This window comes from Amblyomma americanum, chromosome 3 (assembly GCF_052857255.1).
Source record: "Amblyomma americanum isolate KBUSLIRL-KWMA chromosome 3, ASM5285725v1, whole genome shotgun sequence".
In the NCBI taxonomy this organism is placed as follows: domain Eukaryota; kingdom Metazoa; phylum Arthropoda; class Arachnida; order Ixodida; family Ixodidae; genus Amblyomma; species Amblyomma americanum.
The window spans coordinates 65,407,630-65,549,437 of NC_135499.1; the positions used below are offsets into that span (position 1 = coordinate 65,407,630).

Below are 141,808 nucleotides of genomic sequence, written 5' to 3' on the forward strand. Positions count from 1 at the left end.
CTTCACTTGAGCAAAGAGAGTGGAAAAGGGCAGAGCAAAAGGTTCCTAGTGGCACATCAACAGGACCAGATGGTATTCCGATTATGTTAATAAAGAAGCTAGGACCAAAATTCAATCAAACATTAATACAAGTAGTGAATAAATGAATAAAATGATAGTGGATGGGAAAGTCCCCGATGAATGGCGATTAAGTAGAATGAACATGATATATAAGGAAAAAGGGGACAAAGCTGACGTAACTACCGTCCCATAACAGTGACATCTGTGGTTTACAGGGTGGTGATGCAGATTATAAAGGACAGATTGCAGGCTTGCCGGGAGAACGAGGGGGTGCTAGGGGAGCTACAAAATGGGTTCCTGAAACAAAGGAGGTTGGAGGACAATCTGTTTTCATTGACGTAGTGTATAGAGATTGCTGAAAAGGAACACAGGCCCCCATGGCTAGCATTTTTGGATATTAAGGGAGCCTACGACGTCATTCAAGAGTATCTGTGGGGCATACTGGGCACACTGGATGTGCAAGATGGAGTAATAAATCTTTTAAAAGATATATATAAAGGTACCAGGGTGCTTATAAAATGGGGAAAAAATGTATCGGACAGTGTAGAGATACAGCGGGGGCTTAGGCAAGGATGTCCTCTGTCTCCTTTGTTGTTCATGTTGTATCTGCAAGGGTTGGAGGCCAAGCTAGAAAGGAGCGGACTAGGCTTCAACCTTTCTTTTTTCAAGCAAGGAGAATGGATTAAACAGTCATTACCGGGACTAATATACGCCGATGATGACTCTCGGCAATGCATTCCTGTGCATGAGACCAGATGTTCAAGCAAGGTTAGAAATTAAACAGCGTGGCGTAGGGAGGCTAGCTTTGGGAGCACATGGCAATACACCAAATCGGGGTACTGGGTGATATGGGATGGGCGCCGTACGAGAGCAGAGAAGGTAGTAGTAAGATAGCAATTGAGAAAACTGGGGAAAAAGCAGTGGGCTAGAAAAGTATTTAGATACCTGTATATAAGGAATGTTGACACGAAATGCAGAAAGCGAACTAGAAGATTGACAAGCAAATATCTGGACAGCAGTAGGGGGGCAAATCAGCAGTTATCAGTTAAGAATAAGTTAAAGAAACAGAGAGAGCTTTGTGTAAAACAGGGATGTGGACCAAATCAGCACTGGGAACATACAGGATTGTTAAGCAGGAAATTGCCAAAGAGAATATCTATGATAATTGTAGGGGAAGTTCTTTGTTGGTTGAGGCCAGGACCGGAGTTTTGCGGACTAAGGTCCTGGGCGCAGCAGGGCGCCGCGGCGCCGCCAGTTTTGTGCAGTTGTTCGGCGAGCGTGTTGTGGAATTTGCACAATGGCAGAAGCGGCCCTACCTAAGCGGAAGCGGGGCCCGAAGTATTGCTGTGTTGTCGGCTGCCACAACAGTGCGGAAAACACCAAGGGACTTGATCTACCTGTAAAACTGTACCGATTTCTGGGGAAATGGTATGAAAAAGAAAGACTTCATGCGTGGATCAACGCAGTGAGGAGGGTTAGGTAAGTCCCTACAGCCATGCCGTGCATTCGGCTGTGGCGGTTTGTATTTTGTGTTCGTTCGTTTTGGTTACAAGCCGGTACTCAACGCTGAGCATGCACGCGACGACTGCACTGATGATTACGGGTACTTGTTGTGTTCTCGCAAGCACAAATGTAAAAGTTGGATTGCGATTGCGTAGTGGCTTTTGATTTCCAGTATTGTTTTTTTTAGGTGTGGCCGTCGTTGTTACAAGTTCGCACATGAATATGCTAGCGCGTTTAAATAAACATTGCGCTGTTAGGTGATTACAGTTAGGCGCTGTCAGAGCAGCTTTATCACATCGGAACGAACTGCTGCAATAAAGGATTGGTTTGTGAATTCTACGCCCAAAATCACCTCAGGCAATATGATAGATGCCGTAGTTTGCTTTGTTTTGTTGTGAATTTATATGCTGTTTTAACCTGTGAATCACACTTGCACTTATTATTATGCTATATTCGAGGAGCTCGTGAATTATTTGAGCTGCTCCCTTCGGAACTTGTGCGATTTCGTTTCTGTCTGTGCGTGTGTTTATGTTTGCCTTGGCAACTGATAATAGACAATACTATTCTTTCTTATGTAGCCCTGATGGAACTGTTTGGTTGCCTAAGGAGCACACAAGAATGTGCAGCAGACATTTTGTAGGCAACTGCAAGAGTGACATTAGCCAACATCCAGCCTACATCCCTACCTCCGATCTACAGAAAAAAAGCACCTGACAGGGAAAGAGCGCAAAGGTATGAAAGCAAAAATGTGAAACTGCCAGTGTAAAATGCAGCCTTGTGTTTTTTTATTGAGTTCTGCTTTTTTTATTTCATCCTGTCACTGATAGTAACAGGGAGGGCATTCAAAAGGGCAATGAGATAAAAATATAGCAGTTAATTGCACGATGAGCTTGGCTGCACCCTTTTTAAGGTTGGCAGTAATATGTTACTTTTACTGGTTCAATGCAGGTGGCAAAGGCATCTCAACCAGGCAATATCTTCTAGACAGCTCAGTGCAGGAAGTGAAAATCCATCACGAAGTACAGACGATGAAGCGACAATTAGATGAGATAAAGAAGCAAATCAGGGGTCAAGTGGGTGCAAGCTAGCACAGGACCAGGTTAATTGGAGGAATATGGGAGAGGCCTTTGCCCTGCTTTGGGTATAGCCAGGCTAATGATGATGACTTCATATCACAGAACTCTGATTTATTGCACATGAGCTACACCCGACTACACGTAAATGAGATCACTTAGACATCTGACTAGCATAAACAGTGCTACACATCTGGGTTGTCAGCCCAGATGTATTTACAATAAAAATGCAGTACAATGCACCGAAATTTAATGTAGTAAAAGCTTGAGACTGTTGTCCTTTGGACATAAAACTTGCAAACCAACGCTTGACGCTTCCCCTAATTAGTCATGTGGTCTTTGCATGCTACTTTTAGCACTATATTATTGATAACTTACATTTTTTAGTTTTACTTGTGCTTTACTAAAAAAATTTAATGCATTTCACTGTTTTTTACTGAAATGCAATTTTATTATGGATGAAATATGTTAATGCTTTATCTGGCAAATTTTCCTGTCATGACTAGGGGACACTTGGACTAAAAAAATGAAAAAGCTACCATTAGAACAAAAATTCATGCTCAAACACTTAAAATCTCCAGGTGTATTAAATTAACATGGCACGTCCTTTCAAAAGGCACCTGTTATAGCCAGAGTTGCTTCATGACAATAAATATCACATAACACATTTTCATTACATAACTTCTGAATACAAAATTCTTAAGGATGTTTAATAATTGGATATTCCTGGAATTAAAAAAAATGGATAGGGGTTCAAAATTAATAAGGAATTCAGTGCGTACATGTCAAAAAGGTGGTCATGCAATGTAAAGTAACTTGAGCGAAGCATCTTGAATCAGCTGAGGAAATAAGTATTGAGATCTAGAACAACAACTGAATTAAAAACTTAAAATAAAAATACTCCATCTTTGGAATCAGATTCCACAGAAAGGCCTCATCCCGGTTTACTTTTACTATCACTGAGTGTTTAGGACTGTAAATATAGAGAATGGCCCTGTAAAGGTTCATTATATACATTTGCACTTGGATTTGAGTGTAGTAGCTATGTGTTGTTTTCAATACAATTTCATCCCCACTGAAAACTAAGTAAGGCAACAGGCTGCGCCTTTCTTCATACAAGATGAAAGGTTCATCTCTGAACTTATATGTGCACTTAATCTCAATGAGCACAGTTTCATTGTCAATTTTGGCGATACCGTCTGGGCTGCAGCAAAGCCATGGTTGCTCTGGAAGCACGACGAGTCCTGTCTGAAAATAACGAATGGGATTAATTAGTACTTTATTTGAAAGATCTAAGGGATAAAAGACGACGTGCAAGGAGGGACTCATGCAAGGTAATACAACAAGCAAACTTACTTGTACAATGCAAATACCAAGCTTTTGTCGCAGCTCACCTCGTGCAGTTGCTTCTGTTTTGATACCTGAAAAAACAATTTGACGTCCTAGACTTTATTATTATGAACAATGGACAGAATTCAATCCTGCTGTGGCACAGGGAGCACAGTGATGTGATTTGATGACAAAGCACAGCATGTTTTCCTTTTAAATGAAGTTATGTGCTGCTGGAAAGCATACCGTATTGCATTGCAGCACTTGTGTAGGATGACCTCTTGCATAATTGTTCAGCTGCTCTCTGCAATCCGTCATCATTCTTTTTTGTCCTGATGGCATGTGCTTTTGTACTGCTTATTCGCACGTGACGCGCTTCGTGCCATCTGCAAATTATAAGCATTATAAACATGATTTCATTCATTATGTGTGTTGTGCTTGCTATCATTTGCCGAATTTCCATTACATACCGTGAGCAGTTTGCCTGGCCCCTTGTGTGAAGGCACAGGTCACATGGGTTCTCTTTAAGCACTACTTTTTTATCGTAGCTCGCAGCGCTTTTCTCATCCAATTCGCTGGCAAAATTTGATTTGGGTTTTTTCATTTTCAAGAACCTCCAGGTATCTGTAGACTGGTCGGTGCTTCATTGGCTGTAGTAATTCCTTTAGAGTTTCTTTCTCCAATTTTGCCGTCACTTGTTCAACAATTTCATTGACTACTTCCTCACAAATCATATCCTCAGCAATTGTCTTTTCTATTTCCAATATTTGTCGTAGGGAACATGCTATGCCCGGATAGCTAAATATGAAGTTTTTGGTCATGAGGCTTTCCTTCTGGAGTGCTAGTGTCCTGGCCTGTTAAGAAGGACGAAAAAAAAAACTAAACAAGTTAATGGCATACTTAACAAATGGAAGCAGCAGCTATGAAGGGCGGCATGCTGAATGCACAGAAATAAAAAAGATCAGCTAAACTAGTTGGCCAGAAAGCATATTTTCAGGCTGCAGTGTTGAAGCATCTAATAAAGCAGCGAATTCTACTCACAGGAGAAGAGGTCCGAAACATCTTGTTCTAAGCGCCTCTTTGGTTTGTCACTCGGCTTTCCCCATTTCTGGGGCTGGCTGGTGTATGATTCCTCCTCGTAGCTGTTTACATAGAGGCACATAGCAGCTGCATGCTTGCAATGAGCTGTGATGCCAGCTTTGCATGTGCATCTCCCTCCTTGAACGAAGGATGTTCCGCCTCTCCTGGCTTGACCACGCCAACTATGAGAGAAAGAAATTGTCTAGGTATTTCTCAAACCAGCCAGACATGCTAGACCATCAAACTAATTGTAAATGTAAGGCAACGTCAGATTTTGGGTGGCCTGGCTTATAGTTGGATGTGCCAAGACATTGCTTTTTGCTAGAGCCACGTCTCCATCTTGTCATGCATGTTTCGCTGCATTACTGTTCGCAATTGCTCTGTTACCACATTTACTGTCTCATTATCTTACATCACTTTCTATCACCATCTGATCGGCCGTCCTATCACACGCATTGGCTTTCCGTGAAAAATCTTTCGGTTATAATCAAGCCCGATTCTTCACACGCGCGCGCGCACTCACGCACACAGATTGAGTTTTCTTTTTGCTTAACGGCTTCCTCGTGGATAAAACTAATGGCACTGTACATTTCCGCGCTTGCGTCGCACGCACGACACCCGTGGCTGGGTATCACTCGCAGCTAACTACACGTTCACGCCACAGGTTTAACGCCTGTAATGCAGATTAGCCCACAAAACTCGTAGGCAGACGCGAGAACCGAATAAAAAAAATTAGGTGGCAGTAAGCCGAGTTTCGCAGTGCTTTAATTCAGCCAACCTCGCAAGCGTCAGTGAATTTTCCAACCAGCAACTAAAGCATCTGCCTCGTATTCGCCAGCAGAGATGGATCGAGTGCCCCTAATCATTGCGAGTCATTTATCGGTAGTTCGAGCATATAACAAAATGACAGACTTACCTCGACATACACGTCGTACACGATGTGGTCGCTCACTTGCGATGTGCATTTGCCACTTAGCCGGGCTCCATCGTGGTCAATACTCTGCTCAACAGAGTATACATGTGAAATTAGCTTTTGACCTTTATTCAAGTTTGTTTTTCGGAAGTAGCTGTCAAGCTGAGCGACCTTTTTGTAGCCGGACTTCAGACGATGCATATTGGCGCGGCGTGAGCTCGGCGCGTGCACGGAAGCGAGCGGGAGCGACGCGGCTCAAAGGGCGCGCGCCACCGCGGATGCCCCCAGTTTCTCTTTTTCTGTCGGAGATGGCGCTTTCTGTCAGGAGCAGTAGCGCCACTCTGCGATGCTGCGGTTCTCTATAGAGTCAGGTACCACGAGGTAGACACGTTGTGCGTTGCGTGCGGAGAGGAGGAGGAAACGGCTGAACACTTGATACTTTTCTGTAAAGGGCTTCACCCTACAGTGGAAAGCAGCGGGGCTGACTTAACCAAGGCATTGGGGTTTAAGGGCGGTGAAGGGAATGTAGATTTTAAGCGGTTAGAAGTAACGAAGCGAAGGTTATCTGATTGTTGGCTAAAATCAAGACAAGAGTAAAATTTCATAAGTCATGGCCAGGTGGCTTGAGCCACCGCCCAATTTAAAGGGTTCAGTCGTATCCATCCATCCATACACCCATCCATCCATCCGTCCAGGTTCGGTTACACTTCAAATAAATACCCCCGAATTTGGATCCAAGATATTACTTATTTTTGGAAACGTGGCGGAGTGCTTGAAGCTTGCTTCATCTCCGCCTCAGGTTGGCCCAGTATTGCCCTGCCTCCGGTATCGGCCTCGGACATTATAGCGAGCGTCTTTTCTTTCGCTCTTTGCTCTCCTATCTTTCATCTCTCCCACATTCAGCACGTGGCAGTGATTGTGGCTTGGCTTGAGCCAGTGGGCAGGCCTGTGCACTTTCCTTTTCTTTCTTCCTGACAACAGCAAGGAAGCAAGCCCCCGCAAGCAGAAGATTGGACAGCCGTCATATCGCCGTAGCTCGAATGGTGAGCACCGAACGCAAAATTCTGAGGTCGTGGGTTTGGATCCTGCCGGCAGCATGTATTGTTTTTTCTTCTGCTTTTACTAATATCCCGTTGATGAAAACCACAAATTAAAAAAAAGACATCCCCTATGCTCCTTGGTTTCAGTGACTGTTGGCTTCGATCCGTCATGTACGTCATAACGAGCACCATTTTCCATACCCTTGTCTGCTGAATGGGAACAAAGAGCATCAAGCACTTCTTTGGCAACGCCATTCCAGAACTCTAATGCAGTGGAATGACATGCATTCCCATTCGTTACACAAGAAACAAAAAGCGGAACGATGACCTCCATCAACCGTGGCTGTTGCACTGTGCATCATAAGCCTAGTCACATCAAAGTGCTTCATTCCAAAACCCCAAAACCGCAGTTCCCAATCTTTTTACCCTCGGGGGGGAAGCTCAGCAGATTTGGAAATGTACCGAGGAACTCCTGCATCCTAGCTGGTTCTCGTTTCTTCGTGAAAGACGCGAGCAAAAATAGTAGCAAAAATAGTAGTAGCCCCTCAAGAAATTCCCAAATTCAATTAATGAAGAATGGCTGCGTGCTGAAACAGTCTGCTGCAATAAATTACAGTGCAATTGGATTCAAAGGAAACGAGGAAGTTGAGGCATGCGAGCATTAATTTGGGCCTCGAACTGAAAATGTATATGCGGAACCCAGTTTGCGAACCCCATCCCTGCAAGTCTGAGAAAGCCTCAAATTAAACTTTTCTTTTTCTGAACGGCCACTGCGACATTCTGCAGACAAAGGTTTTGCTTTCTAGCAGGTTGTTTGTGCCATGCCATTATCAGTTCAAAACTAATTGCAGAAACTGGTGCAGAGAAACGAGAGTTATTCAGTTATACCGTAAAATACAGAGCATCTGCCCATGCTCGAATAAGGGCCCACGCCCTTTTTCTTGAGAATTTGAATGTTCCATGAGATTATGTCCCGTATCCGGGAGACGTTCGAAAACATGTTAATGATCGACACATCCAAGTGCCCACTGTTCAGATTCCTTGTTATGCTTATCGCGTAGGTAGTGGAGGCATGTGAATGCGGCAGTGACATCAGATGATGTGCCGAAGCTGAAGTTTCCAAAGGAAACCAATAAAGGGATCCCACGGAAGCTGCCGTAGCAAGATGTCTTGAAAACTTTGTGTCCAGAGCATGGGCGGCAGTATCGGAAGGTGTGATACAGGAATTTTTCAAGGGTTGCAGCATTACCACTTGCCTGGACAGCAGCGAGTACAGAGCACCACTTCATCATCGCATAGCAGGAATGGGATCGCCATCCGTGCCCGAGGACGAGTGATTGGAACTGATGTTTTTGTCCGGAGTCGGAAGAGTTGTCCAACAGATTCAGTAATGAAGATTAGCCGTGTTTTAATCACCCGGTTTTTCATATCTTCTAATAAACTGTTCAAATTTTTCCTCTCGTATTTGCCGCGTTCACGCAATGCCAAGCCCCCCCCTCGATGGCTGCCATCTTGATTTTAATGATGAGTCGTCGGACCAAGTAAGGGTCCATTCCACTATGTCTCCATTCTTGATTTTCACGCCTGAACCTAACAAGTGCCCATCCCCCAATATTTCGCAATTTTCTTCAAATTTTAGGTGGGTGCTTGCTCGGTATAAAGTAGAGTCCGAAATACAAGCAATGACATCCCATTCCGGAGAAGCTTAGTTGCTAAATTAACGTGCCCATAGGCAAAGTTGGGCACTTCCAATCAGAACACCTGACATTAACCTACCATAGCAACCTGTCCACGGCAGCCTGCAGCTGCGTCTTTTGATGGCATCACTTCCATGGTTACAACAACCATGTGGATTGCAAGTCAACAGCACGTACACGCTACTGTGCTATCATTTTTTAATGAAAATGAGCTTCCCTAACCGGAAATATTTTGACCACAAGCTCATGCGTCACCGTAATAATCAAAGGTAAGCGCATGTTTGGACAACCTGGTGGAGGCAGTGTATACGGCGCATTGCTCGGCACTGACTGTCAAGTTCGCCAATTCATAGAAGCATGTCATTGTCCTGCTGTGCTGCACTCAATAAGCATACAGAACATATAACCAACCCCTTCAGGTGCTAACTTTTATGCAATGGGCGAGGGGGGATTTCTTCAAATTTTCAGATTTTTGTAAGGAGCACACCAAGAATCCATAAAAAAAGTCCAACCTTCTATTATATGTGCACTTTCTGCTGGGTCCTCGTATGTCCACATTGCAATCAAAACTGCTTTCAATGTGTTAGTTATAGTTTTTCTGGCTTATATATGTCATAACAAGTCATTATGTAAACAAAAAGCACATTTTAGACACTTCAAAGCAATTGTACTTGCATGACATGGAGCCATGATATGGCTCACTGGAGCCATTCAGAGCTACCATAAAACATGAACATGTCCAATCTTCCACATTCATTTTGCATGCCTGGCTTTGTTTTTACATGATTTCTCAGGTCTTGGCACATTTCATCGTGCCCACATTAGAGGACATTGTGCCTTGAATATGCGGAATTTGATATTTAAGTCGCATCCACAATGCGTGCAGGATGCATTGTAATGTGTCAGCATCACCATAGTTCAGGTCTAGCAGATGCCAGCGAACTGAGAACTGAAAAGTACTCCCGTGTTCACACAGGTGGCAAAACTGAAAAATATATCTAACACCTTCCAACCTAGCTGCACATGCATTGGGATATGAAGTTCACCCCCACACATTAAAATCAATTCCATGTGCTATGCCATGTCCCCTGCCACAGATCACTATTGTAGGCCACTCGTGTCCAAGCTAATGCCCACCCCTGGAGCCACTTCCCCTGGAGCCACTTGAGCGCTCATTATGCACCCATGCATAATTGAACACTGCGCGCTTCAAAAAACAGCATCAGTCAAGCTGAAAGGCAGAGCAATTGTTTTGGAATGAGAAGGACGAAAGAGTTGCAAAACGACAACCGTGTACTGCGCGATGTCAGTGCAGGTTAAATAACACCAGGTGGTTGAAATTTCCGGAGCCCTTCACTATGGCATCCCTCATAGCCCGAGTTGTTTTGGGACGTTAAACCCCCATAAACCATTTTTAGCGGACATGGCTAATTTTAGTCAGTGCGTATAGGTGCTCAGACCTCAAGGTTGTGAATGTGACTAATGTAAAATTACTGAAAACCTTCTGTAGCAAAGACGGTGCAAAACAAACTTGTTTAACAACAAACACAGTGAGCTCCATTAGGGCAATTTCGCTCAAGACGAATTTCGGATATGATTAACATGTGAACTTGGTTGCTTTCCGATTGACTCAATGTAAAAAAAAAAGAGATGAATTGTTTCGCATGTCCTTCGGTTAGGACAAGCTTTCACACCAACTGCGAACCAGGGCAGCTGCGGAACACATATCGCAGGAGTCCACACAGCATTCTCAAAGCAAGCAAGACAAAAATATATAAAAGAACGCTTCCCAGCAAGAAAGTGATCGTGCGGGGAATCTTGCTTGCAGGAAGCTTGCTTGCAAGTGCAGAGATAGTTGAGCCAGATCTCAGTGGTGATCGCTGTTTCCAGGGAATAAAAAGGCGCATAGGTGTGCAGAGCCCTGGCTCATCTACTTCGGGCTTAGAGAAAGTAAAAAAAAAAAAACGATACGGCATCATAAAATACGTTTTCACTGTGGATTGAAACATGTATGGTACACAGGCACATATAGATGATAACACCCACATTGCAGAAGGAGCAAGATAATGGGAGGAGGCAAATATCATGCGATATGAGAGCCTGTACAGCATGGTTAGACCAGTGCACACCAGTGTAGTGCTCAGAGCCAAAAGAAAAGCACGAAATGAAAAAAACTGATAGCACAGAAACAGAGAGAAGAAAAATTAATCTGTAATGCCGCTTTCAAGTAGGATGACACGAGTTTGTGTCATGCCCTCACTGTAGCTCACCTAATGCAAGTGCACAAAATTCCTGCTTTACAATTCCAAATAAAATCATCATCATCATTCTCTCGCTACAAGGCCATTTTATTCATTGTTTTCATGTAACATACAGGTATTTGGACAGAGCTAGCATGCTCGCACTTCATTTTTGGGGGCACTTGTGATAGGACAAAAGAATTTTTCATGGTTCCCTCAAGATTGTCTTAAAAGGAATCACCGCACTTCAGTAGAGTGAAACACATAACAAAAGTGCACAGTCAGCATTTTTTGCATTTTGCAAACAAGCAAAGAGACAAACTGCTTGCTGTGCGCTCTTAAAGCTATCTCACAGTAAAACAAGCATTGGCAAGTTTGTAACGGAGGTCTTTGGCCACAGCTTCCACCAGGCACAAGTCGGCACAGTGGCTGCTGCCTTTGGACAAGGACAGAAGAGGAAGCAACGCAACAAAGTTTAAAGGGGGACGCAGCTTTAAAATCCTCAAAAATGGCCAAAAAATTAATAATAACAATAATAAATTTGTTTATTTCAGTTCATGAAATTTATGCTTTGTTCTTTATGATGTCCCAAATTTCAACTGCTGATAATAATAATAATAATAACAAATTTGCTTATTTCAGTTCATGAAATGTATGCTTCATTCTTTACGCTGTCCCGAAGTTCAATTGCTGAAATCGACTGGAAGTACTCTAAAAATTGTTATGTAAACAGCAGCAACTGTGCATTGCAGGGAAGCACTCAAACAATCGACATTTTTCGTCATTATGGTTTTCTGCTGAGATACTCGCCTTGCGGCACACGTTCCTTTGCTACTATTTTATCTATTTTGATCCCATTTGCTTTGTTGCACTCCTAGGGTCATAGTGCAGGTCAAGACATTCTTTGTTTTTCAAATTTGTGAATTTCAAACTTCTTGTGTGAAATTTTCATCTCACTCTGGTTATGTCAACCGACATTGCATCTCAAAAAATTTAAAACTAAAATATTTGATTTGCATGAAAACAAATTCTAAGAATGTCTTGACCTGTAGCATTCCAGTAGAAACACAATGAACGTTTAACCAGCCTTCCGCTGCACTTTCTTAACCCTGCAGCTTTGTCACAAAATTAAGAGGAAAAATATATACGCTTTACAAAACAACTTTCTTCAGATATAACAATGAAATTTTGTGAGCGCAGTCACAGAATTATTTCTGATATCCTTAAAATATTTCATGTAAATGCATCAAGAAATAGGAAAATTTTAGCTGAAAGCTGCGTCCCCCTTAAACAGGATGGGAAAGTGCAGAGCAGTCCACGAGGTTGGCAAGCAGATACAAACTAAGCTCAGCAGAGCAGTAGCTGCCTTGTGTCCAACAGTAGCAGTTGTAATAGCAAGGCCTGGCACAACGAAATCGAACACGGAGAGTTTTACAGTTGTCCCAACAGAAGCAACCCACTGGCCTGAGCCAGTCAGGACTGCCGAGGAAGCACTGTGCACTCCAGTCATCATGGCACTTGGAAACCAGGCCACCGTAAGCATTGCTTGTTTTCTCCCGTTTCTATGCTTGGCGCCTCCCTTGCCCCTTGCAGCCACCAGCTGCCTTGGCCGGAAGTCACCTCTGCGCAGCAGCCACCACTTGAGCTCGACATGTCTGCCGCAGCTGTTCAATGTGCACCCTCTTGAGTGACTTGGGCCCCCGGAAGATGGCCTGCATTGGCCAACGGTGAACCTAAACACAAATGCACCTATATGAAAAGGGAGTGAGCTGTACTCTAGTGCACTCACTTTTAAAAAGGAAATGCACTAGAGATGGGCTCACTCCCTTTGTATACTCCTTTGTGCTTAGAGTGTAGCACAACAGTTGCACATTCAGTCCATCAACGCTGCTGGTGGCCAGCGCAGAATCATGGCATAAAATTAGGCCCATGCACTGACAGCAATCTGCCAGGCAGTGCAAACTGGGCCGTTTTGTCTGACCATTCTGTACTGTGCTACACACACTGATCGAGTCAGCGAAAGAGGACACAAACAAATGTTTTTCTCCGGTACACCTGTGTCTGTCGCCACGAGTCGGACCATGTTGGGTTCCTCATTTTCATGAAATTATTGCAAAGCTGAATGCCCCTTTCTTTTTTTCCCAGCTGCACACCTGCTCAGCATTCATCAATAATTTTCCTCTGAAATACAGCTGTCAAAGATGTGCCTAGAAATCTTGATGCAAGGCTAGAAAATCGCCATTTCAGGGCTATCAACTGGCGCACGAATGAGATTTACAGGAATAGCAGCACACTGACAGGTTTTGCTGACAGGTTCTGTTGACATGCTCTAAAGGAGGTTCTCAGCCTTCCAAGTGAGCTCACTGAATGTTATAAAGGTCAGAGACAGGACACAAAAGAATGTGAGATTGCTTGCAATGGTACCAGCTTTCAATTAAAAAATACAGTTGAGCCCACTTATATCGAACCTAATGGTCACGAGGGTTGTGTTCATTACACCCAAAGTTACTAGTAAGTGGACTTCTAAAATTACAGCCAAAAATTCAAATTCGTATTAAAGTGGCATTTATTTCTTAAAAAGTATGTTATGTGTGTCTACCTCTTCAAAGCAAGCAGACTCTATCGCGGAGCTTTTCAAGCCCTCCACCGCTGTCATACTCTCCTCACCTAGTTCCTTGCTACCAACAATTTACTTTCGTGATGCGATATAATTAAGCATGGCTGAAGCATCATTTACAGTAGTTGGTGACAGGTTGGCTAGCCTAATCAGATTTCTGGCCATCAGGCAGTGCTTGCACTTTACGTAAGATGGCTTAATCACAGCACGGCTCTACAATGTTGGCATCCGTACGAAGGAAGTCATCCCAGGCAACATCAGGCTGGCTGTGCATCAATGGCACGCAGCACAAATCCGCATGTGCCTGATCATGCGGCTTTTCAACAGCGTCATCTGTTATACCAGGGCCCATGGAAAGACGAAGGCTGCTCTGTGCAAGTGCACAAAGAATTTATCAGCTGCACTGCCTGCACGTGGTGGCAGCACAAAGGTGGAGAGCTGACTGGGCAGGCAACAAACACCACGTGACTAACAAGGCACTCATACTTCTCAAATTGCTGCTATTAGTTGGCTCACAACTGTGCGCAGTAGCTTCGCTTTCGACACTGCCCGTCTTGTGCATCTGCTTCCACCTTGGATGCTTTTGTCCACCCCGCACACATGCACTAAATTATTGACCATTTAGGCCATCAGCACGCACTTGGCTGCCTGTTATCTAGTGTCAATACTGCCTTTTAATTGCTTTTTTTGGTCACCATGTTCTTTCCAGGAGGTATTGCAGGGAAAGAGAGATACTCTTAGGTCTGTTTTTCTACTGCGGTCGAGTTTACGGTGTCTTCTCATTCACTATAACCGAGTGCCGCAGCCACAGTAGCTCATTGTAGCTGAGAAAAATTGCCTGCCCTAATGTGTATTTTGATAGTTATACCTACGGCTGTTATAAGCGGGCTCAACTGTGAAGTAGCTGAATACAATTCATAAGTAAATAAATTAGTGATTCAAATCATTACACCTACTGTTCGTGAGGGGCATACGCCACAATCCCTGCATAGTAAGTCAACTGAAGGACCAGTTTCCTTCTGCCTGGTTGGACAACCCATGACGTCCAGCTTAGCAAAACTAAGGACAAACACAGCAGCAACTATTCACGCCCTGCACCAAAAGCTGCACTGGCTGTCAGGAGGACCAGTGGAACACAATACCAGAATGGGGCGCCTCGCTGCTTTTACTGTTTTTTCTAGTAAGAGAGGGCTGGCAGCAAAACAAGACACAAATTCCACTTCTGAACAGCATAGGAGGCAGAAAAGGGAGTCATCAAGGCACGTATGCCTCGTGCAGCCAGCACTTACCCGCAGGAAGGAGTGGCAGTCGGTGGCATGGTTCCCTGAGGCAGCCTTTCGGAAGGCAGCCATGACCTCGCCCAGATTTCCGGCAGCTAGGATCTCTGCCTGGCTGTGGGACACCAGGGTCAGGGCAACCCGGAACAGCACCTTGGAACCCTCCAGGAAGAGGCAGTCCCACACACGGAGCACCGTCTGCACAGCAACACATTCACCTAGGGGTAACGTGTCGCAACCCAAGGGTCATGGGTTCAATTCCCAACTAATTACCCCAATTTTCTTGTCACTGAAATTAACTTACTTTACATCCTTATTCGTCATAATGACATTTCAGTCATGCTATGACCTCGTAGTCGTGATTTAACCCTTTGTGGAACAGCATATATATTTAGCAAAATTGATGAAAAATTTTTGATTGCACAAGCAGATAAGGTGCGCAGAAATGGTTCTCAACAAATTTCACAAGTTCAGTACAAATAGTTAAGTGGAAAAATGTGGAACATATTTGCACTGTTGGTACTAAATGGGGGTAAAGAAAATGGGACGTATTTGTCCCACTGAGCAATACATCGGTTTCCTCACTGAGTTAGTTTCTTCAAACCACTTCATCAACTTGTTCGCTTGTTGAACTTGTTCGCACTATTTTTCGCATCCTGGAACAACCGCATCTACTCCTTTGTTTGACTTTCACGAGGTTGTGTTCTTTGGCAATGAGCCAAACTTCACTTGAGACGCCAACTATGTTTGGCCATTTTTTTTACCCTCCATGTTCATTCGGAAGGGCTTCTTGCAGGTGGTGGTTCTGAATGTTTGGCTGTTCATTATTTGGTGCCCAAGAACAAGCACTACATACGATGTTTGAGAATTACTAATCAATATTCAGTCGTTAAATGTCCATGTATTTTCAGCACGGTAAAAAAATGCTTTCCTCTTATTTGTCACCTCAAATGTTCGGAACAAGTGCACATTGTGATCTAGGGGTTGTTCCTCTCTATGCAGAAAAAAGGAATTACTCACCGGGAATTTTGATTTGGTTTTTTTGCCAGATCGAATACAGCCAAAAGCTTGCAATGCGCCCGAAAAAAGAACAAAGTTTCGAGGTCTCGACTCGCTACCTCATCTAGTGGACGCGGCTGAAGCATTTTTAAACAAATCATTGAAACCTTACTATAGGTGGGAGCACAGCGTAAGTGGAACTGCTGCGTCTCACTGCCTTACAAGCTCTTTACTATCGGGAATAAAGTGGGATGTATAATTCCCATTGTCTCACAAAGGGCTAACTTCAGTTTTTAACATTTTCATTCCACAGCTCAATGTGTGGCGTCACAATCCTCCTGACCAATCCTGAATTAGTGTGCCAATGTGCATGGCTTTGAGCACCCTCTAATGCTGTCGTGTTAAAACATTAACCTAAGCACAGGGATACAGCTACAAAGAATGCCTGCACACCCTTCTGAAATTACTCTGCCTCAAGAAAATTTTGTCCCAGTCTAAGAACGAACTAGTCGCTTTTACTGCAGTTATGGCAGCACTGGGAAGGATAATACTTTAGCAATAATGTTCTCAGGCTAGCTGGTTTCTGTTTTGTAAAATGACTGCACTAAACAATGCGGGGTTCATGCTGCTTCTTAGCTCAAAAATTCAAGTTTTCAAGGACATTCAAGGACTCGCCATTGTTATTTTCGTGGACTAACAAACACAGTGAGTTAATTACCAAAGCAACATTTTCTTCACATCAAAAATGTAACTTTATTAGCAGAAGAAGCTTCTAACAACGGAAACACGCAACCTAAGTTATTTTTGGTCTCATCTTTCATTCAAGCTGAACACTGGCACTAACAATGTCATCTGCCTTTTCGTTAAATCTTCTTCAGACTGCTTTTGTTACCCAGCTCACAGCATTGGTAACTTCTGCTTTGTTAGCATAAGCGCCTCATGAAGCATTCAACTCAGCAAAAGCTGTTCCCAACTTTTTTTTTGTTCTTCTATAACCTTCTATTTCTTCTCCAAGTTAACTTTTTCTGCATCTGCTGCTTTGCACTTTTGGCCTCCTGGTTCTTTTTAACTTCCAAAAAGCATGTTAATGCTGCCTTGCAGAAGCCACAGAGGCCCGGAAATCTTTTGTGAACTGCAGATTAAGAATACCACTTGCTTTCCCCAAAGCATCTCACACACAAACCACTACAATATGCAAGAAATTTCAAGTTCCGCGTTGTAACTTACTGGTTCAACCAACTTCCCACTCCATGGTTCCTTAACTGTGGCTGAAAGCGAGTATAATAGTTTAATAACTCTTGAGAGTACTTGCCAGGGTGAACTTCAGGAATTCATAACCATCTGCCGAGCAGAGATGGAGGTAAGCCAGAATTACAATGAAGCAGCCACGGCTACCTGAATAGCCATGGCACGTTTGCAACTTTTAGCATGGTTTGAGACATCAATGGAAAATCATGGGCATTTGTTCACAATACTACTGATCAGACTTTGTCACATGGAGTAAGTTTGAAAGTTTGAAAGTTTATTGAAAAAGATGCATAGGTAAGATGTACATAAATTGATTATTACAGAAGGAGGTCCCAAAGTGGAAACTGTCAGGGGGACCTCCTGTAATTAATTGCATATTTGAAGTAGGATAAATATATGGCAGATAGCAATTACATAGCGGAACACAGGTGCAATGAAAAGTAAGATCTGAAATAACAGTTTAGTCATGCTAAATTTTAAAAACACATTTTGCAAACACAAAAAGAGAACATAGAACAAGCACTCAGGCAATAGAAGTCGTACACAATACTAACAGGTTTCACTGGCGTGGCAATTGAAGGCAAGTATGCAGTACATAGTTTTTCAAGTTTTTATGGAATTGTGCTTCGGTGCGGAATGATTTGATGGTTGCGGGTAGCGAGTTCCAGACAGTGATTGCTGAAAATAAAGCGGACTGTTTGCCATAATTAGTTTTGACATTACGAAGCAAAAGATTATGTTGTTCAGCGAATCTAGTATTATTAACGTTACACAAACAGGAACCTGTAAATATAGGGAGAGTAGTGCTATTGTGACGGGCGCGATAAATTAATAAACCTAGTTTCAGTTGGAGTGAACAAAGGAGAGGTAAGATATTGAGCCGGTGGTAAAGGGGAGCACTGGATGCGGTGTATGAGCTGAATGTCATTATTCTAACAGATTGGTTTTGAAGATGACACAAAGAAGAAAGATGGGTATTGTAGGTGTTACCCCACGATGATAAACAGTAATTGAGGTGGCTATAAATGAATGCATAATAAAGTGAGCGAAGAATATGCTGTTGGAAATAACGCATTCTAATTAGTATACGTATACCGAGTGCAACTTTTTTGCTAATAGATTTAGTGTGAAGGTTAAATTTTAAATGTGAATCAAGCGTCACACCGAGAAATGTTACAGAACTTGATGGGAGAATAATGTGATTATTTAGGTATACATCTGGAATGCTGACAAGTCGTTTGTGTTCTGAGTGAAATATCATTAGCTTTGTTTTAATTGGGTTTATTTGTAAAAGATTGCTGTGGCACCATTCCATTACATTTATAAGGTCGGCATTAATTTTTGATGTTAGGTCACTTAAGTTATCGCTAGAAGAAAATATGGTAGTGTCATCTGCATACAGAATGCAGTCAGTGTTATTGAGGCATTTTTGCAGATCATTAATGTAAATTAAGAATAGAAGGGGGCCTAAAACAGATCCTTGCGGAACTCCTTGATTAATTGTAATTGGTTGGGATAAAGTATTCGATATTTGTACAAACTGAGTTCTGTTAGCGAGGTAATTACGTAGTAAACTAAGAGTGGGCCCACAAATTCCCAGCGCTTCTAGTTTTAAAAGGAGTATGGGATGATTGATTGTATCAAATGCCTTCGTAAAATCAATGAATACAGCTGCCGCCCAAAGTCCGTTATCAATGAAGTGTTCAATTTTGTCAGTAAATTGTATCAGTGCGAGCTCAGTGGAATAGTTAGGGCGAAAACCAAATTGATGAGGTATCAGAAGGCTGAATTTTAGAAGGTAGTTCATTAGACGGTTAACAACGAGCTTTTCGATTACTTTACTGAAAAATGGAAGAATAGATATCGGACGATAATTAGCCAAACTGTATTTATCGCCTCTCTTATGTATAGGAATAACTTTGCCGTTTTTAAGTTGATCTGGAAAGTCACCAGACTTAAACATCTTATTGATAACATTAGTGAGAACGGGCGACAGTTCGTGTGCAACAAGTTTAATTTTAGATGGAAGGATAGACTCTAAGCCACACCCGGTATTTTTTAAGCTGGTTATTACGTTTATAACTTCATCTGGGGATGTTGGATGCAAATAGAAAGAGAAAGGACAACGAGTGAGTCGCGTGATTTCAGCGGTAGGCGTTTTGACAAGCTGTGAAAAAAATGAGTTAAACGCATTTGCTATGTCCGTAGGGTTAGTTAAAGTAGCTGTGCTTCTTGACCAGATCAATTCGGATAGCGGTTGAAGCAGATGAGAGGGCAGCAGCAGCAATGATGAGAAAATGTACATTCCCTACAAAATGTTGAAAGAAATGTTTCCTCAACAGTCTCATAAACAGCTGAATATAGATGTCACAGCACACAATTATTCTCAGGAAGAGGTATCTCAATCCATCTATTCATTCCTAGAGTTGAATCAGTGGTGGATTCAATCGCTGTGCTGCAGATTCGATGCATGCGCCATAAATGGCAAAAGTACTTTTGAAAGGGAATTAAATCACCTTCCTGAAAAATGCACAAATGTAATTAAATCACATTCTACAGGCCCATGTATTGTGCGATGCCAGTGCATGTTAAAGAACCCCAGGTGGTCGAAATTTCTGGAGCTCTTCACTACGGCCTCCCTCATAGCCTGAGTCACTTTGGAATGTTAAACCCCCATAAACCAAACTAAACCAAATTACATTACCAATTATTGTGTGCAATAAGTAATGGCATTACATTACAATTACTTCCAAAAAGCAATTCAAATTACTTTAAAATTACTCTTTGGTTTTCAAGCATTTAAAAAATACGTAAAAGAGAAAAGGAAACACTGACCCCTCTCGACACACACATTCTGTGGTCTTCCCGTCATATTCCGTTCCAGCCAACTACACAGGCGATTACAAAGATAAGGTAATGCCAACAAACCAAGTGAAGCAAAAGCGTGGCCAAACACTTTCGTTGCGCTTAAAAACCAAGCGGCCAATTCAACACCTTGCTACCCGGAGCTGTCTCCACCATTTAAAGTCTCAAACGCATTGCCTTGGTCCCAAGAATCGACCTTGGCAGCATGCGTTCTTGCTGTGTATGAGCATTTCCACTGGTTCTTCTTCACCGGACCCCATGGCGACAAGTGTAACCGGGCACCACTGGGCCCTTGGCCGACGCAAGCTTAGGAGTGCCTCAGTGCACTTCTGACTAGTTTTGAAATGCGATGTGCGCCGCCTGCCCTTTGGCGCCGCAAGCACAGCCTTGCATCTTGCTGCTTTGAGGAATGCTCGTGAAATGTGCACTCTGTTGTGCTTTTCACCAATAAAGTCTTGTGCTGGGCTCTGGCAAAACTGCATGCCACAGCCACTTGGGAGGGAGGATTCTGCTTTCCCCCTCCTTTTCCCTCAATGGCAACATTGCAATAGGCCCTGTCACAACTACTGCTCGTCGACCGGCTGCCTCGAGGCACAGGGGCCGCTTTATGTTTCCGTGTGGCCTAAAAGCGAGCATTGAACAAAAATTTATTTGTTAGGGTCGGTCAGCCCGTGCGTGGTGCACATGTGTCAGTGTGTCGGTCATCAAAAAAGAATTCAGGGGGTTGAGGGTTTAAAACAAAGTATTTACTTAAAGGCAGAAGCAAACACAAAAAGATAAAAACGAACAGGGGGAGTATCAGCGACAAGCAGGAGATGGAAAATACAAAAGTAAACCCATCCCACTGGGGAAGAACAATAGAGGCATACAATGTATTAGAGGTAGGAATAGGCAATGTTTCACTAGACAAGAAAAGTCTCGCGGACAGTCCACATACAAGGCCGAGGCGACGACTCTGATTCGGGTGGCTGTTGATGCAGTGATGGCTCGAAGGCAGCAGGTCTTGAGCGATAAAACGCATGCCTCGGCAGCAGTAATTTGGCCATCAATGCCCACAGACACCCCACCCTTTCGCTGCCTGTTTCCTCCCGACTGTCCACAACCCTTACCGCAACCCTGACGGGCTGGCAGCACACTTTTCCACTTACATCATTGGGACACTTTCGTCTTGTTTTTCAACGCGGTGACAACGGTGCAGAGGGAACGCAGTAACCCGTGAAGCTCCCTTGGAGTGCGCCGGAGAGCTGCGCCGTACGGGAAGGCACAAGGGAACGCAAAAGACATGTTTTCCGTGACAGCTGTCACCAAGTCAGCCAGGCCCGCATGCTCGAGTTTCGAAAAACAGCGCATCCGTACCACCCTTGAAATCTCCACGCTTCCTTGGAACTCCAATGTTGGTGCCATGATGTTTCGTTCACCGATGGTCGAATTCCGAGAGGGACTTCGACAGATCCCCTGTAAGTGACCGTGCTGCTACTCTGTTGCTGCTCTATGTGAATGCTCTCCTCCTTGCCCTCCCAGTGGGCCACGTCCCATTGTTTTGTGACACAGCCCCCCGCTATAGAATATTGATCTAAATTAATCCCGAACCCCACACTACAAGGTCTGGTGTACTAAGCCCCATGCCGCACCACCACACACATTTGGACAGCTGATGAATTGAGGGATTCTTGTACCTTTATGTTTTTCTTAATGTTCTGGTCAGCATCTAGGAAAGCAGCAGACAGGCACCAATATGCTTAGTTGGTACAGAGGCTTGACACAGGATTGGGCGATAACAAACGCAGAATGACAGATGCATCAGTCTGATTCTCTCACTATCGATTCCATTCTGGAAACAAAAGTTGATGACGTATGCCCTGCAGCCCCTTTCTCTGTTCTTGCAAGCAAGTCAACAAAATGCGGCTCAAGTGAACAAATAAAAGTGAACAAATTTCCGAAATAGCACCACCCCTGCACACACCTCTGTGGGTAGCACCTCTGCAAAGAGGCAGACGAACCACTTGGTGGTCACAATGGCCCAGGACACGTCATGCTTGGCGAGGTGTGCGTGCACCTCGGGCATCCGCTCCCTGCGTCGTGAACAAACATGGCACTGGAGCCTTCATCATCCAAGAGCGAGGAGCACTAATCAACTTGGTGGGAAAAGTCCCCTTTAAATCCATCCAATGCAAAGGCACACATCTTCCAACCTTCCTTCGCAGCAACCCTCTAACAAGCTCAGTGCTTAGCACCAGTCAAAATCCACAGAGAAATATCGTTAATTCAAACTTTCGGTTTGTTCCAACTTCACACTTGGAATCAGTGCATAGAACACACCATCAGCAAGGTGAGTAAAACACTACGACTAATTAGAAAAACACTCTACATGGCCTCACCAGACACAAAGCTTCTGGTGTACAAAACTATGCCTCCATTATTTGGAATCTGTATCAGGGTTATATAACACACTCACTCGAATCATTGAAGAACTGTGCGATTTGTTTTATAACAAGTAACTATACATGCGACAGCATTACCCAGCTCCAAAACTCTTTGAATCTTCAAACACTTCAGCAACGAAGACTCATTTCTTTACTTCAATATTTTTTAAAACCCTACCACAACACTACCACTTTCCAACTCAGACAGACTTGCCCTCCTTCGTATATATCTCAATGCAGTGACCACCCATTCAAAATATATCTACCGCATTCCAAGACTAATTTGTTCAAATCCTCACTTCAGCTTTCAGCCATTAAACTTTGGAACGAGTTGTCAAGAGACATTGCGTCTATTAGGAGTTATGATGCATTCTGTGCTGCTGTATGTTCTGTAAAGTCCTGCTGTTTTGCATTCTGTGTTCACTTTGAGTGTACAATGAGGTTTCCCCCCTTATGTAATACCCCTAGTGAGTCTTTAAGGGTATTAAGGTTATAAGTAAAAAAATAAATAAATTAGCACTTCTAAGGGAGAAAACACTTGGCAACTGTGCTGATAATTCTTAACACCATTACTCCCTCCTGCTCTCCTCAGACAATAATCAACACAAGGTGTGCTTTTAACAGTGCAGGAGCATTCAGTTGCCCCATGACAAGTATGGCCGCAAAAAGGCAATGCCTTGCTTTTTGACAGCTACACAAAATCAAGCCCTAAGCGCACAACAGCTGGGCACTCTACACAACTGTATTTACTCAAATGTAATGCAACACGAATGTAATGCGAGGGGCGACTTTACATGCTGCCCATTGGGAAAAAAAAGAAAAAAACACAAATGTAACGCGAGACAAATGCAAAAACAGTATCCGCTTTTAATGAACATCGTAGCCAACACTCGCTCTTTTTTTTTTAACACATTTACTGTTCTTCGTTTTCAAAAGCCAAGTACTTGGAAACTGAGTTGTCCTTCTCACTGTCGACCCGGACAACATTATTTTTCTTTCTTTTTTCTCTGCCCACACTAATATATGTCGACCTCCCAGATGATGTCATCCTCGGTGCCGTTGAGATCATTCGATATGGAGCATTTCTTGACTGACCTAATGACCATTCCATGAAACAGGCTGTACCAAGCAGAAGACATCAACTCGGAAACCTGTGATGCTCACGGTCACTTGATTCTTCCCGAGGGCATCAGGGCCCGATCCTCCCGCATCCAATCAGTGTAGAGTTTCTGCAACCTGTCCTTAAACGGTTTTTTTAGGAAGACGTCCAGTTTAATCTGACCGCCACAGTGAGGCCTGCGGAAGCCTTTGCGGTTAGGCTCACATCTAAAAAGTACCTTCCTCGTACTCTTGGAAATAAAGGAATGCAAACAATACTCAGGCTGACTACCACCATTGGACGCCTCTTGCTCCACTCGAAAAACCATCATCCTAACGAAAAGGCCCAAGGCATTGTGTACGAAATACCCTCCCCTGAGTGCCCGGCTTTGTACGCTGAAGAAACAAAGTATTTCATGGAAAGGATGAAGCAGCACAATACTGACATCAAAGTGGGCGAAGTGCAGTGGCCAAGCACTGCAAGGAACGTGACCACAGGATAGAGATTTTCGGAACTATTGTGCTGGAGACCCAAGCCAAATCCACACACAAGGCTGCCGCTTCAGTCATGGCACGTTCAGCAGACACCTGGAAATATTAAGCGCTGCTTCGGAGCATTTCTGTTTTCCTAGATCCACAGTTTAAGTTCAGTGACCTGGCAGTCAACTATAGGTGTACTTAAAAGCCAAGCTGCAACTCATGCACAGTCACGCCTTCACAAAGAAACCAGGGAAGGTTTCGAAACTTCGTGTTTTCTTGCAAGAACTTGGTTGGCACTCATTTCTCACTTAAATTTGCATCTCAAACTAGACAGACCTCTGTTGAACGTCTTCCTTTCAATTGTGTAGTTATGATTAGAGATAAGACAGCAACGGGTGGTAAAACAAGATGCCGCATACGAACAGTTTCGATGCTTGCTTTTTTGGACGCGCCAAACCAAACCTTGCTCAGCACGGCCCAGGAAGCCTGGCCGTGCCTGTCCTGAGGAGCACGAACGACACAAGCCTGAGCCTCTAAAAAGCTTCTGCAGGCAGGTGCGTGCATGTGGGAAAGCATCTTGCAAAGCCACCACGGCCTCCAACACAATAGTCTACTTTTCTCAATAGCCTGTCCACACACGAATAATCATGCCGCTGATGGATTACACGATGCAGATGCAGCCATGCACTGAACCTGTCTGTCCGTCCCATCGTGGGGACGAACAGACTGATCACTGTCAACACTTAACATATAGCACCACACACAAGGCTGAACTGTTGCAGGGCAATGAAATTAGAATCGGAAGTAGAAGCCTTTACCTTATATTTCTTCTTTAGCAGAAGTGCTTCTTGGAAATGGTGACACGTAGCTCATACGCGAAAAAATTGAAGGAACCGTGTCGTGGTTCAGCTGTGCCTTTTTGACAGAAAGCCCGAGCGATCGCATTAGAGACAAGCTATGCATGCAGCCACTCTGACGAAAGTGCTTCGAGCACAGTGTGCTTGCTTTGGTCAGCTTGAAAGGGTACCTCTTCACAGCAGTGACTCTCTGCGCTGCGGCCTTGCTGTTCGTGCACCTGAACACAGAGCAGCACCTCGTGTTGAACCTGGTACTCAAACTCAGCTGAAACATTTTGTACGTCCACAACGCACGCAACACGAGAAACGAAGCTCGCTCAATGCTCGCTCAGGTGGCTCGAAGAATCGCCGGCTCCTCAGCAAGGTTTCCCTCTCTGCTGTTCTCTTCTGTGCTCACGCAGAACGTGGGTGATTTGAACACCGCACTTTCAATTGGTAATTGCTTCCGTGTTTAGCCAAAATAAAAAATGACTTCACAGATGTGATCAACAACAAGTCTCCTTCAGAACCCGAGAAGGTTAGCAGATTCGTTAACTGCCTCAGTATCCCTTTAAGAGACAAAAATCTTGAAAAAGAAAAACTCGCATTACGTTCGCGTAAATATGGCACATTGTCAAAATGCTCCATGAAGCTGCACCTTTGGCTCAGTACAAATTTTTTAATTTGTCTTAAACCAATGCGAGGAACTGACCACTGTGTTCCTGATAAAGGACGGGGGTGAAGGGAGACCACATCAATAGCAGCACTGAGAGGGGGTGCAGCTCAAACTGCAGGAGAGAGGGGGTGGATGACAATGGTTGTGATGTTGCGCTTGAGCCTTCGTGTCTGAAATGCTGCAGGCAGCGACGAAAACGTGCTTTGCCTTCACTTTTTCACAACATGCAATGCGAACAATACTATGCATATCAATACATGATTGCTTTGTTATATGCATGAGGATAAGGCACGAGGGGGGTGATGCACCAGGGCACCGCACCAGGTCTTGTTCAACTTAGTGGTAAGCTTCCGATAAAAGCAGCTTCAAAGTTAGCTGACGCCACAGCTGATGCAAGGCACAGCTGATGCCAGACATGGCACTTCTGATGGCCAACCCTTGGGTCACAGGCAGAGATGCCCAGACATGGAAGCACAGCATTGCCAGGGCACCACAAAGACCACCTGCCTGACAAGCTGGGCGAGCACCTCGATGTCAGTGAGCAAGCCCGTCATGTGGCGGCCATAGTAGTCAGGAAGCAGCCGTTCGAGGAGAGCACGCAGCAGCCAAAAGCTGGCCTCCTCGTCCTCCGTCGCAAGCAGCAGCAGGCCCACAATGAAGTTAAGACCCTGCAGCAACACACACACTGTGCATAAGAGGGCTGCAGCTAGGGTCACCAAAACACTGACGTCAAAGAACCATTATTAAACATTCGAGAGATGCTGAGCACCCGGCCCACCACAGAATACAACAGCATATAATGCACATCAATGGTAATTTAATTTGCTGGTTAAAATCTCTCGCCGTTTCATTTTATTTGCTGCATGCTCGACCCGCTGGAAGATGTTTGTTGCTGCCTGAAACTGCCTTGCACTGAGCTTTGTTGGGCCTAACGCTTTGCCTCCATTTCGCATTGCCGCAGTTTCGAGTCCACATTGCACTTCCGTCACATACGCTCGGCGTTCTTATCGATCACTGATGGATGATGCTGTCGTCTCTACCGCCAGAGTCCTTCAATGCTATGCTACCGCTAAGCCAATGCTTCGCGCTCACGAACACCTGCGTTCTGACGAGACTTCCACTGGCACTCAGCACCTATGGTGCACTTCTCTGCTGCTGCCAGTTGCCCCAAAGGACCTAGGTCCGGCTCCATTGGAACGTCGAGATGATTCGGAGGCCAGCTGCATACTGATGCGAGAGCGCGCGATGTGGTCTCTCATGCAGGCAACATGATGTCACTCTCTGTCTGCCAGCCAGAGAGCTGTAGCATCACCAGTCCAGCTCCTCCTCTGACAATGCAGGCTCTTCTCCGCTTGAGGGCGAGAGTGCGCGCTGCTGCACAGCCAGGAACCCGTCCTCCTTTCCTCCCATAAGGTCGTTGGCCTAACCGGACACATGTGGCACTTTTTGAGCCAAAGAGCTCGTTATGTTTTGCATAAAAGAGAGGGGGGACTGCGCCAGTAGCACTGACATCCCTGCAACGGGTACACCAGCACGGATGGCACCTTTGCATCAAGGCAGATAACTGAGCAAGTTGGTAAACATTCATTCTGAATAACACAAGCGCTACAAACACAGACAACACCACTGCACAATGTGCTTAGGTGCCCTACCATGCAGCCCTGTCCTATCTCGGCAACCTTTTCTCCTAGCTGACTCTCTGCCATTGTGTGCATTTTCTTTTTCTTTGGAATCCATTCTGTTGCCTAAAGGACCATTGGGTGTTTGCACTCTCTGCAGTGCCCTGTCTCCTGCTGTAAATGTCTTTATGCGATACAGCACGAACAGAGACAAGGACGAAGAAAAGCAAGACACCACAGCGCTGGAACAATACTGCAGTAATTTGATCACATGACCAGCCGCCATATTGAAATCTTGGACGGACAAGAAACGTTCGAATGCGAGTGGTGAGAGCTAACGCTCTTAGAAAGCTTGTTTTAACAGCGCTGTGGTGTCTTGTCTTTCTTCGTCCTTGTCTCTGTTCGCGCTGTATCGCATAATGAATTACCAACTAGCCCGATCTGCCACTCTTGCAAGTAAATGTCTTACGGGTTCGATCCCAGTCGCGGCGATCGAATTTCGATGGAGGCGAAATTCTAGAGGCCCGTGTACTGTGTGATGTTAGAGCACGTTAAAGAACTCCAGGTGGTCAAAATTTCCGGAGCCCTCCACTAAGGCATCTCTCATAGCCTGAGTCGTTTGGGACATTAAACCCCCATAAACCAAAAACCAGCCTTTTGTCACTGGAACTTCTTTTTCGCAGTGACAGAAAACCTATTGCTAATAAAACTGCGCTCTCAGGCAAAAATGCCACAAAGCATGAAAGCAACAGCTGAATCAATTGCCTTGCTGTAGCAGTGTGTATACCACACCAATGAATGCAACTCCCACTTTTGACATTAATATGGTCTGCTTCAAAATTGTAATGCCCTCGACACGTAAATGTATCTCAGATAATGAAACAGGCAAAAGAAAGCGAACGCTTGGGGCAAGAAATTCTGACCAAAATCTGCGGGTACTCCACCGGCGAAATAAAATGCCGCCTCTGAGCATTAGGCATAAAAGTGAGTCAGTAGTTGAGAAAAAAAGTCTACCTCATCATAGAGAGTACGTGTAGCCATAAAATGCATTCAAGGAAAGGTTTGGCACATTCTGGGATAGCTCACAGATGGTGGCTATTAAACAGCATGCGCTAACAGGATGTACACAGGAAACTTGGAGACAGAGGAAAGTTTCCTGTGTATGTCCTGTTAGCGCACGCTGTTTAATAGAGATGTACCAACTAGCCCGTCAGAAAGTTCTACTACAGATGGTGGTAGCAACATTGGGTATCAGCCAGGTTCCCCTTGGCTACTTTTCCCCTTTTCCAGCTGGAAAGTGCACCTGGCACACCTGGCACTGCTCGCCGCTTCTGATGCTTGATGTGCCGCTGCGCTCAGCCAGAATTTTTTTTTTTTTTTCCATGAAGGGCATCCTGCTAAGTGCCCCATACGGACTACTCCTTCGCCTCTTTTTGCTCCCTTTTCCACTTAGAGCATAGTGGCCAAATACAGCGCACACACCATACGTGGCAGCGTAGGTAGGAGGATGCATTAACTATACACGCTAGTCTGTGGGCTCGGAAGAAATGGTCACAAAGGAGAACACTCCCAGCCAACTTGTCCTGAGCTTGGGCTCTTTGTTTCACCAATGTCAGGATCCTTAAACACCAAATGAAGCAAAGCTTGAAATTTGACGAGGTTGAAGTTGTTGTAAGCTACTGATGGGGTTAGCCTTATGATTCTGCCAGCAATTGATCCATCACGGCACTTAAAGGACTATAGACACCAAATTTTTGTTTTTGTTTTCTTCTTTCGAATGATGCATTAGGAATCGCTACACATGAAGCATCCCGTGGTATTCACCTAGGATCACTAAATAATTTGTAATTAAATATCTTCTTGACACTGTTTCGGTTTCATCAACTGAACGATGGATGTGACGTGTAATTGAACTTAAGTCACACGTGAGGCACAAAAAAAAGGGCAATATAACTAACTGCTGACACGTCGTTTGTTGTGATTCTAGCTCTTGAAGCAGGCTGGTTTAAGTGCTGTAGTGAGTTAAAAATACATATCAGTGTTTATACTGTAGTTTTTCCGTGCCTCACGTGACCTAAAGTTCAACTGCAAGTCACATTTGTTGTTCGATTGCTAAAACCAAAACCGGAACAGCATGAGAGAAGAAATTCAATTATAAATTACTTAAGGACCGTAGCTGAATACCACGTGGTGCTCCATGTATTCTAATGTCTAACGCATCATTTTAAAGAAGACAACATGCAATAAAATTAGGTGTCCTTGAAGGGGGCATGGCTTTCAGCAAATTTTTTTTTTCTTGATGTTCTTAAATGAAATTTTTAGGCCACATCAGAAATAATTTTATGACTATTCTCACCAAATTTCACCGTTATATCACCAGAGAAAGTCTTTCCTAATATTTATTTTTCCTCTGAATCTTGTAAAAAGGCTCCAGAGTTAAGAAAATATGGCAGAAGGTTGGTTCAGCATTGATTGTGTTCCTACTGGTATGCTACAGGTCAGAACATTCTTAATTTTTTTTTTGCAAAGCACAAATTTTGGTTCTGAATTTTTGCGATGCAGTGTCCGTTGACATACCTAGAGTGAGAATAAACTTTCATACAAGAAATTGAAAAATTCACAAATTTGAAAAACAAAGAATTTCTTGTCCTGAACTATGGTCCTAGAACTGCAACAAAACAAACAGGGCCAAAATAGACAAAACAGTTGAGAAGAAATCTGCTCTGCAAGTACGGTATCTAGGCAGAAAAACGTAATGGAGAAGAACACCCACTGTACGAGCGTTTCCGCGCAATGCACAGCCACTAGTTCATGAAACAATTTTTTTAGAGTACTTCACAGTTGATTTCAGCAAAGAAACTTCGGGAAAGGTTTTATACGAGGCATACAAGCGGTTAGAACATTTACCAAAAAAAATCAATTTTGGGGGATTTCATTTTTGGGGATTTCAAAGTCATGTACCGCCGATTAAATTAATTATGAGAGTTTGAGGCAGATACCTTTGACCCAGCAGCTCTATACCATCATGCATACAAGAACCCACACTAGTCATCGACTGCTGCTGTCACCATTTAAGCGTCCAGGAATTCCAGAACTCCTTCCAGGAGGACAGAATTTTAGAAGAAGGCAGGAAGCCTCCCTCTAAATTACCGCTTCTCATGCAGCTAAACGATGTCCCGCAGGGAACGACTGCATCACCCTATTTTCCTATAGGTAATTTTGAGAAACTGTAGGAAAGAGGGCAGCAGTCGACACAGGACAACAGGGTGGAGGCCAGAAGGGTCTCCACAATGTGAAGCACTAATGGGCTCTGTCACTCAGAATGACTGATGTCCACTATATGCATGCTGCCTCAGGAAGCAAACGCTCCGAAACAGACACCTCACCCCCTGCGACAAACCAAAGCAATGTCGTCTTTATTGACTCCTTTGGTGGTTATGGGCCCCAGACTCTTTCTTGGTGAAACAAACAGTCTGCTGCCAAAGTTTGGTACCCAGTATCACAACTGTTCCAATAAGTACCACTGCTGCAAAATATTCTTGAAATTAATTTCTGTGCAGGAATGGAGCTTGGACAACAAATGACGCCAAGCAAACAGGCACTTGGTTTGGAGGACCTGTCACTGTTGTTGGCTTCCATAGTTAAAGAAAGGCTGGCTGTCTAGAGATTAGCCACGCAGCACTGCTAATGATGGGATGAGATTTACTTGCAAGCACCGTTTAAAAAGATATCTAGAAAACTACAGTGGTGTCACACATGGTGGTGTGATAACCTTTGGTACTCGTGCAGCATAAAGTTCACTGCCAAAGCACCCAAACTCACCGTCGCAACCTCTTCCTCTCTATCACCGTCTAGTCTGCACTTATACAGTGCTCTGCAACTTTTATCGCAGCAGCTTCGGAAAATTCTGCCTCAACCAGAAGCTCATTTGGGGTGAAACCGCACACAGAGCTTGCATATTGAGGTAAGTTTTGTTTTGAGCCAAGTTTGATAAAAATACTTACTACGTGGTTCAGCCATGCATGATGCGAAACTGGAATCGTCTACGCCAAAGTGGAGGAACCGAAAGTAGCCAACAACAGAATTTCATTGAAGGGCAGTGGTAGTGCCATCTGTTGTCTGCAGAGGAAAGCACTATGACACGAAAGGCACCGAGGCAAGCGTTGCAAGGTGTGCAGGTCCTTTAATGGCGCCACCAGCACCCTTCGGAGGCAACCCAGCACTGCCGGCTTTCAGTTCGTCAATCTTGGTGCAAGCGATTACAAGTGTGTATGATGCCCGGCTGAACCATGTAGATATTGTCATCAAATTTGGTACAAGACAAATGTTACCACCATACGCAAGCTTTGTACACAGTGAAATCAGCGTATGGTTGAGATGGTACATGGCACATTCACCTTTTTCACTAGAAGAGCGACAGACAGTAGTTTCTGTTCACCCTTGAGATGGAAGGTTGCAAAGATTTGGCAGCACCAACGACGCCTGAAGGCACCACTCTGAGAGCTGCCTTGTCGACTACGCAGGTTCTTGGCACGGTGCTTTTGTATTACCACGACCATCCACGTGTGGCCCACATCTCGACCGATGCTGCGCCGTCATCACCGATAATGCTGATATCTGCCTCGTCTGCTGAGTACCACGAAGGACTGTGACGTCACCGCTCGCCTATATAAACACTGCGCCGTCCGTGAACGTGTCATCTGGCAGCACCGACGACGCCTGAAGGCACCACTCTGACAGTTGCCTTGTCGACTATGCACGTTAGTTGTAGTTTGTCTGTTGTTAGCTTTTTTTTCAGTAAGGGCGTCATTGCTCTTGCCGAAGTGTTGTGGCATTGTGGTTACATTAACTTCTTTGAAATTGTTTGCAGATACTTGTACGCGGTAGCTCTTTCTATCAGGATAACCTGTCTAGAATGAGAAAGGGCCCTGAAGGGCGTCCGGAGCGACAGCCAGGAGGCAAGGACAGAGATGAGAGAAATTGTCAAAAGTATGCAGCATATTAATAAGGATTTTGAGCAATTCAGAAAAGACTCGGGGGACGTCCTTGCCAAAAATAAAAAGCTTAAAGGGTCACTGAGGAGAAATTGAAGTTGGCTTGTATCGATAGAATACTAGCTCCTGATCACAAAACCGCCGCCCTTACTGAAAACAAAGCTCTTGTAAGGTAGAAAGAAGCAAGAACAAAATACAGGTATCGCCGCCACAGGCCAATCTCGCAAGTACAAGCGTGGTGACGCCATAGGACAAGAAACAGCACCTTGGACGAATTTTCCTTCCTACATGGGTCGCGCGAATCTATGAGGCTGACAAAGGAAGGTTGCGCGGTTCAATAATGAAGTAAGTTTTGTTTTAAAACCCATAGTGCACTTTTATCACACAAGGAAGGCAGACAAAAGACAACCTGAATGTTGGAAGCAAAGAAAACCGATGCTTGGCGGCACCACAGGCGGCCAGGAGAGTTTCGATTTTTTATGGCGCTTCGCATCTATGAGCTTTGAGTGCCCCGTGGTTTTGTTACACCTGCATTTATGACAGCGACCTGAGAACACTGAATTACTGTGATACCAAGAGTTACGACGCCACAAGAAACATCGAGCAACACGGCATCAGCACGTGTGGAACCGATCCACCACTGCTCACGGCCCCCAGCGTAACATCCGCAGCTTCTGCAACATTGACGTCACACTGCTTTAAACGCGCCTCGATTTGCAAGCACTGAACAGCAGAGGAACTCGAAGTGCCGCTTCAAGTGCTAGTTAACCTTTGAAGGAGCCTGTTAAGACTTGTCAGATGATCGCCACGGTTGATGAAAAACTATGATGGCACGATGGTCGGTGATAGTACAAGGCAGCACTTGTGTACTCGCACGCTCGCCTGGCAAAACATTCCCGGCTGTGCCAGTCAACTTCAAACTACTTACCGGAAATCATTTATTAGGGACGGGAGACAAGGTACAAGGCAGTTCAGAAAAAATTGCTGATGGCCTAGCTCTGTTAGGCCAGGATATACCTAGCGAAAGCGCGGAGATTTCTGCATCAGAAGAGTACATTCACTAGATGCACCTTTATCGATGGTTGCAACTTGAGCCGTCGCGGCGGAGTGGTAGCGTCTCCGCCTCAAACGCCCTGGTTCAGTTCCGAACCTCGGCACAGGATTTCTTTTTTTATTCAATGAGTGGGCGGGGGTTTCAGTGGCTCTGTTAAGGCGCGTTTATGCTCCGGCGTAACGAGTGCGCACTGCACGGCGACATCACGTCGGCCAAAGCGAGACCCTCTATACTCAAACTGCGCTTGACCGCCGACGCGTTCGGCGGCTTCGGTGCACTCTGACCGCACTGGCGGGGAGACTTGGAGCGTGTCACTATTTCGCGCCGAGTGCACCAGCCACCGCCGGCCCGGCCAGCCCGATTCGGCTCTGCGGCGAGGTGCGCGTTATATTCAATATAGCTGCGGCAGTTGGGCGGAGCTGTTCTTTTCCAGCTCGGCTATTTTAGTCCATTCACAGTACATATCTGAAGGTACATGCAAGTGGGCGAGTGAGCCCAATCCAGTGGACCCGTTGGATCTAGCGGAAGCCATTGAAGCGTCGTGCGCCGGCTTTAGTTTCAAGCCGCCAACTTTAAACACGACCGCCCTTGAGCACCCATTCGTTTTTTGTGGCAAAAAAATAAATAAATAACTTGGCCCTTACAACCGTGGGAGACCTCGACGCCGCCTGCTGCGCTGTGCAACCGAGCCGTTCAAGGAATCACAATCCGTTGGCCCCAAAGCCCCGGCCAGCCTCCGATGGGCGCAAGGCGCCGACCTTGTCCTGGCCCCTTGCGACTCCCCGCACTGGGGTTATGATATTTAGTTTGCAACGGCTGCTCACAGGAAGGGGGAAACGACCCGCCGGCGCCTAACCTAACCGTGCTTTCTCAAAAGCATTGCACGCTCTCTGGGGCTGAGGTCACTGAAATGCAGGCCGGAGTTTTTGCGAGAACTACATCGTCGTGTTCGGGAACAGGATCCATCGTAACGCTGGCAAGACGCCGGTGCAAACGTAAACGAAGCGACGGTAGCGACCCCCGACAGATGCCTTCAACGTGCGGCAGCGGTAGCTTTCATTTCGGCAGCTGCTAGATTGCACCGCTAGCCGCCAGAAATCACGGAGTCTCCATTTACGTCACTTTTCACGTCACTACGTCCTGTGATGTCATAAGAGTTCTCCGTGACGTCATAAGAGCTCTCGAGTTTGAATCGGAGCGGCGGGAAAAACTTTTTCAACTTCAAATCCAGATATCATTGAAATAAATGCATCTTTCGCCCCGGACAAGTGGCAACAAAGCCATGAAATGCCGAACTATCAGATTTTGCTAAAAAAAAAATTTGATAGGGTTCTCCTCAGTGTCCCTTTAAGAAGGAAAATGAGAAATGCATAAAAGATCTTGAGAAAATGTTTGTTCACAACGACCAATACTCTCGGAAATGCAACCTTGAGATTAAAGGTGTAATTCAAACAGAGCCGGAGGACATTGTTGAGCTTGTTGGCAAAATTGGTGCTGCTGTCGGCGAACCTGTGTCGCCTTCAGATATTGAGACCTGCCATCGTGTGTCAGCGCGAAATGCTAGACAGAGCGACATTGCCGAGCAGAACGAACACCATGAAATGAAAAAGTATGCAGCAAGCAATATCATTGTGCAGTTCAGAAGTCGTCAGAAACGTGACCAAGTTCTAGAAAAAGCAAGAAAGAAGCACATCACTAATGAAACTCTGGGTCTGTTTGACAGCAATGCTGACGATACAGATAGCTCTGCAAGCAGCCCTCCCGTGTTCGTCAATAAACACTTGTGTCCAAGCCTAAAAAAACTGCTGTCATCGGCCATTGCACGTAAGAAAACATGCTGCTGGCGGTTCGTGTGGACACGCAATGGCAAAATCCTGGCACGGAAAACTGAGAGTAGCGGTGTTGTTTACATAGAATCTGTGGGCGACCTTACTAAGATTTCCTAAATGGTTCTGCTAATGTACCAATGCGAATTTCAGCTAGCATAAAAATGTTCAGTTTTCCTGAAATCTTATATCAGCCGTTTGTTGAGCCTGGGAGTGCTACTGTGCGCATCTGCAAAGAACACAGTATCCGTTATTCACCTTAACATCCGTTCTCTGGCAAAAAAAACACAATGAACTTGTTCTTTTCATTGATCAGTTTCCTTCCCGATTTCATGTTATCATGCTTACTGAAACTTGGTGCAATGCAATCAACTGTGCGCCTTCGTTGCCTGGTTCTAATAATTTTTCTGTCAATCAAACCAATACACGTGATGGTGGCGTTGGCATGTACATTTCTGACAGCTTATCATGCGACGAAGTGTCCCAGTTTATCACTATCACCAAAGATTACGAAGCACTTTGTTTGCAACAAGAAAAAACTCTTTTCGCTTGCGTATACCGACCTCTTTCCAGCGATGCTAAAAGATTCCCGGACTTCGTGGATGGCCCACTCAAATATGCATCCTTTGAATGATTGCGAATAGTTCTTGGTGGAGATTTTAATATTAATGTTATTGCAGGTGATGTCCCTCTTCTACTGAACTAAACAACAAACTTACAGCCTGCACGTTTCAAAACGTCATTAAAACACCAACACGTGTCACATCAACAACTTCATCAGTTTTGGACCTATTAATTACTAATAGCGACACACCAGTAACCGCAACCGGCACCGTCAATTGTAACGTCAGTGATCACTGTCCTGTTTTTATGGCTTATCCAGACCTAGCTATGCGCCGCAAACGTTCTCGTTCAAAGTTCATTTTTCAATGTATAAGTGACGCTAGTCTCAACAATTTTAAGAAAAGAATTATTAGCACTGACCGGTCTCCAGTTATTGCAGAGAGAACTGCAGATGAAGCATATGATACTTTTATGACCGTCTTTTCTCAGCATTAAAAGGCATGCTTCAAACTGAAATCTGTTAACCAGCTATGATCGATAAGAAAACCTTTGATCAGCATCGAGCAGGTAAAAATGATCAAAGAGAAAAATAAGCTTTTCACTCAGTTCCTAAAAACGCGGAATCCTTCCATATTTGCTCAGTTCAAGAAACTACGCAATCGAATCACATCGGAACTGAGGAAAGCCAAAGTGCAATACTGTCAGCAGCTGATTCAGGATGCCTCGATATCTCGTCCTGATCGGATCTGGAAAATTGCAAAGGATGCACAGCTGCGCCTAATCAGTTTCAGATGACTGTCCAAGGTCAACTGCTTACTGAGGGTGCTCTAGCAGAGCATTTCAACACCCACTACATCACTGCTATGACTAACAATGCTTCTCCTTGTGAAACGTCACCCTTCCTTGACGACAACATCTTGGGCACTGTTTTTATGGTGCCAACGAATACAGCTGAAGTTTACAACAATAAAAGCCTTGACATAGATGATACCCAGATTTGACCCGTCAAATACGTCCGCGACGTAATCTGCCCAACCCTCATACACATTTATAACCTTGCTTTGGAGAGAGAGGTTGTTTTCCACTCAACATGAAACGCACAAAACTTTCAGTCATATTTAAAGGCGGTGACAAAAATGATCCTGCCAACTACCGACCAGTGTCAGTTCTCCCAAATTTTTCAAAGGGTCTTGAAAAGGTTAATTTGTCCCAGCTCGACCCCTTTTTTACCAACAATAAACTTCTTTCTGAATGCCAGCATGGGTTCAGAAGAGGGTGCTCTACCGAGCCTGCCCTTTTGGTTCAAAAGGAATACTCAAAAACATGGAGGCGAACAAACTGACGCTGGGGGTATTTGTAGACTATAGTAAAGCTTTTGACTGCCTCAACCATACTCACTCTTAAAATCATATTTTGCAAAGCGCATGCAGTCTGTAGTGATCAATGGCAGTTTGTCATCCTTTAAATAAATACCATGCAGTGTTCCACAAGGCAGCATTTTGGGACCATTTTATTTAATGTCTATATGAACGATCTGGTTCGTATTGATAGGCGTGCCAAATTCGTTTGGTATGCTGATTATACCAGCTTGTTTTTCACACCAGATAATAGTTCACACCTGTTGCACACCGCCATTGACGCCCTCTGCAAATTGCTCGATTGGTCAAGCAAAAACTGTTTACGAATAAAGCCTAGAAAATCAAACGCTATACTGTTTGCTTCAAAACACAAACCCATAAGTTTGATTGGCGGGCTGCGCTTGGGCAGCTCTAGAGTCGATATAGTAGAAGAGCACGAAGTTTTAGGAGTGGTACTGTCGCACCGTATGACTTGGGGTGCGCGTATATATAGCAACTGGCGAAAAACCTTTCTTCCGCTGTTGGCTTAATGCATCGATCTCGAGACATTTTTCCAACTAACATCAAACTTCGTTTTTCACTCCGTCTTTCGGTCCCACATTAACTACTGCACGTTACATTGGGCCACAACTACTACTAAAAAAAGCATAACTATACTACACAGGCTCGAAAAGAAAGCTGTTCGCTGCATTGCTAATGTTTCATACTGTCACCACATTCATGACCTGTTTGCTCAGTTCAAATTAGTTAGTATGGAACAAATTTACAATTACCGTCTACTATAACTGCTGCACTTTTCAAGAATAACTTACCAGCACTTTTACATTGCAAGCTCGCACATATCGAACCAGGTCATCCAAGGAATGGTTTGTGCCGTGGCCGCGCACAAATTATCTTCTGCAAACATTAGCGTACAATGTACCATTTCTACTAAACAAGCTGAAAACACATTTTTCTGGTTCCATTGACCTAACTCGTACAGCATTGCGCATATCTGTTTCCAGGCAATTTTCTTATGGTGCCTTCAGCTGATGGCACGTGTGGAGTTTTACAAGCACTCGTGCGGTGCCCCACCTTCGGCTGGATGCCACTTGTGCAGTGCCGTATGTTCGGCTGGGACGAGCACGACACGAGTGCGTGCCACCGTGGAGACCGACGGTGCAGCCGGTGGAGCGCGGTGCGATCCCGTCGTGCAGCGCGCGCTAGCAGACGTCACGGGTAGACGACGCTGTTGGCGCAGACAATTTCACTACACAGTGGCCGATAGAAAGCATCGACGAAGAGAAAAAAACAGACGAAGCATCACAAGTGGGCATATTTTAAAGAAATGTTGAATATTGTAGCGGCTGAAATGCACTTATTCGCGCTGCAATCACGCAGCCACCGGCCGGCGAGCTCTGTGCCTTGACTGTATAAAAAAATTAAAGCTTTGTCAATATTTATAGTGCGGCGAACAGCAAATGCAGTTCATATGGCATGCCTGCACTTTATGAAATCGTACTTTTTGTCACCATGAGCATAGGTTAAAACATATATCAGTACAGTGACAATGTGGGGAGCTGAGATTGGATTGAGAATCGTCGGCAGACATTTTCGGAAGTTACTCTATCTGCTATGTGAAGTCGCTGATATGTGAAGTATGCGAAGTCGCTGCTGCCAAAATGGCTCCCTGACCTTGTCAAGCTGTGTTCACAGCTTTTTGTCAGGGAAGCCATCAACATTGTACCAATGCTGAAAATAAATTTGATTTGATTTGATAAGACGGCCACATCTGGCACAGGACAGGGGTAATTGGAGGGATATGGGAGAGGTGTTTGCTCCACAGTGGATGTGGTTAGGATGATGACAATGATGGAAAAATGATCAATCAGCATGAAAGCGATTGTATGCCAGCGAAAGTGTTAAACAGAAAACAAATGCAGTCTCAGCCTCGAAAAAGTGATCTCTCATTCAAAAATGCAATTGTAATCTCGGACATGCCTTCAGAACTCTTGCATTACTTATACACTAATACCATAGTGCACTTGCAAGTATCATTACAAACGGATGCTCGTAAAAGCGCTAGTATTGCTTATGCTTGCTACCAGTTATGAGGGCTATCACTGTTCTGTCTCTATAGTCAACCTTGTGAAGAATAACTTGAGCTCTTTTTACACCAGAAAACACACTAAAGACAGTGTAACTGTTATTAAAATATAACGAGCAATATGAAAAATAAAGCACCATGCACTTAATAACAGCTAGGATATGTACACCAAAAGGTGCCCAGGTGGGATACACTGATATTAACAGTTTTGGCAAAGAGTGTCACTTGGGCTCATCAGGATTTATGAACTAAGTAATTTCCTCATTCCATTGGCAATATCACGTCTGAGTGTATCAATATGCCCAGGATTCATGAGATACTTCAGTAACGCCTCTTCCCCCCCTGCACAAACTTCTCCGGAGAGGATTTCAGCTGTGCGCAATCTTTACAGCCCCAACGGACATGCATGGTCCTGCAACCCCACCTTCCCTACAGTGGTGCTGGCACGTACCTGGCAGTACCCGACACCACGGTTGAAATGTGCGTATGCAACCAGCACGTTGAACAGCGACTGCTGTTGCTGCCCACCCCCGTGGAAGTACACATTGTCCGGAAATGTCCGTGGCACATCTGCGGCAGACATCAGGCCACACACCATTACTGGAAGGTACGCATTTTATGTCACAAGAATTCACACACAGCACCGTCACAGAGGCGCTATGCAACAAAGGCTACAGCACAGAATTATGCTCAGGCACAAGGGCCCTCATGCAAATTTTGAGATGGACACTGCCACAGTTCAAGACAAGATTCGTAACACTGTCCACTACTTTGCACTAGCTCCCTTGCTCAGAGCTGCTATGCATGAAACCTGCACAGACTTTCTCCACTGGAATGTGTTTTACACCACAAAAATGATGGCTGATAAACACAGAACACAAATGCGGTGCACCATGGGTATGAATTTCCGAACTGCAGAAACTTCACTGCATGTTTTTGATGACTGCAACGACTGTTTCTAGCTACAATGGAAAGAAAGTCGCAGCTCCGTTTGCCAAAGCATATTAACATGACAACGGTAAGGACCCCATGTCACAGAAAAGCCGCTGCCATCGTCGGCGTCAGGTGGCAGGTGTTAAACTTAAGTCACATGACCTTGTACGTCATCACAACCTACCCACTGGAGTGTAAGTAAATTGGCCACCGTGACACGTGGCAGTTATATTTATGACTGGCCGTGAGAGGTGCAGGGATTGGGCTTCTTGAGCGATCGGAGTGGGCACCCGCTGCTGCCATTTCCTCGTTATAGACCCCTCCCTGTGGGGTGTTGGCGAGCAGAAAGCAGACGGCCGCGCTGCTTGTCCTCCTCCTTTCCAGGAAAAGCTCTTTTGAAGAACCACTGTAGATCACCCTCCCTTCCGTTCTTCCCACTTTGACCTCACATCCCCATTGGGTCACTCTGAGTGACAGTTGTGGGGCGTTTCGGCAACAGGCTCCGAGCGGGAAATGAACGGGGAGATCGCCACCGACTCGGGCAACAGAAAGGTGCGTAGATTTCGCCTACCGGGTGCCCAAGTCTTTGCCGGGGGACCAAGAACGCGGGTGGTTTAACATGCACACCTAGTATGTATGCTTGAGTCCAGGACTGAACCTCCGGAGGCCTGTCACCCTCCCAAGCGGCACTGACGTGCTCCGGCGGGATTCGGGAGGGCCTGATTTGGCTGGTTTTCTGTTATCGCCGGTCCTTACCGGTGACGACACGCGATGAGGCATCGACGTGCGACCTGCATCGTCAAGATGTGCTCTGCGCATTCCCCATCGTCCCTCATGTTGTGTCGCACGCGATTTAACCCTTTGGTTGACCGTGCGGAATGCAATCGCCCTTGGCTGTGCCGTCATGCATGTACGTAGTCTTTGCATTGCGCGCGCGGCTCCGCGGGCCCGCTTTCGGGTGCTGCGGCTGGGCTATGGGTTGTACTGAGGTCTGGGGATCAGTGCAGTGTTATGTAATGCAGTTTACTGTATAATAAACACTTGTGCTCCCTAATAACTGCGCCTTCCTTCCTCCGGAGCGAGAGCGCAGGCGCGCCGCGAATACTGACTGTGCCCTCAGCTTGCTCTGGCCCGAACCTGCATTATGTGGGCAATGTGCCACCTAATTAGCACCTGGCACAGGTTGGCAAACCTCCGCATAATTGGAGCACCAATAAGGGGCAGTTTCTGCCTTTGTAGTTACTGCACTCAGTTGCAAGCTTCAGGGTTACAGTTAAGCCAGGTGGTAACGCGCATGGGATGCCTTTCTATCCTCCGTTGCGGGTAGTTAGGAGCTGTTAGCAAACTTGCGAATTGTTAACTTCGGGTTGATGGGTGCGTGAGAAAGGAACCTTTATTCGGAGTTGAAGCTAGATGCATGCACCCAGCCGCCTTTTGCGTGAATGCTATTGCACTGGCGCCGAAGGGGACTACGCGTAGGGGCAGCCCCCGCGCCGCGCCGAGGAGTAGCAAAGCAGGGGCTTGGCTTGGTATGAAGCTGTGTAAGGACGGCAAAACTGGCCGGACTCCTTGGGAGCAGCTAGGATTATTTCCAGCCCTAAGAGCTTTTCACGGCCCAGTGCGGCGACCTCTTTCGCGTTTAGAATTCACGGTAGTCTCAGGGAGACATTGCGACAGAACATCGCTGGTATTGCGTCGCGCGCATGAAGCCGTGGAATTCTGTCTCTTGAGAGAGACCTGGCCTGTAATGCAGCGTGCGCCAAGAGGCTCGCAGCCAGTCGGAACTGGCGCCCCCGATGCTTGCCTTGGTGGGTCATGACGGCTCGTGCTGCAATATCAAGTCCACCCAACACCATCGCAGCATCTCTTTCTAAATTAACTAAATTCCTTCACAACCCACCGCTGTTGACAATGTTCAGTAAAGCAGATTGACTGCGAGAAGGCACTCACGCTTGCTTTCAAGATGTTGAGAGCCAATCCGCTGAGTTCTCCCCTAGCAATACCCGTTAACCTTTGTTCCGCAGTGAGAGACAGGGTCGAGATGGCACGAAAGGATCTTTCCTTTCTACGTGCAGTCTTTTTCTTTTGGCTTCTTCATGCCCTCTATAGCGCACGGAGAAGTCGGGTTACGCTGCCGTCTTGATCACTTACTGTTGTGAGCGAGATAGGTGATGTTGAGGTCCATTGATTTCACGTTTTGGCAAGTGGAGACAACCGAAAGCGGTCGTTTGCTTCGGTCGGACACGACCGAAGCAAACGACCGCTTTCGGTTGTCTCTTTGGTGCCTCCTCAGATGGCATTCACCTTTGTGTTCTGTCCCACACTTGATATCGGACATCTTCAGCTGAGAGCTGAGCTCAGACATTACCAGCCTTCGCCGTGGCGAGACCGTTCTGCAGCGTTCCCGGAGCGAGCTAGTACTTCGCTGAGCCTTTACCCTGATATGTGAGTGGAAGAATGAACATTACGTTTCTGTACAGTACTGTGAATGTTTCAAAGTGTATTTTCACATTAAATGTTTCCTGTCTGTATAACATGAGTATTGAAGTGCTTTGTTTTCTCACGTATGTACAGCAGTATTTTAGATAACTAAATGTATTTTGGCTCACTTCTGAAGAGGGCCTTTTCTGTCCCACTGTGGCACGAAGAGTCGTGTGCGGGGTTCTCTTCTTTTTCCCAGAAGACCAGGGAGGGGCTGTTGCTGTGGCAGTGAAAAGCTTTCCTTTTCTTTGTGCGTAACCCGGTGCACTCCTCCTTTCCACTGTGCCTGGTCGCTGCACAGCTGCTATCGTTTATGCCTCTTGTGTGCCAAGTGTTTCAGAGATGTCATGGAGGCTGTATGCGTGGGCACAAATCCGTCGAACAGGGGTCATGTGGGAAAGAAAAGTACAAAGAGCATGTACAGCAGTTGCCGCGAAGCATGCTCTTTAGCAACTTTTCAGAATGTGTGTAAACGCGCTTGGATACGCGAGAAATCCATGTGCCCACGATGCTCACGATCCTCATTGCCACAGACTATTGTAGCGTCATCGCGTGTGTGCCTGCTGGAGTGGGGAGAAGTGGGCTTGTTTGTAAATACTTTTTCTTGTTCAGTGGCTTTACTGCCCTTCAGGAACCTTGCAGTGGACAAGGGCCACGGCCTTGAAATGTGTTTTTTTCATCATGCCTGTCGCTGAGCCATGGTGCCTTGAGTGTTTCGGAGTGTGCGAGAGCTCCGTGATAGCCAGTGCGTGCTAAGAGACAATGCAGCCGTGACGGCAGTCATCGACGAACAGCATTGGGATGCCCATAGCCCTGCCTTGCTATGACACCATCTTCACATGCCTTGCTGTGACACCACTTTCACAGCCTTGGCTACGGAGGTGAGCTTCGCGGCCACAGCTTGACAATGACGGGTGAGCTGATTCCGGAACTAGGTGGCCACTGCTCATCACGACCGACTCCCGATTCCGTCAAAGATATCACGGCCCCGGCGGTTAGTTGTGCTGAACTTTTGCCGGCGCCCCGTCGTGCGCGTTCCGAGCCGCTGTGGCAGCACGGAAGCATGAACTCAGTTTTTGAACAGATGTAAGATTGTAATGTTGTATATTTGTGCTATGTGTAGCTTCGAGTGACTCTATTTTGCAACTGCTATGTCGAGAATGCTTTTGTGATCTTCTTGCGCAGTGCCACATGCTTAGTGTTTTATAGTTGTAGTGTGTGTGGTAATTCTGTGTAAATGTGTTTAAGGATGAAGGCATGGCAAAGGGCTGGTAGTTCATTGATGCTAGCGCAAGCAGTTTTGTGCAGTGTGTAGAGACCGTAGCTCTGCTTTCAGAGCAACGGGGGCATTTAAGAAGAGGGGGATGTGGGGCTGCGGTTTGCTCATTAGAGGCCCCCGTGGGCTTTCCGCGAGCGGAATGCAGATGGCCGCGCTGCTTGTCCTCCTCCTTTCCAAGGGAAGCTCTGTTTAATAACCGCTCTAAATCACCCTCCCTTTCGTTTTTCCCGCTTCGACCTCGCGTCCCCATTGGGTCAATCCGAGTGACAGTGGGGGGGCGCAGTTTCGGCGAGAGGCTCCGAGCGGGAAATGAACGGGGAGATTACCACCGACTCGGGCAGCTGAAAGGTGCGTAGATTTCGCCTCCCGGGTGCCCCGGTCTTTGCTGGGGGACCAAGAGCGCGGGTGGTTTAACATGCACACCTAGTATGTATGCTTGAGTCCAGGCCTGAACCTCCGAAGGCCTGCTGCCTGCCTGTGCGGTGCCGACATGCTCCGGCGGATTTGGGAGGGCCTGATTTGGCTGATTCTCTGTCATCGCCGACCCTTACCGGTGACGACACGCGATGAGCCATCGACATGCGACCTGCGTCGTCAAGATGTGCTCCGTGTGTTCCCCATCCTCCCTCGTGTTGTGTCACGCGCGATTTAACCCTTCAGTTGGCCGTGCGGCATGCAATCGCCCTTACCTGTGCAGTCACGCATGTATGTAGTTTTTGGTTTGCGCGCGCGGCTCCGTGGGCCCGCTTTCGGGTGCTGCGGCTGGGCTATGGGTTGTACTGAGGTCTGGGGATCAGTGCAGTGTTATGTAATGCAGTTTACTGTACAATAAACACTTGTGCTCCCTAATAACTGTGCCTTCCTTCCTTCCTTTGTAGCGAGAGCGCAGGCGCACCGTGAATGCTGGCTGTGCCCTCAGCTTGCTCTGGCTCGAACCAGCGTTTTGTGGGAGAAGTGCCACCTAATTAGCACCTGGCACAGGTTGGCAAACCTCCATAGAGGTTGCTCAGGAAGAGAAACCTGGGTTGCACAAAACCCAACAGTGGCAGCACCTGCCATCGCAGAGTAGTGACACATTGCTCAACCACTGCACCTCTGCACCAGGAGTGGTACGAGCACTCCCCGCGATCTATGAATGTAATATAGAGGATGACCAATTCCGCATTTATGTGCATTAATCCATTAAAGCTATTGTGCCATACCCTTGAGACGGAGTTCAAGTGTTCCCTTCAGTTTTTTGTCATTACCAGACAACTTGACAACCACAAAACAGAAAAGGACAGAGAGATGAAGGTCAGCACACAGACTAGACTTCCAGCTGACATTGTAATCAGGACCACCGATATACTGTTAGCACAGTAGCAAAGTAATCCACATAAGTTATGGTTTTGCTGCTGATGAGAGCAACATATCGGCTTTGCTTGAACATTCTCAAATTTTTTTTTGAAACAAAATTAAAAGAATGATACAGTTACTAAATTTTCAAGAAACATAGCTTTCAAGATGAGAGGCAAACCCGGTAATTATTATTTTAAGTGTTGCTCAGTTCCACAGCTTCGCTCAGTAAAACTGCTTCAAATGGTGCCTACAGCAGATTAGGAGTTCCATTACGTTGAAAGCTCATCACTTCAACCTCAGTGAATTCGAAGATCTGGATAATTCAAATAGTCTTGGCCAACATGCAAGTAATAGTGTCAGACACTTTCAGCACGTGGCAGCGATTGTGGCTCAGCATGAGCCAGTGGGCAGGCCCGTGCACTTTCCTTTTCATTCTTCCTGACAACAACAGCAGCAGCAGCAGCAGCAGCTGAGCTCTCACGTCACTCAATTCTGCCAGGCTCCCGAGACAGGGCCATGTCAAGGTATGACTGCCGCAGCATGCGATCGTTCAAATATTCCCCCTCATTGTTGCCTCCACATTCCCGACTCGCATACAATGGTACACCTGACAACAATCAGAGGGCCACGGTTGCTGGACTGAAAAATAGACCAGATGCATAGTTTCGGTTTCTGAACAGTTGCCAGCCTGCGGCAACAGTGACTATCGGATGCATGTTGGCCAGTCAGCGGACTACCCGAGCCGCCTGCCATTTCGGACACTGATTGGTGCTCGCTCTTTTCTTGTTGGAAGGCGTCTTGACGTTCCAGTGCCAACACAAGTCTCCCTCGCATTCATCCATAAGTTCCACGTTCTAGTGCACCAAAGTTACATGCCTGTTGCACATCCACATCCACAAAGTTACATGCCTGTTCCACATCTGCATCAAGTGGCTGGCCACATCTTGTCAAGTACAGCCCTGCTTGAGAGCGAAAACCTTAAGGCTACTCCAAAGCGACAAATACTGCCCAACGAAGGACTTGGCCATGACTGTGGTAATCGTAAAGGAGTATAGACACCTAACTTTTGGGCACGTGTTTCCTTCCTTGTGATGATGTGTTTACCATGTAGTATTCTCGTATGGCCACTAAATAATTTATAATTGAATTTCTTTCCGTGCTGTTTCAGTTTCGGTTTCAACAGGTGAACGATGACTGTGACATCAAAGTGCGCTTATAGGTCGCGCAAGATATGAAAAAACTGCAATATGATCGCTGCGTCATCGTTTTAATTCACTGCAATGCTAAAGCTAGCCAGCCTCAAGAGCTGGAATGACAACGAATGTAGAAGCAGCGATTATATTGCAGGTTTTTCATGCCTCATGCGACCTACAGGCACACTTTGACATCACAGTCATTGTTCAGCTGTTCAAACCGAAGCCAAAACATCTGACAGCAAAATTCGATTATAAATTATTCAGCAGTCTTAGGAGAATAACACGTGGTGATTCATGCATAGTAGTGCCTTCCACATCATTGTAGAGAAAAAAACATGCGACCAAAATTAGGTGTCTATGCTTCTTTAAACGCCTTGAAAGACAGGCTTTTTCAGCAAGACGTCATTTATAACCATGGCATAAGAGGAGAATTTAGCCAACATATGAAAACGGAAGCGCAGATTACGCAGGCAAACGACACAGAGAGCACCCAGCCAGTACAGCCCTTTTTCATACCCTCATTATGCGCCGCGCTCTTCTGTTTCACCAACTGTTGTGGACCAACTAGTTCCACTGTATGCTTCGCTGACAGATAGAATTTTCAAAGCATTGTAGTGGGATGGATTGACGACCTTCATAGCACACCGTAATGTGTCTGGACTGGAGGCCATCAGGGTAGGTTTTTCGTTTCCAAACACTACTGCTAATGGATTACTGGAAAGAATGCTCCAGTGTTATGAAGCTGGAAAAACTTGTCAAGTGTCACTTCTTAGCATAGTGCACGGACAGTACACAAGGGCTGGTGATCGCCCAGTTTTTCCCTTACTGAGGGTCTACTCAGCTGAATAGCTGCGATGCAGTCAAGGCAGTTTTTTTTTTTTGGTGAAGAATGCATTGATGCAGGCTCTCATTTCGATGACTCGTTTCCTGAAAAAGTGGTTCTAGTGGACTACATCACCATAGATACTGATGCAGCTGTTGCTGGTACATTAACAGAGAACAAGACTGCCAACTGTCTGTCTACTCAGTGCCTTGGACAGTGCCAATGCTGCATGCGAAGAGCCAACACCGATACTGGTGGTGTGTGCGCCCCCCCCCCCCCCCCCCCTTTCTGTGTCCTCGTCTGCAAGTGCTGCAATTCCATGATGTATGAAAGAAGTCACGAAGACCCTTATCATTTTGGAACAGTTCTGCTTGGAAGTTCCCAACAGTGTGTGCCCAGTGAAGCATCTGGCCTAACTGTGGAAGATTTTCTTTGCCACACGGTTGTCGCGTCAAAAGCAGACTACCATTTTGACCCGCGTTACAAATCATAAGCAGATGACCACTTCTCAGCTTCTTACAAGAAGATATAAACTTGCTGTGATGTGATTGGTTTTTTGCAGGTTTTTACAAGCCACTCAATAATTTGCACTTTTGGAATTCAAACATCTTCTCCACTCCCTAGAGGTCTGAATTATTAAACTTTTACTGCACTAGCACCTGCAGTGCTACTGCTCGATGGGACAAAGATAGGCACTGTGCTCACTCTGTCGTTTCTGGGCAAAACGGGCACCCACCGATCTGGATGGTCTCGACGAGGTCTGGTTTGCGGTTCTGCTGCAGCAGCGACTGGTACAGGCCCCGCTCCTCACTCTGCATGGCGGCTGCCCCGGACAGTGCCATCCACACCTGGCAACACAGCCACATGGAAACAGGACCAGTGCACACGCAATGATGACACAGGGCAATCTCCGACACTCAAGTCCTGGTGTTACAGCGACAACTGTTTATGACATGCTTCCTGGTTCTGCGGTGTCATTGATGGTGTTGGTAGCATAACACCACACTGGCTACCGTGTAGTGCGTCACACGTGACGTCACTGCAATGTGCCATACTGACTGTTAGACATGCACTCATGCCACACGTGACGTCACTGTAACATGCCATGGCAATGCACTACGCTGAGTAGTCTGAACACAATGACTTCACAAGTGACGCCATAGTGACGTCACGTACACTCTGCCAGAGAAGAAGACAAATAATAATGAATAAATAGCGTTATATTCCCCATCGCAAACAGCTGCGGCTGGATCTCACGTTATGCAGTAGTAGCCGTCCTGTGAGCTTTTCATTTTTGTCAGGCAGAAAATTCTTCTCATTTGTGCTGGCATGTTTCCATCACTTTGCCCTAAATGCTCAGGTACAACAGGGAACCTGAGGTGAGTAAAGCAGTGCCCAAGGAGAAGTACTTCGCTGGACCCTCTACTGGCATGACACTGTGCTTCTCCACACAACAGGTGAGCTGCTTACGTTCTTGCTGACATCATCTGCCCCTTTCGCATACATGCCAGTTCGTGTGGACTGGGCTAGCAGATTGTCTCAAACTGCACAGTGGGAATGCATGCTAGCGGAACTGATGCCCAGCAGAAAACAGACATCATTTTTGCAACCAGGTATGCATGACAGCCTCCACTATAATACGAGTTCACCACTGACAGAGCTGAATGCGAGTGCTAGCTCGAGAGCTAAGGTTGCTTCTCTATGACAACCAGTGGCACTCCCCATCCCAATGCATTTCAACTGGTTCCTAAACAGACAGCTAAGTACGAAGCACTACGATGCAGATTACAGAAACCCTCACGCCAGAACAGACACGAAGCCCCAGCCAGGAAAGCATCCAAAAGAAAGAAATCCCATCACTGCTGTCATGCAAGATTCTTTAGAAACGGAGATTGACGCTTGACAATGGACTGTCTGCAGTGACAATCACAATTTTTCGAAAACATTATTTAACAAGACCCAATAATCAAGTTATCTTAAACACCAGTCTGACGAAAATTTGTGAACAAAGAAAAAGTCCCCATTTATTTTCGTATTCCATAAACGGTGTAACCATAAAAGAAATTTCCGAGTACAAACACTTAGGGGTTACGATTTCCAGTATACGTTCGTGGTCTAACCACATCAGAGAAACTTGTGCATCGGCCATATGGAAATTGGCATTCTTACAGCACAAATTAAAAGCGGTACCTTTAACATGAAACTGCTTGGCACACAAAGCACTGGTATTGCCAAAGCTTGAGTATGCTTTTGTCATTTGGGGCCCCTACTTTCTGAGAGAGAAAAAGAGCTTCTGGAAATGAAATCAGAGACGCATAGCCCAGTTATTTTTAACAAATATAGAACTGCTCCTTCCCCGTCAGCACTAATGCTTCAGCACAAAAATCCCACACCAGAGGTCTGAAGAAACATAGCAAGGTTAAAATATTTGTTATCACCTTACACTAACTCATTTAGGCTACATGCACAATCATACACTGAACCGTTTCTGTCTCGCGTTACAAGAAACTGTGGCGATGCACTCTGCGCACATTTCCGCGCAGCCTCCACCTTGTTATCATCTGGCCCAGCGTAACACGGCCACGTGCTGGACTGCGTTACCGATAAAGCACAGCGTCACCCGAGGCGCGCGTCACCAACAGTGGCTACAAAAGCAGGCTGCCCGACTGGGAAGAACGGCTGTTTTCCTTCCACTACCGAGACGAGCGTAGCGTCGATATGCTCGTCCGCTGCTGTCGCTAATAAACAGTTGTTATGTTTTATGTTGGGATTCGTCCTTCGACAGAATGGCATCCCACATCTGATGACCCGGACGTTATGGACAATAACGCACCCCACATCTGGTGACCCGGACAACGAACAATAATGCACCGCCGTCCTTCAGTGTCCAATGACTACCCACATCTGGTGACCCAGACGCCGGCATCCTCCCACATCTGGTGACCCGTCGAGCCGCACCATCTCCCGCACCTGCGTTCCTGGATGGCTTACTGGCAGGACCCAGGCCACGACCCGCTGCTTCCGCCGTTCCGGCCTCAAGGCATTGGCGGGTGGTTCACTCAGTTCAAGGCTGCGATGTACCTGAACGGCATCACTATCCAGCCGTTCAAACATGCAGTCCTCTGCGATATCATCCTGCCCGACCTGCTGCGCCGAATCGCCTGCCCTGCCTTGGGCAACCGGCCGTACGACGAGCTGAGCGCTCCTGTTCTGGTAGACTTCGGCGTCTCCTACTTCCTGCTGCCGCTCTACGACGCTGCAGACCCGCTGTCGCCGCCTCCAGCAGCTGGCCCAGCTGCGCTCTCGCCCACCTCGGCAACCCCTGGCCACCTCCCCGCCACTCCTGCCTAACAACGATGCTGAACCGGTGCCTGCACCTGTACTCCCGCCACCCTTTGGCATCTCGACGGCCCCGGCTCTCCCGGCACCACCAGCCCTGCCGGCGTTCCCCTGCCCTACAGGTAGCCTCGGCCCTCTCGGCAGCCTCGGCCCTCTCGGCAGTCTCAGCCCTCCCGGCGGCCTCGGCTCTCCCCCGGTCCCCTCAGCTCTCCCGGTGCCCACGGCCCTCCCGACGCCCTCGGCCCTCTCGACAACCCCGGCCCTCCCGGCGCACTCGGCCCTCTCGACAGCCCCGGCCCTCCCGACACCCTCAGCCCTCTCAACGCCCTCGGCCCTCTCGACAACCCCGGACCTCCCAGAGCCCTCGGCCCTCACGTTAACCCCGGCCCTCTCGCCGCCCTCGGCCCTTTCGACGCCCTCGGACCTCTCGACGCCCTCGGCCCTCTCGACAACCCCGGCCCTCCCGGCTCCCCCGGCCTTCTCGACACCCTCGGCCCTCTCGACACCCTCGGCCCTTTCGACGCCCCCGGCCCTCTCGACAACCCCGGCCCTCCCAGCGCCCTCGGCCCTCTCGACAGCTCCGGCGCTCTCGTCCCTCCCGGCGCCCCCGGCCCTCCCAGCGGCCCAGACCCTCCCGGCAGCTCTGCCACTCCACGTCTCCCGCTGCACCCCGAAACCTCGGCCGCAGCGCCATAGCCAGAGTCGCCGCCTGAGCCTCGTCCTCAGATCCCGGACGCGCCGCGGCCTGCACGACTCTCGACACATCCGACTTTTACAAGCCCTGAGGGCTCTCCACTCCGCGGGGGGGGTGATGTGGCAACGCACACCTTGTTATCCTTGTTATCCTTGTTATCCACCTTGTTATCATCCAGGCCAGCGTAACACAGCCACGCGCTGGACTGTGTTACCGATAAAGCACAGCGCCACCGGTGTGTCATCCGAGGCACGCGTCACCAACGGCGGCTACAAAAGCAGGCTACCCAGCTGGGAAGAGCAGCTGTTTTCTTTCCGCTACCGAGACGAGCGTAGCGCCGGTATGCTCGTCCGCTGCTGTCGCTAATAAACAGTTATGTTTTATGTTGGGATTCGTCCTTCGACAGAATGGCATCCCACAAAACCATCGATCATACTCACAACTTAGTCCCATATCAATCACACATAAACTTTTTCAAAAATTCGTATTTCCCACTTTTTCAGCAATTCTAAAAGTGATTTTGAAAAATCACTACGAGCACTTTATTGACCATGTGCCATAGTCCTAGTGTGTCATAGTATGAAGCAAGACTGTACTGCCCTTGTGTTTCTCTTGTAAGAGTTTAAGATGTGTGCGTCTTTTTTTGCTTATGTTTTTACTTGGCTTGGTTCCTTGCTGTTTATAAAATATCACTTCATGTATAACATGTCAATTCACATTAGTTGCATTGTAATGCATACACGTTACTTCTTGTTCTAGGTATGTATTTTTGCCTACCTGCATGTCCTCGCAACACCGCAGTATGACTAAATAATTAAGTCATGCAAACTGTTTAAGACAGCAAAGCCTACACTGATGCATATGACCTTAAACAGTCATCAAAGGTTTTTTTTTGCCTTCTTTAAGATAAACAACATGAGATTAGCAGTCACTACCCAGAACATAATGGAGCCACGGCTGACTTTTATCAGGGGTACCCATTTGTGTTCCAGCTGGAGGTGGAAGAGATTCCATCAAGAGCTACCCTCCAGCTGGGGCTAACTGAAAGTGTAAATTTTTCAGCTGAAAGCAAAAATTATTCCTGTTGGATAAGATTTCCAGTTCAGTAATCCAGCTGGAAATGTCATTTCCAGCTGGAAGCAGATGTCATTCCAGCTGGGACTGCAGGGTTTCCAGTTGGAAGAGCAAGATTTCCGGCTCAATAATCAAGCTGGTCAATGAGATCTTTTTCTAACCCGGTCATCATGTGCACTGCTATCAGCTAACAGCACTTATTGCCTTTAACACCAAAGTTGCTAATCATACAGCAGACAATACGGAAGCACAACCCTGTCACTTTTCACTGGTTGGCTACGGCCTGTCACCCAAGGCCTGTCACCTATGGTGTCTCATGACACCATAGGTGACACGGCACCATAGGGGGCACGGCACCGCGACGAACATGGTCAAACACTCGTCATTGTTTTTCCAGGTAGCCCTGCTGTGGACCATAGCCGCACCCTCGCGCGACGCCCATCCAAAAGAGCCACTGCTGCTTCAGCCTCACGAGCCGGTACAAACGCCGCCTTCAGCCAGCAAAAACAGGTCCACAGACGGCAATCTTCCGCCATCCCTAGCCGGAACAAACTCCTTCGTCTGGCAACCTGGTGCTACCTCCTGTGCGGCCAACCCGCCGCGACTACTTCAGGCGCCACCGTTCTACGGCCAGTTGGGGCACGGCACCGCGACGAACATGGTCAAACACTCGTCATTGTTTTTCCAGGTTAGTTACATGGCAAACGCCGCTTGTGTACGCACAAACGATCCTTTTTTGCTCGCGGTGTCGTGCCCCATTGAGCTGCGCAACTGTGTACGTAAACATATGTACCACCTACTTTGTTCCCTCTGCCAATCATACTTTGACCTTTCGTTCCTACTCATCATGTCGGGTGACGTGGAACTAAACCCCGGACCTGCAAACAGCGATACATCTACTTCTCTTGAACAAATATCGCAAACTCTGTCGCGCCTTGAGTCAACCCAGTGCACAATACTCAGTGAAATAGCATTAATTCGTGCTGCACAGAATAACATAGAAAGTCTCGTCAATGGCCTTTCCTCCCGCGTTGACACCCTCGAAAAAACAGTAGAAAAGATTCAGGCCGCAGAGCCGAATACATCCCTTAGCTCACATGGCGACGTTGCCAAGCTGACATCTGAAATCGGAACACTTACGGAAAAGTGCGAAGATGCGGAAAGTCGTCTGCGGCGATCAAATTTGCTATTCTTTGGAATTCAAGATTCCAACAATGAAACATGGGCTCAGTCTGAAACACACATTGTTACTTTTTTATCGGAGAAACTAAACATCGCCATCACAGCTGACGACATCGAAAGAGCACACAGGTTGGGCCGTTTTCAGGCATCCAAGAATCGTCCCATTATCGTAAAATTTCTGCGCTTCAAAGATAAATCCAAAATCCTTGCCGCATCATCAGAATTGAAGGACACGTCTTTTTCCATTAGAGAAGACTTATCAGCGCGAGTGCGTCTAGCTAGGAAAAAACTTTACTTATACGCATCCCAGTATGAATCCAAGTTTAAGATCCGTTATGATAAACTGGTCATGAATAACAAACAGTTCATCTACAAAGCTGAGTCCGAGTCAGTCGTCGAACTGTCATAGCCATCCAAATGCGCACGTGTTTCAACTGTTTCACACGCACCTCATCACAGCCATAACCCTCAAAAAGCGCCAACTGTTAACACAGTATCTATCATGCTCTCAAACGTTCGCAGTTACATATGCAAAAAGGAAGCACTGGAAACCTTTCTTGAAGATAACGATACTGACATCGCAATAATGACTGAATCATGGCTTAGCCCAGATATTCAGGACCACGAACTTCTCAGTAATGTCGTCACTTACACCATCCATAGGCTTGACCGTGTAGGGCGTCGAGGAGGAGGCGTTTTGGTATTTATGAATCCCAGACTTGTCTGTCAGCGCATAGCAACTAACTGTCATCACGAAATCATTTGCCTTCATGTTTCACTCCCGGCTAACGCGCTAATACTTATTTCTTGCTACCGCGCACCCGACTGCGATAATTCTTTCGTTGATGAACTTCACTCAGTCATTTTAAACTTGCATTCCCGCTTTCCACGTGCGACCTACTTATTGTCCGGCGACTTCAATTTCCCTGATATAGACTGGAATAATTTCATTGCTAAATCCACCCTATCAAAAAACTTTGTCGACCTTGCTCTCACGTTCAACTTCACTCAGATGGTCACTGTGCCAACTCGTGGTTCTAACATTTTGGATTTGATTCTCGTCTCTAATCCCGAATTAATTAAGTCTGTTCAAAGCATAAAGGGCGTAAGCGATCACAACATTCTCTTATTCGACATCTCCATTACGTTACAACATCGCCAACCTGAAACCAAGTACATCAGGGACTACAACAAAGCCAATTTTAACAAGATAAATACAGAACTAGATGTCTTTCTTCAACATTTTAGTCCCCTCGCTAATTATAGAACAGTTGAACAAAATTGGTCCTTATTCAAACACAAAATACTGTCTCTCATCGACAGGTTCGTTCCCCTGGTGCGCATTCGAGGGGATGCCAGCAAGCCTTGGTTTTCTAATTCATTGCGAAAACTAGCCAGAAGAAAAAAGCGTACTTTTCGGGAAGCTAAGCAAGCAAATTCTCCCCAGAAGTGGTCTTCCTACTTTAAAGCGCTACGTGAATACACGGGCCAATTGAAGCGCTCCAAACGAAAGTTCTTCCACCAAGACCTTCTAACTATTCTACGCGACAAACCGCAAAAATTTTGGAGCATATTAACCCCGAAACGCTGCCCGCCACACATGTCATTGACCCATTCTGATGGCTCGCATGTACCAGTTGACCAGTGCGCTGAAGTCATGAATTCGTATTTCGCTTCTGTGTTCACTCATGAACCCACTTCCTACGTTCCCTTCCAACCGTGTTTTAACTACTCCGAAATGCAGCCGGTCACAATCACATCTGAAGGCATAGCGAAACTAATAGATAACCTTAAGATCTGTAGCAGTCCAGGCCCTGACAACATATCGCCTAAAATTCTAAAAGGTACCAAACTGGTTTCCAGTTTGATTTTACAGATAATTTTCAATCAGTCTATCGCCACAACATCAATTCCAAGTGACTGGAAAAATAGCACCGTAACCCCTGTACACAAATCTGGCAGCCGTTCTGACACTTCGAATTACCGCCCCATTTCTTTGACGTGCATCTCTTGCAAACTGCTAGAACATGTACTGTATTCAGCCATTGCATCACACCTTGACGCCAATTCTTTTTTCTTTCCGAATCAGCACGGTTTCCGTCGAGGCCTTTCATGCGAAACACAGCTATTCGAATTCACAACAGACCTTCACCTTAATCTCGACTCCGGCTTTCAAACTGACGTAATTTATCTGGACTTTTCTAAAGCATTTGACTGCGTACCCCATCGTCGCCTCATGGCCAAACTTTCGAGCCTTCATCTTGACCCGCTGGTTTTATCGTGGATCCACTGTTTCCTCTCTAACCGTTCGCAACGCACTGTAATAGACAACCACCATTCTTCAGCTACAAACGTCATTTCGGGTGTTCCTCAGGGCTCTGTGCTCGGCCCTCTTCTTTTTTTGGTATTTATTAACGACCTTCCTTGCAACATATCATCGTCAATTCGCCTATTCGCAGACGACTGCATTCTGTATCGACGCATATCATCTAACAACGATCAAGTCCTCCTCCAAAATGACCTCAACGAAATAACCAACTGGTGCACCCGGTGGCTGATGACGTTAAACGTTTCAAAATGCAAGTACATGACAGTATCACGTAAACGCAATAGCTTAAATTACCAGTATTCTTTAAGGTCAATCCCCCTAACACAAGTCGAGTCCTACCGGTATCTAGAAATAACAATCACTAGCAAACTTTCATGGTCCGAGCATATTTTAAACATAGTAGCTGAAAGTTCAAAATCGCTCAACAGACTTGAGAAGGTACCTAGCCGTGTCCCCTCCATTCATCCGCAAACTCGCTTATGAAACATTCATTCGTACTAAACTAGAATATGCCTCACCCATTTGGAACCCGCACCAGTCATACCTAATTGAAGCATTAGAATCAGTACAAAGTCGTTCAGCCCGATTTATTACTTCATGTTACGATCGCAGAACCAGTGTTTCTGGCATAAAATCATCGCTTGACATACCGCCACTGTCTTTTCGCCGTAAAATTTCCCAACTCTGCCTTTTCCACAAGTTATACTACAGTTTTCCTCAATTGCACTGCACATTTCTACTCCCTCCCAATAGAACATCTCGTCGTCTTTTTAACAGCCTGAGCCTACAGCGCTTACATGGTTCCACCAATGCCTTCCAAAAATCCTTACTGCCATCCGCCATTGAACTGTGGAATGAGCTGCCTGATGCCGTTGTAACTGAGCGCGATGCAAATAAATTCAAAACCCTGCTTTTAACTCATCTTTTTCGTTAGCGCACTTACAGTGTAATGCCCGACAATTTTCAGTACCACCTCTGCACATGTTACATTTTTGAACCCTTGTCTGCTAATCAGTTTTCCCGTTTTCTTCCTGTATATATAGCGTGATGGCCACAGTGTACCTGTGATTGTTCCCTTTTTCATTTTTCAATGCTCCTTTAACAATTGTTTTGCCTTCTTCACTGTTATATTTCAAATGTTCCTATTGTTTGTGATTTCGTATTTTTGCTCCCCCCTTATGTAATGCCCCACCTAGGGGTCCTTAAGGGAAAATAAATGATGATGATGATGATGAGGCACCACAGCACAAATGCATCAAACAGAGAAGCACTGGTAAGGGGTTGTCAAGACTAGTTGCACAACCCAAAGTTATCACATAAAAGAAAAAGCACCCATGTCTCTTGGTAGTACAGGTACCGCCAATATAAAAAAAAACAACCAGTCTGCACAAAAAAAAAAAAACTTTTCAGTGATTTCTCTGCTGAAGTTTAAAATGATGTTTTGATATTATAAGCCAAGAGAAACAACAGTTGAAGAAATAGGAATCATTAATTGAATTAACTAATCCGAGTAATTAACTTTGTTCCCTTTCATGTTGAAGGGACTCGTACTCCTTGGCTACACCAGCAGTGGCAATGTATGCATAGTTGCCTTTGGCTACGAGAGCAGTGGCACTTGCTGAATACACTGCTCTTTCTGTGGGGAGTAGACAAAAAAATGAGCCCTGAGCGGACCGTGAGGCACACAGCCCGTGACCTTACTTCTCTTGTGTGCCTGCATTGTTTCACACTTCATCTTTCTTTGTATGAAAATGGGTTTTGAAGAGCAGAAAATACGGTGATAAGAAGAGCGACTGCACAAAACTTGTCTCATAGGTGAGTGATGCCGAGGCTCACCTGTTTCCTGTGCTCCCTTGGAATGCCTTTCCTGACATACCGTTTCACTGCAATGCAAAAAATATCCACTGTCAAGCCACTCTCGACAATGCCGAAAGTGCAGATGCCAGATGGAAACTCAAGCCCAACCGTGGCACGGATTCAGCTGTATAAGAGACCACCACAGCAAGCACACATTCAAAACAACATGCTACAACCCAGTCAACACGCTAACGTGGGCGCACTGTCCAGGCTCAGTCAAGGGGTGGATTTAACAAAAGGGGGGAGGAGGGGGGAGGGGGGGGCGATAGCCTCTCCCTGAGCAAGAAATTTTCTACTAAGAACCTTACTGACGCCCCTTTCTGTCCACAAATGAAGTCAAAAAGTGCCCGTTGTATACATATATACCATGCACCATGCCCTGGAAAGTTGCCCACAGGTATGCCCTGGCAAGACATCATACACAAAAGGCTGCTCTGCAGTGACCAGCCCTCCAACAGGTGATGCCTACTGCATGGCAGTTGGTAGCTATATGCTGTTGGTCGTAGCTAGACTAAAGGCACTGCAAACTAAAGTACACCCTAAAGCAAATAACAAGCATGCCATCTCTACACAGGGCACACAAGCAAAAAAAATTTAGAGGACGCTTAAGGTTCCTCTTTAAGAGTGAGACCTCACAGTGTGTTGCAGCTACAGTGTGTTGCAGCGTTTGCAAAGGAGTGCATGGAACGCCATCACCTTTTGGGCACAAGGCCTGCTGAAAGAGCGATTTAAGGAAAGGACAATTTAAGGGAAGGAGGCCTGTCTCTTGGTGGACACCCGCCCCTAAGGCAAGGAAAATGAAATAAAAATTGGTTTTAAGGAAATGAAATGATGCCTGTCTCACAATTCTCCCTGGACACCCTGCACCCCACTGCACCCACCATAAGGGAAGAGATTTTCCCTTCTCTTAAGGCACAATTCAGGTGTCCACCAAGATGCTCCATTTTTCGCTCATGGCCAACACCTCCCTACACCGACACATCGGCTTTTCTGCTTCAGGAGCTCCTTAATGCTTTCGCGTTAAAACAGAGGCACTCATAAGAAGCCATCAAACAATTTACCCACACGGCTAGCAGCATATTTCAGGCTGCACAAGTTACCCTTTAAAAGGCCGGACATTCTAAGCATGCCGTTTCCTACCACTAGCACTTCTGCCCGGCCCTGGGGGTAAACGTGTTGCAATTTACATCCCCACATGATGAAAAAATTAGCTAACTTACAGTGGCTATTAGCAGCACAACAAGGCACAGCAATATAATAAGAACTGCACAATCACAGAAATTAAAACGGCAAAAGGGCAGAGAGTAATATATAATTTATTGACTGTAGGAATGGCAAAGAAAACAATTAAAATGATATTCCATAAGGTTAAAGTACACACTAGAGAGCTATGGTACCTAAGTAAGCAGCCCCTGCCTTGGCGAGAACTGAACTGTGAGGCCCCAGGAATTGCTGACGAGAGCTCAGTTGCGGCCTCCTGCCTGAGGGACAGACCGAGGTCGTAGACAGTGCCAGTGCCAGAGCCAGTAGGGCCAGTAAGGCACTAGACAGTGCCAGTAGGGTATATATTCCCTGAAATTCAGTTTATGATAAAATTATTTAAAACCTGGCTAGTACAGACTGTAGGCTCACTTGATAAGAACAGACCAAGGTGTAAAGCAATTTTATACGCATATATTTTATTACAATGCCACATCCTCTTTGCTTAGACCCTGGTGCACTCAACAAAAGTGAGCAAGAGGGTAGAAGGTTGTTCTGAGCACCTAGAGGCAGCTGGATCACGCTGGGTCCTTTAATAGATAAAGCCTCATTAACTTAGACTTTAAGAGAGTGGAAAAAATGGTGAACTATCCGAATATCTATTTATCGAATGACCATCCCCCCCCAAACCTGCTAAAAACCGTTCGTGTGAAAGTGAAAACCTATATCGTGAATAAATGGGCAATGTTGACCTTTCAGACGAAAATTGCGTGACAATGGCGATTTTTTGAAGTTCCTTGAAATGCTTTAATTCGTGCATGTTACTGCGAGTGTCGGACTCAGAACAGCTCCATAATGCCAAGGGTCCCCGAGGCTTCCTTCAGTGCGCAGATATCTCTTAGCTGCAGGTAGAGCATTGTAAGCTTTTTGGTGTGTGGTGGCTTGGTCCATGTAAGACAACCAAATGGCATTTTTTTTTTTCAGCTCATGGGCCAATAACATTTATAACACCTGCTTTAACCCTTGAATCCATGCACCCTAAGTCCCCTTTAAGACCAAGTCAGTTTTGAGATTAAAAGCAATGTGGCGTAACAGTTGTGGTTGCTGCAAGGAGCCAAATGCAGAACAGAAGACAAAGGTGCAGTGCAGACGGCTCTTCACTCACAAACTGCAACTTAACAGTGTTTATTTTCCTTTATGAGTTGATGCATTTCTCTGCCAGCATTGCTGCTATGTTTTGATGGTTTTCAATATATTTTTTCTTCTGCTCCCTCACTGTTAGGTACACTACACCATGAGAGCCTTTCGAGGTATTGTGAATGAATAAATAAATAAGTGAACAGATGCAAAGCAGCACAGCTTCGAAAAATGTATCATGTCACTGGATATGATTCTTATACTAGCTTTCCAAAAAATGCACAGAAAGTGATGCATTTCCATCTGTCACACTTCTCTATGCCAGTAAATCAGACAGCACTGCTTGTCCTCCTTCCACTCATCAACTCGCCAATTAGAGACATCAAAATTTTTGTAGTGGAATCTCACTTTGAAATTACGCGCAAAACATAACATGGATCCCCATGATGAATCCACCTGCATTCAGTAAATAATAAATTAATTTCTTCTCTATGTTTTCAATTTTTGGACCGCAGCGGTGGCCAAATGATTGAGCGTGCGTCCACCTGGCATGCGGGAGGTGCAGGGTTCGATCCCCAGTGTCGCCGGCTACCCACCAGTGAAACAATAGGTACAAGCTTTCGCCTGGCCTAGTGCTCGGCTTATCTGGGGTGAAATGCTTGAAAAATGGGCCAATGACCCCACCTTCAGTAGCCGAAAACGCCTTGTGCCATGGTGCTCTTTGGCCACAGATGCCTTTGCGCCATAAAAGTCCATAATTATCGGTTTCAGTTTTAGCTTCAGTAGCCGACCGGTGCTTGCGACCTCACAAGTAGGTATGACATCACATGAGACATACAAAATTTACAGTATAACAGCTATTATATTACAGTTCTTGTCACATGATCTCACACTTACTTGTGACCATAGGTCAGCACACTCACTCATGAGTGCACTCATATCGCCTCACTCACACTCACATTTGTGAGTGCATGGTTGTAAGTGTGAGTAGACATGAGTGTGAGTGCGAATGAGTGGATGTCAGTGTGAGTGGTCATGAGTGTGAGTGAGTGGATGTGAGTGTTGAGTGGACATGAGTGATCAGTGGGTGTGAGTGGATGTGAGTAGTTCTGTAGCGACCTGCGCAGCTGGCAGTGTGTGTGATGCCGAAAAGGACAAAGTGTTCCCAGCAAGCGCTAGAGGGAACAATCGTGACCTTGGCCAGGGCCGGACGTTGCCGCCGCCGCTCCGCTGCTGTCTCTTTTTTGGCAGCCCTCAATAAATGCGGCCGCGGTAGCCTCCCTGGGCGACCTCCACATTTGGTGACCCGCCAAGCCAAACCTTTTCCCTCAGCTGCGTTCCCGGATGGCTTACTGGCAGAACCCAGCCTTCGACCCGCCGCTTCCGGCGTTCCGGCCTCAAGGCATTGGCGAGTGGTTCCCTCAATTCGAGGCGGCACTGTACCTGAACGGCATCACCATCCAGCCGTTCAAGCATGCCGTCCTCTGCGATATCCTCCCGCCCGACCTGCTGCGCCAACTCACCTGCCCTGCTTTGGGCGGCCGGCCGTACGACGAGCTGCGCGCTGTAATTCTGGCGGACTTCGGCGTCTCCTACTGCCCGCTGCCACTCTACGACGCTGCAGACCCGCCGTTGCCGCCGCCAACAGCTGGCGCAGCACCATTGTCACCATTGTCACGACTTATGAGGTAGGCTCACCATCCGCGTTTCCGCAAGTCCTACTCGCACACCTGCCTTCTCCGGTTCTTTGGACACGCCCCATTGCAGCAGTGCCCATCCAGAGACTCATTCAGCCCAGTTCCCACCACCTCACCCACCACTGCCGTTGACATCAAAGCCTCCTGATGCCAAGGACCACTCTATGCCCGTCTGCGTGTCGCGTATTTCGGCACCTCCGTCTGGCTCGCCACAACAGGTCTCTGCAGCGCTGTCGCAGCCGGGGCCAGCTGATTCTCACGAGCTCTCGGCCAAGCCCCAGCCTGCTAGCCACAGCCCCTCTAACGGTCCCCAACGCACCAAACATCCCATGAAGCAGGATGAGAAGGGCAAACCGGTGACAGCTGCACCAAGCATGATGATAGTCACCCGTCTTATTTTGCCTAACAACGACGCTGAACCGGTGCTTGTGCCTGTCCTCCCGCCGCCCCTTGGCATCCCAATGGCCCCGGCTTTCCTGATGTCCCCAGCCCTCCCGGCGGGCTCGGCGCTCCCAGCGCCCCCGGCCCTCCCGGCAGCCTCGGTACACCCAACGCCCCTAGCCATCCTGGCGGTCTCGGCCCTCCCGGCGGCCACGGCTCTCTCGGTGCCCACTGCCCTCTCAGCGGCCATGGCCCTCCCGGCAGCTCCACCACTCCAGGCACCTCCGACTGCCGCTACCACGCTGGCGTCCTCCTACGTGCACAGCTCGGCGCCAGTGGCAAGGGCGCCACTCGTGCAGCCGCCCGTCACGTTCAAGAAAATCGCTCCAAGGCTACCTGTGAGCGTGTCCCAGCAGCCCCGTCCACCACAGCCACTCCCCTGTCTGGAATCTCGCTGCAACTGCCATAGCCGCCCCTCTGGGTACTGGGCAGCTCGGCCCGGCATCAGCTGCGCTACTCTCTCGACCCGCAACACACCTAGCACCCTCTGCTGCACCACCCCTCATGCACCGGCCATCAGCTGCTGCACCTGAACCACCGGCACTGAGTGCACTTCGCAGGCTGACCCGGCTGACCCATCTTCTTCACCTGCCCCTCCGCGTCCCTCGACGCCCTCCAAAAGCTCGGCCTCAACGCCACAGCCAGAGTCGGCCGCCTGAGCCTCGCCTTCGGACCGCGGCCGGCCTGCACGACTCTTGACTCATACCGACTGATCGTCTAGGGGGAGGAGCCCTGTAGCGAGCCGTGCGGCTGGCAGTGCGTGTGATGCCGAAAAGGACAAAGTGTTCCCAGCATGCGCTAGAGGGAACGCTCGTGACCTTGGCCAGGGCCAGACGCTGCCACCGCTGCTGTCTTCTCTTTGGCAGCCCTCAATAAATGTGGCCGTGGTCGCCTCCGTGGGCGACCTCCACAAGTGGTTATGAGTAGACGTGGGTGGACGTGAATGGCGAGTGGATGAGAGGGGAGTGGACGTGACAGCGAAGTTTGCCGTGTGTGTTTCGCGACGACGGTATCTGCTTAGCTACTTTAATGTTGCTAACAGCTGAAGGAAGAAAATATTCACTGCCGAGTGTGCTCGAGGCAGCATGAGACATATTGCCGGCGTCTTCGAAGGACCGAAGCAGAGGATTCTGATGGCGCAGGAAAGGCATCTGGACAGCATGATATCTGCCCACACTGATATCTCGACAGCAGGAGGAATCCTTTGAACCGGATACTACGATTTCCTCTTAATTAAGAACTTTTGCACAAGGCTTTTTCCCAGTAACGTCCTACCATTTCAGAAGGGCATGCACTGCAGAATGGCTCAAAAGTTAGCTACACATGCATTCTTCAACGAACGTCGTTTCATCAACCAATGACGCGGTGGAGTACGGGACAATAATTAGGTGCAGTGTAAGCATCCTGTTACGTTTCGCCTATGACGCGCGGTATAGCCGGCGCGGATGCAACGGACGCCGGGGCTCCGTTCAAAGTGGCGGTCATTTTGGCCCGTTCAGCGCTGCCGCAACGCCTCCCGCCAAGCGCGTCCAGGCAGGTTTCAATGCCACGTGTCTTCGTGTGTGCGTGTGCATGTTGGTGCCCACGCTTGTCAAAGCGCGGCAGCCGGGGAGAGGAGCTCCCCAACTGGGAGGCGAGGAGGTCTGACCGGCGCCGGCCCGGCGGACGCGTCACGTCACGTTTCAACATGTCCGTGCGTCGCCGTCTCGTGCGCCTCATCCCAAGCCGTTCCTTCTTGCCCTCGACTCCGAGGGTATAAAGGCAGCTGCCCCGGACGCCAAGAAGAGACTTCGATTTCTTCCGTCGAGTAACGTGGTCGCCCTGACCGGCTGCTCTTTTGCGATGCTAGAATAAACAAGTTATTCTGTTGGCAGTCGACTCATACTTTGCCAGGACCTTCGGATGTTTCCAGCTGTGCCCCAGGCCGCCAGGCCAACGCTACCCTTGGGGCTTGCAACCCATTTGCAATAATCCCTGTTCCCACTCAGATATGCATGTGGTCTCCCCACGCACAGGCCTCAGGCAAAAACACCGTGGTGGTTTCAAAATCTTCCGTCAGACAGGGATTATATGCAGCGCAGACATGCTGCACGGCAGGCATGTCCGCACACCGGTCACGCATACCTGCTCTGGCTAGACAAAGCCAGCCATGTCTAGCTCTTAACTACGCCCCAAGGTAAGCCTAGGAGGCAGTGGTAATAGGATTGGTAACGGTCACTCTCCTTTGGATCCTTTTTCCACATGGCAAATCTGTACTTGGCGCCCATTCCAGTCATTTCCCTTTTGGTGACGACCTCACAAGATCTTTTTCAAAATACTCTCCATTTCCCACGCCACAAAAAGTATCCATAGTCACCACTTGCCTCCAATGTGTTCATGCAGACTCAAGGACACATTACTGTCAAAGCAAACCCAATATTGGTACTTAGACACCATCCAAGACCACTGTCAAGCAAAACTATTACTATTGCTTAGACATTAACTGCCGAAAAACGCGTCTGAGCATCTTGGCTTAAGCTAAGCAGGCACTCATCGTTTCAGCAGCAAGCGCGGAAGCACACGTGCGTAACATTCGTTCGGGACATGGAAGATGCGTGATAAGTTACCACTTCCTTAGAGCATCAAAACTGTGAAAATTGCCTAGAGTGTCTGACAGAGCCCCGCACGGCTCACCACCTCTTCGGTGCATCTAAGGCTGTGCAAGGGAAGCCATGAGCGCAGCCTGCTGCAGCAGTAAATCTCTCATCCCTTCCTTTGTCAGCAAACAAGGAAACAGAGAGTGAACGTGAGTGAGTGGACATGAGCGTGACTGAATGGTTGTGACTCGTGAGAGTGAGCGGACGTGAGTGTGAGTGAGCGGTTTTGAGTGCGAGTGGCCATGAGTGTGAGTGCGAGTGAGTGGTTATGAGTGTGAGTGAACATGAGTGCGAGTGGTCATCTGTGTGATTGTAAGTGGTTGTGAGTGTGAGTGAGTGGATATCAGTGCAAGTGACCGTGAGTGTGACTGAGCCACCTCTCATGGTGCCGAGGCATGCTTGTGACATCACAACCACTGTTTAACTGATGAAGCGGAAACTGCAGAGGAGCAGAAATTTGATTTCAAATTATTTATCCAGCATATGCGAATTTCACGTGGTGACTCATGTTTATTTGCGTCTTATGTTTCGTTGAAAAAGTACAGTGCAAATATTTTGGGGCCTCTAGCTTGTTAACAGATAAAACGTAAGGGTGAGCAGAGAAAGAAGTGGAGCAACGCACGTTTTGCACTGCCAGGCCGTAGCACAGGAGGCCGGGCATTGTGCGAGAGCATGCGCTCCCACTTGCGGAGGCGCCGGGCCAGCACCGTCCGGTAGCCCCTCCAGAAGGCCTCGTGACCCTCGTGGTCAAAGTCTTCGGGCCACTCGAAGCCATACGGACCAACCCTGCAACAGGCACACCTGCACTCAGACAGGGGCTGAACCCCAAGGGCCAAGCTTTACGGCAGCTTTCAAGGAAGTGTGTTTCCTGATAAGCACTTCACGCATGTGACAAGAAACGACACAGGCACATTCAGGACAACTGTGTCCATTTTTTGTTCGCTGTAAAAATTGATTCTTGAGCACTTCCTCAAAATGCTGATGTTCGATGATTGCACCAATATATAGAATAATTTGTTCCAACCATTCAGTTCAAGCTTGCGATGTCGAGGCTGAAAAGACTTTGTGATCAATACACAGAAGTGAATGGCAGTGCCGCCTAGCCTTTGGGATCCATGCGAAAAATGCTGTCTCGACGTCAGCAGTTTGCTAGAAACAGCTGGTGGCGGCAATGCCTGTATTTCACATTTTTTATCTTTTCTAGCTTATAAAATTTCAGTAGTTTTTAGCGAAAGCAGCCTCTTCAGTTTTAGAATGGGATAACCTATCTAACCAACAAATGTATAAAAATAACCTATAAACCTATAAAAGCCTGCAAAAAATCCTATCAACAGAGACCAACATCGTTTCATTCTCAGTGTTCCTGTAAAAACCAACCCCTTCCACTGAATCAGCAGTCCCTCCATGCCATCCATGACATCAGAAAGACTTCATAAACCGCCTTGGCAGTGAAAGCATGATACCCCCACTGGCTGACTTCCCTGAAGTGCGTAGTTGAAACTTAACATTCAAAAAGGTGCTGAGGCAACACACAAGACTGGCCCAACATTGGAAGCACTACATGTACTACACCTGCATTGTTGCATTCATGGCACTGGGCCTACCCCTGTAGCCTCCAGCATGACAGCACAGATAAAGACCCCCCCACAAAAAAATGCCATTTTGGAGCAAGGTGGCTCAAAAGTTCATTGCAAGGGCCTCTTTGCGGGATATCTGAGTTATGCGAACCATGCACAAACTAACATCAAAGCTTTGTCATGCCCCCTCGCAGCCTAGCTAGTCTTCACTTTACATGATACAAGCCATCCAAATTCACAGGTCAACTGACTACGCCCCTAAGAGGGCATCTGATTACTGGCTCACTGCAGCTACTATATCTTCACTTTGTTTCCTTTGATTTAGTTTAGTTTGGTTTATGGGGGTTTAACGTCCCAAAGCGACTAAGGCTATGAGAGACGCCCTAGTGAAGGGCTCCGGAAATTTCGGCCACCTGGGGTTCTTTGATGTGCACTGACATCATACAGTACATGGGTCTGTTTCCTTTACCATTTCGTTAGCTGTAAGAAAGAAAAGTAAATAAATGGAATGATTTATAAAAATACTCACAACCTATTCTTAATACATGAAAGTGTAGCAGCACTACAACTTCTGAAAAGTCAAATCCTTGGTGCTGTTAGATGGGCAAGAAGTATATGCAACTAAAACAGCACACTTGAGAAAAACAGAAAGAGAACGAGTGCAGACAAAACTTTCCTATTCTGAGAAAATGCAAGGCAATGACATGACAAGCTAATACAGCCAGTATTTTTCAGTGCAACTCAAATGATCCTCACATGTTAACACCATTTGCGGGCAAGCTAACCTTCAGTCTTGCGAGAATCAGCCTTTCAAGAGTCATTGAAGAAAGTAATTTTAACCAAAATGCAGTTTTGAAGTGGGACCTATAATAATATGACTAGAAAGCAATGTGTGCCAAAGTAATGAGCAATTAAGTCATAAGCACCACTATTAGACCACAAGAAAAAAAGATAACTGCATGAATGTGACAGGGCACACCTAACACCACATACTTGCTGCGAAGTGAACAGCATATTTTTAGCAAGTGCATCACCACTGTATGCACTGTGACATATAGCAGATAGCAGCAAACACTGACTCCATATACTTGCATCACTATCAGTATCCTATCAGTATCCTATCAGTATCAGTACTATATTAGTATCAGTGCATAGCAAGGAGTTAATTGTACTGCACTGGTCAATGTGGTTTCAAATGGTTCGTATATGAACTTTTAAATAATATATATCCGAAGGAAGATGACAATGCCCACTGCCGCATTCTGGATTAATAAGCCAATTGTCTCAGCAGTTGTGGCCCGTTGACACACACTAAAACCTTTTCAAAGGCATGGGCTACAATTTGTGCAGCGCAGCGGTCGCTGCATTGTGACATTGTAAGAGAATTCTGCCTCAAAGTAAACTGCTGCGCAGCTAATCCTGTGACGGAAGGCAAGAGCCATTGTTGATGCAATATACCCAGAGTCCTTCAGTGCGTATTGAAGGGCTCTGGTATTTCAGAGGGTGCACTATCAGCTCAGTGCGCTACCCCGACAGTTGGCTGCTGACATCATATGACCATGACATGTTTAACGAAAAAACATGCAAAACATGCTTACAACTTTTGTTTTTGCGTTTGATGCGGTTACATGACTCGAAAACTCGTTCTCTAAATGATGAAAGCGCGATCACGCATAAAAAACACATCACGCCCCTTCTTACTATTTCTGCGTGATTGTTTATAGGAAAACGCGTGTATGTCGAGGGCAACGATATGCTTCGCGTTGCCTTGGCGGAAAAAGCCAGCCAAAGGACGCAAGAGCAGAGAAAGAGGTATACAGGAGCTGTGTGTCGAGTCTGCCTCTTTGTCAGCTGTTGTCCCATTTGGCTGGCTTCCACACACAGAGCTCACTCGCACCGGTACGCATTACTGCCTTCGATCGGGATTGCGTTCAAAAAGTAAAGGACACACTGTCGCGTCGCCGTCAATCGGCAATTTTTTCTGTTCGTCTTTAATGCACGACGTGCAATCCTTTCTGCTCGTACTAGGGCACCCATCGACAGCGTGCGATCGGCTCCGCTCGACGCCCCACAGGCAACGCGGCGCGCGCGATACGCCGCCTCAGCGTGGCCTCGCGCGATCTCAAGCATGCAGTATTCGAGCGTCGCCTGCATTATCGGTACGCCAGCACTGGGCAAGACCGACTGCCACGAGTGGTCCGCGGGACGCGATTCGGAACACCCGCGGCGGCACTCCGGCGCGGATGTGTGTGTATACGCCTCTTCGGCCGAAACGCCGGCCGCACCGGTTAGGAGACGTCGAGCCTCCGAGGGCTGCGTTTCCTAAGGGTAGTCACCTGGCACGCAGCTCGTTCTCCGCCATCGATGGTGCATCAGCCTCAAACGCTGCTTCTTTGGGCTTCTTTGCAAAGAGCGTCATGCACACCCGCCATGCAGACGAAATGTATAGAGTTTCGTCGTTTCGTAGCGACGAACGTTGACAGCGACATAGTGCACCAGGGTTCCTTTGGTCGCTCTTTTGTGTTCTATGGGCTGCACCGGTCAGCTTTGGTGTGCCACCATTGCCGCTGCATGTGCGCGCCCTGCTGGGACAGAGACAGTGTCACTTAACTTGCAGCTTAGACTTTGCATTTTTCGTGCGCCTTGTTCTTCACCACCGATAGTGCGTTAGCCTCACGCAAAGCCTCTTCGCATACTACACACCTGCTATGCAGGCTAACTATGTAAAGTTTCGCAGCGACATACGTTGACGGAGACCTGTGAAAGCGCCATCGATAACGCGCACTGGTGTACCGGTGTGCGCCAAAGCGTTTTGGTTATACTCTGGTGCGCCCTTTCGCCTTCTATTGACTAATATTCGGCGCACCGGTGGCTAGTACGACACCATACTAGTGAACCATTATAATGAACTGTGGTTTCTCATTACCTACAACAAAAAAATAAGCGCACCCAAAAAGTCGGCAGTGCGCTAGAAAGCGATCCCAGCAGGCATTTCTGATGAAGCGGGCCGCTGGGCGGGCGCAGCAGACGACAAAGAAATGATGAGAACGCGAAAACGGCTTTCGTCAGGCTCTAGTTCGCTATAGTCAGGCTATTATAGCGAGTCAGCACAAAAATGGATGCACTTATCAGCTTGGGGAACTGCGCCACAGTGCGAATGGAAGTGAGGGGCTTTGTCGGGGAGTTTCGTTTGTCCACTATTTTACTGCATTTACTATGCCGTGCGGGATACGGGTTCGCAAAAAAAAAATAATTCTGCGCTGCCTCAATGTAGTCGACCAGCTGGTTTTCTTCCAGACATTGGAGCACGCATGTCTCCTCGTGCTTCAATGTTTTTCATTGGCCTTCTTTGCCCGACCATGCAGAAACAAATCTTTTCCCGCTAACCTGCATCTCGCAAACGTTTGTACATGACTGTACTCAAAAGGGCCTTCATGTATACCCAAATTTCCAAACATCCCACGCCGGAAAAGTATCTTCGAAAACCAATTCGTGCTTTCCGTGAGATATTGGGCTTATTATTGCAGCGCTGGCAACAGTTCTGCAGATCGATACACATGTTGATTAAGTCAATAATACTACAGAGGCTAGAAGGTTTTATAATAACATGGAGGAAGGAAAATGAATAATACAGAGGTCGATGGGGGTATGCATGGCGGCCATAATGGTGGGGATGAGGGGATCCACGGCCTACATAAGAAGAAAAAAGTTTTTTTCTTCCTCCATGGCCTACATGTCCTAATGATTACGCTGTTCTCTATTGCTTCGCGAGTTTTCATCAAGAAAACCATGCAGGCAAACATGATCGCTCGACCCATATATTATTTTTCAACATATATTAAACGCTATGTATGAAATGTATCAAATATATGATATAAATATATAAATGTCGAGTACACGATAAATGGAATATATGAAAGACGAAAACATGAAACATGTTTAAATCACCACTTCGTGTTCTGAATGTTTTCCTAAAGTTCACATAACAGCTGAACAGTTAATTGTGTCTCGTTAGTATATTGTCATGACTCGGTAGTACCCCGAGGAGAACTGAAGATAAAAACGGTTTACTAGTCAACCAGAAAGAGTCCCTGAGCGTTTCAGCTTCTTCCTCTTGCAGCCGTGCGCTCGTCGACCCAGTCATCATCTTTGGCATCTTCTTGAATGCGGCATTTTCCCCCTCCTCAGGAAGCATCGTCTCGATGGTAAGAAAAGGAAGTAGGAGGTCAAAATCGGTCCGAGTAGTACGTACGGCTTACGTACAACATGGACGACATCGACTTGTTGCTGGCGTCACTTGGATGTCGACAACCCGTATGGCACCATGCACCTCATACATTACGTCTCAGCACAACATATGTGGGCCCGAAGTAACGCCGTAATAGTTTTTCGGAAAGTCCACGGCGGCGAATAGGCGTCCAGACCCACACTTTGTCGCCAGGTTCATACATTACATGTCTGCGGCGAAGATTGTAGCGTCGTGCATCATACTCCTGCTGAGTTCTGATGCGCACACGCGCTAGTTGGCGAGCTTCCTCTACGCGCTGTGCGAATTCCTCGATGTCCTGATCGACATCGTCGCCGTCGGCATTCGGGAGCAACAGGCATCCAGAATAATTGTCACTGGTCGCCCATGAAGAAGGCTGAAAGGCGTCATGCAAGTGGTGTCTTGTGCCATATTGGCGAACGTGACGTAGGGGAAGAATTTCGTCCCAATTCTTGTGGTCCATGTGGACGTACATACAGAGCTTGTCTGCTATTGAGGCGTTCCATCAGTCTATTGGTTTGAGGGTGATAGGCCGTCGTTTTACAATGATTGGTACCGCTGAGGCGGAGAACGGTTTCCAAAAGCTCGGCCGTAAAGGCAGTTCCTCTGTCAGTTATGAGTGCCGGAACGCCATGCCTGAGGACAATGTTCTCAACGAAGAACCGAGCTGCTTCGGCGCGCGGTACCCCTGGGCAGAGCCTTTGTCTCCGCGTAGCAAGTTAGATAATCGGCACTTGAAGAGGGTGGAGTAGGCCGGCTGGTTTTTCAGGGAATGATTGACGACGTTGGCAGTCTACGCACGTCCGTACATAGTGCTTCACTGTCGCCGGCAGTTTCGGCCAGTAGTATCCGCGCTGTACTCTAGCCAACGTGCGGGTGTAGCCTAGGTGGCCGGCGGTTGGCTTGTCGTGACACGCTTGCAAGATTTCTGTGCGAAGAGCTGTTGGGACGACGAGTAGATGACTGTTCCCCCAGGATGGAAGTTCTTGTAAATTACGTCGTTGCGAAGAAAGAATGACGAGAGGCTGCGGGCGAAAATGTTAGGCACATCCGTAGTTCGCTTCTCCAAGAAACCAATAAGAGGGAGCAATTCCTGGTCTTCTCTCTTCTGTTGGGCAAAAGTTGCGTCACCTATGACTCCTAAAAAAGCAGTGTCTTCATCGGTCATGGTGGAGGGTTCCACCGGTGCTCGCAAAAGGCAGTCAGCATCCGCATGCTTCTTTCCGGATTTGTAAATAACCGTCATGTCGAACTCTTGTAACCAAAGGCTCCAACGCACGAGTCTCCCTGAAGTGTCCTTTAAGTTTGTCAGCCAACAGAGAGAGTGATGGTCGCTAATGACTTGAAAGAGGCGAGCGTACAAGTAAGGGCGGAATTTCATAACCTCCCATACCACTGCAAGGCATTCTTTTTCTGTTGCCGAGTAGTTCGCTTCTGCTTTAGACAGAGTCCTGCTGGCATAAGCACTCACTTTTTCTACCCCATCCTGGCGCTGCACCAGTACAGCATGCACCTAAACCCACATTGCTCGCATCGGTATGAAGCAGGGTAGGGGCTTCGTCCTCAAAGTGCGTCTGTAGACGTCTCCGGAGTTCATTAAAAGCTTGGTGCTCTTCTTCACCCCAGCGAAAGACAGCATTGTCACGTGTCAGTGAAGCTAATGGCCAGGCAATTCATGAGAGGCCAGCAATAAATTGACGGTAATAGGCGCAAAGCTCCAGGAAACGCCGCAACGTCTTTTTGTCCGTAGGTGTAGGGAACTTGGCGATTGCAGAGAGCTTTTTGGGATCAGGCCGGACACCTTCTTGGCTAACAACGTGTCCTAAGAATTGCTGCTCCTCGTAACCGAAGTGGCACTTATCAGGTTTTAGTGTGAGGCCCGCAGATCGTATGGCCTGAAAGACAGTCGGCAAACGGCATAGATGCTCCTTGAAGGTGGCCGAAAACACGTCGTCAAGATACACCAGGCATGTTTGCCACTTGAGTCCTGAGAAGACAATGTCCATCAGACTCTGAAATGTTGCTGGTGCCGAGCATAAACCAAACTCATGCAATCAGTCGGGAGTGACGAATGCCGTCTTCTTCCGATCCCTTTCATCTACTTCAATTTGCGAATATCCACTTTTCAAATCCATTGATGAGAAGTAACGTGCATTTCGTAGCCGATCAAGGGAGTCATCGATGCGAGGGAGCGGGTACACGTCTTTTTTGGTCACTTGATTGAGCTTGCAAAATCGTAAGCTGCCATCTTTTTTTTTTAACGAGTACCGTGGGGGAAGCCCACGGACTCTGTGACGGCTGGATAACGTCGTCTCTAAGCATTTCGGCCACCTGGCGCTGAATGGCTTCGCGCTCTTTCGGAACCACACGGTAAGGATTTTCTCGAATCGGGCGAATCGCGTCATCCGTGATAATTCGATGTTTGGTCAAAGGCGTTTGGCCGATCCGCGATTCTGAAGCAAAACAGCCTCAAAAGTGATCTATGAGGTCCAATTAAAAGACGTTCCCTTTCTGAAGACGACAAATTTGGGCTCACATTGACGGTGGGTGTGGGCGCCTTGCTCATTGATCCTTCCTGTTGCAGCACAAAGTAGTCCTGCGCACTTGGGAGGCTGTCAAAAAAGGCCACAGTTGTGCCTTTCGGAATTTGCTGACGCTCGTCGCTGAAGTTTGTCAGCAGCACTTCGGTGTGCCCATTGGCCAAACTGACTAGCCCTCGAGCTATAGAAACACCTCGGCTGAGTATCAGGGTGACTGCCCGTTCGGCGACGCCATCGCCGGTATGCACCACGTCGCACTTCACTTCAACAAGAAAGCATGATCACGGAGGTAATGTCACTGCCTCATTGGCGACGTGTGGTACTTCTGCACAACTAAGGTCTCCATGATTTTTGGTGAAGGCAACAACATTGCCCCGAAAGCTGATTACAGCCCCATGAAGGTCCATGCCCAAGATGAGGTCTTTGCAACAGCCCAGAGAACCAGAAACGTTTAGAGGATATCCACAAATTATCCCAATATCAAACATCATTTTGAGTGACCCATGAAACATCCGTGCGAGCATTTGCAAGAGATCATCTATTAGTGGACATTCATTTGACTTGCATTTTGTGATATGTTCAGAATGTTACTTTGCGCACATCGCTGAGACTCTAACAGTGGACTTTCTGTGAACGTTCACAATTAGACACGATTAAATTAGGCAGGCTCGCGCGCTGGACCATCACAGGGAACTCGACTGCATGTGTCCCGGAAAGCTTTTCAAACGGTTTATGCTGCTATATATGCACTAAGAAGCTCCATGAATGCGGCTAAGAAAGGCGCACGCCTTCTTTAGAAGCACGTTTGCATCCACCTAACCCGTCTGCATAATGTTTGCGCAAAGGCAGCAGAGCAGACTAATATGGTTTTTTTTTTAATAAAAGGTATTAGCAACATGATGTGCTTACCTGACTTCTCATTTCTGTCGTAACAAGTTCATAATTGACTGAAATAACTTCACTCGACTGGCAAGTGCCATTGGCGCTAACAAGAAGGCCATGTGTGGGGAATATATAAGCCCATTGAATGCTACTACCAAGTGTGCCTGTGTGCAGCTCGTCCATAAACTACATAAAGCTGTTTTAATTGTTTCATAGTGTTTGTGGGTATAATGTTCCGAGTATGGCTGACTGCTTGACTAGATTGCAGCGATAGTGTTGATACTAGTAGTCACACCTGTTCGAGTGAACCGTTTCCCTTGCGATTAACTTATTGCATTTCAAAAATTTTCTTTTGCCTTTGCCTTTGCAGAATATGCAAAGATGATCACAAATATTTTTCGCGCATGCGTGTTTTGCCCAACTGCCATCACAATTTCTGTCCAAAAAACTTTTGGCGATATTCTGTAGATGTCCATTCCGAGGCAATAGGGACATCTTCTGGACATAAAATGGACAATGTGTGGTCATTAAGAAACATCCTCTGTACATTAAATATTTTGGGCGGTACATTCTGTCAATGTCTTTTGGATCTAAAATGGTTGTCTGGGAGTCAGGGAGAATAACGAAGCTGCCAACGAACACTGAGTTTCCTATTCCTATCTGGGCAGTGCACTTCCCAGTCGGTGCCAGTAGCTGGCCCCCAGGGCTTCTTATTCCTGGCCCAGTTCATTCGGTTTTTACTTTGCGCAGCCTGTCAGCCAGTTTTTGGCTAACAATTGAAAAATCCGCCCCGGTATCCACCACAGCGTACGTGTACCTCCAGCTCATCAATGCAAATGGCAAGGTCAGCGCTAACAATTTCGTCTGGGTTGCTCGTCTCTTTCGGCATTTGCGGCGGAAGTACGGTAAGGATCGGCACTGTCAGTTTCGTCGTCGGGGCTGCTCATCAGGAGCGGCATGTTCGGTGGTAATGTAGGCGGTATTTTCTGTGGTAGTACGGCAGGTTGAATGGGAACAGCGGCGTCAGAGTCACGGGTTGCGGTCAGCAGTTGCGGCGGTAGTGAGGGCTTTGAAATTCTTCGACTGGCTGCAACCTCCCCTCGCGAGGTTGTGGCTGTTAATTTCCCCGGCGAGGGCTCGGGGTCCACTGTCCGCTGACGTCAGCATCGCTACGACGCGTCGGCGAAGAATAACGCTGTGGAGGTGGGGAGCGGCGGCGGAAGCCCTGTGAGTTGGCTTCCCTGCTGAGCTGCGGGTCCTCGATTTGGGCAGTGCATTACCCCCTGATCGGCAGGGCCAGCGTTGAAATGGCGGCGAGCAGAAGCAGGCGAAAAGGCCTGCCCCTGTTGGCGGTAGCGGTAGTACCGATACACATGGCCAGGTTGTCCGCAGAAGAAGCAGAGTGGTCGGCTGTCATAAGAGCGCCACATCTCAGTTCGGCGCGGTTGAAAGCGGCCGGGAGGTGCCCACTGAGGCCCCTGGAAGAATCGCGTCTGCTGACGGCTCGGTGAGCTCGGTGGGGCGTGGTCTGGCGGCGGGCGACGAAGGACTGCCGCATAGCTCGCGGGTTGAGGCTCCGGCTCGTAGTAAGGCGCAGTAATGACGGACGTGTTGCTGTCGGGTTGTGGCACGTGGTATGGTTCGCAAACGGCTGCCGCGCTGTCAACTGGATGAGACTCGTGGTATGGTGCAGGCGGTCACAGGGCGTACCGGAGCTCTTTCTTTACGGCTGCTGCGACGGCCTCTGGTGACTGAACACTCGTAGTAGTAATTCGCTGCAGCTCCTCAAGGACAATTTCTCGAATGAGTTCTCGAAGAGTAGTCCTATTGTACAACAATAACTGATGGGCACGTTGGTCTGACATGATTTCCAGTGAAACAGCGCAACGGCACAAGGCCAGAGGACAAGAAAGGATGATACACAGCGCTGACTAACAACAGAATGTTTTTTCAGTGAGCCATGCTTATAAAGGCACCAGGGACACTGAAAAAAACAGAAAAAAACACACACAGAACCGTGACAGATATCCCTCCAACCAGGCACGTATTTGATAACACAAGGCTAACACGTGTGCAAAAATTCATGTTCTTTCTGCAAGATAGCGACAGAAGGGGTGCTTACGCACCTCTGACCCAGCTTCAAGATCTCAGACGCTTCGATAACTTCTCTAGTCAGCTGATCTTTGTGTCTATCAACAATTCTGCTTTTGTCATACAGAGGCTGGCACGAACAATCACGACAGTGAACACCAATGTGGCGGGCAGCGTTCTTGACATCATTTTTGTGCTCCCTCAGCCTATCGTTCAAACAACGACCAGTTTGTCCAACATATGAACCAACACAACTCAAAGGGATCGAATAAACCAGATTCTCTACATTCTGTTGTTAGTCAGCGCTGTGTATCGTCCTTTCTTGTCCTCTGGCCTTGTGCCGTTGCGCTGTTTCACTGGTCCTATCGGTTGCAGTGAGCGCCGCCGCAGTCGTTGGAACACGGTTGAAGGGTCGGTCATACTGGCGGCACCGTTCTTGGAGGGCTCGCTCTATAGCTGTAGCGTCCTTGACGAACTCACCGACTGTTTGAGGTGGGTTGCGCACCAAGCCAGCAAACATCTGCTCTTTGACGCCATGCAAGAGATGTCATAGCTTCCTTTGCTCAGTCATACCGGGGTCGGCATGGCGAAAAAGTCGAGCCATGTCTTCTGCAAACATAGCTACGCTTTCATTCTGCTTCTGGACGCGCACTTTAAGCAGACACAGCGCATTCTCTCGTTGATCAGTATTGGCAAAAGTGTCCACCAGCTGGCGACGGAAGTCATTCCATGTGGACAAGCTGGCCTCGTGGTTTTCAAACCAAGTTATTTATTTATTTTACCCTCAAGGCCTGGGGCATTACAGAGGGGAGAAGTTCTAGGATTATCCTGAAGTGCAAAATAAACGTTACAAAGCTTCTGGTCCGTGCTCCACTGGTTGAACTTGGCCACTCGTTCAAACTGGTCGAGCCAGTCTTCCACATCTTCAAACGCGTTCCCACGGAAGCACTCTGGCACCTTGGTGTTGTGAATAGTCACCGGCGTAGGGGTGGAAGGTGCCATGGCTTGCGAGACCTGGCAAATTTTGACGTTTGAAGAGTCGCCCGGCAGATGGTTGTACTCCATGGCAAGGCCTAGACGGCGGCGGCTAGAGCGATGGACAGGCGTGTCAGTGTCCGGGACCCGCTTTGGACTGCCGGAATGAGTCCTATTACTACCCAGCACCTCCACCTGCGTCACGACTCAGTAGAACCCCGAACAGAGCTGAAGATAAAAACGGTTTACTGGTCAACCAGAAAGAGTCCCTGCAAGTTCCAGCTTCCTCTTCCAGCCTCGCGCTCGTAGATCCAGTCGTCATCTTTGGTGTCTTCTTGCATGTGGCAATATGGACATTTTGGTTCTCAAGCGCAAATGTCCACAATGCGAGTTGTCCGTACAAGGAATCTTGAAGAAAAAAATAGTCTAAAGAAAAAATTCATGATTACGAACTGCTTCTGTGCATAATGGCAGTAAATGAAGGGAAACTTGGGCAATTTTGGAAGCTCCAGGTGCATTGTATTCAGGTCGCCGTAACTCCATTTCAATTTTTATACAGTCAGTGGGGCCCTTAGATCCAGAGTAATGAATTTAAATACCTCGTTACTACTTATCATCGTAACTGGACAAGCCACGTTGACAAAATTTGTGAATCATCCATTGAAAACTAGGATTTCATCTTTATAAATTAAAAGCACCCCTTCATTCAAGTTGCTTGCCTACTATTGCCAGATAAAACCTAGGCTCAAATATGGTTGCATATTCTAAGTTTTGTTTTTGAAGAAAATCCTAATAATTCACTGGAAATGGTTCAAAGAAATGCAGTCCATGGTCACCATTGCCGCTAATGGCTATGAACATGTCGATAATAAGAATTATGATCGCCAGACTGACCTACTTCCTGTTTCTACTTCACGCTTAATTCAATATCATTTCAAAATTGTTCAAACATCCATGCGCAGCTTATTAAAACTCGATATTAACCATCTTCACAACCTTGCACCACACTTAAATTTTCCGCACTAATATTTTCCACTTTTCCACTGTTTTTAAACATTGGAATGCAATTCCAATGAATGTCTTTCCCGCAGGTGGCGTGAAAGGCTTTGAAGAACTTTTACTGAATGCCTTTTAAATTTTTTTTGCTGCATTTCATGCATTTGCAATGCTTTTTATACTGTTTGTAACCAAACTGTAGCTTGCTCATGATTACGCTGTATTGCATTTCCTTTGTCCGTTACTGCCCCCTTGCTTCGTTTTCAATGACAGTAGTACGTTTCGAAAATAAATGAATAAATTTTGGTAGGCATGCACCAATTTTCATGTGCAAAGCTTCTCTCACTGCAATCTCAAAACCGCATAGGTTGTGATACTTCTCAGTGCTATATACAGTCTTGGTCAAAAGTCTTCAATAGGTTTTAAAAGGGCTTTTCGCTTCAGCCACATAACAGAGTCATTATGGCACTATTAAAGACCGAATGGCATTGAAATGCTAGCAGAAGGTTTCTTCTTGCGGGAGAGCAGCCTCCTGCTTGACTTGTCATTTGAATGATCTGCTACACGGAGCATTGCAGGAACATTTATTTCGCTGCGTGCTGAACGCTGTGGCCGTAAGGCTTTTGACCAAGACTGTACTTTCTTGCAAACCTGAGGGATGCCACATCCACTTTAGTTTGGTATGCCCTTACATCTGGCTTGCAGCTTGAGCAGTAAACTAAATGTGTTGGCTAATACGCTTGCCTCATGCTCACAGTTGGCAAGTAGTTGACGAAGAGCTTGTTTTAAAATAAAATGACATTAGAGTTTAAGTAACGAAGCCCAAAAGTGTCCATAAAATTTAAAATCCATTACTGCCCATTGGGCATTGTATAAAAGCACTCACGGACTCACCTAGTTCATAACACTAGCAGAGGAGAATACAAAAATCCAGTTTAAAATTGCTGCACTTTATCGGATGTTCCAGGTATATAGTGTATCTTTTAAGAATATAAAATAACGCGGAAACCACAGGATCACAAAGAAGACAACACTACGTGCTTCATCGTCCAATTTTTTTTTTTAAGTTTTCAGCGTTTTGAAAGTAGTAATGCCTTAAGGACCCATTTGAATACTTGATGTCAACTCATGTCATCAAAATGACTGGCTTCTCATTTTAATTCAGTGAAATTTCATTTAAAAACTTCCTACAGTCCCCTTAACTTAATTTCATTGCTGTTGCACCATACACAATTTCTTTGAACAATTCACATTTCTAGTGGCCCAATAAAGTACTGTCTTAGATCAATAGAAATTAATATCTGCTTGAAATCTCTGCTGGCCCTATATGCTTTAGCTGAGCCCCCTGAACGTTGCATATGATGCCACATGCAGTGCCCACAATTTACAATGGCTGCTGCCTCACATAAACAATGTACTTTAAGCTTGCAACACCTTGCTCAAACAGCTGTACACATGCGCATGAAAAGGTGCAGAGTTGCAAGCTTCATGCTACTATGACTATTAGGGCAGCTGTGGTGCCTCGTGACGAGTATACTGTGACAAATGTGTTGCCTACCTCTAGTCTTTGTCCTCATTTCTACGTACTAAAGTATTCACTATGCAACAAAGCATTCCCTCTGATGGCGACAGTCGAAAAATCCTTCAGATGCAACTACTTCTTCACATCTGAGGTTGGGATTAGGGCTGTCAAAGTGCTGGCCAACATTTGTGAACTGGTAAATAATAACAATATAGATAAGCATACAGAAAGCTTTTGCAAGTCTGCCAAGTGTCAACATTGCACCCAGCTGGAAAAGAGCTTTTCTTACACTCAATCCATCTCTGCCCTTGGAAAGTTTCATAGAGTCCCTTTCTTTCTGCTCTTACATGCGAGGAATGCACAAATGCAAGTTGGAGAGCCGTCCCTGAAACTGCGAGACACCACAGGACTACGAATGGCTGACAGGCACATCAGACAGATGCCAGAGGCACTTAGAGCAGACAGGTGCACCAGCCCCAGTGTCTCAGCCCTGCAGATGTGGTCACAACCTGCATTTGCACTGGTGCTCGCACACTGCGCAAGCTATGCTGCAAAGGAAGGGGTGCGGCTTTCGTAAAAAGGTTTCTTCGCATTTCACCAGCACCACAGAGAATACTCCCAAGACAGCATGTCAAGATGCCTCCTCCTCCTCCTCCGGCAGGATGAGTGCCACCTCCAAACGATCCCTTCTCGAGGTTCTCCTTCACTCGCAAGCACAGGTCACACCACAGGACATTCCATGTTTAGTTTTAATAGTATACTAACTGATGAGATGCAACCACCGCAGCACAAATAATGCATAGTGTCTGGCCCATCATTTCACAACTTTCAGCCACCGGCTATCCATGACACGGCACACAAAGCACAGTCCAGATGAGAAGGATCAGTTGTTTGAGCCCAGCCAGCACTGCAGTCCCAGCTTCACCACTGCTTAGGCTGGGCCAAGATGTCCATTGTATCCGCCCACTTCAGACAACTTTAAAAATACACAAAAGGTCTGCAATGCAATGACGCTGCATCTTCTAACAGGCACAGCAACAAGACGAGAACAAGAACTTAAAAAACAACAGCAGCTGTTACAGATGACGAGTGTAAGTGAACAACTGCTAACAGGAACAACCTTCTTGAAGAAAACATAAACCGTGGCTACCTGAGTAACCAGACTCCCTGCTTTGCAAAACCATTATGGGCCACCACACGATACCTTCTACACAGTAGAACCCATAAACAACACTAGATGAAACAGGGCTTTAAAGGTGTACATATACAGGGTGCCTCACGCCATGTAAGAAAGGGTCTAAAAAAAATCTTGTGCATTACAAGCAGTAGAATTGAAAGTGATGCATTATTGTCAGTCGGCTGCTAAAAGCAGACAGCAGTACTCTCATGCCACGTTCATCAAATCATATTTCTAGAGATTCATCCACTCTTCAGCTGCTGAAGGTACACAAAGAGCAGTCGAACACCAAAAAACAAAAACACCACTAATGACACAATTTCTGCAAAGGTAAGTGTACTCCAATTGTTTTCTCACATACTATGGAGGAGCATAAGAATGCAGCCACTCATACACGGCAAAAGCGGCAACAGCTGCATAAACTTTGCCGTGCAATGCCAGTGCATACTTATTTATACAAGTAGCTACAACATCACAAAAGCGTTATTACAAAAAAGTGTGTGTGTGTGTGTGGGGGGGGGGGGGGGGGGGGGGATGCATATCAGAAAAACAAGTGCTCAAAACTAGCTGGTTCCATTCAGAGCGAACACAAGAAAGCACAGTTGGAAAGGTTTTTTCAGTCTGGAGATGTTGAAAATCCACTCTTACCACAGACACATCTGGATGTGCCTTTTTTGAGTAGAAACTTTGTAGCTAAAGTTTCCATGACCAAGAATATGTCACTTGTGATCCTGATGCTCTACAGCTTTCTAGTACTAGTGATGCCTGTCCAGCAGTTCAAAAGCTGTTAAACCTCTGTGCATTATTTGGTTTAGCAGGCAGGAAAACCCACTCCTGCACGCTCTTAACAGCCAACTCTGCTGCTTCAGCTCCACTCCTGCAACACGCTACGTGAGATGCCCAGTACACTTGTTAACAGTAGGTGCTTTGCAGATGTATACTAACAGTTTTCATGATTTACAGCTGTAAAGGTGCAGTGCTATGGCCAAAGAGCTACCAACGTGTCCCAGTTGACTATTTTGAACATTACAAATGTAGACCATGCCAGCCACAGGATTTGACTTGTTCGTTTCAAAGGCAAACTAATGCATCGCACAAACAGCACAACTAGCAGATCTGCTGACTTCCCAAGTGAACCATGCCACTGGCCTTAGTGGTCAGTTATGTTTGTGCCAAGTGTTGAACGGAAACACAGCACTCCAGTGTCCAAATAGACAACAGCCAACAGTGCAGGCCACCTGCATTGATAGCAATCAATGCAACCACACTCCCAGCTTGTGCTACCTTCGGCGAAACCAGAAGTACTAACCACCATTTCTGCAGCGTGTATTTGAAATGGCACAAAAAGGACACTGTCAAGCCTGATCTTGCGCAAGAACCCAGAGCCCCTTTCAGAGCAGGAACTAGTTAGCACAGTGCCTACAATTCATTCCTACAATTTGGCTTTCAAACAAATTGCACTAAGCAATTGGCTATGCTTAACATTTGGTGCACAGCAGCTCCTAGTCAAGAAGGTGGAACCATTGACAGTTTAGCTTCAGCGGCAACCATGGTGACGAGCAAGGCAAGCTTAGTACAGACCACTGATCAGAGTAGGCCACTTGCTGAACACGCATTCCAATCAACTCTGCGGGCACATGAAAAACACAACAGGTATGCCTGGAAGCCTCTGCACATGGTCTAATGCAGGGTCACTGTTGTTCTCACGAAGTGACCATCAGCAGCTATTAAGTCCTCTGGTTTTCGGCTACACAGGTTAAATTTGCACCAATGAACATTAAATCACTTGCCCCAGAACACATCAGCCTGACACTAGGAATATTCTGCAGCTATTTAGAACGTGCACAACAATGATCTCAGTGACAACACTTAGCCAGGTTTGCACACTCAGAACATTCATCCCTCACAAGTGTCGCCAGACTCAAGAAACCGGCCACTCTCCATCTCTCAGCCAGCTGCAGAAAACTTGCCAAATTTCTCCGTTTTTGCTGATATATTACTACCCAATCCCTCACACTTATATAACCTAACACTCGTACTGTTCAAGTCATGGTAACAACGCATTGCAGGTGTCGCACCCTTGCCCACAGACGGAAGCGTTTTTTTTTTCTTCCAAACCATGCAAGATGAGAACCTTCCGAACAAAATTGTTCAGGTCGTATCAGCCTCAATAAACTTAAAGGTCTACATAACCTCAGCAGTCACATACTCAGTGGTGGAAGTATTTCAAATTTTCAGACTATTGTAAGAAACGTGCCTATATTGCAGGCTAAAAATTTCAACTGTCCCAAATTAATTAACATACAAATTCTCCTGGGTCCTTATACATATACATCGTGGCTACAGACTGTTTTCAGGGACTCAATTTTATATCCGGTCACTCATTCCTGTCGAATAACGTCTTTATGTAAACAAAGCATATTCTACACATTTTAAAGCACTCATGCTTGCAAAACACGCTCGAAAACACAACCATATCAAAGATTCCACTTATCTCAAAGGTGTGCATCCAATTGACATTTGTCAGCAATTACTTTGCATGCCTGGCGTGAGGTGGTTATGTGCCACTTGTCGCAAAGGGTTCCAAACATAAGCTACAATCATTTATGGCCCATTTAATAATATCTCATTAATTCGATCCCTGTTATTCAGGAATTCAGATGATTCAAAAAAGAAGCATGGTCCCGGCCAACGCCTATGCATGTCTATGGCGTCAAACACTCGTTAATTCGGACATGGGCGGCCTTGCACCGGCTAATTTGGAGGGGGATCGCGTCAACATCTGACCCACGCAGCCGGCCATGATCCAAATAGACCTCCCCGAACCTGCATGCAACAAGGGTGCCTGCACACCTCACGCATGCACGCTATGGCAGACATGGCGACGATCTGTAGTCCCCCATTGCTAAATTTAGCTCAGCCGCACAGTTCCAGTTTCGGTCGTCTTTAACTTGACGCCATTCCACAGTTGCCATTAACTCGACGCCATTCCACAGTTGCCATCGGGCGCACACATTGGTCAGTCGCACCATTTCGAACGCTGCTTGGCGTGTCACTGGTCTTTTTTTTTTTATTTTGGGATAACATCATACCATTTAAACATCTTCACATATTTTCCTTGCTTGCATCCATGCACTTGTTCCGTTGTTCCAGTGGGCTGAAATGTGCAGTTCAGTTCGTGCTGAAGCATCCTTAAAAAGTAACGTGGCCGTTTGTGAGGAGGCACTACTGCTACTGTGTTGCACTGTGGCCAAGGAAGCCTTTATGATTTCTGGAGCAATTCTTCGACACTCCCGACTGTGTGTGCAAAGCAAAGCACTTAACGAAACCACGAAAAAGCGTTTTTGTCACTTGGTTCTCATCTCAAATATAGACAGCCATCATCTAGGCATTCATTAGATAAAATAATAGTGACACAAACACTGTTCAGCAGTTTTTTGAGGTGCATTCGATAATTCAAACCTTAGGATAATTCGAATATTTTTTCTGGTCCCTTGAAAGCCGAATCAACAAAATTTTACTGTAAATCCCATCAGTAGCTGAAAATGACATGAAACAAGCTATGTACACAAGCAGTGACACCGTGATCGAATGGGAAATTATTTTATGTACCTGCTATCTTCTTTGTGATGTTCCCATTCAATACTGCCTGTATATTTCTGCTGTCAGGTCACATATTTTTACCCCTGTATACTGCTCTATGTCCTAGTCTCTCTTAGCTTACCATCCCCTTGATTGTATTTTCTTTTTTCTTCCCTCTCAGCTTGAAACCTCGACAGAACTGTGGTCCGTCTTTTTTACATTCACCCATGTAACCCAACCTTCTCACAGAGCCCTTCAGGGATTGAATATATAAACAAAACTAAATGCATCTTATCTGTTCCAGTTTCCTTCATGTCAAGCTAATGCCAACAACAAAGAACTCCACGTCATGTGCACACACCAAGGGAGCCCAGCCAAACAATGAAACTGTACTGCGCAGCTCATAGCATGCTGCTTGGGCTAAAAAGAAAAACAGTCCAGAGCCACTGTGATCAATCAGCAAGGGTGGCACACTGTAAACTTGTCCATCAGACAGAGGTCACCTGGGTGCACGAAATGCCACATGCTACGGCAAACCGGGAATAAATGTGAGCAAGGCCGCATTTCCTTCAAGTTTAGTACTGTACCGATCCCCAGCTCGAGGTTGCCATCTGCAATAATCAGTGCATAGACATTACCTACTCAACTGCCACCGCTTTGAGCTGAAACAATGTTTCTTTTTGAACAAAAAAAGAAGAAAAAAGCCACACAAGCTAACTGCCCCAATGAGCATCACTGCTGCAGTTCACTATATCAGCACTTCATAAAAATACCTAGCCTAGTCATATGCGCCCAGAAAAGTGTCATGCAAGGCTGCACAAGTGCCAGCACTTGGCTGCCCAAGTCATAGGCAACCTGGCTCTCTCTATCCCAGAACACAAGCTCATTCATGGAATACTGTCTCCAGGCCAAGCACACCAGCAATACACAGTGAAGCTTCACCATTGCCATCTCCGCCTCAAGTGCCAGAATGCAACAAGTTGGCCACTGAATGAAGCCAGGAAGCCCTCCACTGCAAAGCTAATAGCGTCTCTGCTGCACGGCAGTGCAGAGCCCACTGAGCACCGAGAGTCTCTGCTGGCGCCAATCCTGGGAAGTTTATAGTAGGCTGACAGAGGTCCTGCACGAGGCATGTGGAGGTGACTGTGTTAAAGGGCAACATTTAAGGTTGCCTTTTCTTGTCAATAAATTGTGTTCTAGAGGTGCCTTCGATACTGTCACAATCAAGAACTGCAGAGAGTGCTTTCATGTTTGCATGATCACCCCACTACAATAAAGCGGCTGGGACAGAAGTTCAGAAGACCAATACTGTGTAAACACCAACAGAAAAACACAAGCAAGTAAACACGAAACCGTCGGGACACTCACACCATGTCTTCCCACGCACTGTGAACATTGTTTTTGTCCCCCCGCAGAGAAGAGAAAGTTGGAGGCAAGGGCTCTTATGTACAGCTGCCTTGTCCCCTCATAACAAACACCCTGAGGTACAGCCCCTTGCAACGCACGAAACGGTGCACACACACAACCATCCACTTCAGGCATCAACCACTGATGCCTCCACTTCACCGAGCAGCCGCACCAGGTTGTCTAAACCAAGCAGGTATCCCGAGTCCGGCCCTCGGTGCCGAGTTGTGTCCCCTTCATAACCCTCATGTGTCGTGTGAGCAAAGTCAATCATCCGCACATCCACACGGAGTGGTGAGGCATCTTCAGCTTCCATGCTGGCTCCTGCCATGCTGCTGGAGTGGCTGTCATCGTCGTCGCATGAGGAGCCATGGCCTTCGTAAATGACCAGGAGAGAGGATGAGTAGAAGCGGAACGAGTTCTGGCGCTCGACAGCGCGGCGAAGCGCCAGCAGCCGCTGTGTAACGAGCGCCACCAGGTTGGCACGCAGCCGGAAGCCGTCATGGAAGAACTGGCGCAGGCAGTGGCGCAGGCCCCGGTCGTCCAGCCGCCGGCCGTAGTACTTGTCCCGGCACACGAGGCTGCCCGACTGGTACACCTGCAAGTGGCAAGGAAGCTGAATCTGCCTGCGTTCACTGCAACCACTTGGCTCTTCTTAAAGATGGCAAACGAGAGAGCCCGTGGAGACACCAAGCATAGCATGCATCAGGGCAGGCCCCATTTGTACAGGCTGAGGCTTTTTTTATTACAAATACCTCCTGATGTGTTACACATGTTCTAGACTATAGTGTTCTTAGATATGGAATCACTCTTTATGGTCACTGCACAGTTCGCCGGCAGCACAGGGTGAATTCACTTCTGCGCTCCCTTCTAAAGAATACTGCCTACGACTTGTCTATGGTAATGACATTGATATTTTTAGAAGACTAAAGCTTCCAAGTTTTAACGCTTTGTTAACAGAAACTATTGTGCTAAAACATTTCTGGTATGGTCAGTTCACCATTCCATACATTCCTGCATGTGATTTAAGACCAAAATACCGCTACTGCATTCTTCACTCTCTTGGTATGGAAAGCGCACACGTCAATGTTATGTACCTGCCTGTTTCAATAGTTCGCCACCTAGTGAATTCCGCACGAAAAATAAATATAACCTGAAGAAAAATTTTGCGGTATGCCTCCGTGTTGTTGCCCAGCCTGTCCGTCCGACCATCTACTTACTTACTGAATCTCTCTTCAGTACTGCAAATCCAGCTAATGAGCACAGTCTCCACTGGTTACAAAGCTCTGTCATGAATACTGAAGGTATGCCCAAGTGCATTTTCTTGCACGATTAGCTGTCTACTCAGACGGCTATACTCTGCACCAGAAGGGACTGGAACACGTGACAAGACACAACCCCCGGCCAGCAGCACAGAGCAAATAGTGCATGTAGGGCGGACGTGTGCAAGCATGTGGTAACTCACCTGCATACCGCAGATGCGGATGCCCAGGGAAGCCGAAGTGCTGGCAGCACACTTGGCCATCTGGCGGTGGCGCTTTTCCTCCGAGGCGTCATCACCATGCTGCCGTGTACCCATCTTGAGGTCCAGAATGCACGGCCGGCGAAAGTGTGACACCACATTTTCCAGCAGTAGCAAGTCTGTGCCACATATGACCGCACCCGTTAAGGATCACTCACGCACGCACAGGAGGGATCGTTGAGCATGCAAGAAGCTGCAAGCTAAGAGTGGCAGGGATTAAGAACAGCTAAATGAACTCTCCTTTTAGAAACTTCCACGACTCAGTGTCAGCAGCTTGGCTGTCTCCAACTTGAACCAAACAGAGACTGCCATGGCAAAGCAAATGAGATAAATACTAGGCTTAAAAGGGTTGCAGTGTAGTGCTGGACTTGCATGTCACCACATTAGCTGTATAAATTCTACAGGACAGGTGCCCTGCCCAGATTAAGGCATTACACTATACCCTTGTTAACACAAACACGTATATCTCGAAATATCAGTTAAATCTTAAATTTTTCGTGTCACGCAATAGGCACCATGTGTTTGTCACTGTTTACCTTGAAATGCCTTCATGAAATAATGCGGATACCTCAAAATCTGGCCAATGAAAACAAAAAGGGCTATCAGCAAGTGCCCTGTATGGCCTGCTAGCCAAACCGCAACCAACATGCATGTCTTCATGGGCGCACCTCAATGTGCGCCCCCTTTCAGCGCCGACAGCAGGCGCCAACAGCCAATGCCGACAAACACCACCTCCGCTGCGGACTTCAATGATGTAAGATGTGGACAACTGCAGTCTGGTGCGGACTGAGCAGCTGAACCCAGCTCCCAGAGATAACATGGCAACCAATCTTTCAGAAATTTTTGCTTTTACATAATGGCTCTATCATTTAACTTCTGCTACCTTTTTTATTGGTGATAGCATTTCCTTTCGCAAGCACAGCGATATGCGCCTTTTCAGTAATTAAAGACCATTTTACTCACCAGGAAATCGAATTCAAAGTGACTTTTGACCGAATGGAAACACTGCAATGCATCACCAAAAAAAGATGGTAATTCATCATTAAGAAATATTATTTTCCAAAAAAAAAAGAAAACTCCGTTTTGAGACGAACACTGGAAAAACTAGGCCAATTTTTGCAAAAATTAAACTAGGGGTGTGCAAATATTTGAAAGTTTGAATAGTTTGTAAACAGTATTTTCTATTCGATTCAAACCGCACTTTTACTGTTCGAACTATTTGGATCTCCTAAACGTCAAGAAATTACAAATTTCTAGTTCATCTAAACTGGCGGCAAAACATCGCAACATTTCCAAATGACGGTATCTTGCACTTGTCACAGGAGTTAACCTCAATGTTTTAAGTCAGTCTCCATCAAAGGTAGACTACGTGTCATCGGGAACACTGCATTTTGGGCGGAATTTTACAACCGGCGCTCGTTTTCAGGTGCTGCAAGGGAGCGTGGAAGGAATGGTCCAGCTCACGTTGCTGTTCAAGTTGCTGCAGTTCTGTCTGTTTCGCGACCTGTCTTGTTGCATTTTGCCAGCAGTGCCTTGCTTCGCCGTTAATGAACTACTGACGTCGCTCCCGCAGTGAGGAGATTACTATGCCTCATGACAGCATTCAGTAAGCTTCAATGTTATGCTAGACATACGCCAAATTATGAAATTAGAACTTTTTTTCACTGACATCCAAGGAATTGTAAGCTAGGTATTAGCCTATAAAAGTAAAGTTTATTGCCATGATCCCCGTCTCCTTATTTTAGGTCTTACAGGGATAGCAAATTATGCTGATGATGGGTGAAAAGAAAGTTTGTGTGCATTATCACCGTTTCTTTTCATAGCTGTGTTTTGTGGAAAAACATTCCTTTTTATTTCGAACTTCCTGTACTAATTCAAAATTATTTGAAAATATTTGATTTCATTTGAAACCAATTTTTAGGACTCGCATTTGCTTCACAATAAAAAATTCGATACTCGCACACCTCTAATAAATTTTCTTTTTTTCTGGGCATGTTTTGCGAAAAATTGCATTTGTAATTTAACTTCGCAGTATTCGCACTCAATTTTTAATATGCAAATTTGCTTTGAACACAAACTTTTGGTATTCGCACAGGTCTAATAAAAACTGAGGTCTGACCCCTAATTATGCTCTCTTCAATGCGCACTTCGATGAAAAGCAATGCTCCCTTCAAATCACCAATGAAGTGCTTTGAGCTTTCGTTGAGAGATGGCCCCATAGTATATTGAATTTCTCTGCTTAAGCGGTAACCACAGTCCACTAAAACTGTCATCAACAAGGCATATCTCACCGTGCATAACAGCTTTTGGTGTGGAAGCTCAAAGAGACGCTATGGTATACTAAAACTGTTTAATTACTGTCTGCTAGCTCAGGCTATTTTTCAGGTGACCATTTTTGTCAGTGCGCAACCGCTATCACGCTTGCTGATCACGGTTTCTAGCATTAGGAAGTACATAAAAACAAGCACACACACACTGATAAAAAAAATTATCAGTAAAGAGAAAGACAGAAAGATGAACGGAAAGGCAGGGAGGTTAAGTAGGCGACGCCCAGTATGCTACCCCTACACATGGGAAGAGGAAAGGAGGGAGAGATAGAAAGGGGAGAGAGGAAAGGGAGATCATTTCTTCAGGTGTCCGCAGGTCATTACTAACAGGGTACACAGGGCGCACACTGAATGTTTATAACTTTGAAAAAATGTTCTACAGCGTTTACAACAAAACTGCTTAGGAATCAAGGACCTTGGGCACTAATTCTTCTGTTGTGGCGGAAAAAATAGCCCTTAAAAATCAGTCGTGAGTTGCCTTTATGGGAACTGAGTGCTGCCAACTGCTTTGTTTCTTTGCTGATGCTCCTACCCATCTTTTTATAGCCATATAACAGCCTCCTTAAGAACAAGGTGCACGTGCACACCTCTCTCTAGCTAGCAAGGTGGGCTGACTGCGACTTAATTGCGCCTGATTTTTGTTTTCACCTACATTAAAAGAACTCAAAAAGTTCCACAGACTCTGGCGCCTTTTCACTTCTGCTTATTTTCCAGAATTTTTTCAGGTTTTATAAACTGTGCCCTGCATTCAACCTTGGTGAACAGGAACCCGACTGCCAGGGAACTGAATCTGTTTGCAAAATTAGAAAATCTGCAATACTAGGTTGTGCAAATTCAGGTCTCAATTATATTGGTGGATACCAACATGGCTCAGGAGACATGCAACTGTGGGAATTTCCATGCATTAAACACCACCTCACTCGCAGTGCACAAGTGTAAGGACATGAGTCGCAGAATGATACCCGATGAAAAACAGTGGTGTCCCAATGCTGCAATGCGGATAAGGCAGCTGCACAGGCAAAACGAGCAAAGGATACACTGGCTGCCACTCCAGGACGCAGGCTCACGCAGTAGTAGGCGCTCCTCGTTGCAGTTGCAGATCTGCACCCTAAGAGAGCAGAGGTGTCCTTTCAACAACACAGAGGGCCAAGCCTGTTCCAAACTTCAAGCTGCTGATAGCTCAGCCTTGGTCTAGTGTCAGAATGCTTTACTTGTTAGTACACGGACTGGCTCATTTCGTGGTGATCATAGATCGAAGCCTATGGCAGAAGCCAAGAATTTTTCCAACTACAATGGTCCAAGAAAGCATGCAAACATGAATGGCTAATTAATCTCTTGTCTGAAATCTACTTCAGCTCAGAGGAGTCTCCTAATACAAATTAGACCGAGAACATGTTTTCACAGTTCAGTAAAAACCCTCAAGGTGGAAGTAGTCCGATGCAGATGATGACCATTACTGCGAACTTTATGGCAGAAACTATGGTGTCCATGCTAGAGAGTGCCCCAAGTGAATACTCAGCTGCTGGGTAGCAGCAATACCATGGGGAATTGGTGCATTGTGAAGCCATTTCCAGAATTTGCTCTGTCTGGGCTAGTTAAAAAAAAATGCTGTAGTTCCCACAGTTGGCAGTAGAAGCCAGAATAGCCGTAGTAGCCAGTAGTAGCCGGAGATCAGACATGGTGCACGGAATAACATAAGACACGAGAGACCATCGAGCACCACACTGTGTGGACCTTCGGACAGCTGAAACACAATCAGTGCATAACAGGTAGCCACTCTGAAAACTAATTAATGTATAATTAAACTCTGAAGCAGCTCTGTAGGCTATGGGGAACGCTGCAGAAGAGAGCCTTCCGAGCTGAAGAAGAGCAACTGGGCCTGGCAGAAACATCACTGGCACAATTGCAAACCAAGTGGATGCAATCGGAGTCTAATTGGTTTCAAGTGTGTTTTGGCCAGTTCCAAATGGTCTTCTCTTTATTTTAAATTTCTGTCCGACTGGGTTGGACTCAACTCAATCTCCAAAGGTTCCCTGACGAGTGGCAAAAGCTCAACAGATGGGCGTTTCTGTACTTTGCAGCAGAGCGGCTGGGCAGTGAACCTGCAACCAAACGTGCTGCGCAGTGGGAGCTGCCCAGGCCACTTACCGGAGCTGCGAGGCTCCACTGCTGCACCAGGCGACTCATCATCCTCCTCCTCCTCCTCACTGGTGTGGCCAATGGTGCACCTGGATGACACCCTTGTAGGCAGGAGTGAAGGGGCGCATCTCTCGCGGCACATGCAGGTAGAAATGGAGCTCCCGTGGGATGAGTGGTTTGCACAGGGTGCTTGGGTCCAGCAACAGCATGCGGCTGTGGCCGCCCACCTGGTGGGCAAAAGGCAGCAGCACCGCTTCCGTGTCCCCACGGCCGCCACCACCACTAGCCATGCGCACCACCATCACTCCCTGTGCACACAAAAACCACCCAGCCAGTGGAGGTTGACAAAGCCTGCAGCAGTGCTCCTCCAGGTCAGTAACATATAAGCATCATTTCACTTCTACAAGGAGCAGAGAGAGATGAGTTGGTATGGTGTCAAACTGAAAAATCAAGCAACATGAAAGACAGAGAAGAAACAGCAAGACAAGCCTTGGCAACAAGACCAGCAACAAGAGCTTGTCGTGTGTATTGTGCTTTCGTCCACTGCTCTTATTTTGTAACAATGCAGCAACACTGTTTAGAGCCAAGCATCTTGCTTCTTTACAGTGCCGTTGTGCACATGCTCCATCTAATAGTGGACAAGACAAAGTTTAACCAAGGTAGGAAAGCATCTGCTTCATTGGAAGTGCTGCTGAAAGCAATATTAGCAGTGCAATCTTTTCTGTACAAATGCCAAACCATTCATATATCCTGCATGAAGGTAAGTCTCCCTAGTGCTGCACCATTAAGTACCTGCTACAGTACACACTGCACAGAAATGTGTAACGTTATCAGACATAGGACAAATTACAGCAAACGAATGCTTAAGAATAATTTGTTGTGGTTATTAAACTCCCTGAATGAAATAGGCATTGACAACCGAAATATGAACCTTCAGAGTTTAAGGCTTTCCTGTGTTCCTATATTTCAGTATGGCTGTATAAAATCTATATTTTCTCTTCATTATCTCTTCCATAAATTCATATTATTTTCTTCCAGGAGAGCTAACCTATGCACATTTGATGTTCATTGTTTGCATATTCAACTTATCATTATCTAGATGTGAGACTTGTCTGAAAAATTGCCATAGTGTACTTTGTATGCCATGTTTTTCCAAGCTGCTGCATGTAAAGGGATGTATGAAGGGGTCAAGGGCCCTTCAAGCTGGATACTAGCTGTTATCTCAGCCTCCATTATTTCTAATGGAAAGAAAGAAGGAAAGAAAAAGAAAGAAAGAAAAGAGAGAGAGAAAGGAAGAAAGAAGCGATTACAGCTGACTTTTGATAAATAATTTGGAAGCTAGAAGAGACTAAAAATTCATATAAATTATGCAACTTGAATTTATGGGACTAATAAACCTGATGTTAATAAGGCCAAAGTGGCAGTCCAAATAGACCAGATGTTCAAAATAAGCAAATTCAAATTACTGAGACTCCAGTGTATACTCAGGAATTTCCACAGTGCACAAGAATATATATAGAAAAAAGCTTCCAGCTACAATTGAGACTGAAGCACAGCAGTGAGACAAACAACGGTATCTAAAAATTTCAGGAAGACAAACATGCTCTGTAATGAACACAACAGAACATACAGTGCCCATGCGCTGCCATGGTAAAAGAGGGCCTTTACATGATGACTGAAGTGATCTGGGATAGTTCACAATCTATCCTCTTGGGCACAAAAGACGTGAAGTGATGCGCAGAAACGCTTGCTAAAACTTGGTAAGAGCACTACTATCATGCAAAGAAGGAAGTAAGAATGCCACAAAGCCTAAGCTGTTCATTTATCAGTCATCAGCTATTTGTTTTCTTGTTGTGTGTAACCGAGAGAGTTCACTACATTAGAAATTATGTACAACAAGACAGGCAATACAATAGATAATATGCACAATATGCCACAGCGGTGGCTCGGTGGTTATGGTGCTCGGATGCTGACCTGAAAGACGTGGGTTCGATCTCGGCCGCGGTAGTCGCATTTCGATAGAGGTGGAATGCTAGAGGCTTGTCTACAGTGTGATGTCAGTGCACGTTAAAGAACCCCAGGTGGTCGTATTATCCAGAGCCCTCCACTACGGCGTCCCTCATAGCCCGAGTCGGTTTGGGACATCAAACCCCATAAACCAAACCCAACCAATATACACAACATGCAACATTCATCTAATCTCTGCACAGGGAAATGACAGTGAAGTGCAGTCGTCTATGCAAATTGCAAGGCTCACAGGTACGTACAACCGTGCCGAGCACGCTCCACTGCCAAGAGCTGACCTTGTCCATTGCTACTAGATGCCATACAGACTCCTATGCATATCCAGCACCTCAGACTTGAACTGACAATAAAGTTTATTCTTTCGCTCTCTCCCTAACCATCTACAGAGCATGGCGAATGACCATGTGCAAAAAGGCATCGGGTCTTAGACCAAGGCATCTAAATTTGTGCAGTTCAGCTGTGTTTTATTTGCAGATGCAGACACAATGGCTGCATACTTTGAAAACGCACTGGCCTTATGCTTGTCTAATCACAGATTATAGAGGTGCAGCGACCACACCTTGGTCGCACCCCTTAAAGGGGCTCTGAAAGGGGCTCTATTAAAGTTGCGGTATGTCTGGGATGTGAAAGCACGCCGCTTCTCGAGTATTGTAGAGCAAGAATTTTTTAGTGCGCATTGTAGAAACAGAGTTATCTGTAGTCAAAATTTGAATTTCAGCGTCTTCGCACCTTTCCTTCTCCTCTCGTCGCTTTTAGCACAATGGAAGGTCGGTGCTCTTCCGCCGGCCCCACCTCCGGGGGAGAGCTTCCTGACCCGCCGGAGCTACGCGGCTTATTGACCGCGGCCATGGTAGCTGCCTGACGTATGAAAGAATCTAACCAATAGCCATCGCTCAACATGTATACGTAGATGCGAGCGACGGAGGAGGGTGCGAGCATGAAAATGTCGCCGGGCAGGGCTCGCCAACTTTCGCGCATGTTTGTGGGTCCTCTGCTGCTTGTAGAAGTGTGTTATCTGGCTCAGGTGTTCATGACAACATAATGCAGTGATTGAGCAACTTGATGTCCTCTCCTCGGAAGACGTTTCAGAGCCCCTTTAAATTCAAACTTCTGTTGGCACAGCACTAGAGTTCCAAAGGTATGCAAACAGCTTCTGAGCAACCAACAGGGGAAAGCCTCCAGATCAAGCCTGGCCACTCCGAAACATGCATTAAAAACTTGGCACACAAGAGCTTTCTTGCACTCCCCTCCCATGCAAAAAAAAGCCAGGTGCCAAGGCCCCAACCTTACCCCTCCAATGGAGTGGCACAGCATAGGGCGCAAAAGCAAACAGGTTTTTTACACTGCAAATCTTCTGAAGTATGCACGGAGATGTTTATTCAGGAGCAGAGGTGCACTCTGGTACAACTCGTGGAGGCATCCATTAAGGCACTCATGAGTGTAGGCCAGTCAAATGTAGTCACAACCACTATGGACGGCGACACAGGGCTGACGCAACATGAAAGCACTCATCAAGATGGCATGTGCCTGTGGCCATGATGCTAGTCACAGCTCACAGAGGCATGCCAACGCCCTCTGTGTTCAGTACATTTTGAAGCCTGCCAGAAAATAATTGAAAATAGTCGGCACTTAGTTCCAATAAATCAGGCCTGTTTTCTTCTCAGCGAGAACATCAGTGCATAAGGAGCACCGGAGATTCATGTAGTGCATCTGCAGAAAGGTAAAAGATGTACTATTGATGCTGCAAAGGACAGGTTGCTTGACTTCCTTTTCATTTTAGGTGGCTTGACCCCACTGGTACCAAACCTATAAAACAGTTTATAACCCCACTCAAAGAAAATTGTTCTATTCAAACCACCCCTTGATGAATTTTCATGATGTTGGTTGGTCCAGGACGGACGTGCAGAGTGTGCACTGCTGATAAACATGGTGGTAGCACAGCATAATTACTGTGCACACAAAAAGGAGAGACACGACCAAGTGGTTGGATGTAGATGCACAAGTGGCAGACTGCTACGGTGCCCTTCTTCTCACAAGATAAATGAAGGTTACACACACTGACATGGAGACTCTTCAACGTAGTAGGGCACATTTCTGTCAAGCCTCCTGTTGCTGTTGTCACTGAACCCTACAAGTATAAGTATTTCCTGCTCTCACATAAGAAGCTTTCTCTAAGTAACTTGAAACACGAACGAAAGTGCCTAGTCCCAAGCTGCTATATGAATGAGGAGACCAAGGGTGACAGTCTATTTCAGTCACTCAATGCCAGCATTCTCATTATAATCACTGCAATGGAGACTGTGACAGTCTCACTATGTGCTCAATGTAAAGACAAAAAGAAAAGTTTAAAAAGTGAGGAATCGCATAAATATCTTTTCCTTTATCTAAATATATTTTTCTTTATCTCGTTTGTACCAATACTACACTTCCAATATATTATCAGTTAGCATTTACACTGTCGTCACTTCCCTCTTTTTTGATCACTACAGCATGAAGAGCTAATATCAATCACAAAAGTAGTAAAGGATGTCTGTGCACTCCGTCATGAACCAAGGCAGTAGCAAACTAAAGGCTCGCAGAGTGCCAAGCTAACACGTGGAACAAAGGCATGACACAACAATTCAATGGCTCCGCCCCACTAGGCAGGGTCAAGGAGGTACCGGTAGCTCTAGTGTGATAGAAGACACACTATCAGCATCACTCCAAAAGTGTGAGCGAAAAGCACACTCTTTGCCCCAATTCCAAATAGTTTTCTTACGGACGCATAATTCTATCAGAAATTTAAACTGAAATGTAACCCGACTGTTTTACTGGAGATACCTGTACATGAGCGCAACCCGCTTCCTCAAACCTGCAACACAACCCATTTGTGCACCCTGCAGCTACCCTGCACCCCTGCTTTTTCTTGCGCAAGGTGTAAGTGCTTGCATGCCGGATGACTGAACAAAATCACTTCTCCTTGGACATGGGTTGGTGCACACTCCTTGGCCCAACAAGCAGTTACTAGTAACATGCTGAAAAATCGCCATCAAAACATTCTGAATTCAGTGATGTGTACATGCGAGCGAAAGCACAGACCAAACTGCATCTGTAAACGTTCACACGTGGGAACTGGTGCCCCAACCCGAGATACTATACAAGAGGTGCTCGAGATATACGAGGGGTGCAGAGGGTCCTTGGTTTGACCAGGTTGCCAGAATATCTGCATTATTTTATCAGCTCATTTTAAGAACACAGTCTCACGTTATAAATTACCAATTTCTAGAACCACAGCTCAAAATTCTTCAAAGTGTTTCAGATTGCCAAAAGAGCAATGCTGACAAAACGGAAAAAATTTTCAGGTGTGGAACACCAAGCTGTGATCAGGTTTTCCTTCCAAAAGAAATATTTTCAGAAAAATTTGCAAAAGTTAAGATGGAAGATCCAGCAAAGTAGAGCAGGCCTTCAAAAGTTCCAACTCAAAAGTTGTGAACTATGGTCATGATCTCCTTTTGCCAGATTAGCAAATTTCGTGTACAGGCACCTATATAATACAGAAATTCAAGAAACATGTTTAGTTTATTAATCATAACCAGCTGGTTATGCAGAGGCAGTTCCTCTCAAGTGGGTGCCAAGCTATCTGAACACCTATTAAAAGCAACGAGTAGACATGTCCAAGCTGGCTCTGCAGAATTTTCTACGAGATTGTGGCGATCTTTGTGCCCTAACAGCGACTGCCAGCGAAATGTGCCTGAATCAGTATAATCCTTGAATAAAAGAGCAGTCTATGCGACTGAAGCACTCTGGGCATGCAAGAGCAAAGCCTGGTGGAAGTTGTTACATCCACACTACTTTTTTTATCAGGAAGCAGTGGCAATGATGAACGACTATCTTTTCCCACCTAGCAGTGGTTAATGCAAATCACTGCTAGGGCTTTTTGATCAAAGAGAGCATAGAAAAAAAATATTAAAGCTGTGGAAAGGAGCTTCTCATTAGGCAAGACAGTGCATCTGCTCACAAGGCAGTCAAGATAATGGATGTATTAACAGAGTTGGAGTTTTTGTGGCTGAACTGTTCACTTTGTTTTGTGGCTGAACTGTGAACTCACCAGATCTTGCTCTGACCGACTACTTCCTCGTTCTAAGCCTGCAAGAAATTTCGAAGGGATGGCAGTTTTGGGGCAATTTGAAGGCGGTTACAGCAGCGGAACAGTTTTGCAGTGAATAGAATGCAGAAAATCTTTCGGAACGGATATAGAAGGTACACACGCATGGTGTGCCAGGTGTGTAGTCTTTTGGGAAGAATATGTTAAGCAAATAAAAAGTTTCACTGCACCAGCTAATTTCCTTCATGGTCAGCCTATAGCCAAATTGTAACAAGTGTCACCCATTGGTATCATTAAATAAGAGCCTTATTGACACTTTTTTCCTTTGTTGGTCTCCACAATGCAACAGAGTATGCTTACATAGACAAGGTAAAATACTCCTACATATGACTGCATACACATCTTTTGCATGTGCCAATTTTTCTACGAAGGCCTATTTTTCAAAGCTGCAACGCTGCAAGATAGCATTGCCTACCTTTTCCAAGTTAATTGTGCAAGGAGAGATATAACTTTATTGAAGCTCAAATCAGGGGTGTAGGAATGGTGTTCTGCTAAATAGACAAGACCCAAATGGTCGACATGAGTGACCACTGGGTGGGGAAAGAGGGGCTGTCTTCACCATAAAAGTTACGAAAAATAAACCATTAAATCATCTGTGCAGCCAACCATGTTAAACACATACAAGGAAGGCATCTCCTGACTGGCACAGGTTACTGTAAATGTTTGGCACTGCATATTTACCCAACGTGTGTACTTTAATTCTTTTCACCTCCCACCTGGTGCAAACTTCCAATTTAGTTTAGCTCCTGCATAGCATAACATTACAGTTTGGATAATTTTTAGAGCAGACACAGCTAAATGCTGAACATGCACACATCTCCATTCAAAATAACTGCCCGCAGTATGTGTCAAAGAAACACCTTGACCTACTGTTATAAGTTTGTGTAATGTAGACTTTCACGCACCTACCATAAAAGAACAGGTCCTTGCAGGCTTCAACTGCAATGCATATCACCATCGCAGGAACCTTTCTCTGCAGATTTAATGCCAATTTACAGAGCAACCAACAAAAGCTTTGGTCTAGGATATCAACAAGATATGTTTTTCAAACAGTATGTTCAATGAAAGTTTTCAGCTTTCCCATCCTGAAATAACCCAGGTGCATTGCTTGCTGTATCCTGGAGACCAAGCACCACCTTTGCAATGCATTTCATACTGAAAAAACGAAGGCCAGGCTGGAACATACTTTCACAGACTGCTATTCCTTGCCAGTCCACATGATGACATTGGTGTGACGACTCGAGATGGATAGCTCTTGCATACAAGGTGAAACATCGTGTTGCAAGTTGATTCTTAGCAAAAGCAGCCACACTTTCCAAGGTAGCGAAGTCAGCTGTCCATTCCCAGTGTGCTTAGCTGCTACAAGGGAGCTTGGGTCGGGTCATGTGGCGCAAACTGCCGGCAAAGCATCTGCCTTGCGTGGATATGTTGCAGCATGTATTAAAAATATGGTGCCAAAAGAAGTGAGGTTTCTGTCGTGATAACCTCTGCAGTGTAATTAAGTGTGGGTGATTTGCACCCATGTCTGAAACACAAAGCTATTAGCTATAAAACAGTATAGCTGTAAACGGCCACGAAATGAAAGGATAGATTGCATTTATTAGTGAAAAATTATATTCCTTTGTCAAAAGTGCTATGTACAGGGCGATCCAAGAGTCACAGAAAAAGTACAAATTAATAATTCGAAAAGTAGATGTGGTAGCATGATTTGGTTTTTCATAGAAATGCACAGAAAGGTGTGGAAAATTTTTTTTAATAACACAATATTTTATTACCAGAATAGTTACATTATCAACCAAAAGATGGTACTGCCCACTGGCATGGGCAGCGATAAGAAAATAGGTCAAGCAGGTTTGGCCAGTGACAGCTATTCACAAGTGACAGCTAGGAAGGCTGGAGAGGAAGGGAACAAGGTAAATGCCAGAAATGAGGTCATAGTCAGTGATGCCAGGAGGCAGAAACCCAAAGTTAGCAGGGAGAAAGAGAGTACCCAATTGCTTATCACTGGTGACTCAAAGATGGGGAGGTGCAAAGCAGCTATAATGGAGTGCCTAGGGTATGATAGGCAAGTATCAGTCGGGATTTTCCCAGGGAGGGCAATGGACATGGTGCTGAAACAAAAAGCAAACTTTCGGAGAATGCTACAGGGCACAATTTGGTAGTGCTAGCGGCGAGGCTAAATGATGTTCTCAATGGTGACACCACAGAAGTCGTGGAAAGACTACCTCAGGGAGCTGACGATATAAAGGCAATAGCTCAGCAAGTGCAGATCCTGGTGTGCAATAGTACCGGAGGTGCAAGGACGGAACGGAGAGGTTGACAAGGACGCAGTAATTGTTAATCGGGAGATAAGGAAGTTATGCATGAAGAAAGGCTTCAAAGTGGCATTAAGCAGGCGTTGGCAGAGGGTGCGCATGAGGTGGCATCCATTAGAAGGGTACAGGCAGAGATCGGCTGGTGCTTGGCGGGGCAGGCAGTGGAGACTATGGGCGTAGGTGTAGGCGGAGACGAAGAAGGAAGCATAATAATAATGGAGGCTGAGCCCAACAAAATGGCCACTAGGAGATTTAACACCAGAATCAGTTACATAAACCTGCACCATCAACCTGACTACACCGATTGCAGGGCAAAGGCCTCTCCCATGTCTCTCCAATTAACCCCCTGTCCTTTGCCAGCTGCGCCCACCCTATGCCTGCAAACTTGTTAATCTCATCCACCCACCTAACCTTCTGCCAGCCCCTGCTATGCTTGCCTTCTCTTGGAATCCATTCCATTACTCTCAAGGACCAGCAGTTACGTTGCCTTCGCATTACATGCCCTGCCCAAACCCATTTCGCTTACATCTATCAGTATACAATATCCACTTCTTTTTCATGAGCGCTGAAGGGCTGCTTTTCTTTCTGTTCATTGGCGCAGTATTATTTCTTCTCAACCATATTCATTATTTCTTCGAAATGTTGGTAGAACAGCAAAACGATGTGCAACAATAGTGGGTGGCATATTGCCTCATCTTCTTTTCATTAAATTATGTTTAAATATTTGCTTGCCTACACAAAAATTATAAATCCCCTGTACTTTTCTCGGTTTCATTTCAAATATTGTTGGCTTCCTCCGTATATATCCAAACAAACCGCTCATTTGCTCCACTCCCACCTGGCTACTTAGAGATGTGAAACAGTCTTACCGGTTTTTTTTTTTTCTTTAGCGAGCATTACACACCCCATCAAAGTGAAACACCCGAGTGTGCAAAACTGCAAAACACAATAATAGCATTTTTTCTGATGCAATATTTGTGTTGTTTGGAATACTCTTATAACCATGGCAAATATTTCAGGTATATGGTTATAAAGAAGCATAGTTTTGGGCACCAACTGTTATAAACAAAAATCAACAAAGAAGCAAGAGCTTTAAAATGCATCAATAGAAAAACTTTTACCAATGAGATGTGGTAAGCCTACTGCTCTATCAGCTGAAAAAAAATAATAAGCACCATGTTTTGAAGGTTCTATTCAAAAACCCCCTGTAGTGTATTGAGACCTGCTTTGGCAAGCGAAAGGAAGGCAGTCATGCACCACTAAGTTTGATAATCCTGTGCGCACTATTAGTCTTGCTTTGCTTTAGTGCACACAAATATAGTAGGCATCATCAGAAATATGTGTCATGTCGAATGTACACACCACACTGAACTGTCATATTCGACTATGGCTTTCTGCACAGATAAAAATTTACTTTGCAGCTTGGAACATTCTTGACACATTCCTTGTAAAATTCATGGAAAAAGTGCACACGCCAGTGCAGAGATTTGCTATAGTTTTTCAGGCATGTGTTGCATTTTTCAATGCGAAGTGTGGTGCGAACCATGCATGGCCAGCACAGGAGACATCTGCTTTGCACAACTATCCACAGCCAGTGACACAATGTGCTCACTCAAAAATAGCAGCGTACAAAGCCTATTGCACTGACCTGCATATTTCTGTTTAGACGTCTAATAAAAAATTCAATGACATCCGACAACACAACTATGTGCAGAATTCAGTAGCATTACATATTGCACCAGGTGCACCCCTGAGACAGTATTTGCATTTCTCCAGTTTGCTTTCAACATCATCAGCCACCTCACCAGCCTAATTACACCCTCTGTGGGACAAGAGCCTCTCTCCCATACCCCTCCAATTAACCCTGTCCTGTGCCAATTGCGGCCACCTCATACTTTCAACAAAGATTGCATCAGTTACTTTCTGCTCACCAATATTTATTCATGTTAGTTTAGATTCCCAGTCAATAAACCTATTTTTGAATACTGACCACCTGTTATCAATCCATGGTTGCTTGCATGTTAATTTTTAAGCCCATTGTGCAAGTCCAAATCATTTTCTGACTACCAAGACTATGTTTGCTACTTGTTCCCCCTGACATGACAGTGCTTCTTTCAATTACTTTCACTTCACTTAGTACAGTCCCAGCACTGCAGCACGGGAACAGTTTGCAGAAAAACATGCAGATTAGAATGATCCAAAAGATTACAAGCCATAGTTCTTTCTGCCTCACGCACTGTTTACACACTTTCATGACAAGCAGCCCTTCTGATTGTAGTTCAAGAATGCTGCCCAACAGCACAGGTACATTCAAGGCCAAATTAGGTGAATCACATAAGACCCTGATGCAAGAGCCTGACAACACCGGGTTTTGCCTAAGGTAGCACGTGGTGCTACACAGGCCAAGAATAGAAAAGCTTATATGAGGGGTGCTCATTCAGTTTTGCCTTCTGGGATGTAACATTTATAATAACTGATAGAACTGTAACATTTAACCCCCTGGCGGACTTGAACGAGCCAGGCTCATCATAAGCCAACTATCATTTCTATCTGTGCACGTTTTAAGGCGAGTAGGGCTCATCTAAACTATTTTTTTGGTTTGCCGCTGCAGCACGTGTACAGAACGACCATTTTGATGCCATTTTAAAAAAAAAATGTTCTGTTAGGTGTTTATAAAGTGCAAAAATGCACTAAAAGCACAAGCACCAAGGCACAGGAAAGACAACGAACAAGCACTAACTTCCATCTGACTTTATTTGTGGTCTTTATTTCCTGGTTTGCAAATAAAGAAAGATTAAAGTTAGCTTCTGTGCCTTCTCTTTCTTTCACCTTAGTGTTTATCTCGTCAATGCACTTTTTACTTTCTGCAAGTTTTGTTAAAAATTGCAAGGCATTACCTTGAACAAAATTTTGAGATTTCCTCTCTTGGCTGCATTTTCTTAATTAGGTGGAATCAATGCCATCAAAGCAGCCTCAGAAATGGCGTACTGCATGCACTCACAGTTGAAACAGCATGCTGTGATCAATGCCCGACTGCAGAAGGTGTGCCACCTATCGGTATCCACCAATGAGCAAGTGCCACTAACGAGGAAGCTTGCACTGGCATGCACAGACAGACAGCAGACTGTGCATGCCAACAGCCAATCACCACAGTGGAGGCTGTCTCTGCACTAACTGCAGAGTTGGCACCACCATTTGATGGACTGACGAGCAGGATCGCCACACTGAGCAGAGGGAGATGGACACTCTGCTTGCAATAGCGAACCCCGTCATCAATGACAAACTTGCGCTGACGAAAGTGTTTGCCACGTGAGGCCCTCACCAGCTAACAAACGAAATGAAACAATCTCTCAATTATGCATGTGCCAGCGAAATTTGGCACATTATACGAGGTGCAGGCAGACGACTTTCCCTATGATGCCAACACTGAAGTCACAAGCTGACGACTATGACACAGCCACAAGCTGACGACTATGACCCAGTGACTAAACAACAGTCTCAGTACAAATCCCATACTGGTTCCCCTCTTGAGAAGTCTGACACATAGCCACCATCTTTTTTTAGCTTGGGTGTTGTTCCACAGGTTGAATTTCCGGAATATGGCACAGCTTCCAACTCAGCACACAACGTACAGACATCACAGAAATTATGTGCATGTCTGTGTAGAGTTCATCCACACAGGGACGCAACCATTTAGCACCCACAGCAACATTTTGCCTTGCACCAGTCAAAAGGCTTGGAAAAGCTGCAGCTCCACAATATTTTCCTTCATCCATTTACCTTGATCCATCACACTGGCTGTGTATCTGGATGAAGAAATGTCTCAAGAGCATGGGCTGAAGTTGAAAAAGGTCACCAAGGTGGTGGTACTGATTTTGCTAGTGGTGGTGGTGGAGATGTGCAGGCGGGGGGATTTGCACCACAATGGGCCGGTCGGCCATTGCTCTGCCTATGCCACATCACAGAATGGGCTGTTTAAAACCAGTGCCGTCCGAAAACTTAACAGCATTTTTGCCACTGCACAACACTCAGTTTGCGAACCCTCAGGATGCACAAGGTGAGAAACATCATCCAATGGCCTGTTCCTTCTCCTTCAGTGACTGACGCTCATCACAACAATATGGACACATTAAAAGGAAATGAACCACATCTCCCACGACAGCACAGTTGACACACAGAAGTGATCCGTCACGCCACTGTGGCATGCCCGTTGGCACCAACAACCACTGTCCTCGTTACTCTGCAGTGGCATGCAGGAACTACTGTCCTATTGGTGGAAGTGTAATGCCACTGATGGGGAATATATTATAAAGTGATATGTTCCTAGGAAAGAAGACATTCAAAACTTCATCCGAATGGAGTATATTTTTAAACTCTGTCACCACATGAAGAAAAAGTTGCAGCCTAAGACACAAACAACCATCACATATCAGACGCATCCCACATTCACAAAGGGAAAAGTTGCAAGAAAATGTTGTCATCAGAAAATGAGCACCCCATACAAGGAGGCAATTCATTTAATCATGTGGAAAGTTGGATATCGCCAATGGGGCAGAAATGTGGAGGCTAACAAAAAGGGTTCAACTTTAAGTGAGAACAACGCAGAGAGCTATGGAAAGAAAAACGATAGGTGCACTGTTAGAGGACAGGAAGAGGGCACAGTGGGTTAGAGAACAAAAGCAGGTTAATGACATCCTAGCCAAAATCAGGAAGAAATGGGCTTGGGCTAAGCATGTAATGAGAAGGAAACGATGGTCATTAAAGGTAACAAACTGGATACCAAGGAAAGGCAAGCGTAGGATGGGGTGGCAGGAAGAAGTTTGCTGGATAAGGTGACCGCTGTTGGCACAGGACAATGAGAGATATGGAAGAGGTCTTTGTCCTGCAGTGGGCGTAGTCAGGCTGGTGATGGTTATGAACCAAGCAAAAGCTTACAAGTGCTGAGAAAAAATTTGAGATTTAACTGTGTTTCTATTCAGTCCAAGTAGCAAGAAAACTACACAGAGCAGATGGTGACGTAATGACATCTCAAATATGTTTATAGACTAAAGGGCATCATTCAATTAAACTGTAACTGGAGGAAACAGACATAAAAAAAAAAGAAACATGCAGCAAATTAGTATTTCAGCAAGCAAGAAATTGAAAAAATGCAACCACAAAAAAAAAATACTGAAAAATCTGTTCACTAAGAGCTCTATAAAGCTGTTTGTGTCATTACAGCATTTTGCAATTGTACCTTGTGGTTAGTGCGCAGCAGGATTATTGCTACATAACACATAGTATTGCATGTTACAGTACATTATGTTCTCATTAGAAGTTGATGAAGATGATGTTTTATAGTGCAAGGGCAACTAAGGTTAGGAAGTGCGAGACACGGGGTTTAATAGTGAGCTAAGGCCTATGGGAGCATGTAGATAAACGGGAAGCTGGAAGTATGCCAAGAGAGAGAGAGAATGAAAAGGAAATGCAGGGAGGTTAACCAGATGTGAGTCTCCAGTTTGCTACCCTAGACTGGGGATGGGGGATAGGGGTTAGAAAGATGACAGAGAGGAAAACGCAAAAAAAAAAAGAACGTGCACACATGGAGACACACACACATTAGGCGTTCCAGTTAAAGTTCCAGTTAAAGAAGTATGCCAAAAACCCTTTTGTGCCAATAGCCCTTTCTAGAATTAGTGACCAATTTCATAAAGACTAAGTGCAAGGTATTGACAATGCAAAATTAGAGTATGGGCATGTCCCAGAAACTAGCATAAAAGGCCATGAAAAGGTCAGCGACATTGTTTGCCCCAAGTTATATTTTCCACTCTGCAATAACAGGCCTACAGCTTAAATTTCCTTTACTAAACTTGAAGCTTGCTACAGCTCAGGAATATGTTTGAGAATGAAAATTTGCACACTAAGCAAACAAAGCCAATTAGAAAGCACATAACTCAGCTTTGCAGGTTCCAGACTTCGAAGATGAATGGCAATGTACAACAATCTTTTATAAAGAAAACAGGCTCTTGCAGGCTAACATGTCAATTTATATACAAATTATAAAGAACCTTGCTATCTGTCACATACAGGGTGGCCACAACTATTGCAAGTCAAGGGTTTAAAGAAAACTGGCCCAGTTAGTCAGCGGAAATAACACTAGCACCACTACTGGCAGTCCCCTAGAGCAACAAGGCATGCATTTTACTCCATGTTTCACTAAATAATCAGCGACTACTCAATTCCGAGCTGACAGAGGCACACGAAAAAAAGTATCAGAAAGCCGTGGAGCACCAAAATAAAGCCTAAGTGACATTTTCTTCATTTTTAAAGCTTTTTTTCCCCCTTTGGCAAGAAGTGCCCATGACACCTCAGAGAACAAGATTCCGGCTGCTTGCATGTGGCAGCGCTGACGGCAGCCGAGAAAAACTGGGGCATGTCATGACAGCAGCCAGTACAGGAGCACTGCTATATGCAAGGTGTTTTAAGCATGCACTCTATGTGCATGCTCACATGTACATGTGTTGAATTTCATATGCATTGCGATTATAAAATATGTCTCTACAAAAAACTACCGCAGTAAATTATGTGAATTGTGGCTTCATTTGTATGGCACCTTTTCAACTCTTTTCAAGGAGGTTTAAATATGATTAGTTATATTAATGGAGTCATTTAGCAATAAGAAAAATATGCGCTTATTTGTACTGGGCGATTACAAACAATGTCATTTTAATTTTATACCCATAACCCACGACTCTAATATAGTGCTTTGCTCACTTTAATCAACACAACAAACTGTAAAGAAATATCCTCAAAGGTAATGGAACTGGAAATCTTGTGCTGAAACATGCAACCATTTTCTTACGCTGCGTGTGTATGTATGACAGTCGTTGAAAGCAATGAAAGAACTACGCTCCAATTTATGACAATTTAGCTGCTCCAGTCCCCAAGGGCCTCAAATGCCAGCGTGATATCTCTGTGACAAGAAAACTCTGGATTAAATGCAAAAAGTAGCATAAGACACATTTACCAGATAATAAAAAATTAAAAATACCATGTGATCCAGCTAGTACCGGCCACTCTTCCCTATCCTTGTCTGTTCCTTGGTACTAGAAGTGAACCACTATACTCTTGGGGCACATTTTGACAAGGTAGGAATTGAATTTCTTTCATGCAAACAATATGATAAATAACAGTTTCAGAAAACTGTTTGAGAGAACCTAGCCTAGAAACAATGAACACCAAGTGCAGTTCCGTGCCTAGGAACACCACTGCAGCTGAGGATGCATTGCTCAGGGATTAAAGAGACTGATGACCTCCAATACATGCTAGAACACAATGATTTGGGCAGCCATTCTGCTCCTCCACAAGCCTGCTCCTCCGTGCCTATAGAGAATGGCAACAACAGGTTTCTCCGAAACAATGAGTCAGCCAGGCAGTTGCAACAAGTGCAACAGCTGCCGAGGCATGCCGAGGAGTCAGCGCTTCCCAGGCGACGCGTTTCTCAGGCCAGGCGAGATTTCCTGCAGCAATAAACAGCGACTGCTCGCTGTTCCATCACCCTTGCCTATGTCGATAATTGCGCTTTTTGTGAGAAGGGCCTAGGAGCTTTAATAAGGATAGAAGAAAAAATAACTGAAATTTTTCGTTTGCAAGTGGCTCACCCTGCTGGAGCTTAAGACTCGTTCACTTTGATCTTCCAAGCTAAGTTTACCCAATTTCACTTCTTTGCACTTAATTTTTATGCTTTGAAGTCCATTCTTTCTTGCTCCTTTCCTTATCTGGCTAGTGGCCTTTAGGAGCCGAAAGTTTTGAGGCCCATGCCTAGAAGTGAAGTCCTCACAGCTGGCACAGCAACAGCAGCCTGCTCTTGTGTCTATAACAAGCACGAAAGACTGTGACAGGCAGCTGCATTGGCGTTTCTTGCAGTGTTTTTAAAGCCATCCATTCCAGAACCCTTGCTGCATCGTTTCATCCTTTCTGCAATCTCCTGTTGGCCTACGCTTCCTTCTGCGAGCAATGACAGAATTGTTCCCACTGGCTACCAGTAGTGCATGTACAGAGGCAACGGAAAGAAATGCAAGCAGAGAGCAGCCTAGGCGCTCCACCGTTCGCATTTCTTTTCATCGCGATTTTCCTTTGGTGATAGCAAAAGGACGCCAGAGTCGTCCATGATGCACTGTAGGACGACTATCTCATACCACCCAGGTAAAAGTGCTATGAAAAGAAATTCAAACAGTGCAGCGCGTATGTGCTGCATTGTTCACGTTTCTTTCCATTGCTATATTACCATCAGCAACACATGAAACATGCACAAGACAGAAAAATGAGATCTTGGACAGGAAAAGCTCGATACTTGCGCAGGTTATAAATGCGATAACATTTCGGCTGCCATCTCACAAAAAATTTTTGGCTTCTCCGTCACAAAATTCCCTCACTGGTTGAGAGGGTCATGAAGTCATTAACACCATGTAACCGCCAGTGGACCAATCATAGGGCACTACCAAATTTGAATATCCGAAGAGCTCCAAAATTTGGAAGTTGGCCCACCCCTGATAATTCCAACAGACTCCCAAAACTCTGGAAGAGGGTCCACTCCAGAAAATGGATTAAGGTGAATTAGCAGGTCAAATTAGTAGAATCCAATGCAATAATTCAATGGAAGGTACTGGAACATTCTAGGTAACGATCCGCGCATGCCATATAAGGGCTATGGAACAGGTTTGAACCGGAGCTTTGGTGGGAAAATTAGTCACTCCTTGTAGACACCATAGCAGGCATTTTGTTCTACAAGAAGGTGGTTAAGAAGGCCTCCAAGTTTTTCACTTTCTCTCCTTTAGAAGTGTTGAATTAACATTGGTTGCATTTCTTCTCCTGGGGCTAACATGCTTGCGTTTTGGTGTCGGCATTTCAGTTTTCTTGCTCACATTTCATTTGTTGCTGATAATACAGTGAGGGAAGCGAAAGAGGGCAATTCTGTAGCCTCAACAACGAAGTAGTAAAGCAGTAGAAGAACAGCAGCAGGGTTCTTTTGCTGTGTTACACATGTCCACTGCCTTAACGGTGTTCTTTGTTTGAAACTATGGGATAAATGAAGACAACCTGAATTTTTCTTTTTGGCAAAAATCCATTTAGTTCTTTTTTTCTGGCCATAATTTGTCTGGCAGCAAAAAATTCATTTAAAAATTTTCTCAGACTCAATTCAAACTCCTCGTGTCAAGGTCGATGAGGACACCATAGTCACTGCTTCGGAGTGGATGACAATGTGGTCTAGCCTCCGAGATCTACACGGAAAAAACGGTTTTGACACACCACACTTTGCTAGCGAGAACGTCCAGTGCTAGCAGCACCTGTGTTTCATTTCTTTGGCCCCTTTCCTTGCTTATAAAAGCTCCCTTGAAAGTAGAGTCTGAGTTGTCAGAATGTAGGTATCTGTCGATACATGCCAACTTCAATTGGTATTCAGTGGGAACGACAACTGACCAAAACATGCCATGAGATCATGCCCCACACTGTAAGAACTGAACACTGCAATACCAGAAAAATTCAGATTTATAATTTTAATTTGGCACTGAAAATCTCATAAAGCAAACTGCAGTGCTATCTTGCACCGGAACCTTGATATCATTGTATCCCCCTCCCCCACCCCTCCATAAATCAATCTCGTTAAAATACTACTGAGCTGTTGTTAAATGCTGTATTTATTTTTTTCTTTAGGAGTGTTTGTCACATTTTATTATAGTTTATGCTCTCTCCAGTACACCTTTCGATGAAAACCAAGAATCCCTTCGTATTGCCAACAGTCAGAGTAGCTAGTTTTTTCGACTTTTGTAGCGAAAGCTACATTGGCCACGAACTCTCAGTTTCGCCGTGCTCGCATTCCCACCGTTGTCGCACCGCACCACGTGGCCAACCACGTGACCGGTCACGTGACCGATCACGTCACGAACCACGTGACAACTAGCCAGACAACCAGACTAACCTGGACTTGCAATCAAGATTAACCAAGGCTAACCAAGCTATGCCTTAGCTTTCGCTACGTATATCCTGGCATAGCCGAGCTAAGCCACTGCCAATTTTTTACTTCAGAATTAACTTACAGCTCGCTAGTGTCTGCTGATTTGTCTTTGGCATCTGTTACGATCCCCTGCAAGAAATGCTCTTGATGCTATGTATGTCGTGTACGCCTACTCCTGCTTAAAGCCTGGCACTCAGGCTGGCAGTATTCTTCTAAATAAATAAATATGATGCCACAGTGTTTTGCATTTCTTGGATGAAGCGGTAACCACAGTCCACTAAAATATTCGTTGACAAGACTTATGTCATTGTGCCGCAAAAGCTTTGGGTGTGGAAACTGAGACGGATGCTACTCTATACCAAAACTGCTTAATTACTGAGTGGTAAATGAAATGAATATTGGTTTTCGGCGCATCACTTTTGCCAGCGTGTCATCGAAATTATTGCTGATCATGGTTTCACCATTGGGATACATAAAACAGACGTATACACCAGTTGAAAAACTCTCTGTAAAAATCCACTAAAGCATTTCTAACAAAACCGTTGTGGAATCAAGCACCTTAGACAGAAAGTTTGCTGTGGCATTGAAAAAAACTAGGTGCTTAGAATTCAGTTGTTGGGACTGTTTGAGAAAGGATGTAGTATGCATGATGCAAGGTCAAAAATGGAGTGGTAAGTCCACTCCGCAAGATTAGTTCCAATTGGCGACCACATTGGCCTTACTACACACCATACCTCGGCAAAATCATGAGCGCTCACTCAGACTTGCTATACTCACACAACAAGTTTGGTCAACTTATGAGTTCACTCAAACTCACTCACAGATGCCCAGGCTCACGCAAACTCACAACTCATTGGGATTCACTCACGAATCATCTGCGCTCAATCACTCATTTCGACTCACGAGTCATTGCGGCTCATTCACTCCTTTTGACTCATTCATTTGGGCTCACTCACTCATTCCGCTCATGACTCACATGAGCATGGGAATGCACTGCATAATACAAGCTCGAGGTTTGCAAGATACAAGAGAGAAGGGACCCCCACCTCCCACGCAGAGGCACGATGAAACTCGGTCAAAGTTTATAACACATCCCTGCATGGTTCGTTACCATACGTGCCTAAACTAAAGGGACAAGATGCCATCTTTCTTGTTTCCACGGAATGCTCTTCTTCGGTCACTCACAGGCATCGAGAATCCACCTCGCCCTTAAGCTGTCAGCAAACAAGGGGGAAAAAAAAAACTGAGCGCAAACCGTTGTCATAACAGCAGATCATGACCTGAGCCTGGAGTCACGACTTGGATCATGATCTGAATGCGAGCCCGAGTGAGTTGACTCATGAGTGGGTCCGCCGATCTATGCTACACACTGCCAGATAAGAGAATACCTCCCTCAACAGATACTGTACAGTTTATTTGGGGCTTACTACGGATGCCATAAAGAATTCAATGCATGATTTTGCAACTGATTTATAAGGATTTCAACGACAAATGGCAAACAAGTACGCCAACCATCATGTGATGTTTGAATTCAACAAAAAATACTCTAAAGCATTTTGATTTCATAATGACTCTTGCAGCACAAGAGCAAAACTACTTGTGTAGGTACAAAGAAAAATCGATATCAAGCCTCCATCATTTTTCAGCAGTCCCCACAGTACTTTTCATTACATTCTGACTTCTGTTAACCTGTTAATCGTAATGGTGATATCTGTTAGAGTTATTTTACAGCACTTTCAGTTCATTGCAGGTGCACTATATATAAAACATTCAAAAGCCAAGAATGCATACTTTTGACGAGCACTAATGGTTAGGTTAGTTGATATGTTCAAAGTAATATAGCACAATGGCTCACGACATGGACAGAAAAGGGGAGCATACATGCAATGTTTTTTGTGCTGACATCAAACAGACATGCAATATTTTTGGCCATACTGAAAAATTAGCCAGGATTTTCAAAATGTGCTCAAAATGTTCAAATAAGAAAGGTAAAGGAGGAGGAGAGACTTTAATGAATACAGGAGAGGTCTGCCTGGTTGTTAGCCTAGCATGTTACTCCAGAAGAAAGGTAAAGAGCGGCTCACAATATGTATAAACCAAGCAGGCCATGTCTGTGAAACCAAGGAAAATTCTCTTTCCACGGGTTTTCTTTTATGCTTAAACTGAAGGTGAAAGTAGACAAAAAGGCAATTACCACAGTGCAGTTACCTTGTGCCTATCTCACTTCTAACCACTCGCAGTGAGCAGTCTTGCCAATCAAATATGCTCCTTGTTTTGGTGCACTACACAAGCTCGAGCCTTGAAGCACACTCATGGCGTTATATTTCACTGCAAAATCTTGATCCTGCACTCCTTAACTTTCCAGCCCATGCTTTTAAATAAACTCTGCACGACTACGGAAAGGATAGCTATACACACTCGACTTATCAGCAAGATTAAAAATACAGGCAGTCGTATTCTGAGCAACAAAGCCTAAATTTTTCCCCGTTGGATATGTGCACACTCAAGAAATAAGCAATCCATTGTTTCTGCAAAAGGCAGGAGCTGAGATGTCATCATTAAAATTCAAAACACCAACCATTGTTCCAGAAGTTTTCTTCTCGATAAATAGAAGCCATAACAGCAAATACAGCCCAGTGTTGCTGAAGGCCTGGCAAAGCTCCCTCGGAGTTAGGCAAAACAGTGTTTTCATTGGCATCTATTATTGTAGATATAATTATAGGGCTCCAGCTTCAATCTAGAATGGTTTTATGGGGTTTGACATCCCAAACCAATCAGGTTATGAGTGACGCTGTAGTAGAAGGCTCTAGGTAATTTCTACCACCTGGGGTTCTTTAACGTGCACTGACATCACACAGCACATGGGCTTCCTGTATTTTTCATACATCGAAATGTGACCACCTCGGCTGGGATCGAACCCGTCTCTCGGGTCAGCAGCCAAGCACTATAACCACTGAGCCATCGCAGTGGCTTCAATCTGATATTTTTTTTGCAATGCATCATGGTGTCTTGCAGTCATCACAAAAAGCAATTTTAGTCTTGTGAACATGCCTACCATGTTACAACCTATGACCTTAGCCCCTGAACCATGCTTTTTGCATTGTGGCTGTGTTCAGTGTTCTAGCAGGTGAAAATAAAAATGGTATAGCAATTGACTGCATCTGCGCATCATTACTTGACACCTGAACCTAATGCTCCTACATCATTAGTATTCAAAAGGACTGACAGCTGCACACTGCTGTTTAAAACAACCAACAACAACCGCTCTCCAACACATGCTGCAGCTGTTAAAGAAAAGGCCAAATACTTCCACGCAGCCAGGCCTTGGCAAAGCTGCCATGCCTGTCAGGGCAGCAATGTAAATGCGGCCAACCAGTAACCAAACCTGCTTGTTCCTAAATTATTGTGGGCTTCTTGAAGTAACGCAAGAAAAAGACACAATACATTTATTTTCCCCACAGATGTCCTTGACTTCCTAATGGCACAAAATTTAAGTGCTACCTTCAAATTATTGCCACAAGACACCTGCAACAAGTGATGTAGCACATGGTGGTGGCCATAAAAAAAGTATATATTACACTTCACAAGTTTTTTGCAGCGCTGTGAAGGCTGTGGCGATCTTAGCCAATCAGAACACTGTGCACTGCAAAACATGTTCCTAGGCGACCGATGGCTCCATCCTTGGGAGGGAAAGCGTCAAGTGTCCAGCTACTGCACGCAGGAAACTCTGCTGCCTCGGCGGACGCCATGTTTAAGAATGGTGGCACACAACTTCGCAGCAAGCCTCCGCAGTGCTGTGTTTGTGCAGACCTTTTCTGCTAATTTAACCAGTTAATGAAACATTAGCCATTCTTACAGACCCCGTCCCGAATTACCTTTTTGCAATTACTGCAATAACTGATTGATAAATAGCCACAACACTGCTCAAATACTGAAAGCATTATTTGTTGTCTTCCTTGGCCCTGACTGGATGAGAGAGATCTACCTTCCACAGTGCTGCAAACAACTTGTGAGATGAATAGGTTATGGTATTAAGATTGATGTTCGTAGGTCGTTGTTGCCAATACCAATAGATGAATTGTTATTAAGACTAATATTATACTGAACTATGGTCTATTTCATTTCATCCCAAGTTGTTTCGCCATTTTATTTGTACATAAGTGCTGTAGCAGATAACCTCCCCCCTCTTTCCTCCCTGTGTCATGCTTTGCTTAATGATCCAAAGGAATCAATAAATAAACATGAGATGTGTACGACTATTAGAACCAATCTTCATTGGTGAGATAAAGCTGATGCCGTGTTTACGGCAAGCCCCGCCGCGGTGGCTCAGTGGTTAGGGCGCTCGACTACTGATGCGGAGTTCCCGGGTTCGAACCCGACCGCGGCGGCTGCGTTTTTATGGAGGAAAAACGCTAAGGCGCCCGTGTGCTGTGCGATGTCAGTGCACGTTAAAGATCCCCAGGTGGTCGAAATTATTCCGGAGCCCTCCACTACGGTACCTATTCTTCCTTTCTTCTTTCACTCCCTCCTTTATCCCTTCCCTTACGGTAGGGTTCAGGTGTCCAACGATATATGAGACAGATACTGCGCCATTTCCTTTCCCCAAAAACCAATTATTATTATTATTATTATTATTATTACGGGCAAAAACTTTTTAAAACCGGTAGTCTCCAACTTTCCTGTTTGAGTGAAACAAAGACAACATTCCCTTGTCAATGCCTGCCACAACGAAAGGAAAAGTTGCTGTCAAATCATTCTTTCATTAAACTATTGCAGTTTTTGTTCCTTCCAATCAATATGATATTTCACAGCAGTGTGGAGTGGATGTGCCATACTTTTTTTTTTTTTAAGTTGGAGATGGTGGTGGTGGTGAACTTTCTATCAGTGCTCCTAGTGTGAAGCAGTTTAGCAGAGGATGAAAAAAATTAACCAAATGCCAAGCAAAGAGTCGAGCAGATTTCTACTCTAGCTTAACATTACTCAAGCAAACACCCATAGACATTTCGCTGCTTATTATGGTGGCATTTGCAGTATACACTGAGCCACTGTGAGAGGCCAGGCCAACGTGCATGCCAGACAGGGGGTTGCGATTTGTGCCGCACAATGACTGGTCATGCTAGGTAAGCCAGGATTCCTGGGCTTTTCATGCACCCCACCACCATTCTTTAGCAAGGGTCACTGTATTATCAAAATTGAAGTGTCCCTTGGTTAAACAGTGGTCAACAAGCCTTATCTCTGTGATCTGTGTAGCCTTGGTGATTTCTTCAGGCACCTTTTGTCATGTTTCTCAGTGCCACCAGTTTCGCCGATGCAATATCACAATTTGAACACAGCACTTGGTGCACCACGCCACATCTTCAGGCAGGTGGAATGTGAGCTTTTGTTACAAGGCTGTAATAAGCCAGAGTAAAAACCTGCTTGTAATCAGCAATAGATGCATCACATGGAAGCAGTGGCAGCATGTATACCTAACCGCAGTACTCGAGAAAGCTGTTCTTGTAGCACCACGACAGAGGTACACTGTATTAATGCTGCAATGAGTAGAAGACACAGACACGCATGCAAGGTGGCTGCACTAACTGAGCGGCTCACACGATTTCCTTTCACGCATTCCGGCGGAAAAAAATGCAAGAAGCCAAAATAAAATACATGACTCGTTTTTCGTAGAACCTCGAAATCTGTAGAGCTATGGAGACGCATGTCTCTGTTGCCCGCAAAACTGACTGCGCGTAACAACCTGACGATGTGCTGGTACAGCAACAGACAAACACGGTACATGAAGCGATGGCAGCAAGTAAATGAGCTATAAACGCCACAAAGTACACCGCGTTGGCCAAACACACAGGCACGCATTACTTAAAAGAAGCTACACCGCTTTGGAAATAAGCTTTGCACATATCGACTTGTATGTACCTACTACGACATGTTCGTGCGATACATGGTACTGGAAGCACAGAATGAAAGCTTCCACTACGTCGGGTGCTCGCCACCAACTGTCCCTTGGCTGTGCGGGACAGCTGACAAAAGTGACGCAAGAGCGCGACACACACGATGCTCCTCCGGCCGATGTCCGTGGAGACGGGACCCTATCTGCGGTGGCTATCATGTGGGCCATCAGCGGGTCAGTGCCACTGGAGCAGCTGATGCCCCTTCGGCAGGCAGGCATCGACGGCCGCTGTGAGCGAGACTGATTCCGTCGTGCCTCGCACGAGAGAGACAAGCAGTCGCCAGGCCTGGCGTGACAAATACTCACACGAGCGTGTGGGGGAAGCCTACGCAGCAGACCGCTCGACGCCGCCGAAGCCGCCGTGGAAAAACACCGCGTGACCCGAGGCCTACAGAGCCGATGCTGCTGCTGCTGTGATTTCCAGGAAGAAGTGAGAGGGGCAGCGCGGTACACTTCTTTATTTCCGTAATCCCCCTGCCAACCAAGAAGGTTTATTGCTCTTTTTTGTTCTTTAATACTCGGTTTGCTTGTCTCTCTCCCGCTCTCGAGGAACCGCTGGTCGCGTTCTGTTCCAGAGAGGCAGAGGCGGCTGCTGCGAAAAAAGAAGCCTCCCACGATCTCCCCACTGCGAGCCCAAGAGTAAAGGAAAACAGCGCCAGAGGTGTCGTCCTACCTTGTCAGCGAAAACTGCAAGCGTAAGTCTCTTTGTCCGCACCGCGTTGAAGAAGCAGGCATCGGCGGCGTCTCCGAGACACCACTGTCGGGCTTTCAAGTAGCGGCACACACTCGCACAGAACTCCACCATTCGAGCGCAAATCATACATAAAACGTCCGCACGGCAACAGCGACAGCTCAGCTGGCTAGAAGGCTGCGCGGAACGCCAGGGATTTTCCGCAGTAGCTTCTGCCTCCACTGCTCTGCGCATGCCCGGCTGTTGCTTTTGCTTGGTTACCTCTCTTTCTTGCTTCCCTCTCCCCATCTCTCTATTCACGGCGCGTGCGAGGCGCGGAAGTTTCGAAAAACGAGCCGCTTCACGGCCTTCTATCCCGGCGATTACGACCCGGAGTGTACACTATATGGCAAAATAGCTACTTACGATCACATATTGTGGAACTGTAAAGAGGAAACACCACTGTAATCTCTAATGCAAGTTCCTACTCTAGAGCAATGGGAGGCCGTGTTGGTCAGCTCAGACCTGGATGTTCAAACCCGGGCCATTGAATGGGCTACTCAGGCCGCTGTCAGCTCTCGACTGATAGCCGCCTAGCATGGATCGTTTGCATTTTGCCTTCTGATGAAATAAATGTTTTTTAATCCAAAACTTCCTTTTACATTGCCAGGTTCGCTGTTTGCTTGGAAGAAACCTGACATTCGCCTGGGAAGCCGGCGCGCGGTCTTCTGTACTGCGCAAACTCAAGTAGCAAGAAGCCAGATAAAAATGTCGTATTTGTTAATGCGAGAGCATCATATTTCCAATTAGCACAAAGCCGGCGTCCGCCGTCTATGGCACGAAATTCGGAGGACGTCAGAACGCCGGTGTACGATGCCGCAACAGATGTAAGCGAACATGTATAGTCATGAATTATGAACCGTAACGTACAATGACCTATTAAAGTCGGGAGTCATAGTCATTCTGCAACTTATCATGACTTCATTATCACAAAAGCCGGGATCCGCCGTCATATATGGCACAAAATTCTGAGGATGTCAGAACGCCAGTGTATGTACAATGTCACAAAACATGTAAGCGAACATGTATAGTCATTATAGTCATGAATGATATGACCTATAAAAGTCATGACCCGTATAGTCATCTACAACGTATCACGACCCAGCACTTTGCAAGTAACGTAATGTAAGGTGTATAGAATTTGTACAAAGTATGCACAGTCATGCCTCGTAGTCATACATATAGTCATGATCATTCGCTTTGGCGAAATAAGATATAGTCTGTTCGAAGGATAGGAGGTCACTTTCAATGGACATGATAGCAAGCGAGTTCACCTTGTCGTCAAGGGGGCTCGAACGAAGGCGATTTTTTATCAGCGACAACTTGGACAACGATCGTTCGGTCTCACAGTTTGCCACGTGTATGCTGAAGTACATTCGCAAAGCAACAGAAAGGTTCGCATACACATCAATAAGCTTTATTTAGTGCAGCAACTTCATTATTTTCAGGGGACTCGTGTCCTGGCACACAGAGTTGTGGAGAAAGTTCGCAAACTGAACGATTTCAGCGGAAAATGCTGGCTCCAAATCATTTTTGTAGGTTTTCACCAACTTCTCAGCCTGCTGTGCCAGAGAGGCCTCGGTCCCAACTTCTGTCAGCAATTTTAAGAACCCGAACTTTTCGCAGAGTTCAGTGTATTCAGCTTTTCGCACTCGCAAAGCAGAGCCTATAGACTGTCAAGTAAAACATTGTAGGCCTCTACGATGAACTTTTTTCTGTCTTGTAGCGCACCATCGCTTTTTCCGTCCGGGTGCTTTCTCAAAATGATGCGTTTGCCCTCATCCTGATAACATTTATTGGTACTTAGCGTGCGTGCTCTCTCTCTTCGTAGGTATCAAAGAGAGGTCGCAAAGAATTAACAAAGCCTTCTAGAGAGCTCAGCAGGTCTACAGCAGTTGAAATGTCTAGGCCTGGTTTCTGAAGTGCTACGTTCGTTTTGTCAAAGCGCTCCAAGACTTCACTCCAGAAAATCGCCATGAATGCAGTCTCTAGTTTTGTCATTTTCTTGAAGAGAAAGTGCGCTTCGGTCCTAGTGTCACCGCTTTCTTCCCCGTTCTTTGATATAGCTTCAAGGCAACACAAGACGGCAATGAAATTTTTCAGAATGGCCTTACATGATTCAGCGTGTCTTGACCGCCTGGTCTCAGAGAGACTTCTCAAAACAAGCTGCTGGCCAGTTCCGCTCATGCTGTCCAAAAGATACCTCCATCGCTTAGGTGAGGCAGCAAAGAACACATACAGTCTCTGAATTAGTGAAAAATTTGGCTGCCTCAAGGCAACTGTCAACGCTACACGCGCCAACTAAGTTCAGGGAATGACCAGCACACGGAACGTAGACTGCCAATTCGTTCAGGTGTTTGATTTGAGCTTGCAGTCCTTTGTATTTTCCTGACATATTACTCGCATTATCATAAGCTTGGCCCATATATAGAATCATCAGTTGAGATGCCATTGGTCGTCAAGAGGGACATCACGGTATCGAAAAGATAAAAGCCGGTATGCGATTCGATTGGAACAAATCCAAGAAAGCGTTCGTACACTTTCCCTTTTAAATAGTATCGTAAAACAACTGACAGCCGATCAACGTGAGTAACGTCTGGAGTGTAATAAACAATTAAAGAGAAGTATTTTGCGCGTTTCACTTCGTCAACGAGACTTTCCTTGACAACCTTTGCCATATGCTCGATGAATTCATCACAAATGCTTTTTGACAGATACGATGGGTGACCTTTTCCTTTGTTCCCGTTGGGTTTGATGTGCTCCTCTAGAAAGGCATCAAACTTGGAAATGGCCTCAAGCACTGCCATATAATTGCCATTTCTCGGTGAACCAAAAATCTCCTCACTGCCCTTAAACGCTAGGTTACCCTCAGCTAGAAGCTTAACTACAATGACTACGCGCTTCAACACCTCTGTCCAGTAAGCGGTCTCAGTGACAAGATGCTTAACCAGCTCTCTTTCTTGGGATGGCGTTGCACAAACGACAAGACGTACACAGGAAAGAGCAAAAGACGGCAGATAGAGGGCAAACTATCAACTGGATTTATTGCTTTCACAAAGGCATATATATGCAGAATTCACGCGTGCAAAAGAAGGGGGAGAGGGAAGAAAAAAAAGAATGGAATGACAAGTCAAGCCAGCAATGGTCAGCAAAATCAACGGAGAAAATTATTTTCCCTATCATACAAGGTGACCGAGGTATATCGCTAACACAATTGTCGCCTTTTTCTTTGATGTGGAATGCTTCTTAAAGTTCGCGGGCTATTTTGTTTTTACTCTTGCCCAGAATGCCCCGCCGCGGTGGCTCAGTGGTTAGGGCGCTCGACTACTGATGCGGAGTTCCCGGGTTCGAACCCGACCGCGGCGGCTGCGTTTTTATGGAGGAAAAACGCTAAGGCGCCCGTGTGCTGTGCGATGTCAGTGCACGTTAAAGATCCCCAGGTGGTCGAAATTATTCCGGAGCCCTCCACTACGGACCTATTTGTTCCTCTCTTCTTTCACTCCCTCCCTTGTCCCTTCCCTTACGGCGCGGTTCAGGTGTCCAACGATATATGAGACAGATACTGCGCCATTTCCTTTCCAGCAAAAACCAATTATTATTGCCCAGAATCTTGATGTCTTTGAGCAGCGGCTCACAACCGAGACATGAGATGCAATGAGCGGGCAAGTTCTCCCCTTCTCTTTTTTGTATAGACAGAGCATGCTCCCCTGCCCGTTCATTGATGCAGCGTCCAGTTTGGCCGACATATACTCGTCCACACTTGAGCGGGATTTGATAGACCACGCCCGTGGCACATTTCACAAACTGAACAGCATGTTTCTTTGTGCATGCGCTTGGTGGGGCTCCTTCCTCGGTGATCCTTGGGCATAACCCAGCGAGATTTTCTTGGGGCCGAAAAAACACCGGAACACCGTGCCTGTTTGCCACTTTTTTTAAAATTGTGAGCGACTTTGTGCATGTATGGCACCACCGTCGGCTTTGTACTCTGCAAGCGCTGAAGGTCGCAGCTGCGCTTTCCTTTCTTTATCTTGTGGAGAAGGTTCTCGGCTACCGCTGTGATGAGCGAGCACGGGAATCCGGCTGAAAGCAGCCTGGTGATCTGATTCTGAAAGCTGGAATGCATTTCATGCTGGCATGAGCTTTAACCAAATCATGCCAGCATGAAATGCATTCCAGCTTTCAAAATCAGTTAAAGCCGCAATTTCCCTTTTTAGTGCTCTTTGCCGCTTCGGCAAACCAGATAAGGAACGGTCCTGTTTTCTCACGCCTTGGGTGAGCACGGCATATTTGCTTTAGCAAGTGTTCGTCATTGTCATCCTTGAAGTACGTCTTTGTTTGGCCACGAGGCACTGGGGGACGCTGTGGGACATCGGGTGCCTCTCCGACGATAGCCTGCGTCGTAAGGGGGTCTCGTCAAGACGGCGGCGGTGCGTCAAAGGACCCTATCCATATGCCGCATGCACTTTGCTTCCGGGGGCTCTCGCTTGTAACGGGGAGCCGCTTCCGCATGTGCCGGCGTCCTGCAAAGGGACGCAACTGGAAAAGAGCAGTGGCCTTACAATCACTTCTTAATAAACTGTACCATCACTCAACTCTTCATAATGACTTTTTTTCTTTGTCTCCTTCCATTTCTGACAGCCGAGACCATCCGTTTAAAGTTAAGCGCTTGTCATGTCGTACATCTAACTATGCACATTCATTCATACCATGTACTATAACTGACTGGAACGCTCAGCCTTCACATGTTGCTACCGTCACTGATGCGGATAAATTTTATAACCTATTGGCCGCCACTACCTCTGCTTAAATTTTTTGGGTACATTGTTAACTTACTAGTGCATTATGTTCGTGTCCTGTATTTCTGTTATTGATGATTCTCGTTTTAATTTCACGGTGTTGTTTGTGAGACATTGTATAACTTGTATTAACATTACTGTCTGCTGCTCTGTTCATATTTTTGTTTCTCCCCCTTTACGCTTCAATGTTTAATTCTGTGTTTTGTATTTTTCTTGCAAAGACTCATATGCTTCTATCTGTTTTGTTGTAGTTTCTCGAAATTGTGGTTTATTTGTTTACGTTTGATTACATGTCTGTACCCCCCCCCAATGTAATACCCTCGAACTGAGGGCACTTAGGGATATTTTGTATAAATAAATAAATAAACTCTAACGTATAGTAGACATAGGAAGCAGTATAATATTGAGAGGCTTCAATTACCTCTCGGGTGGGGCAGTTTCCTCTTTTCCGGATGACAAGAGTTTTTAAAGGACAGCACGTAGCAGTGGTCTCTGCTGCGCACGTCAATATGATGCACATCGATCATTCTCTACACATTGTAATGGTGCGCGCAGGTGGCAGGTGGTCACTGACCCAACGTCCTAACTTAACCCACATTTGCCAATGTTCCAAAATATGAATATATGAAATGCAATTTTTAATGCGAAAGCATTATTAGTCTGATTACGAGAAAAGCCGATGGCATGTATGTGTTAGTGTGTGTACTCGCAGATGGTAGAGCAAGTCGCTGCGATGACAAGAAAAATAGGATGACGCCATCAAGCTGCCCTATGACGCACACAGCAAGCCGAGCGTCGCCACTTCAGACAATCCTATACATGTCGTTCTTCAATATACATATTCGTCACTGACCGACCTCCATGTGGCGCTGGTTTAGCTGACAACATTTGTTCAATTGTCACTTTGGAGGGGCAGTTCTCTGCAGCGAACTTAGCCAAGGTGGCGTTTGATCACCCACATAAGGTACCGGTGTTCACGCATGTTATCGCGGGCACAGTGAGCCGTTTGTCCAATATAGGCCAAACTACATTTTAAGGGTTATGCAATTACCAATTGCGTCGGCGCGCGCCACCAGACGCGTTCGGTGGTTCCTGGTGCAGGCTCTTTCCTTCTGTCGAGCAGGCTAATTGGGAGCAGAAAATGCGGGAGCCGTACTGCCGCGTAGCTCGATTTCTTCAGGTGGTAAGAAAAATACGAATGCATGCTGCAGGGTATTGTAGTGTGCCTTCTTTTTCTCTTTTGGGAAATACGTCATGCAGTGAATCCTGGCATTAGACGTTTTAGCGTACCGGAGACGTATACCGGTTTACCGGACCCCTCTTGCGCATGCGCAATGGCGTTGCTGGGGTGAGGGGGAGCCACTGCGCGTGCGCAAGAAGAGTCCGGTAAACTGGTATACGTCTCCGGTAGTACGTTTGCAGTATGCTAAAAACGTCTATTGCCGGCTCACGCCCCGTCGGGACGAGAGCCACCCACCGTTGCGTCTTGCTTTACATCATGTAGCTCGTTTAGGAACGTGACAAACCTCTTCCGTGGCGAGCTCAAGTAATGCTATTCGGACTGCTACGCAGCAATTAATGTTTGACCGCAGAATGCCGCGAATGCAATGAAAGAAGGAAGAATACGGCTCTCTCCCAGGCATCTTCGCCGCATTTGTGCGGCGGGGGCAGACGCGCGTCTCCCAACTAGAGTCACTGGAAAAACTTCTCTAGACGCCCCTGCTGGGCAAACAGCTCTCTGCGCGCTGCCGGAAACGGCGGTATACAGCGTCCACCGCCGCGCTGCTACCCAGTAGCAGTTTCCTGCGGTTTCCACCTGCCACCGCGTGGTCCAGCCAACGTGGTGGCCTCCTGCTGACAGCCCCGGCTGCCCTGCTGTCCTCGCTGCGCTTCTGGCTAGCCTTGCGGCTGGTCGGAGGCCATGCTGCTTGCATCCAGCAAGCCCCTGACGCGCGCGCGCCACCCCCAGCGCGCTGCCGTTCATCCTCCTCTCCCCTGGTGCCTATGCTGCTGCTGTGATGGGCCTGCTGCCTGTGACTTCGGAGGACCAGCTACCGCCACGCCCCTCGATTATGGTGCAGCGTAGTGACGACGGTGACAGTGTCGACGGAGACAATGCCCCCAACATCCCCTTCCCCCTCCCCTGGTCCCCAAGAGTGATACCACAAATTGGCCAACATGCGTCGGGTCCAGTGTCCCCCCCCCCCTCCTGAATAACCCACAGTACCAACCACCACCACCAAGTCCGCTCCTGCTCTTGGATTCACGATTCACACGGGCATCAGGGCGACGCCTAGAGGGACGAGCGAAGCGGTCGGGCCGCGGAGGCAGAGGTCGAAAAGGAAGGAACGGGCCAAATAATAATAATAATAGTAACTTTGTTTGCATCAAACGCACATGATGCCGGAGGACTGCAGAAAAAGCTGTCATTAAGGCAGCTTGACCAGGCCGCAGGCCCCCACACTGGCAACTACACGTAGCGGTCAGCAGTCACGAACAAATATATACAACAAAGTGTGAAACAGCAAGCAAAGGTTATTACATTGAAAAAAGTAAATTTCCACAAAGCCTGGCTGTAACAAGAGGGCACACAATTTCAACAAATCTCATCGCCGGAGATATAAAAGACAACATAGCAAATGAAAGTGATGGTTTGAAATAGACTATTGTGAGACTATCCGAACAAACACAAAACCTTCTCAAAATCTCCCAGAAATATCCCATCAGGACATTTGGAATGTCCCCAGGAGGTGCTCATTTTTCCCGAAGACATCCATAAAACGTCCCCACAACTAGCCGTGTCCAAAAAAGTTGTGCGTCCCAGGGACGCCCCCAAAAGGTTAATGCTAGATTTCTCGGCTCTGGCTCAATAAAATTATTTCTTCTTTTTCATGCAGACTTGAGGCATCTAAGCGCACATATGTGCCAAATTTCAGGCACATGCTTGCGTTACAGGTGGTGTAATACATTTGTCTACTCGCGTGAATGCTTGCTGGCTAGGCCATTCAGACTTACCTGTTTACATAAAATGTGCTTTAACCAGGTGAAAATTTGGGCTGGTTGGTGCATGATCTTGTGACGGGAGCAGCGCAGCACGAGACAAAGAGAGAGGCGGGACACGACGCTGAATAACAACCAGATTTTTAATGCACGTTCGTCGAATATATACATCTCGCTCGTATAAGAAGGAAAAAAAAACCATGAAAAACGCACAAGATGTACACGTGATGAATTATTAAGACATCGCATGCAGATAAACAATTTCTCTGGCACGAAGCGCTATTGAAGGCATGCAGACACATACGTCGCTCTTTGTTCGGATGTTGAAGGCTTCTTCAATCTCCCTGATTCGTTGATCAAAATATGACGGGATGGCCATTGTGTTGATAAACTGCGGAGCGCATTCATGCTCTCTGCAATGTTTTGCTAATTCACTGCTGATGGCGCCCTTTAGAGATATTTTGTGCTCTCGAAGCCGTTTATTCAAACAGCGCCCTGTTTCACCAATGTAGGTGCGTCCGCATGGCAGAGGTATTTCATAAACCCCGTTTTTCACACATTTCACATGTTTTTTCGGGTGCTTTTTCTTGCATTGATTTTTCTTTGCTCGCTGTTGACTTTGGCGCACAGCCTTCTTAATTTTGTTGGGTGCTCACATGAGCACTTTTGCATTAGCCCTTGCTCCCACCCTTTTGAGACTGTGGGAAATGCCATTAATGCGAGGAATGACCGCGTACGGCTTCGTTTATTCTGATGTGGTTGACATATTTTCTGCCTCTGAGTGCTTGCAGAATCCCTTCTGCAACACTGGATAGCAGTCTCGTCGGGCAACCTGCTGCTTTCAGCCGACGGTTCTGGGTGTCAAAACTGCCTTGAACTTCATGATGACAGGATCTCGTCAATATATATATATATATATATATATATATATATATATATATATATATATATATATATATATATATATATATATATATATATATATATATATATATACATATATGCATTCAACGCAGCCTTTTGTCCTGCGCCTTCTCACGGCACAGCGAACGCTCAAACATACGCCTTACATCCTCGTTACACCCCCATTTTATTTTCTTGTGACTAAGTGTGGAGATAAGACTGCTTGGAGCCGGATGGAAATGGGGGACGTCTTGAGGTAGGAGCCCTGGCTCGCCGCACCCATGGTATTGGTATAGCAGACCGCACGTGCGGCACAATACGGTGTGGGAGGCGAGATCAAGGTGATCAAGGCACAAGTAATCCGGTGGGGGTGGGTTGGGAGTCAGCGACGCGAACACAACACAAACTATACTGCTGCGACAGGACGCCAATGTAGGTAGGGCAGGTTAATCCATGGGCACTCGCAGCAAGAGTCTGGTGGGGTTCCGAAGATCTCTCCCGCCTATGACCGCAGTGGACGGCCACGCTGCCACCAACGAACAACACGCCACAGTCGTCGGAGGCGCTGAGGGATGCAAAGTGCGCGCTAGGAGTTGCCCATTGCCTTGAAATCCGCTGCCGCGGACGACGCCTGTAAGAGCGCCATTATGGTGTAGGGCCGTGAAGCTGCGCAAAAGACTTGCGATGCGACGTGCGGCGCTGCATCAGTTCCAAAAGGAATTATGTGGGCACGCCGAGGTGCGCGGGAAAGCTGCCATGAATCCGTAGCTACGAAGTTCACGACAGCCCAGTGATGAGAGCAAGAGCTGCCGCGCGCTGGGGCTTGCGCGCGAGCGGCTAAGGGCTGCGCGAATACGTGTGCGCAAGATGGCTTCCGTCCAGCGAGGACCCGGGCGAGCGACGAGAGGTCATTACTGCGCCTCTGCTAGACAGCGGCGCAACGAGCACTGCTGGTAGTTGGAGATGCCTGCAGGGACCGCCGCACCGTGCTGAAGTTGGAAATACTATAGAAGACTGGCACGTTGGTGACCGCCGCTCCCGGCGGTGCGATGAAAAGGCAGACCGCCGTCACCTGCCTGCCTGCAGCATGGAGCCGACGGCCCACGAGAGAGATGCGGGGTGAAATGCGCTTCCTTCGGCTGTTCGAACAAAACTGTCTGATCTCTCAAAATGGCGAGTGCAAGAGCAAAACCTTCTCTCCCCGTCGCTTTTGGCGCGAGGGAGAGAGAAAAGGGAGCGAGGAGTCAATTTGTATTTTGTGTTGAAAAGCATTGGCCCCAAAACCGTTCTCCCGGTTACCTTTCTGGGACCAAAATGCTATGATTTGTTTTTGTTTCTGCTTAAAGGGACACTGAGGAGAACTCTATCATTTTTTTTGTTAGCAAAATCTGATAGTTCGGCATTTCATGGCTTTGTTGCCACTCGTCCGGGCGCGAAAGATGCATTTATTTCAAAGAAATTTGGATTCGAAGTTGAGAAAGTTTTTCCCGCCACTCTGATTCAAACTCGAGAACTCTTATGACGACACGGAGAACTCTTATGACGTCACAGAACGGAGTGACGTGATACGTGACGTAAACGCAGACTCCGTGATTTCTGACGGCTAGCGGTGCGGTGCGCAACCTTCCTTTGCCAGCCTCAGAGATTCGTGGCTTCCATGAAGTAAGGAAAATTTCTCCAAGGTGGCGCCTCTTTTCCTAGGAAGTCATCACGCTTGTACTTGCGAGATTGGCCTGTGGCGGCGACACCTGTATTTTGGTTCTTGCTATTTTCTACATTACAAGAGCTTTGTTTTCAGTAAGAGTGGCGTTTTTGTGATCAGGAGCTGCTATTCTATCGATACAAGCCAACTTCAATTTCTCCTCAGTGACCCTCGAAATAACGTTTCTAGGACATTAGTGGGCGCACTTCCCTTTTGCTTGTGTTTCTGTGTCCTGCCTCTACGGCCTGGAAATGTTGGATATATGTTTTACTGGGACTGGGACATTCCATCCTTTCTGGGCGCACCTGGGGAGGTACGTTGTTTGCTGGGTATTTTGTTGTTTTGATGTTTTTTTAGTTCCTAAAGTAGTGACGAAGTTTCTTGAAAGTAATATTCTAGGGTTGGTATGTTTTTCTTATGCAACGTATTTAAAAGTCTTGGTAACCGGTTTTTTAACATTCCTAAACCATATGTTGTCCTACATGTTTCAACATCCATCTCTCAAAATTTCGCGTGTTCTATGTTGTATGTGTTGGGATGATTTCTTAGGTTGGCTATCTGGCGCAAGAAACAAGTACCATTTTTTATCTCTTGTTTGTATTGTTTGCACAGACGATAATCATAAGTCTTCGTAACAGGCATCACGTTATACATGAGAAATAATCGTTCCGAGGGATAGCACATGGGGACACTTGCAACGGCACGTAGAAACTTTTTTTACTGAACATGAATCGTGTGTATATTGTTTTGCGTCGTAGAGGCCGGCCCAAACTAAATGGCAATAATTAAGTCTTGAACAAAACAAGGTATTATACAGTAGCATCATTACATTACGCGGAAGTACACTTGCATTTCGATATATGAGGCCGACCACTTGCGAGAGTTCTTTTGTTAAGCAGCTAATATGTGCATCCTAAGATAAGGTCTCGTGAAATGTAACACCTAAATTTTTAATACAAGGCACTATTTCAACTGGGGTTGATTTGAGCACGACAGTTTGGCTAGTTGTTATAGGTTTATTTCTGGCGTGAAATAAAACTGCCTTTGTTTTTCGTATGTTTATTTTTAAAAGGTTTTCTTCAGTCCATTGTTGTTATTGGTTTATTTCTGGCGTTAAATAAAACTGCCTTTGTTTTTCGTATGTTTATTTTTAAAAGGTTTTCTTCAGTCCATTTCTCTAGCTTAGCTAGGCTTTCATTCGCATGACGAATTACTTGATCGGTATCATTTGCTGAAAAGAATAGACTCGGATCGTCTGCGTAAATGATGAATTTTGTGGCTGGAGCTACGCTTACTATGTCATTCACGTAAAGATTAAAAAGCAATGGCCCCAAAATACTGCCTTGCGGCACGCCATGATGAACTGCTAGCGAATCAGAACAAAATGCCTATATATCTACAATCTGCTTCCTATTGTTTAAATATGATTGGATTAACGAAGCAGCCACACCCCGGAAACCGCATCTTTCTAGTTTTCTGATGAGTAGCTGATGATTTATGAAGTCAAAGGCCCTTGAAAAATCTATAAATATGCCTAATATTACGTTTTATTGTTCAATATGGTCTAAAATGTACTCTTTTTGGGCTAGAAGTGCCGACGCAGTGCTAACTTCCTTTCGGAAGCCATACTGGCAATCAACTATGAGGTTATGTTTCCCTTCAAATTTTGAAAATCGCTTCAGAATGATTTTTTCGAATGCCTTTGATAGGGCAGGTAATATGAAAACAGGCCGGTAATTCCTCATATCACTCTTATCAACTTTCATGGACAATACCTTCACACGACCAACTTGCATTTGGGGTGGAAATACTGCTAGTTCAAGACATAAGTTGAACACGTAATTAATGCAGGGAGCAAGGAAACAGATGACGTGTTTCAAAGGTTTCACTTGCATCCCATCAATATCAATAGCGCTGCTGTTATTAAGGCTTTTTATTACTTCTGTCACTTCGGCTTCGCTGACAGGATCAAGAAAAACTGAACTACTTTTGTAATGAACATTGTCTAGATTGTTGTTATTCACTGTCGTTTGACCAACGGTATTCACAATGCGGTTATGGAAGGCATTGACTAAGGCTTTGTCTGACAGCTCGGCACCATTGTATTTTATTTCACGAACTGAATCATTCTTAACATTATAGTTTAATACTGAGCGCAGGTTTTTCCACAGAGTATGTGTGCATCCAGAAAGAGAGGTGAATAAGTTGTTAAAATGCTGTTTTCGTGCTCTTTTCAGCTCTTTATCTAAACGATTGCGGTAAGTTCTAAACTTCTTCAATGCGTCTGGATCATTGTTCTTGATAAGCCTGCTAAACATTGTATTTTTCTCACGTATTTTCGCTGCCAGGTCGGGGGTTATCCATGCTTTACGGATTTTTGTGTTAACTTTCAATCGTACGAAAGGGAAACAATCGGCAAATATAGGTTTAAAAATATTAAGCAGTTCTTCGTAAGCTGCGCTAGCATCTGTTTTTTTTTTTGTACACACTAGCCCACGATGCGAGTGAAACTTTTTTCCGAAATGTGGAAAGGTTTTCTTGTGAAGTACGCTGTATTAAAATTGCAGGCGGTTTTTTCTTTGTGTTGACCTTTTTGGTACAGCACAAAAAAAAATAGGCAAAGGATCACTCAACTCAACCATAATTACCCCTGCTCAGATTCTCTCCGGAGTTATATTTGTAACGAAAATATCTATTAATGTTGAAGTATTTAGAGTCACTCTTGTTGGGAGATTTATGACATTAGTAAGACTAATCGCCCTCAACAGAACACCCAGTTTCAGTTTTGAGGAATCATTGTTTAACATGTTTATATTCACGTCGCCACCAGAAATGAGGTCAAAATGAGAATTGTTAACAAATTCAAAAAATTTTCTAAGTAATCTAAAAACGGGGTCACCACTCCATTCGGAGGTCGATAACCAACGGCAAGTACAGCATTTTGTAATTTCAGTGCCATAAATTCACAGTCACTTGTACAGAAAGTTTCGAGTGCCTAGTTCACATGGGAAATCATTTTTTACCAACAGGCAATGTCCCTCGCAGGGTTGTGGGGGAAAAAAGACGAAGGGGGAAACAGAATAGATGCACGACAGGAGGGGAGATAAGAGAGTGAGTGAAAAACTTTTGTTGAACATTTGCGTAGTTCGGCGGTAGCAGGATCCGCGTCGTCTTCATATCAGGCGATCCCGGATCCCGTCTTCGCAAGGTCGGGCCCTCATTCCAGGGCTCCGCTGAGCCGCGTTGCCTCGTAAGCGTGCTGCACCAGGGTCCTTTGGACCGTGAGCTCGCTGCTGACGAGCCGGCTCTCCCATTGCTCCGCACTTGTGTGTTTGTGTTGGTGGAATTGTATGTTTCGCTCACACTCCCACGTGATGCGGTAGAGTGTCGGCACCGCCCCGCTCCACGGGCATGTGGCTCTGTATTGTGTCAGAAACATCTTGTTTAGTATGTGTAAATTTGGAAAAATACCCATCTGCAGTCTGCGCCACCCGGTAGCCTCTTCCTTTGTTAGTTAGTGCCTTGTGTGGCGGAGGATATTTATACCTTAAGCCCCTGTATAGGGCCAGGTGCTCTGCATACCCCCCGTCGCAGGCTCGGGTGCAAAAGTCGTCCGGAGATAAGAGAAAAGAAACCCGAGGGGGGAACAGCCAAAAAAAAGAAAGAAAACATCTCCCGGGGAGGCGGGGACTGAACGTACGGGCCGAACGAACGTTCCCCTCCTCGGTTGGCGGCGGCCGCCTGTTGCAAATGGGTTGCAAGCCCCAAGGGTAGCGTTGGCCTGGCGGCCTGGGGCACAGCTGGAAACATCCGAAGGTCCTGGCAAAGGATGAGTCGACTGCCAACAGAACAACTTGTTTATTCTGGCATCGCAAAAGAGCAGCCGGTCAGGGCGACCACGTTACTCGACGGAAGAAAATCGAAGTCTCTCCTTGGCGTCCGGGGCAGCTGCCTTTTATACCCTCGGAGTCGAGGGCAAGAAGGAACGGCACGGGATGAGGCGCCCGATACGGCGACGCTCGGACATGTTCAGACGTGACGTGCGCGTCCGCCGGGCCGGCGCCGGTCAGACCTCCTCGCCTCCCAGTTGGGGAGCTCTTCTCCCCGGCTGCCGCGCTTTGACAAGCGTGGGCACCAACATGCACACACACACACACACGCACACACGACGACACGTGGCATTGAAACCTGCCTGGACGCGCTTGGCGGGAGGCGTTACGGCAGCACTGAACGGGCCCAAAATGACCGCCACTTTGAACGAAGCCCCGGCGTCCGTTGCATCCGCGCCGGCTATACCGCGCGTCGTGAGCGAAACGTAACAGACCGCCCCGCCGGGAGAAGGAGATCCCGATGGTCAGGGGACTGCATCCGCTGTCCGGAGGGATGTCGCTCGATGATGCTCGTAATTGAAATCGGTCGTCCCTCGGCGTTGCTTGAGCGCAGCGCACAGAGAAGGCCTCGTTCTCAGGTTCAGGTTCACACAGGACACTGCAAAGTGACTTCGGGAGAGTTGCCATTTTTGTTCTCGTTCCCAGCAAGCGTTAGAACTACGCCGAAACGCAACTGCTCAGTCAGCAAGCACGAGACAACCCTCACTAAGCTCTGCCAGGCTCTTTCCCCTTTTATACTACTGCCTAGTTCCTTACAGTAGTCAAGCAGCACTCAGAACGCGTCCACAAATTGGAAAATTGCACTAGAAAGCACATCATCACTTTGAAACACTAAACAAAAGCAATATGTTAAAATCCTGCCTCAGGAAGAAAACATCAGTAACAAACAACTTTGAGGCGGATTCCCACGTTAGGGGCCTCGACTTAAGCCATCGGCGTTACCGTTGAGACTCCCCTTTTTGTACCGCACCTCAAAGGAATATTGTTGCAAAGCGAGGCTCCAGCGCAGGAGGCGGCCATTTTTGGGAGAGATGGTCTGCAGCCATTGGAGAGGGCAGTGATCCGTCTCAATGATAAACCTCGAGCCGGCTAGGTAGCATGACAATTTCTGAACGGCCCACACGAGACACGCACACTCTTTCTCGGTGGCGCTGTACGCCTGCTCACGACAGGTCAGCTTACGACTAGCATACAGGACGGGATGTTCTACTTCTCCATTTTCCCGTTGGCACAGTACCACGCCCATGCCTCGCTCACTAGCATCGCACTGAACAACGAACCCTTTTGTGTAGTCTGGCGATCGTAGCACAGGCTGGCTTGTTAGGGCGCTCTTTAGGGCGCTGAAACTCTTTCCTTTGTCTCGCCCCAGACGACTCTTTGGGGCTCTGTTTTTCTTAGAGCATCCGTCAGGGGAGCCGCGATATCGGAGTACCTGGGGATGTACCTCTGATAGTAGCCGGCGACACCTAAGAACGACCGAATATCGGTCTTCGTGCGCGGTTGCGGGAAGTCTCGCACAGCGGCCACCTTTATTTCAGAGGGGCGGCGACGACCCTGTCCAATCACGTGACCGAGGTAGACAACCTCGGCCTGTGCTAATTGGCACTTGGGAGCCTTGACTGTCAAGCCCGCTTCGCGCAGGCGGGTTAGCACTGCCCGCAAGTGTGCCATATGCTCAGACCAGGATGCGGAGAATATCGCTACGTCGTCTAAATACGGTAAAGCGAATTCTTCCTGTCCCCGCAACACTTTGTCCATGAGGCTTGAAAAGCAGTATGGCGCGTTCTTCAAACCAAAATTCAAAACTTTAGGACGGAATGTTCCCATTGGTGAAATGAACGCCGCATACCTACTAGCCTCTTCTGTAAGTGGAACCTGCCAATAACCCCTGACAAGATCTAGGGTGGAAATAAACTGAGCGCTACTAACTTTCTCAAGGCGCTCCTCGATGTTAGGGATCGGATAAATTTGATTCTTAGTGATGGAATTAAGCCTGCGGTAGTCGACGCAAGGACGAGGTTCCTTGCCCGGTACCTCAACTAAAATCAAAAAGGAGGTATAATCACTCACCCGCCTCAATAACACCGAGCTGTAGCATTTTCTTTACCTCAGCCTCCATAATATCGCGCTGGCGGGGTGACACCCGGTACGCCTTGGATCGTACTGGCTCTGGGGAGGTAAGTTCTATATCATGAGTAAGGACAGAAGTCCTACCAGGCCTCTCAGAGAACTGACCTTGAAACTCTTGTAAGAGTTGGTGTAGTTCGGTTTTCTGCTCAAGCGACAGCGGTGCTTTACTGAGTAAGTCACTAATGACCTGATCAGTGTCTGCCCTGTTCGTCACTGAGCCTAGTCCCGGAAGCTCGACCGGAAGCTCTTCTAACTTTCCCGTGTCGGGCATTTCCTCTCCAGTACCTGGTGCCTTCAACGCTACAGGCTCAATTTTATTCAGTTCGGACGTGCTCTGAATATCAGCTTGCTGCGCCTCCGACCCTTTCTCATTGTTCGACAACGTCGGCCCCGCAACTACCGCCTTTGCAGCGAGCTCCCGAACTCTCGATCTGGTTAAGGCGTGAACGCTAGCCTCACCAAACAAAAGCCCCTTCTCGCGCAGGAGGTGATCGGACCTGTTCGAAAATAGGTACGGGTACTGGGGGGGGCAGCATAGATGACACTACGGCCTCCGTCTCAAGTGCTCCGAAAGGTCCTTCAATAAGCACTTTTGCTACGGGCAGACACACGCTATGAGCTTCCACGGCTTGCTTGATCCATGCGCACTCGCCCGTGAACATATCGGGTTCTACGTAAGAGGGGTGAACTACATCTATTGAAGCTGCGGAATCACGAAGCACTCGGCACTCTTTCCCGTTCACGAGGAAGTCTCGCATGTAAGGCTCGAGAAGCTTCATGTTCTCGTCAGTGCTACATAATGACAAACACACGACTTTTCTTTTTGTTTCTGGACACTGCGCCGAAAAGTGACCCGGCTTCTGGCACGTATAACACACGCGCGCTTGCCTCGTCTCGAACCGCTTTCTGCGTTCGGCTTCGGCTGCCGCCGTCTCCTTACGTTCGGTCGGACTGCTTTCACTCGCATCCGCACTACGTGTGTCCCCCCTTGCTCTCATGGGTGTGAACTTCGGCCTCTCAGACTTGGAGCCAATTTCACCCTTTTGACCGTCCTCAGCTCCGCGAGCCCGACGCGTCACAAACTCCTCGGCTAGCTCGGCGGCTTTAGCCACTGTACAAACGTCTGGCCTATCCAAGACCCAGTACCGCACGTTCTCAGGTAACCGACTATAAAACTGTTCCAGCCCGAAACACTGCAGAATTTTCTCGTGGTCACCAAACGCTTTCTCTTCTTTGAGCCACTCCTGCATGTTTGACATAAGCCTGTAGGCAAACTCTGTATATGACTCACTTCTGCCTTTTTTCATTTTCCCGAAACTTCCGACGGAACGCCTCCGCTGACAGCCTGTACTTTTTTAGCAGACTCGATTTCACTTGGTCGAAATCCTCTGCCTCCTCTCTCTTCAAGCGAGCGACTACGTCGGCCGCCTCGCCGGGTAACAAAGTGAGCAAGCGCTGTGGCCACGTTTCCCGAGAGAACCCCTGCTTCTCGCACGTTCGCTCAAAGTTAACCAGGAACAAACCAATGTCCTCTCCAAGCTTAAACGGCCGCATCAGGTCAGTCATTTTGAACGATACTCGTTCTCCTGCACCGTGTGCCTGACTTCCATTACGAGCGCGTTCCATCTCTACCTCGAGACGCTTCATTTCCAAAGCGTGTTGACGGTCGCGCTCTTCTTTCTCTTTATCTTTTTGTTCTTTACGTTCGCGCTCGTCTTTCTCTTTGTGCTCTTTACGTTCGTGCTCCTCTTTTTGCTCTTTACGTTCGCGCTCGTCTTTCTCTTTTTGCTCCCTCTCCTCAATGGTCTCAAGGCATTCCGACAGCTCGTCATCCTCAGCCTCCAACTCAAGAATAGCCCTTAGCAGTTCTGGTTTTCTGAGTTTGTCTGAGACATCCAGACCCAACTCTCTTGCAAGCTCCAGCAATTTCGGTTTGCGCAACTACTTCAAATCCATGGCTGCTCCAAATGCTGCTTTCTCTACTGCCTACTATTGTCTTGCCGCAAACTAACCCGGCAGCAACGACAACACAATTACCAGCTCTGTTTCTGACACTAACAAAAGCCTGGCAAAACTCAGAAGAAGAAAGTCCCGCACTCACCAAACCTCGCAGCCAAGAATTCAGCGCAGTCGTTCCGCTGCAGGCAACCAGTCATCACACAGGGCTCGTTGCACTGCTCCCGGATGGTCGTTGAGCCGCTCAGCATACGGTTGACCGCATATCTTCGCTTCTGGCCTCCGTTGTCGCGATCCCACCGCTGGCAACCAGTTGTTGCAAATGGGTTGCAAGCCCCAAGGGTAGCGTTGGCCTGGCGGCCTGGGGCACAGCTGGAAACATCCGAAGGTCCTGGCAAAGGATGAGTCGACTGGCAACAGAACAACTTGTTTATTCTGGCATCGCAAAAGAGCAGCCGGTCAGGGCGACCACGTTACTCGAAGGAAGAAATCAGTCTCCCTTTGGCGTCCGGGGCAGCTGCCTTTTATACCCTCGGAGTCGAGTGCAAGAAGGAACGGCACGGGATGAGGCGCCCGATACGGCGACGCTCGGACATGTTCAGACGTGACGTGCGCGTCCTCCGGGCCGGCGCCGGTCAGACCTCCTCGCCTCCCAGTTGGGGAGCTCCTCTCCCCGGCTGCCGCGCTTTGACATGCGTGGGCACCAACATGCACACACACACGACGACACGTGGCATTGAAACCTGCCTGGACGCGCTTGGCGGGAGGCGTTAACACGCCGGAGCAAAACCGGAAGCTGCGTCGCCGCGAGCACTCTCGAAGGCGTGACGTGTACACAGCCGCCGTCACTTAGGGAGGGATTACATCTCCCGTGTGAATATTCTGGAACCATATAAGCTGGCAGCGCAAAGCGAATCACAGAAAGCAGGAACAGATTCACGATGCCGAGAGAAAATGTATATGGAGTTGACGCGGTGAACTACATTGCATCAGTTATTGCTGAGTCATTTAGGAAAGACGATAGGGTAATCGCCCCAAATGAGGGAGCAACACAGGACAGCACAATATAAAATAGCTTAGAACTGACCAATCTTAACTGGAAAAAGACGGAAGCAAATATTCCAAAAAGCACGTCCGCAGGGATAGACGATATTCCAATCAAACTAATTAATGAACTTGGCCCAAGAGGCAAGGAAACGCTGATAAAAGCATTGGAGGCAATCATAACAAATAAGCAAATTCCGCCCAGCTGGAAACAGAGTAAAATAAATTTCATTTATAAAGGGAAAGGCGATTAGACGAACATAAAATCCTTCCGACAGATTACGATAACGTAAGCTACATTCAGGCTGGCGATGCAGGCGGTGAAATTAAAAATGCAGTCATGGGTAGAAAGTAATAGAACACTCGGAGAAGTTAAGAACGGGTTGAGAAGTGGTAGGCGCTTAGATGATAGCCTGTTCGTGCTTACCCAGTGCATACAAATAGCTAAAGCGGAAAACAGACTTCTGTATTTAGCCTTCCTGGACATATGCGCTGCATACGACAACGTGAACAGAGAACTCCCGTGGAACATATTAAAAGATGAAGGTATCGGTCATGAGGTAACTGATTTTTTACAGGAAATATGTCGAGAAAATGATGTTGAAATGACATGGGAAGGAATTAAGAGTACGCAACTGTCGAGGTGCACAAAGGATTAAGACAAGGTTGTCCTCTATCACCGCTGCTGTTCATGCTTTATGTGATAAGTATGGAAAGAAGGCTACAAGGAAGGAATGTAGGTTATAATCTTTCATACAGATTAGGCAAAGGTTGTTGAGCAACGACTACCGGGTTTGAGGTATGCGGACGATATTGTACTGATAGCAGATAGCCAGGAAGGTTTGCAAACTCTAATTGCAGTGGAGATGAAGGAGACAATCTAGGTTTCAGTTTTAGCGCAACTAAGTCAGGTGTGATGATTTTGAACGATGCAACTGTGACGTTCCTACCTGTCTGGTGTCAGTCACAGAGTCTACAGGTCCTGCTGGAGCCAGGAGAAATGAGCCAACAAGGCGGTAACCCAGCAAGACAATATTTATTCTTCTCTGCCTGAAGGCGAAACTGGTGGTCCGCTCACCGCTGGCTTTCAGGAGCCTCTGGTTGTAGGTCCAGCAGATCGGGGCTCCACTCCAATCGTCTCGCGTCGGCGGGCCGCGGCTGCTTCAGCTCTCCCGGGCTCTGCCTCTGTTCCCGGCGTCTTTCGGCTGGCGGTGCTGTGACGGGTCGAGGCCACGGGACTCTTGGGCGTTTCGGCTGGCGGTCAGTTTGCTACGGACGCTGAAGTCCGGCTTCACTGACTATAGACCAGCGCGATATCTTGCGTCCGTTCGCCTCGCCCGTCTCGGCTCGACTCTCTTCTTTGTCTCCGCTGCCCCCGCCGCGTCTCTCCGGAGATTCCCTTTCTCTCTCTCTCTCTCTCTCTCTTTGGGTAATCTTCACCCAACGGTTTTTCGTCGTTGCTGCTCACACAGCCGACCAAGAGCACCCGCTAAACTTCTAGGAATCCGCGGCCATTACCACGGGAAGGCCGATGGCCTCGTTGGGGATGGGTCGAAGGGGATCAGGTGTCCCTCGGAGGGCGACGCTTCTCTGCAGTCAGTCCGTCCGGTGCCAGCGGCCGACCTCCTCCGCCACCTCGAGCCATTACGCAGCCCGTCGTGTCCGCTGCTAGTAAGGTCGCCTGTCGGCCTGCACACACAAACGGACAAACGAACCCGTCTGAGCGCGCCAGTGGGGGGGGGGGGGGGGGGGGGAGCACCGCGAAAACCCCAGGGAAGACTGCGGTTGCGTAGGGCACCGCGCGCAGCCTCTCCTTTTTAGCCGTCTAGCTGTCTTTGCGCGTCTGTCTTCTGCATCGCCCGCCGCATTCCCCACCACCGTCTTCGCCGACATGTCTGGGTCGATAAATTTGAAGGAAGGCAAAATGTCTTGGGCACAGGTCGCCGGGTTAGTTCTTTTCAGCAATGCCTGGGCCTCCCGTATGCGGCCCTTCACACAACTGATCAGGAGCTTACAATACAAGGCCATGAAATACCCCGAGTGGCCGAATACAAATATCTTGGGGTATGCGTAAACGAATGGCAGATGTACACGGAAAAGCACGAACAGTATCTCACAGCAAAAGGGCGAAGAGATGCCGGGATAATGAAACATAGTGCATTATGGGGGTACAACAGGTATGAAGTACTGAGAGGTATTTGGAAAGAAATAATGGTGCCGGGGCTTCCTTTCGGGAATGCGGTTCTGTGCTTAAGGGCAGAAGTTCAGTCGAGATTAGAAGTAAATCAGAGAACTGTTGGAAGATTAGCACTTGGCGCCCACGAAAGAACGAGAAACGAGGCAGCACAGGGGGACATGGGCTGGGCAACGTTCGAAGCACGGGAAGCTCAGAGTAAAATACTGTACGAAGAACACCTGAGGAAATTGGACGAAACAGGTGGTCAGGTAAGGTATTTAAATACTTATACAGAAAGACCGTTGGCTCACACTGGAGGAAAAGAACTAGTAAGCTATCCAGTAAGTATGCCAGACACGAGGACGGAGAAAGAGCATTAAACGACAGGTTAAAAACGCGGAAGGTAAAAATTGTGTAGATTCAATGGAAAAGCAGCATATTTTAGAACTATATGCATAGGATACTGGAAAAGGCAGATCAGGAAGGAAGCGTATTATGATAACTCAAGAGGCGTTTTATGATAACCCTTCTCTTTGAAGCTAGGTCAGGATGTCTTATAACGCGCAGCTACAAAAAGAAATTTAACGAAGAAGATAACACATGTGCTGTGTGCGGTAAATCTGTAGAAACAATAGAACACCTCGTACTAAAATGTGATGGTATCCATCCCGATATCAATTCAGACACAGTCACTCTTCCCGGGGCCCTAGGGTTTAGGGATAACATTAGTCATGTAAATAAATCTGCGGTGGAAATTAGAAAAAAGCGATTGGAAGATTGGTGGCTGAAAAGCAGAGAGGTGACATAAGGTTAAAGCGTTGGAAGACGTATTTAAAGAAAATGATGAATTTCAATCACAACACAGTTAAACAGAGATAAAGAAAAGCTGAGCATGGTGAGAACTGCCATCACCGCGTTTCAAAGGGGATGCTCCTACCTTCCATCCATCCGTCCATCCACTTAAAAGAGCACAGAAACCCAATTTTGGTGGCATTTTTTTTTCTGCAATGCTGCGGAAGACACTACTATGCATGAATCACCATGTGATATTTACCTACGACCGCTCAATAATTTATAATCGCATTTATTTTTCGTCCTGTTTCGGTTTCAACAATCGAATGAGAACTGTGAAGAAGAAGAATAACTTTATTATCCACCGATGTAGGAGGCACCTACTCCCCGCCCCTGGCACGCAGGCTCAAGGGGCGGCGGCCGGGGCCTCCGCGACTAAAGATAGGCGAAGTTACAGGTATTCTTCACGGCTTCCGTCGCCAGGCGGATGACTTGTCGCTGTTCGGATGGGGACTCGCTTCGCAGCAAGGCCTCCCGGGCATCTCTACTTTTAATGTTCTTCCTGACGCCTGGGGAGTCAGGACATGCCAGATCATATGATTGTGAAGGGCCGCATACGGGAGGCCCCGGCATTGTTGAAAAGAACTAACCCGACGACCAGTGCCCAATACATTTTCCCTGCCTTCAAATTTATCCACCCAGACATGTCAGCAAAGACGGTGGTGGGGAATGCGGCGGGCGATGCAGAAGACAGACGCGCAAAGACAGCCAGACGGCTAAAAAGGAGAGGCTGCGCGCGGTGCCCTACGCAGCCGCAGTCTTCCCTGCGGTTTTTGCGGTGGTCCCCCCCACCCCCCCCCTCCCCACCATCGCGCACAGACGGGTTCGTTTGTCCGTTTGTGTGTGCAAGCCGACAGGCGTCCTTACCAGCAGCGGACACGACGGGCTGCATAATGGCTCGAGGTGGCGGAGGAGGTCGGCGGCTGGCACCAGACGGACTGACTGCAGAGAAGCGTCGCTCTCCGAGGGACACCTGATCCCCTTCGACCCATCCCCAACGAGGCCATCGGCCTTCCCGTCGTAACAGCCGCGGATTCCTAGAAGTTTGGCGGGTGCCCTTGGTAGGCTGTGTGAGCAGCGACGACGAAAAACCGTTGGGCGAAGATTACCCAGAGAGAGAGAGAAAGAGAAAGGGAATCTCCGGAGAGACGCGGCGGGGGCAGCGGAGACAAAGGAAAGGAGTCAGTCGAACAGAGACGGGCGAGGCGAACGGACGCAAGATATCGCGCTGGTCCATAGTCAGCGAAGCCGGACCTCAGCGTCCGTAGCAAACTGACCGCCAGCCGAAACGCCCAAGAGTCCCGTGGCCTCGACCCGTCACAGCACCGCCAGCCGAGAGATGCCGGGAAGGGAGGCAGAGCCCGGGAGAGCCGAAGCAGCCGCGGCCCGCCGACGCGAGACGATTGGAGTGGAGGCCAGATCTGTCGGAGCTACAACCAGAGGCTCCTGAAAGCCAGCGGTGAGCGGACCACCAGTTTCGCCTTCAGGAAGAGAATAAATATTGTTTTGCCGGCTTACTGCCTTGTTGGCCCATTTCTCCTCGCTTCAGCAGGACCCGTAGATTCTGTGACTGACCCCCGACAGGTGGGAACGTCACATGATCAAGAGTGCCCCTTCCTCCACAGATTTTACATTTATCATCAGGCCTATCTTCTATTACTGTGAGGAACAACCAGACTGGATTTAGGAAAATCCCTGCTTGCAGCCGTCGCCAAGCGACAGCCTACCTGTTGTTTAAAGTTCGGTCCGATGGCGACAGAGACCTTCTTCCAATTCTATAGTGCTTGACGATTTCAGTGTGGGTTTGCGCGCGCTCATCCAGTCCCCGACAGTCGGCCGGCTCCACGATTCCCCGGAAGTAGAGATCTCGGGCTAACTCGTGTGCCGCCTCATTGCCTAGTAGTGACTCGGATCGTGTGCGGGGGTCCAGATTATCGTAATTTTACGGATCAATTCGGAACTTGCTAAAATTTTGTTTGCCTCTTTCGAGACCCTTCCTCTGCCAAAATTCCAGACAGCCGTTTTGCTATTGCTCATAGTGACTTTTTTTTTTCGTTCCAAAACAAGCGAGCGCTGTTGCGACTTCCTCAGCTGTATCTATGTTTCTTCTTCTAATGGATGCGGCGGCGACTGGTACGCCACGGCCGTTGACCACCGTGGAGACTGCGGCCCCCTACTTTCCACTAGCCGCGTCTACATAGGCGACATCCTCAGGTTTCATATTTTCTATGCGCTTCGTAAGTGCTTCCGCCCTTATTTGTCTCCGTTCCTCGTTAATGGTCGGGGGCATGCTTTTGGGAAGAGGGGGCACGAATATGTTTTCGGGACATTTTAGGGGAATAGCTTTTGTCGGGGAATATGTTTTGTCGCTCGCACCCCTGTCTGATCGCAGCCCTACCCAACCCAGGATGGTTCTGTCCGTGTTAGTTCGGCTATCTTTCTGGCTGAGCCATATGCACTGCTTCCTCCAATTCAGTCCAATTATTACGCACCCCGATTTCGAGGAGGCTGTCCGTTGAGGTCGTAATGGGAAGCCCCAGCGCCCTCTTTACGCATCGCCAGATAAGTGCGTCTATTCTGTTTTTTTTTCATCGGTCCTAATGTTCAGATAT

The 141,808-nt window shown here is 46.6% G+C and overlaps 1 protein-coding gene, 2 long non-coding RNA genes and 1 pseudogene across 4 annotated transcripts; 2 read left to right on the forward strand and 2 right to left on the reverse strand.

The window, feature by feature from the left end:
• Window positions 1-794: 794 nt before the first annotated feature.
• LOC144124633 (uncharacterized) lies at window positions 795-3,393 on the forward strand. Its single transcript, XR_013313242.1, has 3 exons — window positions 795-1,539; window positions 2,142-2,295; window positions 2,512-3,393. It is a non-coding gene; the product is annotated as an uncharacterized LOC144124633 (long non-coding RNA).
• A 1,417-nt stretch (window positions 3,394-4,810) lies between these two features.
• On the forward strand, window positions 4,811-8,452 carry LOC144124632 (uncharacterized). Its single transcript, XR_013313241.1, has 2 exons — window positions 4,811-7,001; window positions 8,060-8,452. It is a non-coding gene; the product is annotated as an uncharacterized LOC144124632 (long non-coding RNA).
• Window positions 8,453-11,022: 2,570 nt separating this feature from the next.
• On the reverse strand, window positions 11,023-68,688 carry LOC144124634 (growth hormone-regulated TBC protein 1-like). The gene is made up of 9 exons (XM_077657435.1): window positions 68,505-68,688; window positions 65,214-65,377; window positions 57,460-57,506; window positions 47,742-47,853; window positions 39,407-39,525; window positions 25,958-26,122; window positions 21,905-22,009; window positions 14,842-15,027; window positions 11,023-12,647 (listed from the first exon to the last, which is right to left on the reverse strand). Exons 1-9 carry the CDS (start codon window positions 68,585-68,587, stop codon window positions 12,552-12,554), a joined length of 1,077 nt encoding a protein of 358 aa, XP_077513561.1. The 5' UTR covers window positions 68,588-68,688; the 3' UTR covers window positions 11,023-12,551.
• An 11,484-nt stretch (window positions 68,689-80,172) lies between these two features.
• On the reverse strand, window positions 80,173-116,830 carry LOC144124635 (inositol hexakisphosphate kinase 3-like; annotated as a pseudogene). Its single transcript, XR_013313243.1, has 6 exons — window positions 116,691-116,830; window positions 116,324-116,609; window positions 91,602-91,900; window positions 90,491-90,561; window positions 87,070-87,245; window positions 80,173-86,202 (listed from the first exon to the last, which is right to left on the reverse strand). The product of XR_013313243.1 is annotated as an inositol hexakisphosphate kinase 3-like (transcript).
• Between the last annotated feature and the right edge of the window lie 24,978 nt (window positions 116,831-141,808).

Coding starts and splice junctions, on each gene's coding strand:
- LOC144124634 (XM_077657435.1), bottom strand. CDS start 68,587: ATGACGCTCTTTGCAAAGAAGCCCAAAGAAGCAGCGTTTGAGGCTGAT. Junction 65,378..68,504: donor GAGAACGAGCTGCGTGCCAG/GTGACTACCCTT, acceptor TGCCTGTTGCAG/GGTTGGTCCGTATGGCTTCG. Junction 22,010..25,957: donor TCGCCCAGCTTGTCAGGCAG/GTGGTCTTTGTG, acceptor CGACGCAGGGAG/CGGATGCCCGAGGTGCACGC.